Here is a 135,118-nt window from a genome sequence, read left to right as displayed (position 1 = left end):
AAAAAAATCCCCTTAAAGCTAAAATATCATAATTGGATAAGTCTCCAGCCCACTGAGTTAATACCCAGGAGAAGCACCTTTGGCATAAATTACAGCTGTGAGTCTGTTGTAGGCCTGTACCCGACCTCAAAAAATCTTGGTCGACCAAAAGTCATCTGTTCTTTCTACCAATCAATTGGTAGACATTTTTAATTGTGTATTTTTCCATATATAGACAAACCTTATGTGTTTTAATAAAATCAACTATATGCATTGAGCTTGTCTGATGCTTTAAGTTTACAGTTTGATGAAATAAGACAAATGCCTCAAGAGGGCGCCAGATCTAGATAACCAGAAGACAAAAACCTTAACCTGACCCAACTATTTTCCTCCCGCCCCTGCTGGCTTTCGCAGATTCTGGAGAGAGAAGTGGATTGTGCATCTGGACCCATGGTCAATCCGATGTCTGCATTGGCCATTCAGCATTTACGGCGATATGGCCTCAGCAGAAGTCAGGGCATTCATATTTCTTGCAGGGCAGTGCAGAGCTGTTGTCAAGGAAGTGAGTTTGTGTTTATACAGGATGTACCGCCCCCACCTACAGTCAACCAATCATCTTAACGCGGAGCTATAAAGTCATCGAGTCATTGTCATGCTGAAAGGTGAAATCCCATCTCAGTTCCGTCTTTCTTATAGAGGGCAGCAGGTTTTCCTCAAGGACTTTTCTGTACATTGCTCCATACATTTTCCCTTCTATCCTGATAAGTCAATGAGAAAAATCCCCATAATATGATGCTGCCACCAAGCTTCACATTAAGGATGGTGTTCTTTGGGGGTGTGCCATGATGGGTTTGTGCCAAATGTAACACTTTACATTTGGCCGAAAAGTTTAATTTTTGTTTTCGTCAGACCCTAAAACGTTTTGCCACATGGCTACAGTCTCCCAAGTGTTTATTCCCCCATACTTCAAATGGGATTCAAGGTGGGCTTCCTTCTTGCCACCCATACACCCATACATGCCAGATTTGTGGAGATCTTGGGACATACAGGGCATTCGGAAAGTATTCAGACTGCTTGACTTTTTTCATATTTTGATAAGTTACAGCCTTATTCTAAAATGGATTAAATCGTTTTTCCCCCCTCATCAACCTACACACAATAACCCATAATGACAAAGTAAAAACAGGATTTTAGATAAATGTGCACATTTATTAAAAAATATATATTTGTATTTTATTTAACTAGGCAAGTCAGTAAAGAACAAATTCTTATTTACAATGACGGCCTAGGAACAGTTAACTGCCTTGTTTTGGGGCAGAATGACTGATTTTTACCTTGTCAGCTCAGGGATTCAATCTAGAAATCTTTTGGTTACTGGCCCAACACTCTAACCACTAGGCTACCTGTCGTGTTCTTGGGGACCTTCAATGCTGTAGACATTTTTGATACCTTTCCCCAGATCTGTGCCTCAACACAATCCTGTCTCGGAGCTCTACGGACATTTCCTTCAACCTCATGGCTTGATTTTCGCTCTGACATGCACTGTCAACTGTGGGACCACAGGTGTGAGCCTTTCCAAATCATGTCCAATCAATTGAATTTACCACAGGTGGACTCCAATCAATATGTAGAAATATCTCAATGATAATAAATAGAAACAGGATGCACCTGAGCTCAATTCTTGCAAAGGGTCTGAATACGTATGTAAATAAGGTATTTGTTTTTTATCTTTAATACATTTGCTAACATTTCTATAAACCTGTTTCACTTTGTCATTATGGGGTATTGTGAGTAGATTGATGAGGAAAAACATTTATTTAATCCATTTTAGAATAAGGCTGTAACATAACAAAATGTCTAAAAAGTCAAGGGGTTTGAATACTTTCCAAGTGCACTGTAGTTGTCACATGCACACTTTGACCAGTCTTGGCCGTAAAAGCGTTTAGCTCTTTCAAAGTTGCTAATTGACTTTTGGTAGCTGTCTGATCAGTGTCCTACTTGCTTTGTCATCCAGTCTGGCGGGACGGCAGATGGAAAAATACCAAATTGTCAATATTGAGTAAAAGTGAAGATACCTTAATAAAAAATGACAAGTGAAAGTCACCAAGTAAAATTCTACTTGAGTAAAAGTATTTGGTTTTAAGTATACTTCAGTATCAAAAGTAAATAGTTGGTATAATATACTAAAGTATCAAAAGTAAAAAGATTTCAAATGCCCTATATTAAGAAAAGCAGACTGCACCATCTTCTTGTTTTTTAAAATATACAGATAGCCAGGGGCGCACTCCAACACTTACAAATTAAGTATTTGTGTTTAGTGAGTCCGCCAGATCAGAGGCAGTAGGGATGACCAGGGATGTTATTTTTTAATAAGTGCATGAATTGCACCATTTTTAACGAGTACTTTCGGGTGTCAGGGAAAATGTATGGAGTAAAAAGTACATTATTTTCTTTAGGAATGTAGTGAAGTAAAAGTAAAAGTTGTCAAATATAAATAGTAAAGTACAGATACCCCAAATAACGACTTAAGTAGTGCTTTAAAGTATTCTTACTTAAGTACTTTACACCACTGGGGACAGCCTAATCTAAGCAGGGTCTTTGATGCCTTACAACTTCCACTTCTTAATACTCATCTTGACCGTGCTGCAGGGGATATTAAATGCCTTTGAAATATTTTTTTATACCCATCCCTTGATCTGTGCCTTTCCACTACTTTGTCCCAGAGTTATTTTGAAAGCTCCTTCGTGCTCATGGTTGCCTGTTTGCTTTGCAATTCACTATTCAGCAGAGGGAACCTACAGGAACTGCTGAATGTGTCCTGAAATCATGTTAATCACTACAATTTAACACAGATGGAGGCCAATTAACTTGGTGTTTGATTTTGAAGGTGATTGGTTACACCTGAGCTAATTTAGGCTTGATATTACAAGGGGGTGGACACTTGTCCAACCAAGCTATTTCATTTTTTTTATTGATAAAAATAAATCAATAAAAATCCGAATATTTCTTTCACTTGGAAGCTGTGGGTAGGATGTATCGATCAATGGAATAATAAACTATTTCAAGCCATTTTCATTTCAGGCTATAAGGCAACAAAAGTTTACAATTTTGAAAGGAGGTGTAGATTTCCTACACCGTCTCTTTGATTCCTCATGTCTCACCATGTTTTAGGCTTTCCATCTTCCAACTCCTGATATTCCTCATATCAGAGCCTCTGGGGGCTTGGTTGATGCAGGCCCTATGTATGAGAAAGCACTGTCTGAGGAGATGGCCAAACTACAGCGGTTGTATGGTGGCGGTGACCTCACTGACTTCCCCGATTTTCAAGATCCCTGATGAGTCAATTGTGTGTTCATAAGTATCAGTCCTTTGTTTTGTTTAGTAAGATTTGGTTGTAAGTTTAAATTACATTTAAAAAGTCAGGTCAGTCTAGGCACATGTTCTACTATCCTTTGATCCTCTGTGATGCACTTTAGATCCAGAATGTACATATTCATTGAGGAGCATAGATTTCACATTGTACTGTGTCACTTTTTTTCTCTCTTTTCGAAGTTAGATGATTTGTCCTCAAAATTATCTTCACTCTGTCACTCTCTTTTGTCTGTTAAATCTGACCAATAACCATTTTTTATAAATGATATGTTTTAGTATGGGTAGTCTCTTTGTTTATAAAGTAGTCATTGCATCAGAAATATAAAACGCATGATGTCACTTATTAGGGATAACTTTTCAATTCTGAATGTTTTTGTAGTTTGTAGGCCTAGTCCATTACATACCATTTTAAATGTGTATACATTTGATGTAATATAAATAATTTGTCATCATAATTTAAGCATAAGGGGCAGGGTATCGGCCTCCAGGGGCGGGACAAGGCATGTTCAGAATTGCTTCTCCTCCCACATGTTGAATATTAACGAGAGAAAATAGTCTGCGAGCCTATACGTAGTGACGAAACACGAAAACTGCGGGCCCGGATTGCAGCAGCCCCTTGTCACTGTGACGAAGATTGGCACTAAGGTAAGCTGTCACTCAAATTCCTCTTTTTTTTCGTCGCCCATCAATCTAACAATCGACGCTACATGCTCGAATGCAATGGCTCGCAATGGAATGTGCCAATGTGCACTTTGCAGAATGAACAGTGAGCCAAAAGACTGATCACACATGAAGGCAAGCTGTTGTGACGAGAGAAAAAAAGATGTCCGCTTATTTGGAAAAGGCGCATTGGAAAGGGTGAATGAGAAGGCCAGGCGTGTGTTGACTAATCTACAGACGACTGGACATTCGAATGTTATTAGGAGAGATACCTATCGATGACCGCAACGTCGACGGGATGTGTGCTGTTGACAGTGTTTTATTTGTTCAACATTTGAAAGCACCCATATTATATGATACATGTAGCCTGAGCCGCTATACGATATTTAGACAGCGAGGGTAGGATAAATCGGTAATCAAATTGACACGAAATTGTATGCACGTTTGTTTGTTATTAGAAACACATTTGATTTATTCCCTTATTTTTCCACATGAATACGGCTGGCTAAGGAGAGATTAATGGGCCTAGTGTCACAATTTAGGATGATGCTTGGTGAACATTACGAACTGTAGATGCACAACTTCTGCGTTTAATTATTTAATCAAAATATGTGCCCGGAAGTTAGGGCTACTGACTGTACAACATACCTCCCACGCTGCGCCCGCGGGAATTGATAACTGCACTGTCTGCATTCCATTCTGATACACGCATACAGTGACCAAGCATTTTACACACCAAAAAACATGAATCCTCATACCCCAGAATGCAAGGCCCTGTGTTGACATAGTGCCCTGACCCTACGTTCTTCATTGGCTATGTATGTATCATGCAATGGTTATATCTAATCTATGACAACAACAAAAACCTCATCTAAACCCCATGTCTGATGCATGTGTCTCTGTAGGACTGGTAGGCACAGGTGTTGGACTGGAATGCCCGAGTATTGGCATCATTGGCAGCGACCATGATGGAAGCCCATTCGGCATCTCTAGATGAGTACCCGGAGGTGGATGAGGTAAGAGATTGAAGATGAGGAGGAGTGAAGTTTGAACATATGACAAAGTCGGTGGCCATATTCCAGTGAATGAGCTGTGTGATATACAGTTGAAGTCGGAAGTTTACATACACTTTGGTTGGAGTCATTAAAACTCGTTTTTCAACCACTCCACAAATTTCTAACTATAGTTTTGACAAGTCGGTTAGGACATCTACTTTGTGCATGACACTAGTAATTTTTTCAACAATTGTTTACAGACAGATTATTTCACTTATAATTCACTGTATCACAATTCCAGTGGGTCAGAAGTTTACATACACTAAGTTTACTGTGCCTTTAAACAGCTTGGAAAATTCCATACAATGATGTCATGGCATTAGAAGCTTCTGTTAGGTGAATTGACATAATTTGAGTAAATAGGGGGTGCAACTGTGGAAGTATTTCAAGAACTACCTTCAAACTCAGTGCCTCTTTGCTTGACATCATGGGAAAATCAATAGAAATCAGCCAAGACCTCAGAAAAAAAATTGGAGACCTCCACAAGTCTGGTTCATCCTTGGGAGCAATTTCCAAATGCCTGAAGGTACCACGTTCATCTGTACAAACCACAATGCCACGGATGTCTCAAGTTTTGAGGGAGTGTACAATTGGCATGCAGACTACAGGAATGTCCACCAGAGCTGTTGCCAGAGAATTGAAAGTTAATTTCTCTACCATAAGCCGCTTCCAATGTCATTTTGGCAGTACGTCTAACTGGCCTCAAAACCGCAGACCACATGAAACCACGCCAGCCCAGGACCTCCACATCTGGCATATTCACCTGCGGGATCATCTGAGACCAGACAACTGGACAGCTGATGAAAGGAGATGGTCACACCAGATACAGACGGGTTTTCTGATCCACTCCCCTACCTTTTTTTAAAGGTATCTGTGACCAACAGATGCATATCTGTATTCCCAGCCATGTGAAAATCATAGACTAGGGCCTCAGGAATTTATTTCAATTGACTGATTTCCTTATATAAACTGTAACTCAGTGAAATCTTTGAAATTGTTGCATTTTATATTTTTGTTCAGTATAAAATTACTTGATTACATTATTTTGTTACATATGGGTGGTCCTATTAATCAGCCCCATTATCCAGCTGTTGCAAGCACTATGCTCTAACAACTGCGCTACAGAGGACCACTTTAAAAAGCAATGTATGTCAGTGAAAAATGAGTCATAGTTGGAATGAGTCTGACCTGAGGCACTGTAGGAAGGGGTCGGGTTCACTGGAAACCAAATGGAAGAAACTGTTGAAACAGGGAAGGACTAGACTGGATCATGAACAACTTCTAACTGAGTGTAGAAGTTAAGACGGTGTGTTCATCAGGGTTCAATGTGAATGATAAATAGCTAATGCGGTCTCTGTAAGCTGCTGAATTGAGACTGTGTTATGAGTGGAAAGAGACAGACTAGTCTCTTTCTCTCTCCTCTCCCTGGGGCTGGTGTGTGTACTCCTCACCCCACTACCACCCTGAGGGGAGTCATTCACCAACCACTGACCTAACTTTACTGCATTTCACTCTCCTATGCCCTCCCTTCTCCTCCATTCTCCTATTTTCTCTGCATTGTATCCCAATCTTCTTTTTACCGTCTTTGTCTCTTTCCTTGGTAAAGGTCTTGGTGCAGATGCGTGTGGGAGCGGATGTGGAGGGGGATCCAGAGCAGAGTCTGAGCGAGGGGGGAGCAGGCAGCCCCTCTGCCATGCAGCCCCAGACGCCCATGGACACAGACAAGCAGGCCATCTACAGGTAGGCGAGTCATGGTACTCCTCCACTCCGTCCTCCTCATTAGAGCTCTTTCTCTCTGTTCTCCACTTTTTTTCAATCCATTTTCCTTCCCATGTCCTCTTTATGACTGTAAACTTGTGTAGATGTGCGAGCATCGGTGCATGACTGTGTGCTTTCATTAACTGCGCCTACTGTAGCGTTAATCCTTTGCACTGGCCTGTGCATCCTAGGCACCCCCTGTTCCCTCTGCTGGCCCTACTCTTTGAGAAGTGTGAGCAGTCGACTCAGAGCTCGGACTGCGTCAGCTCTGCCAGCTTCAATGTGGACATTGAGAACTTTGTCCGTAGCCAGAAGAAAGAGGGCAAGGGCTTCTTCTGTGACGACCCAGATGTGGACAACCTGGTGAGGAACTCTGCACTACCAGGGTCCTGTTAATTTGGGCATGCAACTGAAAACGTTTGAAAATGTTCTGCAACAAAAAACAAAAATACTTGTTTCTTATTGGATATGTCCAGTTGGTCCTTTCCTATTTTAGTCGGTTTTCTTCCTTTTGGTACCTAATGAACACGACCCAGCTCTTACACGTCATTGTCTGTTTTCGATGTTAAAAGATAATATAACGAAGTTCCACGGCTGTTGTGCCCTTTAACAAACCACTCTTGAATTGCATCTATTAACATCAAGCAATTGAAATATTGTATGTGTGATAGTAAATGTTTTATTTAAAAAAAATATTCTTTATTGAGAAGAACTGAAGAGACATGACTGACCAGCAAACTGATGTTGAATGAACTAATTGGTAATGGTTAAGCTTAACCCTTGGCTAGGGTCAGGGTTAGAGTTATGGGTTGGCAGCATGCCTACTAATGGCCTGCTAATGACCTGACCTTTGACCCCAGATGGTGAAGGCCATCCAGGTGTTGCGCATCCACCTCCTGGAGCTGGAGAAAGTGAGCGACTTGTGTAAGGACTTCTGTAGCCGCTACATCGCCTGCCTGCGCACCAAGATGAACAGTGAGACCCTGCTGAGTGGAGGAGAAACTGACAGCCCCTGTTCCCCTGTCCAGATTCAGGTACTCACACGCAGGTTATACACACGCATTTTCCTTTCATAGATTATTTGTATCTTTCCCAGAGGGAACTTTGGCTATTGAATTGGGATTAAATGATAAGCACATAATAGTACAATTCACACATTATAGGTATAAATTATACAAGATGAACACAAATTAATATGAATGCAGTTAGGCTAATTTTGTGTGTGTTTCACCCCCAGACCTCCAGCCCACTGACAGGAACCCTCAGCCCTCAAGGCATTGTGATGTCAGCCTCGGCCCTGCAGCAGGGCAACGTTACTCTGACAACAGTCAATTCTGCTGGCCAAGTGTTAGCAGGTATGTCTCCGTGGCATACCACCTCTACAGGTACCCTCTCCTCTCCGGCCTTACTGTGTCCTTGTTAAGACAGCTACTAGCAATACTGGGTCATATTAATTATGGCACACCGTATCAAAACATTATTTTCTTAGTTATCAGGTTCAGGTAGTTCCTCCCTGTTTTAGTCCATTTCCTTGAATCTATGAATGTTGCCTCTTTTCAGAGTTAATTTTAAATTTGATTATAACACGGTTCTTCATTTTGTTTATCTGTCGGCTTCAGCCTCGAATTGTGTATAGCTAAGTGACCCTCTCTGTCCATTCATTGCCATTTACCTGTTGTTGTTGTCTTAGCTGTTTACCCGTTGTTGTCTTAGCCCTCGCAATCAACACCTGTGATTGCTTTATGCCTCACTCTAATGTCAATATGCCTTGTATACTGTTGTTTAGGGTAGCTCTCATTTTTTTGTTTTACTGCGGAGCCCCTAGTCCCGCTCTACATACTTCGGTTAGCTCCCTTGCCCCACCCCCCACACATGCGGAGACCGCACCTAGCTAAATTGGTGCTTCCAGAGATGCAGCCTCTGTCATCCTCACTCAATGCCTAGGTTTACCTCCACTGTACTCGCACCCTACCACGCCCTTGTCTGTGCATTATGCCCTGAATCTATCCTACCACGCCCAGAAGTCTGCTCCTTTTACTCTCTGTTCCGAACGCACTAGACGACCAGTTCTTATAGCCTTTAGTCTTACCCTTATCCTACTCCTCCTCTGTTCCTCTGGTGATGTAGAGGTTAACCCAGGCCCTGTGTGTCCCCAAGCACTCTCATTTGTTGACTTCTGTAACTGGAAAAGCCCTGGGTTCATGCATGCTAACATCAGAAGCCTCCTCCCTAAATTTGCTTTATTCACTGCTGTAGCACACTCCGCCAACCCTGGCTTAGGAAGGCCACCAAAAATTCAGAAATGTCCATCCCCAATTACAACATTTTCCATCAAATTAGAACTGCTAAAGGGGGCGGAGTTAGCCTGCAGAGTTCTGTCCTATTATCCAGGTCTATGCCCAAACAATTCGAGCTACTACTTTTAAAAATCCATCTCTCCAGAGATAAGTCTCTCACTGTTGCCGCTTGTTATAGACCCCCCTCAGCTCCCAGCTGTGCCCTGGAAACGATATGTGAATTGAATAACCAAAATTTATCTTCAGAGTTTGTACTGTTAGGTGATCTAAACTGGGATATTCTTAACACCCCGGCCGTCCTACAGACTAAACTAGATGCCCTCAATCTCACACAAATTATCATGGAACCTACCAGGTACAACCCCAAATCTGTAAACATGGGCACCCTCATAGATATCATCCTGACCAACTTTCCCTCTAAATACACCTCTGCTGTTTTCAACCAGGATCTCAGCCATCACTGCCTCATTGCCTGTGTTCATTATGGGTATCACTGTTAAACGCTCCCTAAAACACTTCTGCGAGCAGGCCTTTCTAATCAACCTGGCCCGGGTATCCTGGAATGATATTGACCTAATCCCGTCAGTAGAAGATGCCTGGTTGTTCTTCAAAGGTGCCTTCCTCTCCATCTTAAATTAGCATGCCCCATTCAAAAAAATGTAGAACTAAGAACAGATATAGCCCTTGGTTCACTCCAGACTTGACTGCCCTTGACCAGCACAAAAACATCCTGTGGCGCACTGCACTACCTCGGAATAGTCCCCGCGATATGTAACTTTTCAGGGAAGTCAGGAACCAATATGCACAGTCAGTTAGAAAAGCAAAGTCTAGCTTTTTGAAACAGAAATGTGCATCCTGCAGCACTAACTCCAAAAAGTTTTGGGACACTGTTAAGTCCATTTAGAATAAGAGCACCTCCTCTCAGCTGCCCACTGCACTGGGGTTAGGAAACATTGTCACCACCAATAAATCTACGATAATCGAGAATTTCAATAAGCATTTCTCTACGGCTGGCCTCGCTTTCCCCCTGGCTACCCGAACCCCGGCCAACAGCTCTGCACCCCCTGCAGCTACTGGATCAAGACAGCTGATGTCCTGAAAGAGCTGCAAAATGTGGATCCCTACAAATCAGCTGGGCTAGACAATCTGGAACCTCTCTTTCCAAAATTATCCCCCGAAATTGTTGCAACCCCTATTACTAGCCTGTTCAACCTCTCTTTCATATCGTCTGAGATTTCTAAAGATTGGAAGGCGTCCGCGGTCATCCCCCTCTTCAAAGGGGGAGACACTCTAGACCCAAGCTGTTACAGACCTATATCCATTCTGCCCTGCCAATCTAAAGTCTTCGAAAGCCAATTGAACAAACCGATCATCAACCATCTCTAATCCCACCGTACCTTCTCCACTATGCAATCCGGTTCCCAAGCTGCTCACGGGTGCACCTCAGCCACGCTCAAGGTCCTAAACGATTTCATAACTACCAACGATAAAAAAACAATACTCTGCAGCAGTCTTCATCGACCTGGCCAAGGCATTCGACTCTGTCAATCACCGTATTCTTATCGGCAGACTCAACATCCTTAGGTTTCTCTAATGACTGCATCGCCTGGTTCACTAACTATTTCTCAGATAGTGTTCAGTGTGTCAAATCGGAGGACCTGTTGTCCGGACCTCTGGCAGTCTCTATGGGGGTGCCACAGGGTTCAATTCTCGGGCTGACTCTTTTCTCTGTATAGATCAATGATGTCACTCTTGCTGCGGGTGAATATTTGATCCACTTCTATGCATACGACACCATTCTGTATACATCTGGACCTTCTTTGGACACTGTGTTAACAAACCTCCAAATGTGCTTCAATGCCATACAACACTCCTTCCGTGGCCTCCAACTGCTCTTAAACGCTAATAAAACTTGTGTGCGTTGCCCGCACATGCCCGCCCACCTAGCATCACTACTCTGGACGGTTCTGATTTAGAATACAGTGGGGCAAAATAGTATTTAGTCAGCCACCAATTGTGCAAGTTCTCCCACTTAAAAATATGAGAGAGGCCTGTAATTTTCATCATAGGTCAAATTCAACTATGACAGACAAAATGAGAAAAAACAATCCAGAAAATCACATTGTAGGATTTTTTTTACTGGCTATCCTACCAATTCTTCAGCGATGTCATTTACAAAATAGTCTCCAACACTCTACTCAGCAAATTGGATGCAGTCTATCTGTTTTGTCACGAAAGCCCCATATCCTACCCACCACTGCGACCTGTATGCTCTCATTGGCTGGTCCTTGCTACATATTCGTCGCCAAACCCACTGGCTCCAGGTCATCTATAGGTCTTTGCTAGGTAAAGCTCCGCCCTTATCTCAGCTCACTGGTCAACCATAGCAACACCCACCCGTAGCACACGCTCCAGCAGGTATATTTCACTGGTCATCCCCAAAGCCAACACCTCCTTTGGCCACCTTTCCTTATAGTTCTCTGCGGCCAATGACTGGAACGAATTGCATAAATCACTGAAGTTGGAGACTTATATCTCCCTCACTAACTTCAAGCATCATATGTCACTGCAGCTGTACACCTCATTCCCATATTTGTTTTTTATTTGTTTTTCTGCTCTTTTGCACACCAGTATTTATACTTGCACATCATCATCTGCACATCTATCACTCCAGTGTTAATTACTAAATTGTAATTACTTCGCCACTATGACCTATTTATTGCCTTACCTCATTTGCACACTGTATACAGATTTTATATTGTGTTATTGACTGTACGTTTGTTTATCCCATGTGTAACTGTTGTTTTTGTTTCACTGCTTTGCTTTATCTTGGCCAGGTCGCAGTTGTAAATGAGAACTTGTTCTCAACTGGCCTACATGGTTAAATAAAGGTGAAATAAAAACATTTTAAAAAATTATAGTGAGGTGCTGAGGGTCCTTGGATCAAGGTGTTACCAAAATTGTGTCATAACTTGTTTATTTGTGTGTGTGTTTTGAGCAGGTGGTACAGTGTACCAGCCCATCACAGTAGTCACTCCTCAGGGACAAGTGGTTGGACAAGCTATCTCACCCCAGACAATACGCATCAACAACACACAGGTGAGGAATACGCCACACACACACACAGACAGACGTACGCTCACAGTCACACAAACTACAGGCTGTTCTCTGAATTGACTGTGTGTGTGTACAGCTCCAGTTGCAGCTCAATCAGGACCTGAGCAGTTTCTTCACCCAGGAGGACAGCTCACCCAAGAGCAACAAGAGGGGCGTCCTGCCCAAATCAGCCACCAACATCATGCGCACCTGGCTCTTCCAGCACATAGGGGTGAGTGAAAAACACCTCAAGGTGTAAATTGAACACTAGAATACCTTGCACCTCGTACCAACTGTAGCTCCCTTCAGTAACCACGAGCACAACCGTTCCTTGATTTTAACTGGCGGCTTTATTCTGTTGAACAAACTTCTGTCGCTCTGCGGCGGGCTTATCCATGAACTTCCAGCATTTGTGGAGACTGTGACCTGACTTCTCACAGAAGACACAACTAGTAACAGTATCTTTCTCATCAGAGTTAGTTGCTAATACCCTTGCTCCGGGGTTTTGAATCCTTGGCGTCTTAAGTTTCCCATCTTCACTTGGTTTCAAAGCATGAAGGGATGTTACAGGATTGCAAGCAATCTTGGCTTCTCTCGTGAGAAACTTCACAAACTGACTGAAGCTAGGAAAGATCTCCGTTTCTTCTAAGATGTCTGTGACCTTTCTATTCCATCTTGAAGTTAGCCAATCTGGAAGTTTAGCGAGGATCTTTTGGTTTTCATTACAGTCATTAAGCACCTCCAGGCCCTTATTCTGAGACATAGCAGCTTCACAGCTGCGAAGAAAGTCTACAAGGTCTCTAAGTTCAAGACTGTCCTTGGATCCTATCGTAGGCCATGCATTGAGCTTATCTCTGAAAGACTTGGCGATGAAGAATTTGTTTCCGTACCTTTCTTCAAGAATGGTCCAAGCAGCATGGTAGGCTGATTCTGTTCCTAACATAAAGTAACTTTCGATGGCTTTCTTGGCAGGCCCACCGACATATTTTCTTAAGTAATATATCTTCTCAGTTGTTGGTATGTTCTTCCTGTCTATCAGAGTCTGAAAAGAGACCTTCCAGTCAGAGTACGAGAGAGGCTCTCCATTGAATGTTACTGGTTCTGGTATGGGGAGGCGGCTTTCACTGATTGATTCCACTAGTAACCTGAACATGGTCTTGGTGCCATCTTCTTGCTGTGTGCTTGTCACAACATGTTGTGGTGAGAGACTGTGAAATGAGCCACTTCTGTGCGTGACTTCTTTCACAGATTTGCAGTTAGAGAGTAGTTCTCTCTTCTCGTCCTCTGAGTTTTCATCTTGCTCATACACTTGCATTCGCGCCTTGGCAGCATTTAGTTTCTTGAGCACTTCTAGGCGCTCTAAATCTCTACGCTTGTCTTCTAGTGTCCTTCGTCTGGCAGCATTTTCTACCTCTAACTTGACTCGCAGCCTAGCTTCTTCTAAGCTGCGTTTCACAGCCTCAGCTTCTTGCTCCGCTGTCCTCTTCTTATCTTCATCTTCAAGTCGCTGAAGCTCTTCTAGTTGGCGTTCTTGCTTAACCATTACTTCTAAAGCTGCTTGGTTAGCAGCAACTTCCGCCGCAGCCTCTTGTCTCTTGACAGATGACACGCTTGAGCGTCTGGAGTTGACCTTTGAGTTGCTTTGAGACTGGGAGGAAGCACTTGAGGGCTGATAGTTGAGACTTGACTTATGTGAGAGTTCAGACATGCACAAGGAATTGCTGTCCTTCCAGTGCAACTCTATCTGGTTACTTTGACCTTCTTCCCTGCATTTTAAATGACACCTTACAGTCTTGATAATAGACATTGTAACTGCTTCACAAGTATCAACTCTGCGTCGTATATCGTTGTCGGGAATGTCGATTTGACGCAAATTTACGTAGACAAGGTTTAGCTCTGAGGTATGGCTAATCTTGTTTGAGGTCTTCTAGTAGGTCTTCAGAGCAACAGCCTGTCAGTGACAGTTTTGCTTCCTTTACCAGAGCCTTCCACTTCTCATAGCTGACCCTGAAACGATGTTCGAGCTGTCTCCACCTTTCGTCGCGCAGTTCTCTGCCCTTTTCAGTTAACCTGCGGACCCTCTCACCTTTTCGTGGCTCTTGTTGTGCTATCTCATTAGCAGCCTCTGTATCATCATTCACTGGCCGAAGTGACTCCACACCAGTCTGGGCCTCTTCCTGCTGTTCTGTTTGTTCTGATGAAGGCTCAAAGTTTGCGAGGTGTTGCTGCAGCTGCTCAACTTGACCCACCCCATCTCTATCACCTTTAGTGAAACTACCTCTTTTTGACATTCTAAATCAAGTCAAATCAATTCTAGCTAAGGTTTGGATAAGTGAGTAGGTAATTTATACTCTAATTCACTGTAATTTAAAACTCAGTACGTGGTATAAACATGTATAATGCTTGTAACAAAGGCTTGAACAAACACCTTACCAAACAATTACACTATTAACTTACATGTGAATATATAATTAATAGGTGTATGCTGACCCTTAATGTTTGTGACTATATATATATTTTTAGTAAGTATCAAATAATATTTTTCAGTAATACACATACCAGTGATACATTAAGATAGAAAGAGCAAATGCATAATACCAGAGTATTTATGAAATAGACAACTATCTCCAGTCCTTACGAATTGTAATCTTAAAGTCTCTTATTAGCTGTTCACAAGGCTAGGACCACCTTCAAACACCTTGACTTGTACTTGCGTGTCTGACTTTCCTGTTAGTCTTGACCTTATGTTGCCTCACGATGCTTCCTTATGTGGAGATTTTCTTCTTAGTTTGCAGGTAGGTGCAAAACTCTTATCTGGCAGATGACAGGGTCTACCAGGATTTGGGAATCTTGTAGACGTTTTACAGCTGGATGTGATTCTTCTTTCTCTCTTGCTCGTGAAGAGCATTGAGTTCTCACTGTAGCTCCCTTCAGTAACCACGAGCACAACCGTTCCTTGATTTTAACTGGCGGCTTTATTCTGTAATTTTAGTCAGAATTATCACCTTCCGTGAGAACTATAAAGTAAATGAAAAATACAGTTAAGCACACTCTTACAACCTTATCTTACGAGTGACTTATTAGCTTGGTATAACTCTGAAGTGCTTACATACATAACAGTTTAACCGGCGTTATAACAGGTTCAGATTAACACATGAATAAAGGAACAAATACCTCATTGGCTGCTTATTACAGAAGGGAGGAAATCAAACTTCACACTTATTATTCCTGGCATGAATTCACACTTCATCCTAACATACTCTTCAACGTTTATGAACTACTCCCGATGACATGAAAACTTAGCTAACGCAGCGCAGGATTGCCTTCCCTCCAAAGGTGTGTTGCTACAATAACGATCCCCGTTACAACAGTATTAGCTACGTAGTTCCGCTTGTATTATCATTTCCCCCGCACAGCGGACACATAAACAATTCAAACAAAAGACAACGAGATATCCTGTAAGTCTAACTGTCAGTTACACCAACCATTCCGAAGATTAGAATAACTATAACTAAATGTATTGTAACTCAGAGTAAATCTTCGCTAGGTTTTTCCAAGGGTGTCTGTGCATGCTTGCGTGCATGTGTGTGCACGTGCATGCATTTGAGAGAGAGTGATGGCCCCCGTCACGATGGCTCGTCCCATGATGGCTCGGAGCGGCTGCGTTGACAGAGACTGATGTGTTACGCCCTCATATGACTGGCCCATGGTCGGCTGGCTAAATGCTAATCAGAGGTTAATCAGTGGACCGCTCACAGGCCCACTGGCGGAAGCTAACAAGACTGGTAGCTCACAGAGACCCTTTGTTCCCTGTTTGTGCGTGTGTGGGTGTCAGTGTGTGTTTGTGTGTGCCTGCGCGTGCGCATGTGGGCGTGTGCCTGTGCGGGTGTGTTTGTGCGCGCGTGTAAGAGACTTAACTAACAGCCAGATGTTAGATAATCCTAGCCCTTTGTAGGTTGAAGCGTCTTCACTACAGCTTGTTCCTCTCTGCTTGCTCCTGAGTTGCCAATACTGGCACTCAAGCCTCTGTACATCCTAATGTTGAATCTAAATGCATCCGGGTTTGGGACGAAAGCCCAACCTCCTCATACCTCAGATTTTCTCAGAGGAAAACAGAGGAATTGGGTAAAAAGGTATCCGACTAGTGGCCAGGCTGCTCCGAACTCTAATTCACATAGAAGTGACATTACTTAATCATCATCCTGTGCTGTTCCCATACAAATTGACCTTTAGTCTTACATCATCCATCCACAGTCTTTCCCAGTACCTGCTGGGCTTAATAGGGAGCTAAACACAAACAATAATTTGCTGTAAATGATTGTTTGTATTCTTTACCCTTGTCTCTTTGCATCTCTCTCGCTCTCTCTCTCAGCATCCCTATCCCACAGAGGACGAGAAGAAACAGCTCGCCATACAGACCAACCTGACCCTGCTGCAGGTCAACAACTGGTGAGTCAATCTTTCACACACACACCCTAAACCCAAGTGCAGAATTGTGGCCTTGGATGATTGGCTTAGCCCCTGTTCGTCTCTCCCTCTCCAGGTTCATTAATGCTAGGAGGCGGATCCTCCAGCCCATGATGGACAGCAGTGCGTCGGACACGCCCAAGAGCAGGAAGAGGACTCCCCAGAGCCGGCCCACCCAGCGTTTCTGGCCCATGGCCAACAACATTGCCTCGGCCGGTGTAGGGCAAGAGGTGGCCATGGACGATGATGGTAAATGCCCAGAAAAACAAATATTATGAAAAGTCTGCAAGTCTGATATGCTCCTGTTAAAGTGAGAAATCACAGTAGGAACATGTCAGAGTTGCAATCATGACTTAAAAAAAAAAATCACCAGTCCTTATTACAGGCTGAGGGGAATGTCATGCTGTGGCTTTCACACCTTGATATGACTTGATCTTGTCCTTAACATACCAGCCGTCTCCATTACCACAATAACCCCGGTCAACTCGGCTTGACTATACACTGTCCAATTACGTACTGGTTAGTGGAGGTGGCGGAAGCTTGATCTTTTTCCCCTGTGCCCTCAGTTACCATGGTGACGATGGGCATGAGTGTAGACGAGCTGCAGACGCTGACATCAGACGGTGCAACACTGGCCATGCAGCAGGTGATGATGGGAGGACACAGCGAGGAGGAGGAGGGCGAGAGTGAGGAGGAAGAAGAGGAGGAGGGGGGTGACATGGCCGGATTGGAGTGACATACCACTACAGCGGGATGTGATGTCACACCCTCGTGCATGCCTGTGTTTGACAATATTACTCAACACTCATCAGTGTCCAAGACTATCTACACTAGGCCTTTAAGGTCCTACTAGAAACAGAGAAAAAACTATGCTATTTTTATATGTAAAATGTTTGGAATGAAGGCTGTTTATTTTCATTTAGCTTTTTTGCTTAGTGTTTTTATTTTTAGATGTTTTTTTAAAGAATATTTATGTATGAACATTGAATGTCCAATATGGCTGACCTGCTTTTCAAGGTCTGTTGGATTTCTCTAATAATAAAATGTTCAAGAAGGATATCCCTCATCTTTGTTTTTTTGTTTCCGAGTGTAGACGCGGTATTTCAGGGGAGGATATCGAACCGAGGATGTATTGATAGTTGTGCAAAGATGTCTGAAACAAGAAATTCACACATGCTTATGAATGCAACATCAAAAAGGAATCATTTGAAAAAGCTTTTTCTTAAAAATACATATTTTTATGGTATTTTCCATATTTCTCTGCGAACACATCTGCTATGTAATGACATATCAAAGTACATGTTACGGCTATTCCTTTTGTCTACATGCACCGTTTGTGTGTAGAGATGACATGTCGACATACTAATGAGACCAAGCTTAGGCCAGGATTCAATCTGATCACCCTTTTTGGCTATGCCCCACTTACAGGCGACGTTACCGCGGTCATGGAGATCGCATTCAAAGTTAACACTGCAGATGTCTGCTCAATCGGAAATGACCTTTTAATGTCAACCTTGCGGATCTTCCGCAGTCCGAATTGAATCCTAGCCCTCGTTCATCTCCCCAGTCTTCCATTTGTCGTTCACCATTTCCCTCCATCTTGTTTTTCTGACTTTAAAATAGAGCTTTTGCTCAGCCTCAGATTGTGTCCGTTCACTGTGGTGCAAATAAATAGTGTCTCTGAGTAAAGTACTCTGTCAGCTACTGTATCCTTTGGGTATCAAGGGCTCAGTGCCTCTTCCTTCTGTGGGAAGATATCATAGAATGGGAGTATGTCATTTGGATGTTAAATAGACTAACAGATTTGTATATATCAATCATTCATCGCTGACTAATAAACGAAAAAAGGTTTTCCAGCGATCGATTTCACTGGCTGTCTCAAACTTTAAGACTTCTTCACTCTTAAAGGAACAGTTCATTCTGCAACTGGTGAAAACTCTTAGTAAATCCAGGCCAAAATTAATTTGGATGTCTCAAAAACATCTGACAAATTATGATTTCGGGGTGAACTGTCCATTTAAACCATGCATCTCTCCTTTGCATATCAGCCGTAATACTTTTGCAGTACTGTCTGCCACCAGTAGAGTTCATGAGTGCACCAGTATACAGTATCAACAGTAGAATTCATCTGCTGGTGGATCCAGGTCAGAGCGTGGGGAATGCGAGTGTACATGGCAGACTTGTTCCTCTCAGCACAGCCATAGCCCCAGCTAGTGGCCTCCACTATCCCCCTGGGCGCCAAACACACCAGGATTAGCGGCAGTGCATTTTACTCCACAAACACAAAACACACTGTGCTAACAAACGGTTAAAAGCAGCGGGTGACCGTCCGTCCTAGCGCCTTTCAGAAAATGAACAGAAAATGACAACCGATTTCCTGTTCATTTTCTGACAATTCTACTTGCTGAATCACCACCGTTTCGTGATCGCCAACACACAGTGCCCAACCCCTTCTTTTTACCGTTTGTCTTCACTGTGTGCTTTTTTCTGCACATTGTCCTTTAGACAAATGGTGCATGGAACTCTGAGGACCACTTCTGAAAGATACCTGGCAAGAGTCTTTGCCCCCCTCTAGGTAGCCTGCACTGACCATCCAAGGGGAGATGGCACCCTGGTACACTTGCGGTCCACTGCAGTCCCTGCTGGAGAGCACAGGGACCCGGGCAGAATGCATGGACACACTGGTCTTCCCTGGAAAGACAGACAGACACACACACACACGTGCATGCTTGCGCATCTATTCAGGTGTTGAATTTGACGGCGCCCCACCCAGAGATCCAGCACAACATCCCCTCCTCAAATCTCTCAGCATAGTTCGGCAGGCAGATAGGCTCAACCAGACCTGGAGGAAAAGACTTAGCCAATGAACCTGCTGTGCTCCTTCAGATTTGAGGTGAGCAGTTACTCGAAGGGCTCTGTTCAATACGTATCGCGGAAGTTCAGCACTAAAGTCCAGTTGAAATTTAAAGGTAATATTCCTCCATTGGTGGGGACTGCATTCACGGTAAACCTTGCATACTGTATGCCAGCTCAATCAGAAATTACCTTTGCATTTCTATCGCTCAATCTGTAATGCCTCAGCGATACAGATTGAATATTGAATAAAGCCCTAAATCACTATCAGTCAGTAGGACAGGCAGAATTGGGAAAGTGACATATTTTTGGTTGTTTTGTGTCCTCTGGGGCTTCCATACCGTGCCGGACCTTGATGAAGCGCATGGAAGGGAGGTAGCTGGGTAGGGTGAGCAGGCCCTGGCTCTTTGGGATGGGGGCAGGCGGCTCCTGGGGCGGAGCGGTGGGTACATGGGGGTCCTGGAGGTCCTGAGAGAAGGAGCCGCTGGTCTGGCTGCTGAGGGAGCTGACATTGAAGGTGGTGGGGATCTCCAGGATTGACAGGTCCTCGTTACTCACAGACTCAACCACAATACGGACCGGGTCCGTTCCCTCTGCGCCAGACACCTGTATGGAGTGTGTACGAGAGAGAGACGGAGAGAAATGGGGGGAGGGCGCGTGAGAGAGAAGATGAATGGTGGGAGAGAGAAAAAGGGAAAATGAGAAAGCGATAGAAAGAAAAAGCGATGAGGATGAGTCTTCCTTGTCAGTTGTTCATTCATCTGAACAGCGTTGATGTTGAAACACGCAGACCTCGGGAGGTCAGTCTGGCTACACACCTTACACTCTTCGGCTGATCCATCAGCAGCAGTCTTGTCACTATTAGGCATGGCCATATCTCCTCACCCAGCTAATCATCTTGGCCCCATGGTAGTAAGATGACCACAGTGGAGCGATGGGAGAGTAAGGACTGCACTGACAAACATCGAGGATATAATGCTACTGCCTAGCTGAGTGACTGACCAATTGACTGACCACCACCAATGGAGAACCTGATAGCATAATTTTACAGTAGAGTTTTCAGGGAAGACACTCAGTTCACTATGCTGCTATAGGTGTTGGGGGAATTAGGGAGGGCAGTGGGGGGTCTGGGGTTGTAAGGTGAAAGGTCATAAGCCTGCTTACTGGCTGTTCCATATGATGTGGTCACTCAGGTGTACAGGCTAACAGAGATGGATGTAAGGAGGCCATGCATCTGTGGAATGCTCCCTCATTTGAATTGCACAGTACGTGACTGATCATTGGCGCACACTGTATATGAGGAAGGTTTCTCTAATGTCAACAGTCAAGATCTTTGATGCGTACTTATCGGAGTCTAAGTGTATTACTAAAATAAAATATTATACGCTAGTAATTGTGTAGTGAGCAGAGCCTCTAGTGATCGAACGCCACCAATAGCAGTACTGTGTCACCAAGGAGTGGAGGGACAATGAGATCCATTACATCACAGGTCATTAGCTAGTGAGGTTACTGGAGAACCCTTTAGTGTTTGACCCTTTTTCTCTGCTTCCTGTGTCTTGTTTCCTTGGGTGGTGCTTCGGTGTCTATAAGTGTGCGGGTGTATGGCCATGTGCAGTGGTGATTTTAGCAAATAAATCTTGGTGGGGCAACAAAAAAAACTTGCCAGCAAAGCCACTACACAGCACAACACATTAAACAATAAATTAATTGCACTATAACGGTGACAAACGGTGCCCACAAACTGTTAGGGCCTACATAAAGCAGTCCTAACAGCAGAGCCTTCTTTTCAGCACCATAGACTGAAGCCTTACCACTGCTACACCTAGCTATCAGCGGATCCTTGTCTGGCAGCGAAACAGTTCATTCAGCCTCATTTACTATCTTTAAAAAAAAACATAGCTAATATGGCTGACATGCTTAAACAAATGTGTTTTTACTGACAATTGAGATGTACAAACTATGGCATAAGGGAACGATGAGCAGATAAGAGGCAATCCGTAATTTCGATTAAGATTAAGTCTAGTCAAAATAATTATTTGTTCAGCACTTTTGAATTGTACAGCGACAGAATTCAGAACATGGGCCGTTCTTACAGTATTCTCCCTGTACACCAAGTCAGAACCATAGGATGAATAAAAGGGGGCATTTAAGCAGACAATGAAAGCTCTTACAATATTTGATTATGACATTTCCATAAAACAGGCTATAGGCTACATGTGCACCCCCAAGTCAGAACAGTGGGCTAAGATATGAGGGGGAAAGGGACCAAATTATTAGGGTAAGGCACATGGGCTACTAACAGCTTACTACACAACATACACTTAGTATTACTTTCTTAGCTGCAGTAAGCATACAGTACATTCAGAAAGCATTCAGACCCCTTGACTTTTTCCAAATGTTGTTACATTACAGCCCTATTCTAAAATGGATTTAAATATTCTCATCAATCTACACACAATACCCCATGATGAAAAAGTGAAAACAGGTTTTTAGAAATTTTAGGGAGGTGACCAAGAACCCGATGGTCACTCTGACAGAACTCCAAAGTTCCTCTGTGGAGATGGGAGAACCTTCCAGAAGGACAACAATATCTGCAGCGACTCCCCAGTAAAAGGCACATGACAGCCCACTTGGAGTTTACCAAAAGGCACTTAAAGTACTCTCAGACCATGAGAAACAAAACTCTTTTGGACTGATTGCCAAGCATCACGTCTGGAGGAAACCTGGCACCATCCCCACGGTGAAGCATGGTGCTGGCAGCATCATGCTGTGGGGATATTGTTCAGAGGCAGGTACTGGGAGACTAGTCAGGATCCAGGGAAAGATGAACCATGCAATGTACAGAGAGATCCTTGATGAAAATCTGCTCCAGAGTGCTCAGGACCTCAGACTGGGGTTGAAGGTTCACCTTCCAAGGCTTCGGGACAAGCAGCAGTGGCTTCAGGACAAGTCTCTGAATGTCCTTGAGTGGCACAGCCAGAGCCCGAACTTGAACCCGATCGAACATCTCTGGAGGGACCTGAAAATAGCCGTGCAGCGACGCTCCCCATCCGACCTGACAGAGCTCGAGAGGATCTGCAGAGAAGAATGGGAGAAACTCCCTAAATACAGGTGTACCCAAGAAGACTCAAGGCTGTACTCGATGCCAAAGGTGCTTCAACAAAGTACTGAGTAAAGGGTCTGAATACTTTAAAAACAAAACATTTTACAAGCATTTTAAAAAAAAACTGCTTTTGCTTTGTCATTATGGGGTATTGTGTGTAGATTGAGGTAGGTAAAAAAACAATATAATCCATTTTAGAATAAGGCTGTAATGTAACAAAATGTGGAAAAAGTCAAGGAGTCTCAATACTTTCTGAATGCACTGTATCTCCCTGACATATTACATAATTTATGCAGAAGCATACAATACATTTTTGGACTCACCGTTGTGCTATGCTCACTTGAACAGGAGGGTGGCGCAGCGGTCCTTCTTGTGGGCAAATTTTGTCATCAAACTTTGTCATCTGGCATTCTCTGGATTTATGGTGCTTTCAAGACAACTGTTTCAATCATGACGTCAGTGATCTTCAGGTCGGAGCTCTAGAAAGAGGCCTGAGTTCCCGACTTGGAACTTCGAGTTGGATGACCACTGAAAACGTGGATGACCACTGAAAAGCATGGCCAATGTATTCAACCTTTTCTGGTCCATGGTGTTACAAAATGAATGTTTATCCTTTTTAGCTTGGAAAACAAACCCTTTCAGACAGATGTTTTAAATCCTTAAACCAAGACTTGGACCACATATCCTCTCAAACGAATAGCAGGGGAAGAAAAATAGTGATTGCTTTGCAACGCTTTTGCAGTTAGCCAGATTCCTTCCAAACCACTCAATGTTGAATTTGTGATTTCCACCTTGTTGTGTAATGTTTATGGCCAATGACCACAGATACCTTTTATCTACAGTATAATTTATCTTCATATGACAAGGATTGAGAAGGATTTGCCAGGAGATTGTTTAGCTTGCTAGCTAAGGTGTTGACACGAACAGTCCAATCAAAGCTACGGGATTTGACATCATTTTATCAGTGGCCAGTGACCTTGAGCCTTCTTGGATGGGCACTTCTAATGTAAATCTATGGCAGCACCCAAGGGGGCTTGAGCTTTCTAGCTCTCCCTGTAGATTTTGCCGTACCATAGGGCCCCCATGAGTGACAGAACACTGAGCCAATCACAGCGCAACTAGAGAACCTTACCAACCCCTATGCTCTGTATTATCTGCTGGATACCCCTCTATTTAGTTTTATTTATTTATTTTACCCTTATATTACCCTTTTACCAGGTAAGTTGACTGAGAACACATTCTCATTTACAGCAATGACCTGGAGAATAGTTACAGGGGAGAGGAGGGGGATGAATGAGCCAATTCAGCACAGAAAGCACTGAGCTAGGCTGAAACAACTGCATTTTGGAGCAGCCTTACTCAAGAAAGCAAAAAAGAGACCATGTTTGTATGCAGCTTTATCAACTCAATACATAAAATATATATATTGTTTGCAAACTGATATGTGACACGTTTTAATGCCAAAATAACATGCTCTCTGCTCTTGAATGGCAGGTCGCCACTGGCCATGTGTATGTGAATGGTCTGTCTCTTTCAACAACTCGCCATACACGTGTAGGAATAAGGAGAGGGCATTCATAAATGAGGACAATGATGTAATGGCAATATCTTACCAACAGATGTCAGAACCGTATTCTTTGTTCAACCCTACAGCTAAAGGTTCTCAATGGGCTATATCTAAATGTGTTTTTCCAATGTGATCATTTGAATCCTATCTCCTAGCTTCTTTCTCAACTGTATTGACGGAGAACGTCCATGATCCCTCCTCCAATGGATTTCGAAGAAGGAGACGAGGAGAGAGGCTGCGAGGAATCGAGTAAAGATTAATTGAGAAAGAGACCTGGACGTAGAATCGTCCACATAGCCTGTGACACAGCCAGACTACAGTTCAACTATGGGAACCATGTTCATACAGAGTAACCCAATCGCCCATGAAGACAGCTAACTAAAAGCTAGGAAGCTAAATCAGTGTTGGGTAGCTTGGTAGCTATGATTCAATTTCACAGCTTTGGGTACAGTGATATCACGAAGCCAAAGTTAGGTTCCCCTTTTAATCCCCTCCTCTTCCTCCTCCTCTCAGCTCTCTACTCTCAGTCACGACTGTGCAGATAAAAGACTGTGACTCAGCAGCCCGAACCGAACAGCATGCACAGTCAGAATGAACACCTCAAATAACCACAACCATCCGGCTTAAATGCATCCAATATAATGATGTCTGTTATAATGGTGATTGGTTAGCGTGATATAGTTGGGGTCGCTATGGAGTCCGTTTGGGGGGTGAGTGTGTAGCAGATGGGGATTCGTGACGCTTGCTCCTTAGCCTGAAATGTAAAAGAGGTACGGCTAAGCAAGCAGCGTGACGTCTTCTCACATCTTCTCGCCTTGCCTCCTCAAAACGAATTGGAAAATGTTTCAGAGACCTTGGACCTTGTCCTCCAATATGGTCGAGAAAGTGGCGAGGAGTACGATCCGAGGAATTGCGAGTGACAAATTGAAAAGAACCCTCGTCTTGACTTGGTCAACTTGTTGACCTTCCTCTCTGTAGACTGGGTTAGTGCTCTAAATAATTTGCTGCTCGATATTCCCACGGTTAAAATGGTCAATTATTTCAAGTCTTAATTGAGAATAAATATTTTCTCTCTCTTTAAGTATCAACAGTGTGAAAAGAGTGCATCAGTCGAGTCTGGCTTGGCTTGATTCAGTGGGCTCTATTGCGTGTGTGTATGTATGTATGTATGTATGTATGTATGTATGTATGTATGTATGTATGTATGTATGTATGTATGTATGTATGTATGTATGTATGTATGTATGTATGCACGTATGCATGTATGCATGTATGTATGTATGTATGTATGTATGTATGTATGTATGTATGTATGTATGTATGTATGTATGTGTATTAACTGAAGGCTGCTACAGGTCCCATTATCTCCCAGTGATGGGGTTATACTGTTACCTTCCCAGTCAGTGTCACATCCTCAATATCCTACTGTACATTCATATCCATACATCTTTCATTGAATCCCTCTAGTCCATGTTCACATCATTTTGTATGCGTGACCATTCATTATTCATTAGCACCATTCCCCATCTCCCCTATTATTTCTGATAGAGGATGTTCACAATGTGACAAATATAACCTGGGGTCCAAGCTCTGCAGGCTGCAGTGCAGGGGGTGTCAGGGCCTCTATGATAAACCGACAAGGGACAAGGCCAAGCACACATCATAGAGGACCCCACACACAATCCCAATGTTTTGAGCTGCTGCCCTCCAAGAGGGTCCCACTGTTCTGCAAGAACAGGAAGGAGTCAAGTTTCATTCCATCAGCCATCAGGCTGCTGAACAGTGGGACATAGGATGATGCAGGCCCAATACAAGGTCAGACAGTAAGCCGGTCAGACAGTAAGCCGCAGAGACTTTGAATATGTGAAAATGTAGCCTAAATGTGTGACTTGCTACTAACTTTCCAGTTTTCCGTGCTGCATGTAATATATTGTGTTGCGTGTGTGTATTTGCATGCTGAAGTGACGAAATGCCTTTCCATGTAAATGGCCAATAAAGTATAGATTTGTGTTATACATGATTCTTGGGACGACCCTAGCCCATTGAAGTTGAAATGTACAATGGTTATGGTAAGGGTTAAGGTTAGGGTTAGGTAAGGGTTATGGTTAAGGTTGGGGGTTAAGATTAGGATTAGGGGTTAGGCTAGGGCATAGCTGCGGTAAGTAGTTTGTGGGTGGGCATGCTGCAAAAAAAGAATTGCGTGCTACAGACGTCAGCTAACACAGGACTAGTAAAGGTCCAGTGCACTACTTTTGTGATTTTTTTTTGTCTAAATGTATTTGTATTTGAGTGTTTACCAGCATTTGTAACTTGAGTCTCATAATTATCTGTACAAAACAGTTCATCTGATAATACTTGCTTGATATACATTTTCCAGTTTCTTGAAATACTTTGCAAATGCAACATATTTCTATGTGAAAACTTAAATGGTCTATTCATTCCTTTTACTAAATGCTCTCATCCAGAGGAACTTACAGCAGTTAGTGTATACATTTGATTTCTGTCCCCCCCTTGGGAATTGAACCCACAACCCTAGCATTGTAAGCACCATGCTCTACCAAATGAGCATTATCATCTTATCACATCATCATAAACCACATGATGTCTCAATGTACTCAATTACTGTATTGTGCATCGTTTTTCTTGATGGTGATGGAAAGTCTACAGGTACAAACATAGATGACCAGCCTATGTACAATACAGTAATGTATGGTAAATTAGTACTGCACAAAAAGTGGTTGTTTTCCATGTTATTTGATCAAGAAAAATATTGAATTTGATGTGGGCATGTTTTAGGTCTTTGCACATAACTAACTGTACAGGACCAGTAAAGGACCAGTGCACTACTTTGTCATTTGTTTTAATCAGGTCTGTCATAGATGCTGCAGCACCCCTTCTTCCCGCGGCTATGGTGTAGGGACGTCCCAATGACCCCATATAGCAATGCCCATAACGTGTAACATAATGAAGGACCCCAACCAGATTCCCACACTGCCACTTGTTCCAAAGAAATGTATAATATCCTCGCTCTGCTTGCTCCCATTACAGTCCTTTTAGACAGGGTTCTTTGCTTCTATTAATAATTCTATAGTAACACAATCCCTGGCTCCAAATGTTGGGCTGCACCTACAACATTTGTATGAATTTCATTCGTATTAGCCCCAATGCTTCGTGTGTGCGCACAACACCTGCCCTTGAAATCCACCGATAACATCATAAAGGACTACGGGTGGTAAATCAGACTAATTCCTCTGGTTATTTTTGTTGTTATAGAGACAACACACTTGTTTCTATTTCACAATATTGCTGTCACGTCCGTTTCATCGTTGCGCTTGTGATGTCAGTGGATTTAGGTGCCCGTCACGAATGCCTGAAGAATAATGATGTGTCTCGTCAATGAGCGTTTCTGTGTGGGTTCTATGTCCTTCAGTTTTGTGGCTGGATTCTGATTTTACCCTCACTGAAAACCCCTTGGATTGTGGACTCGGGATCGCTGCTGTACGTGCAGCCCTGAACACAAAACCTGCGTTTGTTTTGCGCGGATTGTGTAGCCTGTTTTATTCTAACTTTATGCACGAAATGGAATGCAGAGTATTGTCAATTCAGAGTCATGTTGTCAGAGGATATGTTGGCAATAAATCGGCATCATTTCCGTTACAGGTAGGAATCTATTATATTCTGATACAATGTTTTGATGAGCTAATGTAACGCAATTGTGCGCGCGTGCAGGTAGCAAAAGGTCACATGGCAAATACCCTTTTGGCGCTCCCAATGGTGATGACAATTCCTGAACACTCCAAATACATAGAGATGATGCTGTATTTTACATGTAATAATCATTAGACATATTGTTATCAGCAGTGATAAATTGCGAGAATATTCATTCCATGATCATGCCTGTCGGATTATGCACAACACTAGTATGGACGTGTGTGACATTCGTGACGGATTTTACTCTTGCAGCAATGCAATCTCGTCAATAGGGTCCGGGTGTCATCCGTTCATCCTCTTCCTCCTCATAATCAATACCATCGTGACATCACCATTTTCTCATCCTCCTCATCACATTAGACACTGCTGTGATTTGGGTACCATGGTGGTCATTATTTCCCTGAACAGCGTTGTTTGTCATCCAAATATATAGGTCCGTCATAGATGATGACCGTAAAGGCGTTTCAATTAGCTGGGAATCCTCAGTTTCTGCTGTCTTCAATTAGCTGGGAATCCGATGTTTCTGCTGTCTTCAATTAGCTGGGAATCCGATGTTTCTGCTATCCTATCAGTCAAGAAAGACAGCAGAGAGGTTCTGCATGAATGACTGACATATTTAGCGTATATTCCTCTGACTGACGTCACTAAAGAGGAGACAGGAGCTTTAAATATAATTATCTTGATTAAACCCTTAGGCCAAAAATTATTCACAAAAATGATTTACCTCCTGTTTCAATTGGTTATATCAAGTGGCGATTTTAGCATGTAAATCTTGGTGGGGCAGACGCATGCGAGCAAAGCCATTACACAACACAATACTAAACAATACATTAATTGTACTATGATGGACTGTTAGGGCCTACAAAAAGCTGTCCCAAGAGCAGAGCTTTCTTTTCAGCACCATGGAGTGAATCATTACCACCGCTACACCTGGCTACATAAGTGAAGCCTTGTCTGGCAGCTTAACAGTTCATTTAGCCTCATTTACTGCCCATAGCTGATATGGCTGACTTGCTTAAACAAATGTGGCTTCTACTGACAATTGAGATGTACAAACTATGGCATAAGGGGACAAAAAGCGGATAAGAGGCAATCCGTAATTTCGATTAAGACATTATTGAGCGAGTCTAGACAGACGTAGTCAATATAATTATTTGTTCAGCACTTTTGAAATGTGCAGCGACAGAATTCAGGACGTGGGCCGTTCTTACAGTATTCTCCCTGTACACCAAGTCAGAACCATAGGATGAATAAAAGGGGGAATATAAGCAGACAATGAAAGTTTATTCAATGATGACATTTCTCTAAAAACAGGCTATAGGCTACATGTGCACCACCAAATCAGAACAGTAGGCTAAGTTATGGGGGGGAAAGGGAACAAATTATTAGGGAGAGGCACATGGGCTACTAACAGTTTACTACACAACATACACTTAGTATTACTTTCTTAGCTACAGTATACATATCTCCCTGGCATATTACATAAGTTATTGAGCAGCATGCAATACATTTTTCGTCTCACCTTTTTGTGCTGTAATCAATTGAAGAGGAAGGTGGCACGGCCATTCTTCTTGTGGGCAAATTTTGTCATCAAACTTTGTGATCAAAGTTTGCCATTCTCTGGATTTATGGTGTTTTCAAGACAACTGGGAAACCAAAAAACAAGGTTGAATCATGACGTCAGTGATCTTCAGGTTGCAGCTCTAGAAAGAGGCCAGAGTTCCCAACTTGGAATTCCCAAGTTGGATGACTCTTCAAAACGTATTTTCCCAGTCGTCTTGAAATCACTGAAGTCTGAGAATTCCCCGTTCCGAGTATCCCGTTGTTTTGAATGTGGCAGAAGTCAGGCTGGATTGACAGCACGGCCAATGTAATAAACCTTTTCTGGCCAATGGTGTTGCATGTGAATGTTTATCCTTTTAAGCTTGAAAAATAGACCCTTAAACCCAGACTTGGACCACATATCCTCTCCACTGAATAGTAGGTTGGTGATTGTTTTGCAACACTTGCAGTTAGCCACTGATTCCTTCCAAACCACTCATTGTTGAATATGCGATTTCCAACTTATTGTATAATGTTTATGTCCAATGGCCGATGAGTTTTATCTATAATTTCTCTTCATAATGACAAGGATTAAAAATAATTTTCCAGTAGATTGTCCACTTGATTCATGATTATGACTGCTTGTCTAGCTTGCTAGCTAAGATTTTGAAAGTATGATGTTGAAATGATCAGTCCTATCAAAGCTACGGTAGATACAGTCAAAGGTTTGGACACACCTACTCATTCAAGGTATTTTGACTATGTTTTACATTGTAGAATAATAGTGAAGACATCAAAACTATGAAATAACACATGGAATCATGTAGCAATTAAACAAGTGTTAAAAACATATATTTTAGATTCTTCAAAGTAACCACCCTTTGTCTTGATGACAGCTTTGCACACTCTTGGCATTCTCTCAACCAGCTTCACTTGAAGTGCTTTTCCAACAGTCTTGAAAGAGTTCCCACATATGCTGAGCACTTGTTGGCTGCTTTTTACACTCTGCGGTCCAACACATCCCAAACCATCTCTATTGGGTTGAGGTCGGGTGATTGTGGTCAGGTCTTCTGATACAGCACTCCATCACTCTCCTTGATCAAATATGCCTTACACAGCTTGGAGGTGTGCTGGGTCATTGTCCTGTTGAAAAACAAATGATATATGGGATGACTTATCGCTGCAGAACGCTGTGGTAGCCATGCTGGTTAAGTGTGCCTTGAATTCTAAATAAATCACTATACAGTGTCACCAGCAAAGCACCCCCACACCATCATACCTCCTCTTCCAATCTTCACAATGGGAACCACACATGCAGAGATAATCATGCGGCTTTATTTACTCTGTGTCTCACAAAGACCAAAAATCTCAAATTTGGACTCATCAGACCAAAGACAGATTTCCACTGGTCTAATGTCCATTGCTCATGTTTCTTGGCCCAAGTAAGTCTCTTCTTATTATTGGTGTCCTTTAGTTGTGGTTTCTTTGCAGCAATTTGATCACGATGGCCTGATTCACGCTTTCTCCTCTAAACAGTTGATGTTGAGATGTGTCTGTTACTTGAACTCTGTGAAGCATTTATTTGGGCTGCAATCTGAGGTGCAGTTACCTCGAATGAACTTATCCTCTGCAGCAGAGTTAACTCTGGGTCTTCCTTTCCTGTTGCGGTTCTCATGAGAGCCAGTTTCATCATAGCTCTTGATGGTTTTTGCGACTGCACTTGAAGAAACCATCAAATTTCTTGAAATGTTCTGGATAGACTGACCTTCATGTCTTAAAGTAATGATGGACTGTTGTTTCTCTTTGCTTATTTGAGCTGTTCTTGCCATAATGGACTTGGTCTTTTACCAAATAGGGCTGTCTTCTGTATACCACCCGTACCTTGTCACAACACAACTGATTTTCTCAAACGCATTTAAGAAGGAAAGAAATTCCACAAATAAACTTTTAGCAAGGCACACCTGTTAATTGAAATGCATTCCAGGTGACGACCTCGTGAAGGTGGTTGTGAGAATTCCAAGAGTGTGCAAAGCTGTCATCAAGGCAAAGGGTTGCTACTTTGAAGAATATCAAATATATTTTGATTTGGTTACTACATGTTTCCATATGTCTTTATTTCATCATTTGGATGTCTTCACTATTATTCTACAATGTATAAAATAGTTTTTTTTAATACTGTAATGAGTAGGTGTGTCCTTTTGACTGGTACTGTATAACGTGATTTAACATAATTTTATCTATGTCCAATGACCTTGAGCCTTGAATGGACACTTCTAATGTAAATCTATGGCAGCACCCAAGGGGCTTGAGTTTTCAAGCTCTCCCCGTAGATTTTGCGGTGACGTTGGGTCCCAATGAGTGACAGAACACTGAGCCAATCGCGGCGCAACTAGAGAACATTACCAACCCCTACGCTCTGTATTTTCCTCTGGCTGCCCCACCAAAAAAAATGGGCTAGCCTGCTCAATACAGTGCAGGAGTCAGTGTAAACATGAGGCTTTCCACCAGTTACATTATGTAATTTTAGTTGAAGACAACTAGGAACCCTATTGTACAGGTAGCTGAAACTGCTAGTCCAAATATAAGTAAAATGGCTGGTCATTTAAAATGTGTAGGGCTGTACTAGCTATATGGACTATTTCCACCATATGATGTGGACTTAGACAAATTAAATGGGCCCCAATAGCCCAGGGGATCCTCACTGTTAGTCACTGACTCAACAGCTGTATAAGTACAATACATTTCAGAATTGCATGCATTAAACACAACGAAAAATGTATTTTTAGTTCTGGAATAATACAAATGTATGGGGGTGGAATTTCCCTTTTGGGGGCTGGTTCAATGGCATTTTTAAATGGACCACCAAATCTCTAAATCTGGCCTTTTGTATAGCCTAGATCAGTAGCGTTCAACTCTTACCCTATGAGCTCCGGAGCCTGCTGGGTTTTTATTCTACCTGATAATTAATTGCACCCACCTGGTGTCGCAGGTCTAAATCAGTCCTTGATTAGAGTGGAACAATAGAAAAAAAGCAGTGGAACTGGCTTCTAGGGCCAGAGTTGAGTTTGAGGGGCCTAAGTAATTAACCTACCCACCAGTGGAGGCTGCTGAGGGGAGGACGGCTCATAATAATGGCTGGAACGGATCAAATGAAATGGCATTTGATACGATTCCACATTGTTCGTCTTCAGCATGATGCTTTGATTAATGCTCTGTCTGTCTCTTCCACAGGTGCTGGGGTTTGAGGTGGATTCAATCAACTCGGTACAATTCTCCAATCATACAGGTATATATAATGTACAGCAGGGTTGGGGTTAATTCTATTTACATTTGAGACAATTCAGGAAATACACTGAAATCTTACCTACCAAGACAATTCCTGTCAGTTATAGTCACAGCTGTGTACATTCCCCCTCAAGCGAACACCAAGACAGCCCTCAAGGAACTTCACTGGACTCTATGTAAACTGGAAACTATGTATCCGGAGGCTGCATTCATTGTAGCTGGGGATTTTAACAAAGCAAATTTGAGAACAAGGCTACCTAAATTCTATCAGCATATTGATTGCACGACACGCAGGACTAATACTCTCGACCACTGCTACTCTAACTTCCGCGATGCATACAAAGCCCTCCCTCCCTTCAGCAAATCCGACCACGACTCCATCTTGCTCGTTCTGTCTTATAGGCGGAAACTCAAACAGGAAGTACCAGTGACGAGAATCATTCAACGCTGGTCTGATCAATCGGAAGCCATACTTCATGATTGTTTTGATCACGCGGACACTACAGCACCAATGTGACCAACTGTACAAGATTGTGTTAGCCGGCTTAGTCTCAGGAAAGGTTACTAATCAACATGCGAGCAAGGTTCTCTGAACCACCCTTGTTACAGGAGCCCCGTTTTGAAGTCAGTCAGTCTCACAGTAATCTCGCTCAGATATCCAGGGATTCTATGAAGACTGTCAGGCTGTGTCCCAAACCATGGACCCCTATTCCCTATATAGTATGCTACTTTTGACCAGGGCTTATAGGGCTCTGATCAAAAGTAGTGCACTATGTAGGGAATAGGGCGTCATTTTGGACATAACCTCCAGGCACCGCCAATCACAGCCCAATCACTTCGCTGCCTGTTCACGCCTCACTGCCGCACGAGTCACCTGCCGGCTGCCCAATGAGCGCATCACATCCACCACAGAGGAAACTCCAGCTCTGTTGTGATGTCAATAGTGACAGCAGAATGCAATGGATGCCACTAGTGCTATTGTGTAACAATTGTGCCAAACGTTTTGTTGTTGTGGATACTGTTATAGCCTAGGATGGGAGGGGGCTGTTTGTCTTCGAGCTGAAGGTGAATGACATGGTAGACACCAGTGTGTTTGTGTGTGCGCACGTCCGTGTGTGTCTGTGAAAGGAACATGTGAATGAGTGCTAATTGAGATCACACCACTGTCAGGCTCCTCTCAGTTTCCGTCTCACTTCATGTATCGCTCCGTCTGGAAAACCACGGATGCCTGCCTCACCCTGATGAGCAGAGGTGTGCAAGAGGGAGAGGAAGTGAGTGATTGTGAGGGAGATTAAAAGGGAGCAGAGGGAAAAGTAAACTGTGTATCTGACGTAGGTTTGGGGAATGACCCTATCTATTGCACCGCGTCAGTCAACATATGAATCAGCCAGCCTCGTGTGCCCGCTGGTGTGTTCTTGCTAAGTGTTCATTCATGGGCAGATGTCCTGGAGAGCACAACCGTGTCAAAGAGCCAACTTGGCTGTGCTGACCTCATCCGCTTGAATGATCCAGGTCGCCCTTGCGAAAGAGGTTTTAACCTCAAAGATCTTTCCTGGTTAAATAACGGTAAACATTTATCGAGAAGGATCTGTACTGTTCAACAAGGGGAGGCACTGTCCTGCTATCGTCACCCCTATTAGAGCTCTCCTCTCTGGGCTTGGGGCCCAAGCTAATCCCTGGCCCCTCAGCCCTCACCATGCTATATGCTAATCCCATAGCCCTCTCTGTCCACTTGTCACACAGCTCCCTGTGTCCTCTCAGCCTCCCTATGCTCCCACAGCTTCTGGGTAATTGGGAAAACGTCCCCCATTTGCTTTGATACAGAGTTCACACCTAACCGACTGCATACAGTCCAACAGTACAAATCAACCGTGTTTAAATCCGCTTTAAGTCCTGAAGTTTACATGATACCTCTGAGTCAGGGGAAGACTTAGACAACCAGGTGATGGGTTTTCCTTACTAATCAGTGACCTTAATTCATCAATCAAGTACAAGAGCAGAGTGAAAACCCGCAGACACTCGGCCCTCCGTGGAATGAGTTTGACACATGCTCTGAGTGATTTAAGCTTAGGTTTGTTATTATGTTCAGGTTTTAAGTTATTTAGAATGCACCAAGTGGGAAAAAATAGTTGGTGCCTCTAGGGCAATTCAAACAGCTAATTAAGAACATTTTTACTGAAGAATGTGTTTGTTTTCTATGATTTAATTCGCTTTTTGTGTATTGGTTTATGTTAATATGTATTGATGTGTATTTGATACAAGGCTCATCTGTAAAAGAGACCTTGGTCTCAGCATGACTCTCTGTCAAAATAAAGATACAAATACATTCAAAAATACAGATTTTTTTGGGACATCATGATGCCCAAAAAGTGCATCATAATTAAAAGACCCCCATACACGTCGCTCATGAATTATCCATCTGTGAATGCCTTAAAATGTGTTGCCACCTAAATCAGACTCATTCCTCTGGTTATTTTTGTTGTTAGCTGCCATTCTTATGTCCCTGCACTGGGTTAATGGAAGCTAGTTTTTGAAAAGACTTGGCTCAGACTTATCCTTCATAAGCAGTTCCGTTTTGGCTAAGGATGAGAGGATGCCACCTCTTTACTACTGCTTAAGGGTGCCCGTTGTTACAGGTTTTTACTGTAGTTTCTTTCGAGACAGGAACATGCTATATCGATTGGATCATTACTGTATCCACTAACTCAGCAGTCTTTTTTTCTCATAAGCACACAATCACACACAGTTCATTGAGTTGCTGTGTGGAACATCACACATCATTTAGATTCTGGAACATCATAGCAATGTAGGCCAAAACCCTGCCCCAGTCACAAGGGTCTCTCTGCTCATCACACATCAAACATTACTGCAATGAGGAGGATCAAGACTTTATTTATGTGAATGACTTAGGCTAGCCACGGCAGTTTTATTTCTGATTGTGTACCAAATGGCACCCTATTTCCTATAGTGGCAAAAGGGCTCTGGTCAAAAGTATTGCACTATATTGGGAATGGGTACCATCTGGGATGTAACATTTTCTTTATTCCCTTGCCCAATAGTATTCCTGCAAGGTTTTAAAGAACAGTGTTTTTAATGTGTGTGTCTGTGTAAGTGTCTCTCTGTGTTAGCTTTAGGGGGGCAAAGAGAAGCAGGGCCTGATGGGTAGATTCAGCTCAAAACGCAGTGGCGGTTATCTTCCCAGTGGGGAAGGATACGCAGTGTCTATCTCTGTCTCTTCTTCACTCTGCACGTGCTGAAGAAAACGTGTGTGTGTGTTTGTGTATGTGTGTGTGTCTTGGATTGTGACGAGCTGAAAATGCTCTTCCCAGCAGCGAGTTATGCAATTGCGACAACAGAAAAGCATGACAAATAGAGCCAGCCATTCCTCTCCTCTCACACACACACACACACACACACACACACACACACACACACACACACACACACACACACACACACACACACACACACACACACACACACACACACACACACACACACACACACACACACACACACACACACACACACACACACACACACACACACACAGACGAGCAGCAGCAACTCTTTATTGCTCTCAGCCCCTCAGGCTTTCTTCTGGCCTGTTACTAGGCAACCAGCACCACACCATGTGATATGCTGGGTGACTCACCTGAAGTGTGACATCACAATTCCTGCGGCACCGTCTCACTGTGGCTGGGAGCTTCTCTAGGCCTCCTCTGTGTAGAAGAAACATCAACTGTAGTTTTCATCATTTAAACCATAGAAATTAATAAAGATACTATTCTCCACACTTTCCCCAAAGTTGCACTGGCTCAATCCCGTCATAGATTGAGAAGCATTGGTGGAGGGAGCTTTCACCATTGTTAAATCCATTACAGGGGAAGTGTTGTCACTCTGTTGTGGAAATTGTCATATTGTCTTCCTGACCCCTCACCTCTAACCCCTGACCTCTGTCCTAGGCTACTCCCACTGGAAAGGCCAGGTGCTGACCGCTGACGAGCTGCACGTCCTCTACGAGGGGATCAAGCTCAACAATGTCCACCACTACGACTATGTTCTCACAGGTGAGACGCACACACAGAAAGAAGTGAAGGCTAGCGGTAGCAGTGCTAGCAGACTGGGGATGGTTGTTAGTTTACATCAAGTATTTATTTATGATTGGTTAGACTGCCTTGTACACGTTCACTGCTAAAAGCGGAATTGCAGTATACAGTCAAAAAAGAAACTAGAAGAAAAAGTAGATAACAGTTAGCTAGCTGAAGAAACATTTTATAGAGAGCAGCTAGCTAAGTCAATAGCTTCAGAGAGTGCCTGCTTCTGGTCAAGGCGTACATTCTCTTCAGACAGATGTTGTTCTCGTCAGTCCTCAGCTCCCCCTGTAGCTTTCCAGGGAGAACACAGGAAGCAGTAGATGGATATGAGCCTCATGAGGTCACCTAGACAGAGATGGTGTCGGCTGCAGGGTTTTACAGAACCTGATGTCAGTCAGGCTGTCAGATGTTCACCCACAGCCACTGTTCTGTGGTAGCCGTCGTGCTCTGCTAGCCCTGGCCCAGAGAGAGAGAGACGGAACAGAAACGCTGGCACTCCCTGATGGATTATGTCTCCTCTCCTATCACCTTGAGAGGGAGAGGAGAAGAGAGAGGGAGAGAGAAAGAGGGAGCAGACAAGCAGAGGAGAGGAGAGAGTGGAGGTCATGGTTTTATTCTTTCCCGAGTCCTTGTGAATCTGTCAAGGTGTGAAACGTAGCTAAACTGGAATGTGTTGGAACAGCTACATTCTAGTTACCAGACTATTGGTTGGTCAGCTCTTTTATTAAGACAGACTGCTAGACATTTGGAAGTAATTGTTACGGACACACTAGAGTAGTTGAGGTGAGCACAGCTAAAAACATAGGCTACGTACTGTATATCACCAACAATTAAAAGGTTCACCTTAAATAGACTTAGGAGTGACCAAGACTATTGGCGTGTGAGACAGACAGCATTTGTCAGTTGAAACTTTGTCTGTAAGAAACATAGCTTACAAATGGGACTTACAGATGTATCTGCGGTCACATACATGGCATAAAGTACACTGCGTATATCATCCAATAAGTGGATAAACTGAATGAGTGTAGTTTGAGTTAGAATCTAGCCGTGCCAATTTGCTCCCTATTCCCAACTCTTCCCGTGGCCCTAAATCTTTGTAATTAACAGATCGGTAAAATGTACGAAATATGGTGGAAGCTCAACTAGTACACTGCTCATGTAGTGCATAGAGATGTGTGAAAGTCACACCTTAGCCTGAAGTGTCCCCACTTGCGCTGCCAAATAGCTAGCGTCAGGAGGGCGGTCACGTATGTTTGCAAGCCAGAGGTCCTGTGTTCGAGCCCTCGGTATGAGCCAAGTTAGGAGGAAGCATTAGTCGCTAAGCAAGCAGTGTGACCTTATTTACACTCATACCTATCCAGACCCTTCAGACTGGCAAAAGTCTAGGGTTAGGGACTAGGAAGGGAATTGGCGTTGAGACAGTTAGCCCCTGTGTGTTTAAATTGGCCATGAGGACATGGGCTTTCCCTCACTGAGAGCCTGGTGGCCGAGCGCAAAAGTGAGGCACCCGCACAAACAAGCCTTACATCAGCATTCCCATTGAATCTTCTCCCTCTCTGTCTTCCTCTCTTCTGGCCCTTATCTCCTACCTACTGTACGTACAGCCAGCACTGCAGCGACAGCAGGTCCTGCTCTCATGCACACAAACACTGCAGAAAAGACTCCACCTGCCTCTATGCAAATGCAATGAAAATCTCAGGCGTGACATGGTCCACGAAGAAGCATTAATTGTGTCCACTCTGAGAAAGCACTGACACACTCACTGTCACTCCATGATCCCTGATCCTCTCATTAGAGCCCTGGGTGAGGGTTTGGTTTTGTCTGCAGTGAACTGTATAAAACTTTATTGAGACATTAAGGAGTTAGTTTTGACCCAGAATCATGTTCTCCCTTCAGGGTACACTCGAGACACTTCCTTTCTGGAGATGGTTGTGGACATCGTACAAGAGCTGAAGAGGGCCAATCCTAAACTTGTGTATGGTGTGTATCCCTCACTGTCACCCCTATGTGTGTGTGTCTTGCACATCTGTTCAAATCAACAGGGTGGGGTTCGACCACTTCTGATCACAAGTTCAAGATGCCTGTATGGGTTATTGTTAGGGCCAAGAGTTTGTCCTGACCACCTGACCAGGGAGAACTGGTCTGGAAAAACTCCTAGCCCTAGCTATTGTATCATCCTCTTCAGGTTGGTGTTGGCAGAAGCATGAGGACACAAACAAAAGAAAAGCCTCACACTCTCATGGCTCCAGAAGCAATACATTTAATAGATTTGACATTTAATTTTTTATTTCACCTTTATTTAACTAGGTAGGCCAGTTGAGAACAAGTTCTCATTTACAACTGCGACCTGGCCAAGATAGAGCAAAGCAGTGCGACAAAAACAACACAGAGATACACATGGGATAAACAAACATTCAGTCAATAACACAATAGAAATATCCATGTACAGTGTGTGCAAATGTAGTAAGATTAGGGAGGTAAAGGCAATAAATAGGCCATAGGAAAAAAATAAAATTTAGCAATTAAACACTGGAGTGATAGATGTACAGAAGATGAATGTGCCAGTAGAGATACTGGGGTGCAAAGGAGCAAAAAAACAAAAACAATATGGGGATGAGGCAGTTGGGTAGGCTATTTACAGATGGGCTATGTACAGGTGCAATGATCGGTAAGCTGCTCTGACAGCTGATGTCAGAGCAGCTGACAGCTGTTATTCGACAGCTAAGCTGCCTTCATCCGGGTTTCAGGGTAATGACAAGCTTGATGTAGAATATAGCTTGCCGTATGCTTCCCAGTTGAAACAGGTCATGCATATATTATGACAACATTTTGTTTGTTTTGGTCTTCAGCGGGTTCTTTTTGGGCTGTTTGTGCACACAACATTTTTCCTGAGGCAAGCCGAAGTTCGGTAGGCGAAGTCTAGCCCCCTTTGTTAGTGATTGGTCAACAGTACTACTCCTAGCAGGAGTGAGAACATGAAGTGTTGTCAGTCTTCAAGTGACGACTAGTTTTCATGCACATTCTTTCACATGAGAAATACTGCACCAAACATCTTAGTCACATGTAAAATTGTGTGATTAAGACTAACCCCTGCAAAAACTGGGGTTAGTAGGTTGAAGTAGGAAGTTTACATACACTTAGGTTGGAGTCATTAAAACTTGTTTTTCATCCACTCCACAAATCTCTTGTTCACAAACTATAGTTTTGGCAAGTCGATTAGGACATCTACTTTATGCATGACACAAGTAATTTTTTCACATTTTTTTACAGACAGATTATTTCACTTATAATTCACTGTATCACAATTCCAGTGGGTCAGAAGTTTACATACACTAAGATGACTGTGGCTTTAAACAGCTTCGAAAATTCCAGAAAATTATGTCATGGCTTTAGAAGCTTCTAATAGGCTAATTGACATCATTTGAGTCAATTGGAGGTGTACCTGTGGATGTATTTCAAGGCCTACCTTCAAACTCAGTACCTCTTTGCTTGACATCATGGGAAAATCAAAAGAAATCAGCCAAGACCTCAGAATAAAATTGTAGGCAAGTCTGGTTCATCCTAGGGAGCAATTTCCAAATGCCTGAATGTACCACGTTTATCTGTACAAACCATAGTAATGCAAATATAAACACCATGGGACCACGCAGCCGTCATAACGCTCAGGAAGGAGACACATTCTGTCTCCTAGAGATGAACGTACTTTGGTGAGAAAAGTCCAAATCAATCTCAGAACAACTGCAAAGGACCTTGTGAAGATGCTGGAGGAAACAGGTACAAAAGTATCTATATCCACAGTCAAATGAGTCCTATATCGACATAACCTGAAAGGCCGCTCAGCAATGAAGAAGCCACTGCTCCAAAACCGCCATAGAAAAGCCAGACTATGGTTTGCAGCTGCACATGGGGACGAAAGATCATACTTTTTTGAGAAATTACCTCTGATCTGATGAAACAAAAATAGAACTGTTTGGCCATATTGACCATCCTTATGTTTGGAGGAAAAAGGGAGATGCTTGCAAGCCGAAGAACACCATCCCAACCGTGAAGCACGGGGGTGGCAGCATCATGTTGTGGGGGTGCTTTGCTGCAGGAGGGACTGGTGCATTTCACAAAATAGATGGCATCATGAGAAGGAAAACGATGTGGAAGTTAAAGCTTGGTCGCAAATGGGTCGTCCCAGCAAAATGGCTTAAGGACAGTAATCCTTAACAAGTCAAGGTATTGGAGTGGCCATCACAAAGCCCTCACCTCAAATCCCATAGAAACTTTGTGGGCAGAACGGAAAAAGCGTGTGCGAGCAAGGAGGCCTACAAACCTGATTCAGTTACACCAGCTCTGTCAGGATGAATGGGCCAAAATTCACCCAACTTATTGTGGGAAGCTTTTGGAAGGCTACCTGAAACATTTGTCCCAAGTTAAACAATTTAAAGGCAATGCTACCAAATACTAATTGATACTAACTGTTGACCCACTGGGAATGTGATGAAAGAAATAAAAGCCAAAATAAATAATTGTCTCTACTATTATTCTGATATTTCACATTCTTAAAATAAAGTGGTGTCCCTAACTGACCTAAGACAGGGAATTTTTACTGGGATTAAATGTCAGGAGTTGTGAAAAACTGAGTTGAAATGTATTTGGTTAAGGTGTATGTAAACTTCCGACTTCAACTGTATTCAGACACTTTACTCAGTACTTTGTTGAAACACCTTTTGCAGCCATTACAGCCTACAGTTTTATTGGGTATGATGCTATAAGCCTGGTACACCTGCATTTAGGGAGTGTCTTCTATTTTTCTCTGCAGATCCTTATGAAGGATCTCTCTGTATTTTGCTCCATTCATCATCTTTCCTTTGATCCTGACTAGTCTCCCAGTCCCTGCCGCTGAAAAACATCCCCACAGCATGATGCTGCCACCACCATGCTTCACCGTAGTGATGGTACCAGGTTTCCTCCAAACGTAAAGCTTGGCATTCAGGCCAAAGAGATTAATATTGGTTTCATCTCATGGTTTGAGAGTCATTTAAGTGCCTTTTGACAAACTCCAAGCAGGCTGTCATGTGCCTTTTACTGAGGAGTGGTTTCCGTCTGGCCACTCTACCAAAAAGGCCTGATTGGTGGAGTGCTGTAGAGATGGTTGTCCTTCTGGAAGTTTCTCCCATCTCCACAGAGGAACCATTGGGTTCTTGGTCACCTACCTGACCAAGGCCCTTCTCCCCCGATTGCTCAGTTTGGCTGGGAGGCCATCTCTATTAAGTCTTCCAAACTTCTTCCATTTAAGAATGATGGAGGCCACTGTGTTCTTGCAGACCTTCAATGCTGCATACATTTTTTGGTACACTTCCCCAGATCTGTGCCTTGACACAATCCTGTCTCAGAGCTCTACGGACAATTCCTTCTACCTCAAGGCTTTGTTTTTTTTCTGCCATACACTGTCAACTGTGGGACCTTATATCGACAGGTGTGTGCCATCCCAAATCATGTCCAATCAATTGAATTTACCACAGGTGAACTCCAATCAGGTTGTAGAAACATCTCAAAGATGAAACAGGATGCACCTGAACTCAATTTCAAGTCTCATAGCAAAGGTGTCTGAATACTTATGTAAATAAGATTTCTTTTAAATATATTTTTCAATAAATTACCAAAGAGAATTGCTTCATCATTATGGGGTATTGTGTGTAGATTGATGAGGAATTTTTTTTATTGAATAAATTTTAGAATAAGTCTATAACGTAACAAAATGTGGAAAAGGGGAAGGGGTCTGAATACTTTCCCGAATGCCCTCTATTTTAGATGAATTCTGCCTATTTTTTAAAATTCTGAACCTAAGTATGCAGACGCCTTAAGCCCTTAATGCATTTAGAAAAAGTGCTGACAGGACCGTTGTATCTGTATCAGCGAGTCCCAAGTAAATAATTGTCAATTAAGCTGCAAACTAAGATTAAAGTTGACATAATTTAATAACGGCCATGCATTTCCATGTAAATTAGCTGAACAACATGTAGGAGCAGGATGAATAAAACTGCTGTAAGCGCATGTTTACAGTCTGTTCTGAGGGCAGTGTCGTATTCATTAGTGTACAACATAGCAAAACATTTTGCAACGGAAAATGAAAACGAGAATTTCTTTGTTCGTGTGGTCCATCCCCATTTCGTCCCGTTCTCTTCTGTGTGGTGTCTAGTGAATACGACCCAGGTGTTTGATGTAATTAGCTAATAATGAACCTAGTCAGAAGATGTCTTGGGTCAGGTTAACTTCGATACAAAAACATCTGTAATGTCTGTGTAAAACTTGAGAGATCTGTGTTAGGGATTGAGTGTGTTCTCGTTTTCCTTTTCAGTGTGTGACCCGGTGCTGGGGGACCATGGCTCCATGGTGAGTACTTTTGTGTTTTTGTGTTACGCTGCCTGTATTTTGTAAGTTTTATTGAACAGAGCAGAAAAGATCATGAAAAGAGAATAGTGGGGAAGAGTTCATTGGAAGAGTTCATCATAGACAGTAGGTCGGATTTGAACCCACACTGACAGTGGTAGGTATGTATCCTACACAATCTAGGCCACCAGAGAGTACTGTGCCTTTAATGAGTGATCAGATGGTACTAGTAAGTGATGTCACTACTCCTGCTCAATCTCATTCAATGGGGCAACGCTGACCTTCAGCTTTACCTGAACCAATGACCGCAGCCACACTGAGACACATAAACGGAAATCTTATATGCACTCATCAGTTGTCTGTTCAAGACAACTCTTTTTGGATGAGCTGCATAGGTCAAAGGACATGTTGAGCATTTTTTGATGGATAATGATCTCCATTGTCCGTTGAAAAACCACTGGCACCCGTACGGGAGTTGTAGCAATGAGACAAGATAGTAGCTACTAAACAATTGGATATCACGAAATTGGGGAGAAAAAGGGGTAAAAATTAAACAACAAAAAAGAAAGAAAAAAGAAAAACCACTGGCAAGTTTTTCAGACACAAAGTCACAATGTGGCCGTGGCCTTAGAGACCCACTTTCACTTTCTGCTGTCCCATGTCCCTTCTCTGTCTGTCTCTTTCTGTCCCTGTCTTCCTCCCTCTATCTGTGTGTGTGTGTGTGTGTGTGTGTGTGTGTGTGTGTGTGTGTGTGTGTGTGTGTGTGTGTGTGTGTGTGTGTGTGTGTGTGTGTGTGTGTGTGTGTGTGTGTGTGTGTGTGTGTGTGTGTGTGTGTGTGTGTGTGTGTGTGTGTGTGTACTAGAGTTTGTATGTGTGTTTGATAGGTAGAGAGAGCACAAGGGCATACATGCATACTGTTTGTTGATGTATATAGTGACATTGAGAAAAATGGTGTGTATACTTGTTTGTTTGGACAAGATGTGCTCATCATTCTGATTGGCTCAATGCATCCATCCTTTCCTTGCTAAGCATCTCAGTAGTCTAAAGTTGCTTCCTTTCCTCGTCCCCTTTCCTTGTCCCCTTTCCTTCGTCTGCTCTGATCTGAGCTAGGCAGCAATTTCAGCTCGGTGTAGATAAATAAAGGCTGATGAGGAGAGGCAGACACTTCAGGTGATTGAGATGCACCCTGTGTGTGTGCTTGCGTGTGTCTGTGTGTGTGTGCGCAAGTGTGTGTACCTGCTCACCGGTACTGATGTGTTTCTTCCTGTCTCCAGTACGTTCCTGAGAACCTGCACCCGGTCTACAAGAACAAGGTAGTGCCAGTGGCCGACATCATCACACCCAATCAGTTTGAAGCAGAGTGAGTAATAGTGAACCTATAAGGCTGCTCATGGTGTGTGTGTGTGTGTGTGTGTGTGTGTGTGTGTGTGTGTGTGTGTGTGTGTGTGTGTGTGTGTGTGTGTGTGTGTGTGTGTGTGTGTGTGTGTGTGTGTGTGTGTGTGTGTGTGTGTGTGTGAGACGGAGCGTTAAAGCACCCCAGGGACTGTGTCGTATCTGTTACTATCAGCATCACGGAGCCTCATCCACATCCTAATCAACTACATTGATGTAATTTTACTCAATATCCCATCAAATGATATACAGATACACTAAAGGCCTATGTATGGTGTGTAGCACGTCAGTAAGGTGGTTGCTACACTGAGTTGATGGTTCTTGATACCCAGTCACTCCTCTCTGTGTTTGTTTGCTTGTTTTTTTGTCTGTATTCTTCCATCATTGTTCCTGTGTTGGTTTGTGTGTGCTGTGTTGGTTTGTGTGTGCTGTGTCGGTTTGTGTGTGCTGTGTCGGTTTGTGTGTGCTGTGTCAGTTTGTGTGTGTCTGCTCCACTGCTTCTACCCTCCCTCCTTTCAACCCTACTTCTGAATCATCTCCTCGCTCGTCACTGCAATCCCAGTTCTAGTGGTGCACAGGGTCCCTCTGGTGGATTCCCATGGAATTACAGATGAATAATAATATACTGTCCCTTGTGTCTGAAGTGTTTCCACAGCCTAATGATAGTCTCAGTCGTTTAACTTGGAGATGATGGCGTAAATGTTGCTCACTGTCTCTCACTATGGCACTAGAACACTATAGAAGAACACTAAACAGACTCTTCCTTAGACTGTTTGTTGGTTGCTGTATACAATGAATGTGGTGTTAGTGTCAAGCAGATGAGGCTGGTGGGGGGAGATATAGGAGGACGGGCTCATTCTAATGACTGGAATGTTATGAATGGAACAGATGTGTTTGTTCCATTTATTCCATTCCAGCCATTACAATGTCCCCGTTCTCCTATAGCTCCCCCCACCAGCCTCCTCTGGTGTCAAGGTTAAATTACCATGGGTGTGTTTGTGTATGTGTGTGTGACCTTATTAATGTGTACATGTTTGTCCTCCAGGCTCCTGACAGGGAAGAACATTAGCACAGAGAAAGATGCAGTGGAGGTGAGTCTTAGATGCCATAGAACATGCAACAAATATATTATGGTGCAAAGTTGTCATCAAGTCATGTCAAACCTTGTACATAATCCATGGGCCATGTTTAAACACCAATAAAATGGATTCTTCCTTCCTGGAGGTATTCACTGATATGTAAGTAAGCAGATGGCATCCACACCATTGTTTTCACCAAGCCTTCCGTGACAGTTGTGATTTCCTCAAGGCAAAAAGAAATGGTGTATTTAAAAAAAATAATGTCTCAAGTTTTGAGGGAGTGTGCAATTAGCATGGTGACTACAGGAATGTTGACCAGAGATGTTGCCAGATATTTGAATGTTCATTTCTCTACCATAAGCCGCCTCCAACGTTGTTTTAGAGAATTTGGCGCATTGTCCAACCGGCCTCACAACCGCAGACCACGCGTAATCACACCAGTCCAGGACCTCCACATCCAGCTTCTTCACCTGCGGGATCGTCTGAGACCAGCCCCCGGGACAGCTGATAAAACTGGGTTTGCACAACCGAAGAGAAACTGTCAGAAACCTTCTCAGGGAAGCTCATCTGTGTGCTCGTCATCCTCACCATGGTGTTGACCTGACGGCGTCGTAACTGACTTCAGTGGGCAAATGCGCACCTACGATAGTCACTGGATAAGAGTGCTTTTCATGGATGAATCCAGGTTTCATCTGTATCGGGCAGATAGCAGAAAGTGTATATGGCGTTGTGTGGGTGAGCAGTTTGCTGATGTCAACATTGTGAACAGAGTGCCCCATGGTGGCGGTGGGGTTATGGTATGGGCAGGCATAAGCTTTGGACAACGAACACAATTGCATTTTATTGATGGTCATTTCAATGCACAGATATAATGTGACGTGCCATTGTCGTGCCGTTCATCTGCCACCATCACCTCATGTTTTATCATGATAATACCCAGCCCCATGTCGCAAGGATCTGTACACAACTCCTGAACATTTCCCAGTTCTTCCATGACCTGCATACTCACCAGACATGTCACCTGTTGAACATGTTTGGGATGATCTGGATCTATGTGTACGACAGCGTGTTCCAATTCCCGCCAATACTGACTGGTTTTCTGATCCATGCCCCTACTTTTTTTTTAAAGGTATCTGTGACCAACAGATGCATATCTGTATTCCCAAGAAGGGTGGAGACGGGGATTGGAGCCCTGTCTCTGCTGGGGAGGCATGAATATGTGCTGGGTGTTACCAGCTCAACCATGGCTCTACACAGAAGGGTGCATTTTTAAAAGTATTTGAATAGGGACGTGGCACCATTAGATGTAGCAGGTAGTTGACCTTTGACCCTTTTCCCCTGGCTGCTGCCTCTTTTCCCAGGTGATGGACCTGCTCCATAAGATGGGTCCTGACACGGTGGTCATCACCAGCTCTGACCTGCCCTCGCGTTTGGGTGACCGCTTCCTTGTGTCCCTGGGCAGCCAGAGGACGTGTAAGTGTGTGTGGTCAAGAGTGGGCAAACTAACAATGACCATTAGTAATTGATGTAACTGTCATGGTTTTATATCCCATCTGTGAATCATTGGTCATTGGTGTAACATTTCCTCTTCTTGCATCTCTAGTGATGCCTGATGGTACCAAGTCCACCCAGAGGGTCCGTATGGAGATCCCCAAGGTGGACGCTGTGTTTGTGGGGACAGGGGACCTGTTTGCTGCGATGCTGCTGGCCTGGACTCACCACTACCCCAACGACCTCAAGGTCTGCAGTGTACACTAAAGCCAGTTATAAAACCTAGAGGACTGATTTGGCACCAAAGACTGAGATGAAGTTGCCCATAGATCATTGGTCACTAACCACTTCTGAGTCAAAATGCAAGTCGAGATCTACTGCTCAGATTTTTTTTTTAAACATGACTTTAAAAAAACTAAAGCCAATGCAACATTAACCAATTAAAATCAGTTCTGTAGCAAAGAGGTTTGTTCAATAGGCTATAGGCCCAATATAGTATCACTGCATATTGGCTACGCTTGAATTGCCCTGCCAAAGTTGTTCTTCTCAGACCATTTTGAAATTGTTTCAAAATGTTTGGTATCAGGTACGAAGGTAAGACCCAAGTGCAGACTGTGTGAAGTAACAGTGTTTAATGTAACGACAGGTCAAGGCAGGCAGGGGTCGATAATCCAGAGTAGGAGCAAAGGTACAGGACGGCAGGGAGGCTCAGGGACGGGCAGATTGATCAGGCGGGCGGTTACAGGGTCAGGACAGACGAGGGTCAAAAACCGGGAAGACAAGAAAAAGAGAGGCTGGGAAAAGACAGGCGCTGACAGGACAAACGCTGGTAAGCTTGACAAAACAAGATGAACTGGCAACAGACAGACAGAAAACACAGGTATAAATACACAGGGGATAATGGTGAAACGGGTGACACCTGGAGGCGGGTGGAGACGATCAACAAGGACAGGTGAAACAGATCAGGGCGTGACAGTTTGGTATATGATCAGACTGGTAATAGATCATTTGGTATATTCCTTGTGAGGCACAGCTGAGTGAGCATAATAATTAGCTTATTTTTTTTTTACTAGACTGATGGCCTGCGTCTGATGATCAATCTGAGGGGAGGGAGCAGCGTTGAGGCTGCCTCTTATCTGACTCACCATCCCTCTCTCTCTCTCTCTCTCCCCCTCAGCTCGGAAAAGGGGACACAGTCTTCCAGCTGATGGCAAAACTTAAGTCGCACTGCATTATTTCTGCCTTATGCACCAATTCATGTTGTTACTCCAATGTTACTCCAGAGAAGTGAAATTATTCTTTGATATTAAAAAAGACACAAGCCACTAATAATAACTATGCAAGCTTATCGAAACAGGGAGAACGCACATTGTATGACTTATAAAACTGTTGAACAAAGTGTTGACAGTGCTGAATAACAACTTAAACAGGAACTTACACATAAAAACATCAGCACTTTGCTGTATTCGTTGACTCTCTCTCTCTAGTCGGGGTTTTAAACGTTTTGAAATCTCACATTACCAACTTTGCTGTGCGTTCGAGGCTTCTTTTTACAGCATATGGTTCAAGGAAACTAGACACTGTGATCTGAGCTATGTGATTGGCTAGCGATAGACCTTTAGGTTCACTTGATCTGCTCTCTGGGCCTGCCGGGTAGGCAGTGTTCTACCTTCAGACACATGAAATCGTTTAAAATGGTAACACTTTGCCTTCCTGGCACTAGGGCTGCTGAATCAAGTGCACCTACCCCAACAGCATGAAACCATTCTTTTTTAAAGAGGAACGCAAGGCTTTATCATTCGTTTTTTTTACAGAAATGTTTTGGTGATTGAGTAGGAATGGCTTGGAGATGGACCAATCGCGATCGACCGGTTGGGGACCACTGCCCTACATGCTGATCTTGAGTCAGTTTTGCATTTCCCCCCACTAATGGTGAAGATTGGGGAAGGGATCTAGGGGAAACTTCACCCCAAAGTGTGATAGTAATGGCCCTCCGTGGCGCTGTCCCTGCTGTCACAGAAGCAATCAATAGAAAAGATTGGAGGTGCACCGTCTAGGTTTTATAGCTAAATCTCACCAATGATACTGTCAGCATCATACTTAGAATAATAGTGATATCAATCAGTCAGCTACGTTACATTTACATTTACATTTAAGTCATTTAGCAGACGCTCTTATCCAGAGCGACTTACAAATTGGTGCATTCACCTTATGACATCCAGTGGAACAGCCACTTTACAATAGTGCATCTAAATATTTTAAGGGGGGTGAGAAGGATTACTTTATCCTATCCTAAGTATTCCTTAAAGAGGTGGGGTTTCAGGTGTCTCCGGAAGGTGGTGATTGACTCCGCTGTCCTGGCGTCGTGAGGGAGTTTGTTCCACCATTGGGGAGCCAGAGCAGCGAACAGTTTTGACTGGGCTGAGCGGGAACTGTACTTCCTCAGTGGTAGGGAGACGAGCAGGCCAGAGGTGGATGAACGCAGTGCCCTTATTTGGGTGTAGGGCCTGATCAGAGCCTGGAGGTACTGAGGTGCCGTTCCCCTCACAGCTCCGTAGGCAAGCACCATGGTCTTGTAGCGGATGCGAGCTTCAACTGGAAGCCAGTGGAGAGAGCGGAGGAGCGGGGTGACGTGAGAGAACTTGGGAAGGTTGAACACTAGACGGGCTGCGGCGTTCTGGATGAGTTGTAGGGGTTTAATGGCACAGGCAGGGAGCCCAGCCAACAGCGAGTTGCAGTAATCCAGACGGGAGATGACAAGTGCCTGGATTAGGACCTGCGCCGCTTCCTGTGTGAGGCAGGGTCGTACTCTGCGGATGTTGTAGAGCATGAACCTACAGGAACGGGCCACCGCCTTGATGTTAGTTGAGAACGACAGGGTGTTGTCCAGGATCACGCCAAGGTTCTTAGCGCTCTGGGAGGAGGACACAATGGAGTTGTCAACCGTGATGGCGAGATCATGGAACGGGCAGTCCTTCCCCGGGAGGAAGAGCAGCTCCGTCTTGCCGAAGTTCAGCTTGAGGTGGTGATCCGTCATCCACACTGATATGTCTGCCAGACATGCAGAGATGCGATTCGCCACCTGGTCATCAGAAGGGGGAAAGGAGAAGATTAATTGTGTGTCGTCTGCATAGCAATGATAGGAGAGACCATGTGAGGTTATGACAGAGCCAAGTGACTTGGTGTATAGCGAGAATAGGAGAGGGCCTAGAACAGAGCCCTGGGGGACACCAGTGGTGAGAGCGCGTGGTGAGGAGACAGATTCTCGCCACGCCACCTGGTAGGAGCGACCTGTCAGGTAGGACGCAATCCAAGCGTGGGCCGCGCCAGAGATGCCCAACTCGGAGAGGGTGGAGAGGAGGATCTGATGGTTCACAGTATCGAAGGCAGCCGATAGGTCTAGAAGGATGAGAGCAGAGGAGAGAGAGTTAGCTTTAGCGGTGCGGAGCGCCTCCGTGATACAGAGAAGAGCAGTCTCAGTTGAATGACTAGTCTTGAAACCTGACTGATTTGGATCAAGAAGGTCATTCTGAGAGAGATAGCGGGAGAGCTGACCAAGGACGGCACGTTCAAGAGTTTTGGAGAGAAAAGAAAGAAGGGATACTGGTCTGTAGTTGTTAACATCGGAGGGATCGAGTGTAGTTTTTTTTAGAAGGGGTGCAACTCTCGCTCTCTTGAAGACGGAAGGGACGTAGCCAGCGGTCAGGGATAAGTTGATGAGCGAGGTGAGGTAAGGGAGAAGGTCTCCGGAAATGGTCTGGAGAAGAGAGGAGGGGATAGGGTCGAGCGGGCAGGTTGTTGGGCGGCCGGCCGTCACAAGACGCGAGATTTCATCTGGAGAGAGAGGGGAGAAAGAGGTCAGAACCAGCAGAGAGGGGAGAAAGAGGTCAGAACCAGCAGTGTCGTTTGACTTAGCAAACGAGGATTGGATGTCGTCGACCTTCTTTTCAAAATGGTTGACGAAGTCATCTGCAGAGAGGGAGGAGGGGGGAGGGGGAGGAGGATTCAGGAGGGAGGAGAAGGTGGCAAAGAGCTTCCTAGGGTTAGAGGCAGATGCTTGGAATTTAGAGTGGTAGAAAGTGGCTTTAGCAGCAGAGACAGAGGAGGAAAATGTAGAGAGGAGGGAGTGAAAGGATGCCAGGTCCGCAGGGAGGCGAGTTTTCCTCCATTTCCGCTCGGCTGCCCGGAGCCCTGTTCTGTGAGCTCGCAATGAGTCGTCAAGCCACGGAGCGGGAGGGGAGGACCGAGCCGGCCTGGAAGATAGGGGACATAGAGAGTCAAAGGATGCAGAAAGGGAGGAGAGGAGCGTTGAGGAGGCAGAATCAGGAGATAGGTTGGAGAAGGTTTGAGCAGAGGGAAGAGATGATAGGATGGAAGAGGAGAGAGTAGCGGGGGAGAGAGAGCGAAGGTTGGGACGGCGCGATACCATCCGAGTAGGGGCAGTGTGGGAAGTGTTGGATGAGAGCGAGAGGGAAAAGGATACAAGGTAGTGGTCGGAGACTTGGAGGGGAGTTGCAATGAGGTTAGTGGAAGAACAGCATCTAGTAAAGATGAGGTCGAGCGTATTGCCTGCCTTGTGAGTAGGGGGGAAGGTGAGAGGGTGAGGTCAAAAGAGGAGAGGAGTGGAAAGAAGGAGGCAGAGAGGAATGAGTCAAAGGTAGACGTGGGGAGGTTAAAGTCGCCCAGAACTGTGAGAGGTGAGCCGTCCTCAGGAAAGGAGCTTATCAATGCATCAAGCTCATTGATGAACTCTCCGAGGGGACCTGGAGGGCGATAAATGATAAGGATGTTAAGCTTGAAAGGGCTGGTAACTGTGACAGCATGAAATTCAAAGGAGGCGATAGACAGATGGGTAAGGGGAGAAAGAGAGAATGACCACTTGGGAGAGATAAGGATCCCGATGCCACCACCCCGCTGACCAGAAGCTCTCGGGGTGTGCGAGAACACGTGGGCGGACGAAGAGAGAGCAGTAGGAGTAGCAGTGTTATCTGTGGTGATCCATGTTTCTGTCAGTGCCAAGAAGTCGAGGGACTGGAGGGAGGCATAGGCTGAGATGAACTCTGCCTTGTTGGCCGCAGATCGGCAGTTCCAGAGGCTACCGGAGACCTGGAACTCCACGTGGGTCGTGCGCGCTGGGACCACCAGATTAGGGTGGCAGCGGCCACGCGGTGTGGAGCGTTTGTATGGTCTGTGCAGAGAGGAGAGAACAGGGATAGACAGACACATAGTTGACAGGCTACAGAAGAGGCTACGCTAATGCAAGGAGATTGGAATGATAAGTGGACTACACGTCTCGAATGTTCAGAAAGTTAAGCTTACGTAGCAAGAATCTTATTGACTAAAATGATTAAAATGATACAGTACTGCTGAAGTAGGCTAGCTGGCAGTGGCTGCGTTGTTGACTTTGTAGGCTAGCTGGCAGTGGCTGCGTTGTTGACACTACACTAATCAAGTCGTTCCGTTGAGTGTAATAGTTTCTACAGTGCTGCTATTCGGGGGCTATTCACCAACGTTCCCACCATTCGAACTTCCCAGAATAATTCTCAAGGTAACTTGATAGTTGTGGTATGCTGGCACTCTTCCCAATGTTTCAAAAGTTGTCTGGACCACTGAAGGGGTGCTCAGTCCTAGGATTTTAAAACTGCAATTGTAAAAGAAGGATCAGGATGGCGGCTTAATTTCCTTTGAAAGTTTCAATATTGCTTTGACAAACAAGTCTCTGTCTTTCTCTCTCTCTGTCTGTTAGACTGCATGTGAGAAGACTTTCTCAGTCATGCATCACGTTATCAAGAGGACCATCTCCTATGCTCACGGTAAGACAAAATCAAGCATCATTTTACTCACTCTAAGAAGTGTTTGTGTGTACATGTGCCCGTGTTTAAGATTCTTGAGCGTTCTTTTGCTCCTTCTGTCTTTTGTTTTTCTCTTTCTCTGGGTGATTCTCTCTCTCCTCTTTTCCCCCCTCCATCTTTCTCTCTCTTTCTCTCTTTCAGAGTTAGCAGGGCCTGGCCGAAAACCCAGCCCACCTCAACTGGAGCTGAGAATGGTTCAGAGCAAAGCGGACATCGAGGACCCCGCCATCGTGATGGAGGCTACTGTCCTAACCCTATAGAGCCCCCACATCCCATCCTCCTCCCCCACCCACCCCTCCACCCGCTCCACAACCGCACAATGTATAGGTGTTGTACATTTTTATCTGTAATGTGACATTGCCTTAGAAATCTCTTACAGAGCACAACATTTCCATATGAGGAGACTTAGCAGGGTATGGATGGACAGACTGGGGGGTGAGCAGAGGAGGGGAAGACGTGAGTGGACTGGGGTGGGGGCTACTGCACCTCGCGCAACTCCCTTTGACAACCTGGTCTCTCTCGGTCTCTCTTCATCTCTCCCACTCCCTCTATGAGCTCGCCTAACCTCTTGGTTTGTCCTGCACACACAGCTTCACAGCCCAGCCCAGGCCTAGACTATTCCAAGGCCAGGCATCACAGGGCTTAGGCCTATTGGAGTTGCAGCACTAGCTAACTACGGTGGCAATGTGGTGGCCCAGTCTAGCTAAGGCCGAGGTTATATCTGGTAGAGGTTGATCGATTATGATTTTTCAATGCCAATACCGATTATTGGAGGACCAAAAAAGCCGATACCGATTAATCGGCCGCTTTTTATATATATATTTGTGATAAGGACAATTACAACAATAATGAATGAACACTTTTATTTTAACCTAATGTAATACATAAATAAAAATCTATTTAGTCTCAAATAAATAATGAAACATGTTCAGTTTGGTTTAAATAACGCAAAAACACAGTGTTAGAGAAGAAAGTAAAAGTGCAATATGTGTCATGTAAAAAAAGCTTACGTTTAAGTTCCTTGCTCAGAACATGAGAACATATGAAAGCTGGTGGTTCCTTTTAACATGAGTCTTCAATATTCTCAGTTAAGAAGTTTTAGGTTGTAGTTGTTATAGGAATTATAGGGCTATTTGTATTTCATATACCTTTGACTATTGGATGTTCTTATAGGCACTATAGTATTGCCAGCCTAATCTCGGGAACTGATAGGCTTGAAGTCATAAACTGCTCTATCAAAAATCATAGACTTAATTATAGTATAATAAACACACAGAAATATGAGCCTTAGGTCATTAATATGGTCAAATCCAGAAACTATCATTTTGAAAACAAAACATTTATTCTTTCAGTGAAATACGGAACCATTCTATATTTTATCGAATGGGTGGGATCCATAAATCTAAATATTGCTGTTACATTGCACAATCTTCAATGCTATGTCATAATTATGTAAAATTCTGGGAAATTAATTACGGTCTTTGTTAGGAAGAAATGGTCTTCACACAGTTTGCAACAAGCCAGGCGGCCCAAACTGCTGCATATACCCTGACTCTGCTTGCACAGAACGCAAGAGAAGTGACCCAATTTCCCTTGTTAATATTGCCTGCTAACATGAATTTCTTTAAACTAAGTACGCAGGTTAAAAAAATATTCTTGTGTATTGATTTTAAGAAAGGCATTGATGTTTATGGTTAGGTACATTGGTGTAAAGCCGGTGCTTTTTTCGCGAATGTGCTTGTTAAATCATCACACGTTTGGAAAAGTAGGCTGTGATTCGATGATAAATTAACAGGCACCGCATTGATTATTTGCAATGCAGGACAAGCTAAACTAGTAATATCATCAACCATGTGTAGTTAACTAGTGATTATGTTAAGATTGATTGTTTTTTTATAAGATAAGTTAAATGCTAGCTAGCAACTTACCTTGGCTCCTTGCTGCACTCGCGTAACAGGTGGTCAGCCTGCCACGAAGTCTCCTCGTGGCGTGCAATGTAATCAGCCATAAACGGTGTCCAAAAATGACGATTACCGATTGTTATGAAAACTGGAAAACGGCCTTAATTAATCGGCCATGCCGATTAATCGGTCGACCTTTAATATCTGGCCTGCAAAAATCAACCAACCAACAATCTGTCAATCAATCAAGCCCTGTGAAATACATGCACAGCTGAGGGCAGAATACTGATCAGGGATAGGATAGAACCTGAGGCACTTATTTCAGTGGAGGAGTGGTGGTTTAGACACGTTTTACCTCATATGTCACAACAGGACAATGGTTTTGGGTATGTTGATTCTTAAATCAATTGTCCATGTTCGGTGCTTAGATCATGATCAGTGTATGATCATTGTAAGCACGTCACTAACTTTGTGGTTGTATGTTTTTGTGTTGATTGTTATTTGTTATTTACAATGTGTGAAATGCTGGAGATCTATCATTTCAACATTTGTTGATATATGATCCTTGTGTGTTCAAATTTCAATGTTATTGGAATTACCATGTGTATGTCTTTTATTTTGGTCTTAATTGGATGTAAGGTCTAGCAAGGATAATCTACACTGTTCGTTTTATACGTGCAAAACATTCATATACTTTTTTGTGTATTTGTATATTTACATATCTTGGGCAGATATAATATTGATATGGTTTCTCTGTCTGTGCCAAACTTGTGAAATCAAATTATGTTAGAGTGCCGAACTGGCTGTTTCCTGATACAGACATGAAATTGCAATAAAGTTAATATGAATCCTGTTATTTAGCCAACTTGCTGTAAGTTTTCTGTCTGCCCCTGCTTTGTAGGGAATTCTCCATATCTTACCCTCTGTTCTGAAAAATTAACAATGTGGAGAAAGCCGATTTGATCTTTCTGGAGATGCTCTGTTACAGGGACTCAAAGTTGAGGAACCAACCATTTCTCATCAGACAGGGGGGGTGTCCGTGTGCAGGACCAATCAGGGGTTAGTTCTGCTCTGACTGACATGTACTTACTCCTCAGCTTTTCATGAAACCAGTGAACTGTTTAATATATGTTCCAACTGTGCGTTACTGTACATTTGTGTGTTTGCGTGTGTGTGTGAGAGTATGTACATGTATGTAAGTGTATATTTCCTGTAATGGGGTTTGGGGGTTTTATGGGAGGGCATGGGGTGGGGTGGGGTGGGGGGAAACTAGTAAAAAAAAAGAAGAGAAGCAATGACTTATCATCCAGAAACTAGCCTTTCCGGTGCTCTCGTAGGAATAGCCCAGCTGCTGACTAAGTCAGTGGTGGTGAGGTTTGTTGGCTGTGCCAGCTTTTGAACCCAAATACTGTATGTGGTCATTGAACTCCAAAACGGAAGCACCTAAAACTGCCATTGAGTGGTCCGAGTGTGTACTTTGAGTAGGAGCTTTGGAGAGTTGGATGGTCGAGGCTGTCTGTGTCTTCTGGCAAGATATATATGTTGGTCTGAAGTGGGTTGCCTTGCAAAAATGGAGTCTGGTCATAACCAAATCTTTAGCTCTCCCAGTATTCTGTGGGAAACTATGGAAACAGTTTGAACATATTGACTGTTGTTGCAGCAATGTTTTAGCACATTCCCTGGGGGAAATGTAGTGGGATAGTTTACAGTGGATTACAAAATATATGTTATTTATACATATATATATATATAGTATATGTATAAATATGTCATGGACAGTGGAATATGTATGTACTGTGGATCATGAATCTGTGCTAAAGATATGGCCAATTTCTGAAACATATTTGTGGGCACTGCCTTGAATCAGATGGGACATTCCGGAATCTCTTCTTCCCTAATATTCAGCCAATAGCACGTGGCTCGATTGCAGTAGTGATGAAAAAAAACAATTAGGTTAAGGATGATTGTTGACATGGTGTGCAACATTTTGTGTCTTAGCTCTTAGAAAAAGTGAGAAAAAATGCCCACCCCTACATGTTTCTTTGTTTGGACCACTGTGTTTGCTGTAGTGTTGACTCTCTCCTAAAATAGTCCCTTGGCAAAGTATCATAACATGTACTCTTGCCATATGTATACAAGAAACAGTAGGCAACACTAGAACATTAACCATGATGTCAGTACAGAAAGGGAGATCTTTGACTAATGCAGCATTCGTAACCAAGTGGGAGGTGGGAATTTACAGGTTGTGAAGTCGTAAATACTAGTTGGTTGCAATTACCTGCTTTGAACTCGTCGAGAAACGCTGATTGACTAATGGCCAACAAACTGCGAAAACCATAAACTAAAAGTACAGCTGTCACACTTGTAAACAAATTAGTATTCAAAAACTATATTAATAGATTTTTTTATAAATAATGTTTGTTGCATTTAACTACCGGAAATGCAGTTTCAAGGTTATGTCCTTAGTAGATGATGTCAGCATGTAGGAGAAAGGGGAGCTCAGGATGGTGAACGAGTTTCCCACAAGTAATTACCAGTTGGAGGCCCGTTCAAGTGGATTTTTCCCAGTTGTAGTGGTAAATTCCCACTTCTCACTTGGTTACGAGCAAAGCATTAAGCGTAACTGAGTGCCCCCTACTACCCCCTGCCTTTGTAACTGTATCTGTCCCTTAGTGGTTTTAACAGTGACCAGTCTATGCTTGGCTCTTCTTTTTGTTCTTATGTTGAAGATTTTCTTTTTACATTTTCTTTTCTCAATGGGCAAACAATGAAATGTATTAACTGTTTGGTAAAGTTTTTAGTGCTTCGTTTTTTGAGCCTGAATATTTTATAACATGTTACAATGAAGATTGTAGTGTACAAATCCACATTTATAATATATAATATGTATGTTATGATGCAATAAAAAATAAAGTAATGATTATATTATATCCACCTGCTTTTTTTCTGTAAGTAAATTAGTATCAACACACTGCCAATGTTAGGCGTGTGTATGGGAGGCGAAGTCAAGTGCAGGAGAGCGGATTATAGTAAACAGGCGCACTTTAATACCGGTCAACAATGACAGCACATAAAACATACTAGTGCCAAAAACACGGTACATAACAAAAGTGCAGCGCCTGACAAATATCCACGTAACAATAAACAATTACACACAAAGACATGGAGGGGAACAGAGGACTAAATACACGCAGTGTGATTATGGAATGAAAACCAGGTGTGTATGAAACAAGACAAAACAAATGGATATATGAGAAATGGAGCGGCGATGGCTAGAAAGCCTGTGACGTTGATCGCCGAAAGCCGCCCGAACAAGGAGAGGAGCCGACTTCGTCGGAAGTCGTGACAGCCAAAGGAAGGGGCCGGTCATGGAAGTCCATAATTGGCTGAAACTGAAAGTACGTAAAAAATGTGGCATATAAAAATGACATTCAAAAATATATATATTTGAAATAGACATGTGTTTGCATTTTGTACATTCAATATCTACCTGCAATGTTGGGTAACTATCTTTCCTGGTAACATATCCCATACGATGCTTGTCATGTACGTAAGTCAATGCATGCCTATCGGGGGACACTTTACTACAAGCAACTAATATGTATATTAGTTTCCTCCAATACAGCAGATAAACAAAGGTTGACAATTTCATTGAATTCATGAACATGACACTGGTAGGGTGCTTGCCGAAAACCGTATTCTGTACATCTGTATGGCATGGTCAATGAATGATCATACTCACATATGCTGTCTACCTATACTCAACTGAACACAGGTATACCAGTTTGCACAGAGTTAGAATACCTAAGAGGATACCTATAGCCAGTGCTTGACTTGGGCTTAAATAGGTGCCGGTACTCATTTTGGGTGCCGGTACTGTTTATATTTATGTGCAGGAGCTCCACAACACTTTTGAGCTAATATTATATAAGAGGAACAGGAGCTCAAGCAGGTGAGCTCCTTAGTTCCGGTGAGGTCCTGCCCATGTCAAGCATTGCTTATACACCTACTTTCTGGAGGGTCATCAATACTCTCTGCCGAAAGCTGCATCCCCTCTCGCTGCATGGGGCTGTCAATTAATGATTATAAATGTTTCATGAGTGTACACCTCAGTTATTATAAGACACAAAACGCATAAACAGCTTGTGGAGAACATTTAAAATCTGAAAGTGTTGCCATGGAAACCCATAAAATGACATAACTCTGTGGTCACCCTTGACTGAACTGGCTAAAAGTATGTATGATCTGAAGGAATTCACACGTTCAAGGTACAGTAGGAATAACCGCTAACATATTCAGGATGAAAAGAGGCACAGAGACATCTACCTGCATTACAATTGGGAGAGAAAGGGTACATAATGAGAATTCTGGCTTGTTTATCAGAGAGGAAGAGGCAGAGCGAGAGTGTTTACTCTGAGAGTGTTTACTCTCTGCCAACGAGGTCGATGAGAGAGTCGCATTTGGTCAACAACAAAAACAATGAATTTGCTACGTGAGGCTTATTTAATCCAATATAATTTGGTAATGGTTAGGTTGTTACGAATACGCTGATATAATTGTATTCGGCAGAAATAAACAACAACGTTATTAGCGAGTTGTGTCTATGGAGTTGTGACCGTTGTGCACACGCGTATCTGGCCTCTCATTGGGTAGAATTGTCCCACCTGATCTCGCCACCTCCCGTATGCCTTCCATCTTTGAGGACATGTATTTCCATTGTTAGATCGGTCACTCGATTATCTTGAAAATATAATAGATAATCTTTATTGTTATGCATTGTATCCAGGGGACAAATGTTGTGGTTGGATAGACAGGAAGTTGCATGTTTCACAGAAGGATGTAGCTAGCTAGAAGTTAGTTAGCTCAAAGATAAACCTTTATGTTGAAAAATAAATACTTCTATGGCTCTGGGGTGCAAAGACACCCATGTTGTTTCAGTGTTGAGTTGAAAACCAACGCGTCGGATCTGTTTGGTAACGTTAATCGTCGTCAGGATCCAGAAATCAGGTAACTTTAGCTAGCTAAAATGCTATCCAAGTTAGCAGGGGTGTAAAATCATCTTTACGTCGATTCTGTTGCAAAACGTTTACTCAGACGGAAAACGTAAACCAGAGTTTCTATTGGACAAATTATGGTAGGTCCCTCCTCGTTTCATTCAGTTTGTTTCCGTTTGGTTGTTAAACGGTAAACGGGTTTCGTAATGAATACACCCCTGGTTAACTAGATAGCTGAAACCACTGCAGTAGCCAGCTAACATGCCACCTAATTTAACATATCACGGCGTAGCAGTCTGGACTCAGACATAATGTATTGGCACAGACTGCCTTCGTGGGTTGGGAGTTGTGACCACAGTATGTGAACTTGACTGGAGCGCAGAACGAGTTTCCCCTAGGCTGGAACTTCGGCCTTCTTCAGTAGCGTTCACTTCATGAGCTCACGCCTCGATCACACTGACAGTGTTTTGCATTTTGGTAGCAGAAGTACATTAATTTCCAATGGAACGCTGCGTTTGCCTTGCAGCATTGCGTTGCGTACATTGGATTTATTGAACATGTGTATCAAACTGTAGACAGTTTGACAGAAATGGTAGTAGAAGCTGAATGTTCTTTTGTTGCACCACATCCAGATGATAGTGCACCACATCCAGATGATAGTGCACCACATCCAGATGATAGTGCACCACATCCAGATGATAGTGCACCACATCCAGATGATAGTGCACCACATCCAGATGATAGTGCACCACATCCAGATGATAGTGCACCACATCCAGATGATAGTGCACCACATCCAGATGATAGTGCACCACATCCAGATGATAGTGCATACCATTTTGCGCAATAACACTGGCGGTGTGCCTGCCCATCATGCATTTGTAGGCTACTTTAAAAAAAAATATATATATATATATATTATTTGTATTTGTTTTTTGTATGATTTTTGTTTTTTTGTATTTTTATTTAATTAAAAAAATGTGTTGGCTACTTGTGTGCTTCTATAGAGTACCACAGCATGAGTCATAATACCCATAAAACCTAGTGGTCAAACAGGAAATGGTTCCAATCATTTTTCCACCATTCATTTTCCACATAAGAGATTTTAGAAACACTTAAAGACTGTTTTGTGTAGGCTTACCTTGGCGTGATGTTTTGCACAAGACAGTTCTCATCTCCTAACCACGCTACTGCCTCCGCTGCATTGTTCTCAACACCAAAATGCTGGTTAACTGTGCTATTATGCACATAACAACATGGTCTAGGAAAAGGCGCCAATTCAATTCATCATTGATGTTTCAGAACCGCGGACAGTGACCGTTATCCAATGCGGGAGAATGTGCATTTGTTATAAAATAATATCATTTTTATTAGTGTTGCACCATTGTTCTTACATAATATAAAATAGCCTAGTGGTTCGTGTTGGGCCGGTAACTGAAAGGTTGCTGGATCAAATCCCCGAGCTGACAAGGTAAAAATCTGTCGTTCTGCCTCTGAGTATAAGGCAGTTAACCCCACTGAAGAGTTAAGAAAATATTTACCAAATAAACAAAAGTAAAAAATAACACAATACAATAACAAGGCTATATATAGGGGGTCCCGATACTGAGTCAATGTGCGGGGGCACAGGTTAGTCAAGGTAATTTGTACATGTAGGTGGTGTAGGTAGTGGTGAAGTGACTATGCATAGATAATAAACACAGAGTAGCAGCAGTGTACAAAACAAATGGAGGGGGGTGGTGTCAATGTAAATAGTCCGGTAGACATTTTATTAATTGTTCAACAGTCTTATGGCTTGTGGGTAGAAGCTGTTAAGGAGCCTTTTGGTCGTAGACTTGGCGCTCTGGTACTGCTTGCCATGTGGTAGCAGAGAAAACAGTCTATGACTTGGTGACTGGAGTCTCTGACAATTTTTGGGTATTTCCTCTGACACCGCCTATTATATAGGTCCTGGATGGCAGGAAGCTTGGCCCCAGTAATGTACTGGGCTGTACACACTACCCTCTGTAGTGCCTTATGATCAGATGCCGAGTAGTTGCCATACCAGGCGGTGATGCAACCGGTCAAGATGCTCTCGATGGTGCAGCTATAGAACTTTTTGAGGATCTGGGGACTCATGCCAAATGTTTTCAGTCTCCTGAGGGGGAAAAGGTGTTACCGTGCCCTCTTCACGACTGTCTTGGTATGTCTGGACCATGATAGTTCGTTGGTGATGTGGACACCAAGGAACTTAAAACTCTCACCCGGCTCCACTACAGCCCCATCGATGTTAATGGGGGCCTAGTGTGTCGCACTCGCAAAAGCTTCACAATTTATTTATTTGTAGGCTATAGCCTTTCAAATAATTGAAATAATAGGCTCAACTCCATTCACATATTATGGTTATGACCAAGTTCGAGTTGACGTTAAAGAGAAACTAGATAGCTAGCAGAGGTTAGCCTAGCTAGCTGTGACTTTCAGTTGAAGCTGTCATTCACATGAAAATTGGACTGTGTTAGCTAACTAACTATTTTGCTAACTAAAGTCAGTTTAAATATGCATGTGGAATTAACCAACAAGTATTTATGTTTATAATACCCTCCCACGTGTGAATGAATTAGACCAGCTAATGTCAGTCAACCACTAGCCCTTGACCATGACTCAGTTCCATTACATTACACATAAGAGTCACATAAGAGTAAATGCATCTTCTGTAGGGGGAGTTTTGTTAAGAGCCTCAAAGCTCAATCTGAACATTAACACGGAGCGCTTGTGTTATGGTTTCGGAAACCATAATGACCTTATCTTTCATTTCAGTGAGAAATCATTTAAAAAAAACAAGGTTAAATTGATACAAACTCTGATCTATTTAGGGCGTAAATCGTTATTTTCTTTTGGCCAGTTGTTTTTAGGTATTGGGACAATCAGCGAAACCGCTTCTGGAACGGTAATGCGAGCTGGTAAAGGCAAGCCTGAAGTGGACCACCAGTTTTGAGTCCAAGATGGGACAGTGGAATGGGGCCTGATCACCTCTGTGAAAGCACTGTCACAAAGTGTTTTAAAACATTTAGGAACGGAAGGTTAAAATGTGCATCTTATCAGTCCAATTCAGGCACTCCCTGTTTCCATCTGTTTTCTTCCATTTGGTGACTAATGAATGCGACCCAGGCCTTTCGTCATGGCTGGACCCATCACAGCAGCTGAACTTCTCCACCCAACCCCCCATACAGATGGATAGAAATGAGAGGTGACTTATCCAGGGTGCTGCTGCAAGAGCACTAATCAGTGCTAATCTGTTCTGGACTAGATTAGAGCTTTGTTAGAGATTAGAGCATCTCTCATTATTCTCTGTGTACAAAGGAGAGGCTCCTTCTGTGTTCTGTCTGTTTTAACACTTTTAAAACAGTGTGTCTTGGTTTTTGTTCTCGTCTCGCGGCGATCTGGTACGAAGCCGTCGCCGACTAGCTCTTTCGTTTCTCACCTGAGTTGCTTTCCTGTTGCGCCGATGGACGCTCCCTCCTCATCCTCCTCTTTTCCTTGGGACTTAGTGTTCATGCTGTCATCATCATAATTTATCTTGTCTCCTATGGGGATTAACATTAGCATGAGTCTCCGGCACCGTGGACACTGACTCCCATTTGTCCTCCTCTTAAAACGCTGTGGAGATTTTTATCTCTTTTTCCTGTGATCCTTTTTTAAAATTTCTCCTGGGGGGGGAAGGTAATCAAGGAGGGGGGCGAAGATGCTGAACCAGGGGGCCGTGATGCTCTTTACAGGGCTCTGTGGGGCACTGGTGGTGCTGGCAATCGCCTACTATACCTACTGGTAAGTCCTGTTGAAGGGAGCAGTCGAGGACCGCGTCAGAACTTTATAAGAACTTTATAGACATGACTGCGTGAGGCTGTGTGCAACCACAAACTATAATCTAAAATCTCTTGAACTACCTGACACTGTTTATTTGGGAGAGTGTAGACTGGGCTTGGTTGGTTGTTGTCTCTGTAGCACTTTAAATTAAGTTGATTTCTTTGGGTTTATCTTGTTATTTGTTCTGGAGTGGCTCGGGTCCTTAGTTTAGCCTGTTTTGGCCTTTGGAAGGCCAATGGAGGCCAGGCTGTTTCTCCCTGTTAATCAGTTTAGCCCTGAGTGGCTATTGCTAATCTCTGCCACGTCCCACGTCCAATCAGGCCTTGTGTGTGTGTACCCTTGCATACTTGGTATTCTGCTAAATGGCTTTAACCTAGTACATAATCAATGGCAATTTACATCCTTTGCATGCCTTGTAGGCAAGGTCAGGGGTTGTAAATCTTTTCTGTTTCAAGACTCACTCAAATGCTTAACAAATATATGGGGACCCCCTACATCAGAAATCACATTTTGAAGTGTTATTTTTATAACTGTCAATGCATACATAAATACTAAATGTGAGATGTTTTAGCCTTACTGCTGTTATTTTAAATTTGTAGTTTTATCTATTGAAAACTAGTTGAGAAACAGTGGACTTCTTAGGAAATGTTTGGGTAAATTATCATCAAATAACACAGACACACCAGTTGGTTTCAAACTAATAGATAAGCAGCCTATACAAGCACCATGCCCATAGAAAGCAAGATATGAGTTGAGAGACATCTGAACATCCCCCAAAAATCTCTAATCTCTAGACTTTAAAAAATAAATTTAAAAAACATATATATTTTTTTACACGTGTTCTATTTCTTCCACTCAATTTCATTCAGTAATTAGAATCGTGTGTGTGGAGGGGAGGAGAAGGCAGGACACAGTCTCCCCCACCACCTTATACCTGGGGGAAAATTATGGCTGAACTTTTTTAACCTCCTTGTGTGTGTGTCTCACACCCGGTTCGTTGGCCCAGTATTGACGGCCAGCCATTCGTCTGAGGGGATCAGGTGATTGCAGACACTCCCCTCCCTCTCCCCCCAAACACACCCACTCCACCAGGCAGCGCTTTGTCAGGCAGGCTAGGGGGAGCGTCTCCCTCCTTCCCACTCCCTCTCTCTTCTTTTGTCTCTCTCCCTTTTTCTTCTGTGTGGCGACAAGTTTCCCACTCTGCTAATGGACGGCCTTGTGAGATGTCATTTGTCTCCTAGGCAAGACTCCAAAATTAACTAATGTTTACTGAGGAGCGCTAGTGTTTCTCGCGCTCTCTTTCCCACTACTTGTAATTCTCACTCTGTTCCTGACTGTGGGCAAAGCTAGGGCTTCACACTTTGACAAAACTACTTGCTCTCTCTTCCAGAACAAGGTTAGTGGTATTTCTGCTCCTTTCCCAGGGGTTATTGGCGTGAATGGGATGTCATTAATGAATATTGACCTCGTTGAGACGATGGAGCCATTTTTTTTATTTTACTAGTAATACTGTGTTAAAACCCAGAATCACCTGTTTGACTGTGAACTGTTGCTCCTACTGTAGAGAGAGAGAGAGAGGCTATACCGGTAGTTTCAGTGGAGATCAACTGCATTTTAAGCATGCATGCTATTATCTGCTTGCAGATGCCAGACACTGTAGCAACTGCTTGTATTATATGTATGTTTGCAGAGTTGACTTTGCCGGCTGCAGCTTTGACGTTTGACTGCCGTGGTTGTTTGGTGAAGGAAGTAGTCCAAGGCATTGCAACCTGATGTCAATGTGGGACAAACCTGAGGTTTGATAGCCTATGCCTGAAGATCAGTATCTGTAGAGAATGTCACCCTTGTTGATGTCTGCTTGATTCTTGAGCTTCGGATAAGGTCGTTTTCTGGTCCTCTTCAGTGCTATCTGCAGGAAACGGCCTTAGTTTAATGGGCCATTTGAAACATGGGTCCTACAGACCTACACCACACCCTGTTATGCCTTGGCTTTATGGCATCCATCACAACTCCTCAGGGCAGTGAAGTTAGAACATAATCTTGAAGTATTAAGAAAGTGTATTGGGAAATCATAGTCAGCCCACAGAAAAATATGCACATGCGTCACTGTGCTTGCTCAACAGTATAGCTTCCTTCCTCACAAGTCCTTACCCACCCTTGATCTCGGATCCTCTGCTTTTCAAACACAAGTGACCTGCACTTAACTACACTGTTGGCTACACTGTTGAAAAGATAGCAGTACGATAGCACAGGTGGAGACGTTTCAAGCCGGGGAATGAGGTTACAAAACCAACTTGTTTACACTTGCACAACTAATTCCACAGTGACCCCAGTCGTTGAGCAGAGTGCAGCTGCAGATCCGGGTCACGGCACCACTACTGTCCTCTTGACCATGTCTTAGCCAACTATAGAAAACCTAGCAGTTCAATAGCTTAAAATGTCTCCACCCACGCTAAGTAGTGAGGTTATGAATCTAACTCCGTTACACACACACAGAGGATGGTGAGTGTTTGTTCAGCGGGACCAAGTTAATGTTCTCTCAGCCCTATGTTCCCTCAGTTCCCACAGCTATATCCTCCCTCAGTTCCTACAGCCCTATGTTCCCTCAGTTCCCACAGCCCTATGTTCCCTCAGTTCCCACAGCCCTATGTTCCCTCAGTTCTCACAGCCCTATGTTCCCTCAGTTCCCACAGCCCTATGTTCCCTCAGTTCCCACAGCCCTATGTTCCCTATGTTCCCTCAGCCCTATGTTCCCACAGCCCTATGTTCCCACATCCCTATGTTCCCTCAGTTCCCACATCCCTATGTTCTCACAGCAATGATGTTCCCTCAGTTCCCACAGCCCTATGTTCCCTCAGTTCCCACAGCCCTATGTTGCCTCAGTTCCCACAGCCCTATGTTCCCTCAGCCCTATGTTCCCACAGCTCTATGTTCCCTCAGTTCCCACATCTCTATGTTCCCTCAGTTCCCACATCCCTATGTTCTCACAGCAATGATGTTCCCTCAGTTCCCTCAGCCCTATGTTCCCACAGCCCTATGTTCCCTCAGTTCCCACATCCCTATGTTCCCTCAGTTACCACATCCCTATGTTCTCACAGCAATGATGTTCCCTCAGTTCCCACATCCCTATGTTCTCACAGCAATGATGTTCCCTCAGTTCCCACAGCCCTTTGTTCCCTCAGCCCCCTGTTCCCTTAGTTCCCACAGCCCTATATGTTCAAATTACTTGAGTAGATGCTGAGATACATACATCTCAGAAAATGCCTTTTGGGCTGCTGGAATATTGACAAAAGGTCAAAGTCATGGTGATTTAAACAATTCAGTAGGTTCCATATATACTCTCACATTTGTGTAGATGCTGAAATACTCAGCATGCTCTACATTTATAACAATAAGCATTGGTGCCAATTTTGATTGAAATTGGTTCAGTTGGTACTGAGGGACCACAGGGCTGGAGGGACCACAGAGTTGGACCCCTGATCAGATGCTTGAGGTCACTCAAGTCCACGCTCTGTGGGTGGGACCTCCTGTGTAGTTGGTACTACAGGCCTGTAGTACACACACACACACACACACACACACACACACACACACACACACACACACACACACACACACACACACACACACACACACACACACACACACACACACACACACACACACACACACACACACACACACACACACACACACAGCCATTGATTTTGCTCTTTGTTTCTAGGATGTGATTTGACAAAAAATAGTGTGACTGACTTAAAGCTAATTCTGGTATTAGGCCACTGTGTAGTTATTAGTTTAGTTATTAGGATGGGTTCAGTATAGCTTTGGAAAGTAGTCTGTTTTATTCTTGAGACTGGACATAGGAATTGGGGCACAGTGGGTGAAATGTCTGTCGTGGATACAGTATTACTAATTCTGTAGTATTACTAATGATATTAACATGTGGGAGGGAGTGGTGCAGGCCTGCTGTTTGAGGGTGTGTGTGGGGTCTAGAGTTAGCAGAGAGGAAATATCAGAATCCCAGAGATGCTGAATGGGGCCATTGTTGCCAATTTAGAGACGTTGTTGCTATATTTAGCAAGTTTTGATACTGCTCCAGAGACTGTTACTGTTAAAAGAGCCTAGCAACAAATGCAGCTACTTATCAGGCTGCCTTGGAGAGTTTTGATAGTTTTCCCATTCAATTCTGGAAGTAAATATCTGCAACAGAGGTCACAGCAAGAGCGCACAAACAGTTAACACTTTGTCAAACTGCTGATGTAAAAAGGGCTATATAAAATATATTTGATTGACAGGCACAGAACGCTACTTTGGGGGTCGCAGCTGTGCTGCAGCAAGGCAAGTTCATGCTGTGACGTTGAGAAAAAGAAGTTGTCAAAACACTGAATTGGGCTAGTTTAGGAGTTGGACACCTGGCGTGGGTGTCCGTGTGTGAAAAAGAGAGTGAGAACGGGAGTGAGTAAGCAAGTTGCTGGCCTTGGTCCAAGGAAGTGAAAGGGCGTGTGTGTGTAGGTAGGCGGACATGTACATGTCAGTGAGAGGGAGGTTATGTGCAACGCCATTTGGATGAAAGGGGGTGTATTTTTGTGGGCAAGCTGTGTTTTTAGCCTGATAGTTTCCTAATTTATATTGGGGAAATATAAATGGAAATGAATCACAGGAACTAACTGGTTGTCTGCTGAACTCCTCAGAATGAACCTGCTCTTTTCTTTTTTTGTCACAGTTCTCTGAATAATTAACTCAGTTGTATGTTGTTTGCAGTTTTTTATTTTCTTGTTGCAAGTTAGATTCTGTTTTGGGAAAGAGTTTGTTCAGATATTCCCCTTTAAACTGGGGTGGCAGGTAGCCTAGTGGTTAGAGCATTGGGCCAGTAACCGAAAGGTTACTGGATCGGATCCCCGAGCTGACAAGTTAATCTGTCATTCTGCCCCTGAACAAGGCAGTTAACCCACTGTTCCCTGGTAGGCCGTCATTGTAAATAAGAATTTGTTCTTAACTGCCTTGACTAGTTAAATAAAAAAACAGATTGTGAATAGTTTGTAATGGGGTTCTTCTCTGTCCCACAGGTCTGTGGTGTTGGCTGACGGGCCGTGCAAACGGGGCTTGTGAAGGGATTCCACCGTGGTAAGTTGCACTGGAATTTCAGAAAATGATCACTCCTCCACTATTAACCCAGCCTCATCGAAGGGTTCAGGAGTTTTCCCTGACCGTGTGACCTGACTAGGAATCCTCGTCATAGCCAATAAGGCTCGGACTTATTCCTGGTCAGATCAGTTAGTCAGCGGAAACTCCTTGCCCTAATCATATTCATAAACCTCCTCTTTTAAAAGGTAGGAAACATTCATTTTTACTCACCCGAAGTAACAACAGTGTCGTCAAATACTTAGTAACGTAGTTACTGTAGTCACGATCAAAGTGTTTAATTTTTTACATGTCTATTAACTTATTTTGGATATCTTAATAACTACCCACAATGCACTATTTCTCAACATTATATGGAGAACCGGTGCTACCTGGTGACATTTTCCACAGAATTAAATGGAAATGCATAGTTTCTTTATGGTGTTCTCCCCCAGGTCGGCCGTAGTGTGTTGGTAGCCCTGCTAGCCCCCAGACAGCCCTGGCCATGGGGCTGATAGCGTACATCAAGAGCCTGTTCATCCTCCAGCTGCTCGTTGGCTTTGTGTTTGTGGTCAGCGGCCTCATCATCAACTTCATCCAGCTCTGCACCTGCGCCCTATGGCCCATCGACAAGCAGCTCTACAGGAAGATCAACACCCGTCTCTCCTACTCCCTCTGGAGCCGTGAGTCACACTCATAGTCTTGAGTCGTGTGTGTCTGGGGGTTGGGGGGGGGGGGGGGGAGTAGGCTCGGCAACGAACAGCACATTCTGGCTGATGTCCCAAAATAAACCAGTCTTAAGTTTCTTCTTAACTGACTTGACTAGTTAAATAAATAAACATGGTTTACTGGTTTTGGTGTTTCCCTCTATCCCTCTAGTTGCTGTGTTGTGTGCATTCCTCTCATGCAGTCTGTGTGGGGTGGCCGGTGAACAATGGCCGCAATGGATTTTGGTCATTATAGTTATTTACCACGTTTTCTGCACTGAACTAGGTTGAATATTTGTCTATTGAAAACTTAGACTCCCCCATAGTCTTCATTTGATGTATTTCGTGCTTGATAGGATTTCTCTCTAGAAAAACGCGCTTTGAGCTCACAAAAAAAACAAAGTGGAATTCGAGTAATTGATCCAACTTCGGTCAGTTTATTGTTTAATAATCAGAGAACCGGAATTGAGACTAGTGTAATGTAGTTCATTGCAACGGTTCGTTGCGACTGGTTACATGCTGACCAGACCACTCCCATTGCGTACAATAGCGTTGCAAAATAAATATCCACGTTATTGTCATTGCACCCACACTGCCCGCGCACATCTGCGTAGCCAGGCGGTAAAATGGAACTTGGTTCTATTTGTGACACTTGATGCGCTGCAAGTCCCACCTCTCCCATCTCCTCATTGGTTTTTAGGAGCATATACCCACGTGGGTGATTGAAAGACGAACTGAGGTTCACAATCCAGTCCAGTTGGTGGTGGTAATGCGCCTTAAAGTTGGTTGCAAACCACCATATAAAGTCAGAAGCTTGAAGGAGGAGAGATTACTAGAAACAAAACTATTTTTACCCTTTTGTCTGTGGATAACCTTGTGCATTTCAGGTAAAATCACAACCCAATGTTTATATCCCAGGACAAATTAGCTAGCTAGCTAAATTACCATAAATGTATGCCTATCGACAAGTCCCAAATTATATTGTTGGTTTTGATATTTCAACCTGCCTTTCCTGATCGCGTCTGGTGTGGGGTGACAAAATTGACACCATTTTGCGACTGGGTGCTTCATTGTGACGGAGTTTACACTGGTTCGTTGTTAACTCTCTGCTGGCCCTCTCTGTCCTGTAGAGCTGGTGATGCTGCTGGAGTGGTGGTCAAGTACAGAATGCACCATATTCACAGACCAGGCCACGGTGGACAAATTTGGCAAGGAGCACGTCATCATCATCCTCAACCACAACTACGAGATCGACTTCCTCTGCGGCTGGACCATGTGTGAACGCTACGGCGTGCTTGGAGTGAGTATGTGTGTGTGTGTGATAGAGGGGGAATGAGTTTAGCTGCCTATATCTACTGTTTATGAAAATATAATGTTGGTAGGTTGGCTGAACAAAGTCGTTTCGTCTTCTCAGGCTTCAAAGGTCTTGGCCAAGTACGAACTGCTGAAGGTGCCTCTGATTGGCTGGACATGGTACTTCCTGGAGATTGTCTTCTGTAAGAGGAAGTGGGAGGAGGACAGAGATACCGTGTTCAAAGGCCTGACCCAGCTGAAGGATTACCCTGAGTTTATGTGGGTGAGTAAGACGACAAACCGAAACACAATGACGTTTGCCCCTCTCCCTTTGACCATCAGCGTGTGTCTGTATGGAGTTGTACCCTGGGGTGTGTTCATTAAGCATCAAACAGATGAAAAATGCACATTTCTGTTTACCGTTGAATAATGTTTTCCACTGAGTGCCCAAATTAACACGCCCCAGATTCGTTGGCGGCTACGTGCACACAATTTAAGCCAGTAATCTGACAAACTCTCATGGGGGAAAATGCAAGGGAAGAGCGGGTTTGAGGGGAGGAATCAAAGAAATACAACTGAGATTCTGTGTGTATGTTGTTTGTGCATGTGTACGTGTTACTGTGGACAGTGTTGCCAGAAATGCGCATCAGGGTGTGTCTGAGGTAGTGCACCTCTGTTAGCGTTCCTACCTTCTGATGTTTCCAGTGGGACACGTAGGGATTACAAGGTCATGAGCTTAGTGTGTTCAGTGTTTACCGCTCCAAAGACATCAACAGGGTCACCTCCAAAGACTGCAACAGTGGTTGTGCGTGTGTGTCGACTTGTCTCTCTCTCTCTTTCTTCAGTTCCTATTGTACTGTGAAGGCACCCGTTTCACACCGAAGAAGCATGAGATCAGTATGGAGGTAGCAGAGAGTAAAGGTCTACCAAAACTCAAATACCATCTACTGCCCAGAACCAAAGGCTTCACCACAACATTGAGCTGTCTGAAAGGCACAGGTGGGACACAAGCATACACAAGCACGTTTACACACACATTTGCTGCATCACACTCATGGTCGCACTCTTTCCTTTCTCAGTATCTGCTGTGTACGACGTGACACTAAATTTCAGAGACAAGAAGGTCCCAACACTGCTGGGAATCGTCAGTGGAAAGAAGTACATGGCAGATATGAATATCACGTAGGTGGCGCCTGTCCCTCTCCCACAGACAAAGGCAGTGCACTGGTCCTTTGACCCGCTGACATACTGTATCACCAGACTTGCTGCCCTTTAGTAGCGTTGTACTGAATTGAGTTCCCCTCCTTCCTGTATAGACGGTACCCAGTGGAGGAAATCCCAGAGGACGAGAAGGAGTGTGCCACCTGGCTTCACAAGCTCTACCAGCGGAAGGTGCCGGAAACTCAGCTTTCCCTCCCATTTCTTTACCCTTTCTAGCCATAAGTCAATGACTCTCTCCACTAATTAAATATTGACAACATTCTCTCTTTCTTCCTTTCTCTTTCTGTAGGATGCACTGCAGGAGCACTACGAGAAGGAGGGCAGTTTCCCCGGTCCCGCTATCAAGCCCCCCCGTCGGCTGTGGACGCTGCTCAACTTCCTCTTCTGGGCCACCCTGCTTCTTACCCCCCTCCTCAACTTCGCCTGTGGGGTGTTTGTCAGCGGCTCTCCCCTCCTTATCGTCGTCTTCTTGATCTTCTGCATTATCGGTGCGGATGCCACCCATTTAGCCTGCTAAGCCTACTGCTTTTTCCAAGTTCTTATGCTGTTAGGACCTGCCTATACTATATAATCTCATTTTGACTCGTTATTGGCTGGTTTCCCGAACACAGAATAAGCCTAGTCCTAGACTAAAAAGCTATTTCAATAGAGATTCTCCATTAAGCATGCATTTTAGTCCAGGACTAGGGCTCTCGAGTGGCGCAGTGGTCAAAGGCACTGCATGCCAGTGCAAGAGGCGCCACTACAGTCCCTGGTTCGAATCCAGGCTGTATAACATCCGGCCGTGATTAGGAGACTCATAGGGCGGCGCACGATTGGCCCGGGTTTGGCCGGGGGAGGCAGTCATTGTAAATAAGAATTTGTTCTTACCTGACTTGCCTAGTTAAATTAAGGTTAAATAAATAAATACATATTAAATTATTCTGCTCTAAAAGTATAGTTTTATAAAGCATTGCTCTATACTACCTTTTTCCACTGGTGGGACTTTTTCAGTTGATGGCACCAGCACAAGATTTGGTCGTACCAATTTTTTCGCAACCGAGCGCCAGTTAATGACTTGACCTGTGGTTTTGCATTCCATACAGAACAAGGCTGATAATGACTAGCCATCTTTTAAATCATGTAAGCGCCCCTGCGGAAATAAAATGAGCATAAAAAAATTCCCCTCAAAGTCTATCTCTCTCCTTAAGATAGTTATGTTGTTTTTGCGTGGGCTGCTCAATCCACCGCATCCTCCGATGTCGGCCTTCTGCATTTGGGGTGGAAGGTGGCAGAACTACAGCTGTGTTTGTCAGACCAGGAGACATCCTGAAAATCAGTCTTCTCACGAAAACTTTTGTAGTGTCGGAACGGTTTGAGGCACAAACTAATATGACCCCTCTATGGAAAGATAACTCTCACAAACACATACAGGATTCCCACAAGCCTCGTCTGAAGGTAGACAGACCGATACGAGTAATAAAAAAAAAATGAATGGGAAAATATATGGAAGTACTTTAGTGCCCAAAAAAGGGGTTAAATACAGGTAAAAATAATTATAATTAGTCTCTTAGATATTGGACAGGCACTTCTAAACATATCTCCTTTTGATGTATTTTTGGACTGTCTGTTGTGCCATGTATGAATATGTTATTCAATATGTTAATAAGGGCTAATAGCAGTAAGACCAAATTAAATTGTTCATCAAAAAACAAGTTTTAAATTATAAATCAAATTGCCAACCCAGCCCTTTGACCTAAGGGGGGTTTTAACTTGACTATCATATTCACATTGATTGTTTGTTGAGGGGAAAAAAATCGATCCTTTGCGCGATCTTTAAAAAGGTGCTATTGTTAACAATTCTGAACAGTGTCACTCTACAGTTGTAGGGCCCTATTAAAATCAGTTTTATCTTTTCGTAAAATCTGTTTTCCAGATTCTATCTTTGCAGTCAACATTTTAATTTGGGAAGTTTTTTTAGGAAATACTTTAGAAATGTTAATTCAAACAGCGCATGATGACTGAAATGTGAGTGTTTTGGTCGCAGTGTTGAGCCCTGTAGTATGTATATGTGATTACCTACTCCTGTATCTGCACTTTGTTCATTTGTATTATACCTCCGTTTTTTTGGTTGTCTTCTTCTTTCTTTCTACTGTTATTGACAAATCTCTCTCTGTCTCCTCTCCACAGCCTCCATAGCAGTGCGCCGCCTGATCAGTGTATCTGAAGTGAACAAAACCGGCTCTACTTACGGCAAAATGGAGGGCAAAAAGGAAAACTAGAACTCTTTATGGCAGTCACATTACGGTCCCTCTACTGTCAACGCTCGGTGTCTGAGCGGTTGTTGCGGTCCCCGCACAGACAGACCCTGTGCAGCCACCCTCTTTCAAAAATAAGTTAAAACTCAGCAGGAGGGTGGGGGGGTATAACTGAATAGACTTTTTAGACGTAAGTTAAAATATTAATTATGATGATTGTGACACAGAACAACATTTTTAATGGAATTGTTGCATTTGACTCCCAGTGAATGCATCCTTTCAGTGAGAGGGGGGTGACAGACAGCAGGACTGAATGGTAAATACCAGAGGGTGTATCTCTCTAGCACCAAACGCTCCCTGCACCCCAGCTCCAGGCCCCCTGTCGGTCTCTTCCGCACAGCTTTGCGGTTCTCCTCAGCCACATGCTCCAGAACTTTCCTGTTTCAGCGGTACCACTTCCTCTAACATGCACCCCACTTCCTGCCACAGCAGCCCACCCTAAAGAAGTGCTCTCCACCTATCAAATATTCACATTTTCTGCTTCAGTATCTCTGACTGGGCCAGCCCAACGTCCCTCTGTAGTTTCAGCAAGGGGCTTTACTGTCTGTAAAATCCAGATTCCCAGCATGCTTTAGCTCCCCACCCTTAGCCCCATGAAGGTTGGGTGTGGAGGTGAATGAATCTGAACACCTCCTGAGCACATCCTGTTATTTGTTTGTCCGTCTCCTCATGAAACTTGTGCTGAATCCTGACACAAATGAGATTGAGCATGCTGCTACTCCTCCCGTCCATCCCAGAAAAGCACAGACGTGATGGCCAACCTCGCACCAATAAAATGCAGTATTTAATGTTAATTTAAAGCCAGGTTTGGACCTGAGTTGATTTCTGAATTGCTTGTAGATCCCATAAATACTTATTGTTATAAACAATAAAACAATTATCATTTGGTTTCCATTGAATATACAAAAGTGATTGAATGATGGGATTACATTTATTTCCCTACCGTACTCTGGAGTGAATTGTTCAGAGGGTTTTGAAGAGCATTTTTTTTGGCAATGGTGGATCAACATCTAACATAAATTAATTGTAAAATAGTTAGGCCTACCACCACACCCCGGTCCCCCGTCTATTCGACCCCATTAGTGTATGCAATATAAAATATGTAACCACAGTTTGAATGCCTTTAGGCCCATCATAAGGTGACACAAAGCTAGTATAGCAGTCGTCCAGTGACCAAGAGCTGAGGACTCGTCTGAGGACAACACCATCACTAACACTGGCTGTCCCTACCATCCAACTCTGCTGCCAGCAGAATAGATTAATGCTTTTACAAAGAGCAGGTGAAGTGCACTTACAGGCCATTTGCAGAGTGGATTTTCCCATATCCATGATTGGATTTTACAGCATTTAAGAAAAATAAGCATAACACTTTGTACATGGCCAGTTATTGTAATTTTAAAATGCTATGCCCCTCCCACCCCCTAAAATGATCCCAATAACATATTATTCAAAAGTAGGCCTACATGGCCCCTATTATCAGACAGGTGTGTTATTTTAGCACTAAGATTGATCACCTACATTGTATAAAACTGATGAAGCATAGTGGCTATATATAGATGGCTAAAGCTTGGGGTTAACCATATGCATTAATACCCCACTGGTCTAATAATTAGATCAGGCTAGATTATATTTTTGCTAGTTAGCCAGGTATGTATTGATGAGCCCAGTATGAGGCAGTTGGACAGTGGAGGAAGGAAAGCTGTTAGCAGCCTACTGATTAATCTGCTATTGCTGCTGCTCCTACTACTGTTTCTGCTACTCCTGCTGTTGCTGTGTGGCTCCTACTGCTGTTGCTGCTGCTCATACTGCTGCTTCTTCTGCTGCTGCTGCTTGGATCAGCAGAGTCAACAGAACCAGCATATCCAAACGATGGAGCTGCTGGTCCATGATCAGCCACAGAAGGCAGGACAGAAGCCCAGGGTGGAGTTGGGCACTGGCTTGGGCAGGGGCATGGGAAGCCACATGGGTACTCTGGGTGGTGGGCAATGGTATTTGCCTCTGGGTCCATTGATCGTGCCAGAGTGGTGGAAAGGGACTGCATCTGTTACATGGATAACCCGGGGACCAGGTAGGATTGGGGCACCAGGTGACAGAGGTTTGGCGCCAGGTAGGACTTGCTAGGCATGGGCACCAGATGGCAGATGGGTTCCATGCTGACGCTGCTTCCGAAGGCTTGTCACCACTTCTTCCAATTCTGACCACCATCTGATTGGCTCAAACTACTTGAGCATGGTGTTAACACTAAAACTGTTGCCTACCTCTAGTTTTCACAGAGGGTAATGTTTGACAAGGGTCTCTAAGTAAATCATATGATTAAAAGGCAAATTAACCACTGGCATGTGTGTTTGTGAATTGTGAGTTTTCTACTGTACAATGAACTCCATTAATATTGCAGGAGGCTATTTCCCTTTCCAACAAATCCTTAGCAGCGCAGGCTTTGTTTTAGAAACGAGAGGGATGCACCTTACACCCATATTAAAAAATATTACAGTTTACTGTAGTATACTTTACAAAACTATACTACACAATAGTATCCCTCGATCGTGTGTAGAACTTACTATAGAATGTTGTAGTATACTGTAGAATACAACAGGAAATACAGTATTACACCCCCCCCCAAAAAACAAGTAAATACTACAGTAATGTCCATAAAAATACCAATAAAAATATGTTATTTTTTAATGCATTATGGTAAGCAAAGTTGATTATTTAATCAAGTCTATGAAGCCAAAGTCATGATAAACCATAGGCTAGATAAATAAAGTTGAAACGTTATTAGAATTTGTGGAATTATTCAGTCAATATTATTTCATAAATACCGGAGCCTGTGAGTTCAAATAGACTTTTATTACGACTTAATAAAAGCGGAGCTGGTTCATGAAAACAACTAACTTTCCAGTCTTGGCACATACTTTTTATAAATTTGTCCTCCTTCACACACAGTAACTCCTCTTAATGACTCATCCCCTCTGGCATTTAGCCACCATTATCTTATCGTCTTTCACTAATTTTAGTTTGGTTTCATATTAGGGCATGGAAACTGTAGAGCCACACCAATAGTTCTAAAATACAGGCTTGTTCTCGACTAAGACAGGTGCATGCATGTAAGGACCATAGCAACAGTCCATAGCACTTTACAAGAAATAACCAGACATGTCATCCTGCTAGCTCCTTGGAAAAGGAACACCCATGTTCTGGAAAAGTTCCAAGGGGTGTAACCATAGCAACAGTATATATTAGGCCATACCACTTGAACAGGTCGTGTCTCAGGTGGCTGAGGCCCTTGATTCATTTTCTTGGCCATCCTGTGACACGGTGCTGTAGATGTCCTTGCCATCTATTTTGTGAAGTGCACCAGTATCTTCTGCAGCAAAGCACCCTCACAACATGATGCTGCCACCTCCATGCTTCATGGTTGGGATGGTGTTCTTTGACTTGCAAGCCTCCCCCTTTATCTTCTAAATATAGCGATGGTCATTATGGCCAAACAGTTCTATTTTTGTTTCATCAGACCAGAGGACATTTCTCAAAAAAGTAGGATCTTTGTCCCCATGTGCAGTTGCAAACCGTAGTCTGGATTTTTTTATGGCGGTTTTGGAGCAGTGGCTTCTTCCTTCCTGAACGGCCTGTCAGGTTATGTCAATATAGGACTCATTTTACTGTGGATATAGATACTTTTGTACCTGTTTCCTCCAGCATCTTGACAAGGTCCTTTGCTGTTGTTCTGTGATTGATTTCCACTTTTTGCACCAAAGTAGGTTCATCTCTAGGAGAGAGAGCGCGTCTCCTACCTGAGCAGTATGATGGCTGCGTGGTCCCATGGTGTTTATACTTGTGTACTGTTGTTTGTACAGATGAACGTGGTACCGTCAGACATTTGGAAATTGCTCCCAAGGATGAACCAGACTTGTGGAGTTCCACATTTTTTTTCTAAGGTCTTGGCTGATTTCTTTTGATGTTTCCATGATGTCAAGCAAAGAGGCACTGAGTTTGAAGGTAGGCCTTGAAATACATCCACAGGTACACCTCCAATTGACTCAAATTATGTCAATTAGCGTATCAGAAGCTTCTAAAGCCATGACATCATTTTCTGGAATTTTCCAAGCTGTTTAAAGCCACAGTCAACTTAGTGTATGCAATGTAAAATTCAGACCCACTGGAATTGTGATACAGTGAATTATAAGTGAAATAATCTGTCTGTAAACAATTTTTGGAAGAATGACTTGTGTCATGCACAAAGTAGATGTCCTAACCGAATTGCCAAAACTATAGTTTGTGAACAACAAATTTGTGGAGTGGTTGAAAAGCGAGTTTTAATGACTACAACTGTATATTTTCTTACAACAGCATTGTTGGTCAATGGCTTGTAAAGTAAGCATTTCTCGGTAAGGTCTACACCTGTTGTATTCGGCGCATGTGACATACAATTTGATTTGATGACTCCCCTACCAAAACCCCACCGCCAACATGGGGCCCTCTGTTCACAATGTAGACATCAGCAAATCACTAGCCTACACAACGCCATACACGCTGTCTGCCATCTGCCCAGGACAGTTGAAACTGGGATTTATTCTTGAGAGCACACTTCTCCAGCGTGCCAGTGGCCATCGAAGGTGGGCATTTTCCCACTGAAGTCAGTTACAACGGCGAACTGCAATCAGGTCAAGACCCTGGTGACGACGACGAGCACGCAGATGAGCATCCCTGAGATGGTTTCTGAAAGTATGTTCAGAAATTCTTTGGTTGTGCAAACCCACAGTTTCATCAGCTGGTTACAGAGGATCCTGCAGGTGAAGAAGCCGGATGTAGAGGTCCTAAGCTGACATTTTTTATTTATTTATTGTGTATTTTTACCCCTTTTTCTCCCCAATTTTGTGATATCCAACTGGTAGTTACAGTCTTGTCCCATCGCTCCAACTCCCCTACAGACTCGGGAGAGGTCAAAGGTCGAGAGCCATGCGTCCTCCAAAACACAACCCTGCCAAGCCGCACTGTTTCTTGACACACTGCTTGCTTAATTCGGAAGCCAGCCGCACCAAGGTGTCGGAGGAAACACCATCCAGCTGGTGACTGAAGTCAGCTTGTAGGCACCGGGCTCACCACAAGGAGTCACTAGAGCACGATGGGACAAGGAAATCCCGGCCGGCCAAACTCTCTCCTAACCTGGACGACGCTGGGCCAATTGTGTGTTGCCTCATGGGTCTGCAGGTCACGGCCGGCTGTGATACAGCCTGGGATCTTAGTGCTTGTGTCTACTTTTGTAGATGTATAATGTATAATTGTCAATACATTACATTAAAAAAACACATGCCAGGCAAGGTTTACACCCAGGTTTACAGAGTTGTACATCTGCAATAGTTGTTCAATTGTAAGAAACACTCCAACAGTATGGGACTTAGCTGTACTTGAAGCAACTCAAAGTGGCAGGAAACCTGTATATACTCAACAGGATTTTGTGCAAAATCTGTTTACCTGTTTACCCATACAGTATCCCAGTGAGACTTCAGTCCTGCACAGTGCTAAGTGTGTGTGTGCGCAAGCGCTTGTTGTAAATGTGTGATGTTTGGCACCTAAGGAAGTTGAGTAGAACTACCACATGATGTGAATTACATTTGAGTTGTTTTTCTTCTCCTTAAAAAGATTTACTTAAATTCAACGAGTTTGCATATGCCCCTTTGGAGGCCGCCGTGTCCACCACATGAATGTTGTTCAAATCAACCATGCTGGCTGCCAGCCTCCCAACTCTCGCGGACAGTTCCCGAGCCTCTCCTAGAAAGAGAAAGACAAACAGAAGAAAAAAAGAGAGACACAGAAAGATATTTTAATAATTTAGTTGGTCTTATTTGGTGATTGAATCTATGATAACAATGTACAGTATGAAATTAAAATAATCATAAATACACTAAACGTTATTCCTTTTTTAGCTGATTCTAATTCCTAAGCCCAGTATTTGTATACAATTGCTGCAGTGAACTGAGATGGTGTAAGCGGAACTGTACTGTACCCGTGATAGGGTGGCACACAATTGGCCCAGCGCCGTGAGGGTTTGGCCGGGGTAGGCCGTCATTGTAAATAACAATTTGTTCTTAACTGACTTGCGAAGCAAAATCAAATAAAAAGGCAGAGATGGATTAAAGTGAGCAAACATTAATCACTTGTACAGGATGTGAAGTGACTGACGTTTTGATGTCAAGCTGTCTTCCTCAGAGTGACCTGATCGTTGCACTTAGATCCTATTTATAGCCTAGTGGCCCATTGAGAGACAACAATGTAAACAAATATAATGATAATATGTTTCAAAGGTAAATGGCAAATTATAGCACAAATAAGCAAGCACCCTATTTAGTCTATCATTAAGCCATTTCAAAATATATATGCAGTATGTGTTATTTGGATGTGAATCAGGAGACACAGAGACCAAAAAAATATATGCAACAACACTATAGAAACGAGGACAGTGAAATATCATTGTTTAGCGTCTTTGGATCCACAGTGTCTAAGCAGTACCGCCAGAATGCCTCTCTTTGTTTTAGTTTAAGTACAATGTGATCGCTTGGTGAAATCTGGATATTTTCTATGGTTACATAGCGCAGGGAGGAAGTTTATGGGGTGTTTTGTCCTGGTTTCTATTAGTACCACAGATCAGGGTGTGACAGTCTGGAGGAAACCTAGCACCACCCCTACGGTGGTGGCAGCATCATGCTGTGGGGATGTTTTTCAGCAGCAGGGACTGGGAGACTAGTCAGGATCGAAGAGGACTGGCCACCCCACATATGCTCTCTCTAATTCTCTCTTTCTTTCTCTCTCTCTCTCGGAAGACCTGAGCCCTAGGACCATGCCCCAGGACTACCTGACATGATGACTCCTTGCTGTCCCCAATCCACCTGACCGTGCTGCTGCTCCAGTTTCAACTGTTCTGCCTTATTATTATACGACCATGCTGGTCATTTATGAACATTTGAACATCTTGGCCATGTTCTGTTATAATCTCCACCCGGCACAGCCAGAAGAGGACTGGCCACCCCACATTGCCTGGTTCCTCTCTAGGTTTCTTCCTAGGTTTTGGCCTTTCTAGGGAGTTTTTCCTAGCCACCGTGCTTCTACACCTGCATTGCTTGCTGTTTGGGGTTTTAGGCTGGGTTTCTGTACAGCACTTTGAGATATCAGCTGATGTACGAAGGGCTATATAAATACATTTGATTTGATCGAGGGAAAGATGAACGGAGCAAAGTACAGAGAGATCCTTGATGAAAACCTGCTCCGGAGCGCTCAGAACCTCAGACCGGGCGAAGGTTCACCTTCCAACAGGACAAAGACCCTAAGCACACAGCCAAGACAATGCAGGAATGGCTTTGTCTCTGAATGTCCTTGAGTGGCCCAGCCAAAGCCCAGACTTGAACCCAATCAAACATCTCTGGAGAGTCCTGAAAATAGCTGTACAGCAACACTCGCCATCCAACCTCGCAAAGCTTAAGAGGATATGCAAAGAAGAATGGGAGAAACTCCCCAAATACAGGTGTGCCAAGCTTGCAGCATCATACCCAAGAAGACTTGAGGCAGTAATCACTGCCAAAGGTGCTTCAACAAAGTACTGAGTAAAAAGTCTGAATACTTATGTAAATGTGATATTTCCGTTATTTATTTTGAATGCATTTGTAAAAAATTCTATAAACCTGTTTTTGCTCTGTCATTACGGGGTATTGTGTGTAGATTGGTGAGGAATCAATTTTAGAATAAGGCTGTGACGTACAGAATGTGGAAGAAGTCAAAGGGTCTATAAACTTTCCGAATGCACTGTAAATGTCAACCGGTGTAATTTGGAAATAGTCTTGCCATTTCAGTGTTTTAGAAGGTTAGCCAGTATAATATGAAAATAGCCTTGCCATTTATTTATTTTTGTGTGTTTTTTGATGCAATGTGCATACCTTTTTGATATGCTAACGTTAGCTAGCTGTGAAGGTCACTACAGTGGAAAATAGTTGTTCTTTCTCAATCGCACGTTTGCTGTTTGAATTTGATTGGCTGATGGGGAAGAATGGGTGGAGTTGCTTAAACATCAGCCTGTGAGGAAGCAGCTCCTCCCAGGCGTCCTAGAAGGCACCTAGGTTACTTGTGCTGGATTGTAGCTCCCCAGCTAGCAATGAGGAATCGGGCCAGAAACGGTCCTCTTCCGGGGGGACCCGAACTGATTGAATCTCCCCAGAATCGTGTGTCAGACTCGGCTCAGAATCAAAATGAATGACTGCCCAGAATCGTCCCAAGTACATCGGGCCATTTCTGTCTATCGGAATTCAGCTGACTTTGCCGTCATCGTACCAGAATCCCCCCAGAAGCGACCCAATGCAAATTTAAATACATTTATACAAAATTACCCGATTTTGTCATTTTAAACATTACTATTAAACAATTTATACATACACATTATACACATCCACAAAAAAAAAAAAACATTTTGTTTTCGGGGGAAACACCATACACCTGGTGACCGTGCATGCGCCTGGCCCGCCACGGGTGTCACTACAGAGCGATGGGAGAATGATATCCCGGCAGGCCAAACCCTCCCCCTAACTCGGACAACGCTGGGGCAATTGTGCGTTGTCTCATGGGTCTCCTGATCGCGATCGGCACGGGTCTCAAACCAGCATCTGTAGCATGCGATGCAGTGTCTTAGACCGCTGCGCCACTCAGGAGGCTCCATCCACAAAGCTTTTAATGCTTATCATTTGCCTTGCACAAAGTATTAAAATCCTAAAATACTACACAGGACACTTAAATAATTAAATTTAATGTTAATTGTATTTTTTGGTCACAGGAACAATGAGAAAATATGTAAAAAAATAAATAATGAGATGTCAATTATATAAAGGAGCCCGTGTATTCATCTGCCAGAGATTAGCCCCAATTGACCCGAGAACTTCACCACCCCTACCACTTCGGATACTTCGCCCTCATTCACTTCCATTTCTCCTCGTCCTCAGCTCATTCTGCTTACACCTTCTACCATTCTTCTTTAACAAACCATTTTCCCACCATTTTTAATCTTCCTCCCTCTCTGTCTTAGACCCCCTCTGCCTCTCCTTTTCCCTCCTCTATATTCCAAGTATACGTATCCTTATGATAATACTGCACTTCTCCTGACATATATCGTGTTCTTGCTTTCTCAAGGGATGCCATTTAAACGGCTGTCACAATCTCCGTACAATCAGCACGAACCCCTCGGGATGTAGCGCTCAACAGTGCATTCAACTTATAATGCAGCTGCCTCGTCTTGATGTTATTCTTTATCAAAAGCTACCGCGACTCTTTTCAATTTCAAACAAGAGCTCTTTCCGCCTTCCTTTTCCGATGTGCTCCTTCAATGTCCCCCCGCCTTCTCTTCTTGCTGGATGTAGCCGACCGTCATTTCTCTCTTGCTTGAAGGCAATTAATTAAAGAGGAATTACACTCAAAATTCTAAATGTAAAAATCTAAATATGGACTCAGAACAATGTTTTGTTGTTTTTCTGTGAATAATTGTAATATTGAGAGTAAAAAATTAAAATAAATCCCATACCCGGAAAAATATATCTGAGAACTGAATTCGGTAAAATACTCAATATTATTTTATGGGGTCTGTCATGATAAATACTGTTTATTAACCATTATTTTACCAGGGATATTGACAGAAAACAAATATCTTGTACCCCAAGGACAGCGGGAAGAGTTACAGGGTAGAGGAGAATGCCTATTTGAAAGCTGTAAACGTAATGAGTAGCTCACGACATGCACAGCGTATATCATCCCGTGGACCTGACGTTGTACGTTTTTAACGTTTTTTTTTTTACCAGCCTTCACATTGTTTCAAACATTACAGCATAATAACTCCAGCTGTCCACAAAGTGTTGATGTTTCTTTGTGTGGAATATTTTTGTCCTCTTTAAATTAGGGCCTTCCCCAACAGGAGAACCAGTGGGAGTATTTATGCTGATGGTGAGACCAATAGTTTTATTGTGTCCTTATTTTGATGTAGCACAATTGTTTAGTATCATATTATTTTTTACAGTACACATTGTACATGGCATGTCAATGGGTGTATTAGAGTCGAAGTCAGGTGCAGGAGAGTAGAGTGATGTAAACAGGCGCACATTTATTTTAGTTCCAAAAACGATAGCACTACATAAATCAAACATGCTCAAAACACTGAACATAACAAAGGTAAAGCGCGTAATAAAACACCACAAATAACATGAAACAATTACACACAAAACATGATGGGAAACAGAGGGTTAAATACAATTAGATTGATTGGGGAAATGAAAACCAGGTGTGTATGGAACAAGACAAGACAAATAAATATATGAAAATGGAGCGGCAATGTCTAGAAAGAAGTCGTGACATGACAATGGGTGTCCAGTTCGACTTCTCCCAGTTGAAATAGCTGAAATAACTATCACCCAGAAATGAAATGTCTTCACATAATAGAGAAAAGTTATTCATTTTTGTCATCTGTCAATGGCAATCCACTTTTTTCACCTCCTTTAAACCGACATGCCAGCATTGAAAAGTGGTGATGTGCCATGTTGCTCGAGAACACCAACCCCAAAGAGTAAGTCTACAAAATATCTGTTTGATGTACAAATTCCCCACAAAATAGTCAACTGTTGTGCTGAAGTAAGCTCTCGGACATCCATTCAATTGTATAATAACTGTGTACAGACATAAGTCTCTAAACTGCTGATGAGTGTCAAAACATTATTTAGGAAAAAGTGACTGGGATATTTAGGACTTCCACTAACTCAGACTTGTCATTGCTTCTTGCTTCAATTATGTTAGGAGGAGGAGGCAACCTTTCTTTTGTCTGAAGCTAACTCCAGCTCACCAGTTGCTTCCCTCTCAACCAAAATACAAATCTAAGGTAATGTCATGCACTAACCTGACACTAGCAATATGTTTTAGATGAAGGGAACCACAGGTTGGGGATATAATTACTGGTTTCATATGGTAGCAATCGCTAACAATGCAGTCAAGGTAGTTTAGAACCACAAAGTGATTGATGATGACAAAGTGGAGGTGATGATGCACTGCTAGATATTGGTTTGGCCCATATGTCACCCTCAGACCTTGTATGAAGTAGAAGTGTATTTTAAACTTCACAGACACTGGTACACAAAATACCAAAAGACAACGCCAAGGTAAGCACATTCATTGGATTTTAGATGGTGAGAGAAAGGGATAAATAACCCTGTATGTCCGAGAGTAATGGCTTGTTTTGAATGTTGTAGATCTGTGTAGTGGAAATGTGTTGGTCTTATCTCACATATGTATAATGGTAGTTTTAGTGGTTGTCAATTTGTGTCTACCAGTGTTGATTTTAGCATGTACATTTGTGGGGCAAACTCAACATTTGTTTTTAGATGCATGCAAGCAGTTGAAGTTGGAAGTTTACATACACTTAGGGTGGAGTCATTGCAACTTTTTCAACCCCTCCACAAATTTCTTGTTAACACACTATAGTTTTGGCAAGTTGGTTAGGACATCTACATTGTGCATGACACAATCTTTCCAACAATTGTTTACAGACAGATTATTTAGCCTAATGCTAATTAATTACTTAAAAATCATACAATGTGATTTTCTGGATTTTTGTTTTAGATTCCGTCTCTCACAGTTGAAGTGTACCTATGATAAGAAATTACAGACCTCTACATGCTTTGTAAGTAGGAAACACTGCCGATTTTGCAGATTATCAAATACTTGTTCTCCCAACTGTACTTAACAGCGTGGAAAATTCCAGAAAATGATGTCATGGTTTTAGAAGCTTCTGATATGCTAATTGACATCATTTGAGTCAATTTAAGGTGTACCTGTGGCTGTATTTCAAGGCCTACCTTTAAACTTTGCTTGACATCATGGGAACATCTAAAGAGATCAGCCAAGAATATGTAGACCTCCACAAGTCTGGTTCATCCTTGGGAGCAATTCAAAACGCCTAAAGGTACCACGTTCATCTGTACAAACAATAGTATGCAAGTAGAAACACCATGGGACCACGCAGCCGCCATACCGCTCAGGAAGGAGACGCGTTCTGTCTCCTGGAGATTAACGTACTATGGTGCAAAAAGTGCAAATCAATCCCAGAACAACAGCAAAGGACCTTGTGAAGATGCTGGAGGAAACCGGTACAAAAGTATCTATATCCACAATAAAATGAGTCCTATATCGACATAACCTGAAAGGCTACTCAGAAAGGAAGAAGCCACTGCTTCAAAACCACCATTTAAAAAGTCAGACTACTGTTTGCAACTGCACATTGGGACAAAGATCATACTTTTTTGAGAAATGTCCTCTGGTCTGATGAAACAAAAATATAACTTTTTGGTCATAATGACCATTGTTGTGTTTGGAGGAAAACGGGGGAGGCTTGCAAGCTGAAGAACACCATCCCAACCATGAAGCACGGGGGTGGCAGCCTCATGTTGTGGGGGTGCTTTGCTGCAGGAGGGTCTGGTGCACTTCACAAAATAGATGGTATCATGAAGTAGGATAATTATGTGGATATATTGAAGCAACATCTCAAGACAACAGTCAGGAAGTTAAAGCTTGGTCGCAAATGGGTTTTCCAAATGGACAATGAAACGCAAGCATACTTCCAACGTTGTGGCAAAATGGCTAAAGGACAACAAAGTCAAGGTATTGGAGTGGCCATCACAAAGCCCTGACCTCAATCCTATAGAAAATTTGTGGGCAGAACTGAAAAAGCGTGTGCGAGCAAGGATGCCTGCAAACCTGACTCAGTTACACCAGCTCTGTCAGGAGGAATGGGACAAAATTCACCCAACTTATTGTGGAAAGCTTGTGGAAGGCTACTCGAAACGTTTGACCCAAGTTCAACAATTTAAAGGCAATGCTACCAAATACTAATTGAGTGTATGTAAACTAACCAACTGGGAATGTGATGAAATAAATAAAACTGAAATAAATCATTTTCCCTTCTATTATTCTGACATTTCACTTTCTTAAAATAAAGTGGTGATCCTAACTGACCTAAGACAGGGAATTTTTATTTACTAGGATTCAATGTCAGGAGTTGTGAAAAACTGAGTTGAAATGTATTTGGTTAAGGTGTATGTAAACTTCCGACTTCAACTGTACATTAATTGCACTATAATGGTGACAGAGTGCCAACAAACTGTTAGGGCCTAAATAAAGCTGTCCCAACAGCAGAGCTTTCTCTTCAACATCATGGAGTGAATCCTTAACACCGCTACATCTGGCTATCAGCAGAGTCTTGTCTGGCAGTGAAACGGGTCATTCAGCCTCATTTACTACTTTTTTTTAAACCATAGCTGATATGGCTGTCTTGCTTAAACAAATGTGGTTACTGACTCCTTGTGGATTTGGGTAAGTCAATAAGAATCGCATTCTCTTTCAATAATAACGAATGCCAAAATGAGTTTTGAGTTTCGAACCATACACAAACATTATTATATTTATGTTCAGTAAATTCTTAATGTTTATATATCATTAACACTTAGCTCTAAGTATAAGCAAGTGCAAGAAAACGAGCTACGACGAGGTAGGCCTATTCGTTCAGCACTTTCAAAATGGATACCGACAGAAATACAGACAGATGATAGTGGGGCAAAAAAGTATTTAGTCAGCCACCAATTGTGCACGTTCTCCCACTTAAAAAGACGAGAGAGGCCTGTAATTTTCATCATAGGTACACTTCAACTATGACAGACAAAATGAGAAAAAAATTCCAGAAAATCACATTTGTAGGATTTATGAATTTATTTGCAAATTATGGTGGAAAATGATGGTGTTCCAACAACAGACAAAGCACACAAAAAAACAGCACATGCGTAGGTATGTGTGAGTGCTGTTTTTTTGTGTGCTTTGTCTCTGTTGTTGTATCTCTTAATATGGGTGAAAATTCTGAAATTCCAATAAAAATACTGTTACAAAAAAAAGCTCTGAGGGCTGTGGGCTTTCTGGAGGCTGGGACAGATGTGTGCAAGAGCTTATGTGGTATGTATGTACACATATATACGCATACATACCACACACACCCATGCATACATCCACCATTTCCCCATCATTGCGTCTCTCAATACACACATTTTAAACAAACTTACAAACTTAATGAGGCCATTTTGGTCTCCTTTCACAATTAGTGGCAGTGAGTCCTCTAATCTTGTGGCTAGAATTTTAGAAATACATTTTCTATCCACATTCAGAAGGGAAATTGGTCTGTACGAGGAACAAGAGTCTGGACATTTTCCCTTTTTGAGAATAAGTGAAATGTTGGCTTCTCTCAATTTATTTTCATATAAATGATTACCATCAGAATCAGTAATGGTAGCAATTGACTGAGTCAGCTCTCTTTTTTGCTAGGTATGCCAAGTACTTTCCTGGCTTATTGCCATGTTCATATTGCTTTTGCCTGACAAATCTAATTTTCTTTTCAGCGTCCTGTGTTAGGAGAGAGTCTAATGACTGATATTTCCTTTAATAGGGCAGGAGGGGGAGTTTTAATGTAGTCCTTCTCTTTAGTTCCTAATTCACCCTCTAACATTTTTTGCTTTTCACGCTTTTTCCGTCTCTTAGTAGCTGTGTATGACATCAGACCCCTGGCATACGCTTTACAGGTCTCCCAAAGGAGCGAGTGGTTATCTGTTGATTTGAGAGTTAATAGAGAAAAATGCTTTAAACTCTGTTATAAAATATGATGTGAATGTATGGTCTTTAAGAATGGTCCCTCAGAGCTTTTAATGTGATGCTTAGCCCTTCAGCTATCTTATACTTGCCAAAGGATGGCATTGTTGGATAAACCCAGAAATTCTAAAGAATAGATCCAAGTTCCCTTGATTGAACCAGTACTTTCTACCATTGATAACATCACATTACTGTTCTTCAGGATTAGTCACCCTGAATCAGTGCAGCCAGAGACTGTACATTTAAAAAAATTCTGGGTGCTAGATGTATTTTTACATTTACATTTAAGTCATTTAGCAGACGCTCTTATCCAGAGCGACTTACAAATTGGTGCATTCACCTTATGACATCCAGTGGAACAGTCACTTTACAATAGTGCATCTAAAACTTAAGGGGGGTGAGAGGGATTACTTATCCTATCCTAGGTATTCCTTAAAGAGGTGGGGTTTCAGGTGTCTCCGGAAGGTGGTGATTGACTCCGCTGTCCTGGCGTCGTGAGGGAGTTTGTTCCACCATTGGGGGCCAGGGCAGCGAACAGTTTTGACTGGGCTGAGCGGGAGCTGTACTTCCTCAGTGGTAGGGAGGCGAGCAGGCCAGAGGTGGATGAACGCAGTGCCCTTGTTTGGGTGTAGGGCCTGATCAGAGCCTGGAGGTACTGAGGTGCCGTTCCCCTCACAGCTCCGTAGGCAAGCACCATGGTCTTGTAGCGGATGCGAGCTTCAACTGGAAGCCAGTGGAGAGAACGGAGGAGCGGGGTGACGTGAGAGAACTTGGGAAGGTTGAACACCAGACGGGCTGCGGCGTTCTGGATGAGTTGAAGGGGTTTAATGGCACAGGCAGGGAGCCCAGCCAACAGCGAGTTGCAGTAATCCAGACGGGAGATGACAAGTGCCTGGATTAGGACCTGCGTCGCTTCCTGTGTGAGGCAGGGTCGTACTCTGCGGATGTTGTAGAGCATGAACCTACAGGAATGGGCCACCGCCTTGATGTTGGTTGAGAACGACAGGGTGTTGTCCAGGATCACGCCAAGGTTCTTGGCGCTCTGGGAGGAGGACACAATGGAGTTGTCAACCGTGATGGCGAGATCATGGAACGGGCAGTCCTTCCCCGGGAGGAAGAGCAGCTCCGTCTTGCCGAGGTTCAGCTTGAGGTGGTGATCCGTCATCCACACTGATATGTCTGCCAGACACGCAGAGATGCGATTCGCCACCTGGTCATCAGAAGGGGGAAAGGAGAAGATTAATTGTGTGTCGTCTGCATAGCAATGATAAGAGAGACCATGTGAGGTTATGACAGAGCCAAGTGACTTGGTGTATAGCGAGAATAGGAGAGGGCCAAGAACAGAGCCCTGGGGGACACCAGTGGTGAGAGCGCGTGGTGAGGAGACAGATTCTCACCACGCCACCTGGTAGGAGTGACCTGTCAGGTAGGACGCAATCCAAGCGTGGGCCGCGCCGGAGATGCCCAACTCGGAGAGGGTGGAGAGGAGGATCTGATGGTTCACAGTATCGAAGGCAGCCGATAGATCTAGAAGGATGAGAGCAGAGGAGAGAGAGTTAGCTTTAGCAGTGCGGAGCGCCTCCGTGATACAGAGGAGAGCAGTCTCAGTTGAATGACTAGTCTTGAAACCTGACTGATTTGGATCAAGAAGGTCATTCAGAGAGAGATAGCGGGAGAGCTGGCCAAGGACGGCACGTTCAAGAGTTTTGGAGAGAAAAGAAAGAAGGGATACTGGTCTGTAATTGTTGACATCGGAGGGATCGAGTGTAGGTTTTTTCAGAAGGGGTGCAACTCTCGCTCTCTTGAAGACGGAAGGGACGTAGCCAGCGGTCAGGGATGAGTTGATGAGCGAGGTGAGGTAAGGGAGAAGGTCTCCGGAAATGGTCTGGAGAAGAGAGGAGGGGATAGGGTCAAGCGGGCAGGTTGTTGGGCGGCCGGCCGTCACAAGACGCGAGATTTCATCTGGAGAGAGAGGGGAGAAAGAGGTCAGAGCACAGGGTAGGGCAGTGTGAGCAGAACCAGCGGTGTCGTTTGACTTAGCAAACGAGGATCGGATGTCGTCGACCTTTTCAAAATGGTTGACGAAGTCATCTGCAGAGTGGGAGGAGGGGGGGAGGGGGAGGAGGATTCAGGAGGGAGGAGAAGGTGGCAAAGAGCTTCCTAGGGTTAGAGGCAGATGCTTGGAATTTAGCGTGGTAGAAAGTGGCTTTAGCAGCAGAGACAGAGGAGGAAAATGTAGAGAGGAGGGAGTGAAAGGATGCCAGGTCCGCAGGGAGGCGAGTTTTCCTCCATTTCCGCTCGGCTGCCCGGAGCCCTGTTCTGTGAGCTCGCAATGAGTCATCGAGCCACGGAGCGGGAGGGGAGGACCGAGCCGGCCTGGAGGATAGGGGACATAGAGAGTCAAGGGATGCAGAGAGGGAGGAGAGGAGGGTTGAGGAGGCAGAATCAGGAGGTAGGTGGGAGAAGTTTTGAGCGGAGGGAAGAGATGATAGGATGGAAGAGGAGAGAGTAGCGGGGGAGAGAGAGCGAAGGTTGGGACGGCGCGATACCATCCGAGTAGGGGCAGTGTGGGAGGTGTTGGATGAGAGCGAGAGGGAAAAGGATACAAGGCAGTGGTCGGAGACTTGGAGGGGAGTTGCAATGAGGTTAGTGGAAGAACAGCATCTAGTAAAGATGAGGTCGAGCGTATTGCCTGCCTTGTGAGTAGGGGGGGAAGGTGAGAGGGTGAGGTCAAAAGAGGAGAGGAGTGGAAAGAAGGAGGCAGAGAGGAAAGAGTCAAAGCCTCTAATGCCTCTAATGCTTAATTAGAGAACAAAATGTGTGATTCTTATCCTTGATAGCGAAGGTCAGAAATCTTTATTAATAATATTTCTCACTTTGAGATGTGAGGGATTAATTAAAATTATAAACTGGGTGGTTCAAGCACTGAATGCTGATTGGCTGACACCGTGGTATATCAGACCGCATACCACTTTGCGTCGTGCCTAAGAACAGCCCTTAACCGTGGTATATTGACCATATACCACACCTCGGGCCTTATTGCTTAAATGAACCATGTCTGCATCCCAAATTAAAGCGCACTACTTTTGACCAGGACCCATAGGGCTCTAGTTAAAAGTAGTGCACTATATATGGAATAGGGTGCCATTTGGGATGGAGTTTGTTTCACTAAATGTCATGTTAACTCAAAGAGTATTAGATCAATGGCCAACAGCACATCTTCTCACAATCTCTGTGTTGCCCACATGCTTGCACAGCACAACACAGGAGTCAAACAACACTCCCACATTTCACAATAAAACACTACAGAGGAAAATTGATAACTACAGATAAGGGGTATATGCTACTGAAGATTATTGCTCATTATTTCTGTGTGTGTGTGTGTGTGTGTGTGTTGTCACTTATCAGAGATGGAGACATTACTGTCTTCAATTGAGTTCAGTTTCCCCAAAATAGTGTTTTCCTCAATGTTCCCTCGATGCGTTACTGCACTATTTGTTCCAACAACAATGCCCCTCAGATGATTGGGATCAGAGTGTATAGATGTTGGGCCACTGTGTGCCCCATCGGTCTCCACCGCTATTATTCACATTCCTGTCATTATATCCCCCCCAAAAAAATGTACAGTCGTCTTTTTACACTCCCTTTGTGTCATTGTTTCACTTTGTATCTGCATTGTTATAAATGGAAAATAATGCCACATATTCCTCTCATTATTGCACACAGTATGATCAGAGAGGTCGCGGTTCCAGGATGATCTTATCATTAAAAAGTCTGGCAGTTTCTTGGGATTCTATGGTTGTGTTCCAAGTTGCACCCTATTCCCTATAGCTTTAGCACATCATAAGAATATTATGTAACATGTATTTTAATACCTGCTGTGTGTGAATGGTCTAATAGACCATGCAGTGCTAGATTGGAACAGCTGAGATCAACACAGGTTATTCCGATATTGTGTGTGTGTGTGGAGTTAACAGAATCACAATTTGTGCTTTGTTGCAAGTAATGTGGCTCGATGAGGACTAAGTATTAGTAAGTGCAGTTACTAATTTGCTACTGAATCCAATGTGCCACAGCACAGGAATTCTGTACTCACCTTTTACTGAACCTAAGGACATTCATCGACACCCCTTCTGTGTGTCTGTCGACGCACATATCAGCCATGTAATTTTCCCCCTTTCATCATATGCCTTTCGTTTTGGACGGACAGAGAAAAGGGATAACCATAACAATTATCTTGATGCAATGTTCAAGTTCATTACAATTTGCCCCATTTTTTTTTTAAATAGCAGATTGTAGCTTCCATCATTGTAATTGTCTGCAGCATTTCCAATCCCTCTTATACAGTGGGGCAAAATAATATTTAGTCAGCCACCAATTGTGCAAGTTCTCACACTTCAACTATGACAGAAAAAATGAGAAAATCCAGAAAATCACATTGTATGATTTTAAGTCATTAATTTGCATTTTATCGCATGACATAAGTAATTGATCACCTACCAACCAGTAAGAATTCCGGCTCTCACAGACATGTTAGTTTTTCTTTAAGAAGTCCCCCTGTTCTCCATTATTACCTGTATTAACTGCACCTGTTTGAACTCGTTACTTGTATAAAAGACACCTGTCCACACACTCAAACAGACTCCAACCTCTCCACAATGGCCAAGACCAGAGAGCTGTGTAAGGACATCAGGGATAAAATTGTAGACCTGCACAAGGCTGGGATGGGCTGCTTGGTGAGAAGGCAACAACTGTTGGCGCAGTTATTAGAAAATGGAAGAAGTTCAAGATGACGGTCAATCACCCTCGGTCTGGGGCTCCATGCAAGATCTCACCTCGTGGGGCATCAATGATCATGAGGAAGGTGAGGGATCAGCCCAGAACTACACGGCAAGACCTGGTCAATGACCTGAAGAGAGCTGGGACCACAGTCTCAAAGAAAACCATTAACACACTACGCCGTCATGGATTAAAATCCTGCAGTGCACGCAAGGTCCCCCTGCTCCAGCCAGCACATGTCCAGGCCCGTCTGAAGTTTGCCAATGACTATCTGGATGATCCAGAGGAGGAATGGGAGAAGGTCATGTGGTCTGATGAGACAAAAATAGAGCTTTTTGGTCTAAACTCCACTCGCCGTGTTTGGAGAAAGAAGGATGAGTACAACCCCAAGAACACCATCCTAACCGTGAAGCATGGAGGTGGAAACATCATTCTTTGGGGATGCTTTTCTGCAAAGGGGACAGGACGACTGCACCGTATTGAGGGGAGGATGGATGGGGCCATGTATCGCGAGATCTTGGCCAACATTTCCTTCCCTCAGTAAGAGCATTGAAGATGGGTTGTGACTGGGTCTTCCAGCATGACAACGACCCGAAACACACAGCCATGGCAACTAAGGAGTGGCTCCGTAAGAAGCATCTCAAGGTCCTGGAGTGGCCTAGCCAGTCTCCAGACCTGAACCCAATAGAAAATCTTTGGAGGGAGCTGAAAGTCCGTATTGCCCAGTGACAGTCCCGAAACCTGAAGGATCTGGAAAAGGTCTGTATGGAGGAGTGGGCCAAAATCCCTGCTGCAGTGTGTGCAAACCTGGTCAAGAACTACAGGAAACGTATGATCTCTGTAATTGCAAACAAAGGTTTCCGTGCCAAATATTTAAGTTCTGCTTTTCTGATGTATCAAATACTTATGTCATGCAGTAAAATCCAAATTAATTACTTAAAAATCATACAATGTGATTTTCTGTTTTATTTGTTTAGATTCCGTCTCTCACATTTGAATTGTACCTATGATAAAAAATTAGACCTCTGTGCTTTGTAAGTAGGAAAACCTGCAAAATCAGCAGCGTATCCAATACTTGTTCTCCCCACTGTGTGTGTGTATGTATACATTTTATTTTTACTATTTTCTACATTGTAGAATAATAGTGAAGACATCAAAACTAAATAACACATGGAATAATGTAGTAACCAAAAAAGTGTTAAACAAATCAAAATATATTTTATATTTGAGATTCTTCAAAGTAGCCACCCATTGCCTTTGACAGCTTTGCACACTCTTAGCATTCTCTCAATCAGCTTCACCTGGAATGATATTCCAACAGTGTTGAAGGAGTTCCCACATATTCTGAGCACTTGTTGGCTGCTTTTCCTCCACTCTGCGGTCCAACTCATCCCCAACCATCTCAATTGGTTTGAGGTTGGGTGATTGTGGGGGTCATCTGATGCAGCACTTCATCACTCTCCTTCTTGTTCAAATAGCCCTTACACAACCTGGAGGTGTGTTGGGTCATTGACTTGTTGAAAAACAAATTATACTCCTAATCGCAAACCAGATGGAATGGCGTATCGCTGCACAATGCTGTGGTAGACATGCTGGTTAAGTGTGCCTTGAATTCTAAACAAATCACTGACAGAGTCACCAGCAGAGCACCATCACACCACCTCCTCCATGCTTCACAGTGGGAACCACACATGCAGGAATCATCCTGCTCTGCGTCTCAGACACGGCGGTTGGAACCAAAAATCTCAAATTTGGACTCATCAGACCAAGGACAGATTTCCACCGGTCTAAAGTCTATTGCTCGTGTTTCTTGGCCCAAGCAAGTCTCTTATTATTGGTGTCCTTAATGGTTTATTCACAGTAATTTGACCATGAAGGCCTTATGCATGCAGTTTCCTCTGAACAGTTGATGTTGAGATGTCTGTTACTTAATTTAGGCTGCAATCTGAGGTGCAGTTAACTAACTTTTCCGGCAGAGGTAACTCTGGGTCTTCCTTTCCTGTTGCGGTTCTCATAAGAGCCAGTTTCATCATAGCTCTTGATGGTTTTTGCGACTGCACTTGAAGAAAGTTCTTAAAATGTTCCAGATTGACTGACCTTCATGTCTTAAAGTAATGATGGACTGTCATTTCTCTTTGCTTATTTGAGCTGTTCTTGCCATAATGGACTTGGTCTTTTACCAAATAGGGCTGTCTTCTGTATACCTGCCCTACCTTGTCACAACACAACCAATTGGCTCAAACTCATTAAGAAGGAAAGAAATTCCACAAACAAACTTTTAGCAAGGCACACTTGTTAATTGAAATGCATTACAGGTGACTACCTCATGAACGTGGTTGAGAATTCCAAGAGTGTGCAAAGCTGTCATCAAGGCAAAGGGTGGCAACATTGAAGAATCTCAAATATAACATATATTAATTAGTTTGATACTACTTTGTTATACATGATTCCATATGTTATTTCATAGTTTTGATGTCTTCTACTATTTTATACATTGTAGAATGATAGTAAAATAAAGAAAAACCCTTGAATGAGTAGGTGTCTGCACTTATGACTGGTACTGTATGTAAATAAGGTATTTCTGTTTTACATTGTATTTAATACATTTTAGAATAAGGCTGTAACGTAACAAAATGTAGAAAGTCAAGAGGTCTGAATACTTTCCGAATGCACTGTATATATGTATATTATTAATATTTAAAATACATTTTTTCTTATATTTTCCTTTATTGTTTTCCCTAACCCTTCCACCCCTCCCCTAATTGGAGTAAACTAATGGACAACAACACTTCTACTACCAGCTTACTATAAATATTTTACGGACACAATATATTTTGTTTGCTTTGAATCCCATCCTTTAGCTACCCTCAACCCCTCCCGTCTATCTTTGAAGACCATCCACCATCCATCTATTTGCCATATATTTTTAACTGTGCTTTTTCACAAGTTCCGAGCCTGTATACATTTGACATTTTATCTTGTTTTTAGTCCCACCCTTCACCTCCACTCAACCCCTCCAATCTATCTTTTAACACTATCCATTTTTTAGTTATATTTGCCATATTTTCCAACTGTACTGTGATGTTTCACAAATGTTCTGAATCTTTCTATTCTCATAGTTTCTACAGATTGTAACATTTGTGCGAAAAGTATTATTATATTATTGATTGACAATGACTTTTAAAATCACAGAGCAGTGCTATTTGCAGAGTTAGCTCAATTTCTTGTTACCATACAGGTACTTCAATGATTTGGTGATTGTGTGGAGTACTATTATCAGGAAGGTATAGGATGAAGAGCCCCGCCCACTGTGCAAACACTCGTTGAATCAACGTTGTTTCCACGCCATTTCAATTAAATAAACGTTGGAATAGTATAGACATTGAACTGATTTCTGTGCCCAGTGGCCTGAGTTTCTCAGTTGTGAGCTAATCATGCAGAGGCACACGCAGTGTAACGACCCCAATAACACTGTGCATATAGTGGAATCATACATTACCCTAATGATGAAATGGAAACAGTTTCTGAAAAATTTGAGACATGCCGACAGATCATTTGTTTGTTCAACATCGTGGGATCTTTTTTTTTGTCTGTAAAATTAATTATGAGAGAACTGGTGGTGGAAAACGCCTTTATGCACAAATATTGATATAAGAACCATCATATCAAAGTTAACTTGGATTCACGCGAGGAAGTGGTGTGTGTGTGGTCCTCCCACTGACTCAAGAAACCATGCAGGTTATTAGGCTAGATGAAATTAATTACAGGGTGCCTGAAGAACTTCACAGGGTGTTGAAAGTGCCCGGTGAACAGGTTGATACTGCTTTCCAATAAATAGAGGTTCTTATTCTGGTACATGATGATCGATGTTTGACTGCCGTTTGACAAATAAAAATATCCTCCCTGTCTCATCCATAATAACATCCTCATGTAGACTAGCCTACACGCACAGTTTACCTGCACTGTATCTGAGAGCTGTTGGCTAAAGTGCACTGTCAACACCAGAGTAGGCACACTTGCTAATAATAACAGTTTTGTGACAACTGACAGTAGAGTTGAAAATGTGATGAAAACACATTGAACTTAAAAGAAGTGAGTTTGGTGGAAACACACCACTGGTGGGAAAATGTGCATATTTTCTTAATGTGGAATTTATAACATTCGCATGGAAATCTGATGGATACCTAGCTACTGGGGTGAAAATGTGGCTGCCATTTTCTTATTCTCTGGCTGCTCATTATCCCAGTGTGAGATAAAGACATACATTTTGCTAATGGTAAACATGAATTTAGCTAATGGCTTTCTTCATTTATTTTGAAAAAGTTAGTCGATTTTCCACAGTAGGCTACAGCCTACTATTCTGCATTGTTCTTAGTCAGTGATTTAATTTCTTAGACATCTTGTCATGCTGTGTGCTACTCGTGTTTAAGGGTAATACTTTGTGAAAGAAGTGAGAGGACGGCTATTATGCTCCTGGGGCAAGTTTAGAATATTTATCAGAATTACTGCGTAGAGTTTCAAGTTAATATACCAATTGCTTTCACAGCCCAAGAGTTCAACTAATAGCAAGGTCACAATGTCCTTGGTAGTAGTAGCCTTTTTTGTCTCCGAGTGTCCGTTTAGAATGGATCCTTCAGACGTACCACAATGGTGATCATAGGGGAATGTTCTTCTTTCGTCTTCAGTCGAGTTTCCTAGACTATTTTACATATACAGCTGCAGACTGTGAATGTCCAGTCTTCACCTTCACTTATCGAGAGTGTGACTGTCTTACCATTTTCTGGTCTCAATGGTTGATTATTCAGGGTACAGCTAGGACCACTTTACACACCGGCAGCAACCCGGCATGTTTTGATAGGCCTATCACGTACATACCCTTAAATCAGTCATCAGCATTCATCCCAGTCATCAGCAACAGAGCATTGGGGTAGGTGCATGTCTGCGCAAATACAATTTATAATTGAATATGGTCAAATGCAAAAATATATTGGTTAGTGCGCACTGCGCCCGGCCCGCCACAGGAGTTGCTGGCGATGAGACAAGGATATCCCTACTGGCTAAACCCTCCCTAACCCGGACGACACTAGGCCAATTGTGCTTCGCCCCACAGACCTCCCGGTCGCGGCCGTCTGCAACAGAGCCTGGGTGTGAACCCAGAGTCTCTGGTGGCACAGCTAGGCTGCAGTGCAGTGCTCTTAGACCACTGCACCACCCGAGAGGCCTAAAAAAACAAACATTACTTTTGAGAATGAATTAAAACAAAGGATTTAAGAAACAGACTTTCAAATGAAAGGAAACTTCTTGGCAGAGAAAAAATGAATGTGGGTTTTGACCAGCCATAAAATAATGCAATATATGTCACAACAGGTGTAAATGTATGGGTTATGACAAGTTATGTCAACTGTTATGAAATATTATGACATGGTTATGACACTGGGTGTCAAGTAAAGTGTTACCGAAAAGTGTGTTCCTGGTATTTGGTTAAAGGGGCAATCTGGTATTCAAACAACAAAGCAGTCACCGCCCACCAGTTTTTTGGTAAGCTGAGGTATGGAACTGGGGAGATGTAACCACTTTCACATTTATAGATGGGGCAATTAATGAATTCTAAAGCTACGAAAACACATGGAAATTTTTATTTTACAGGTAACCTACTTCACTACAGTACTACCACAAACTAGCCAATTGACATGTTCAGATAAAATGTGGCTGAAACCACATGCCATTTGGAGAATAGATTTTTCTGTAGCTCAACTTCTTTGTTGAATACACTCTGTATTCTGATTGAGTCATTAACTATTACTCATACAGGAAACCAAAGCGACCAGAGTGTTATTGGCTGAGCAGTAATGAATGCATTTTCTAGATAAAGGCCATTAATTGGTCCATATAGTATGCATCCAAAATCGCACCCTATTCGCAATATAGTGTACTACGTTTGACCAGAGTTCGATTGGGCCCTGGTCAAAGTAGTGCACTATGAAGGGAATAGGGTGCCATGTGGGTCTCAGATGTAGTGTACTGAAGAAATGACAGGGCACGAGTACAACTAATTGGGTTCTATTAATACAGACATAGAACATGGATATGGTCGGTACTACACACATGGGTTTGAAGTAGGGTCTTTAACCTGGTAAGGGGATAAAAATCTATAATAGCCTAGCTTACATCATAGCCTGGTCTTAGGTTGATCATATGCTATATTATCGCTGAATGTGATTGATTTGGTTGATGTGCATTATGCAATCAAGTGTTTTATTTATTATGTATAATTCATTTTTGGCTCTGCTATCCTGTAAACTGTAACTAGGCCACTCAGGAACATTCAATGTTGTCATGGTAAGTAATTCCAGTGTATATTTGGCCATGCGTTTTTAGGTTATTGTCCTGCTGAAAGGTGGATTGGTCTCCCAGTGTCTGTTGGAAAACAGACTGAGCTTTTTTCCATCTACGTAACATTGCAAAAATCAGAAACTTTCTGTCCAAAAATGATGCAGAAAAATTAATCCATGCTTTTGTCACTTCTAGGTTAGACTACTGCAATGCTCTATTTTCCGGCTACCCGGATAAAGCACTAAATAAACTTCAGTTAGTGCTAAATACGGCTGCTAGAATCCTGACTAGAACCAAAAAATTTGATCATATTACTCCAGTGCTAGCCTCTCTACACTGGCTTCCTGTCAAAGCAAGGGCTGATTTCAAGGTTTTACTGCTAACCTACAAAGCATTACATGGGCTTGCTCCTACCTACCTCTCTGATTTGGTCCTGCCGTACATACCTATACGTACGCTACGGTCACAAGACGCAGGCCTCCTAATTGTCCCTAGAATTTCTAAGCAAACAGCTGGAGGCAGGGCTTTCTCCTATAGAGCTCCATTTTTATGGAACGGTCTGCCTACCCATGTCAGAGACGCAAACTCGGTCTCAACCTTTAAGTCTTTACTGAAGACTCATCTCTTCAGTGGGTCATATGATTGAGTGTAGTCTGGCCCAGGAGTGGGAAGGTGAACGGAAAGGCTCTGGAGCAACGAACCGCCCTTGCTGTCTCTGCCTGGCCGGTTCCCCTTTTTCCACTGGGATTCTCTGCCTCTAACCCTGTTACGGGGGCTGAGTCACTGGCTTGCTGGGGCTCTCTCGTGCCGTCCCTGGGGGGGATGCGTCACCTGGGTGGGTTGATTCACTGTTGTGGTCGGCCTGTCTGGGTTCCCCCCCACCCCTTGGGTTGTACCGTGTCGGAGATCTTTGTGGGCTATACTCGGCCTTGTCTCAGGATGGTAAGTTGGTGGTTGAAGATTTCCCTCTAGTGGTGTGGGGGCTGTGCTTTGGCAAAGTGGGTGGGGTTATATCCTTCCTGTTTGGCCCTGTCCGGGGTGTCCTCGGATGGGGCCACAGTGTCTCCTGACCCCTCCTGTCTCAGCCTCCAGTATTTATGCTGCAGTAGTTTATGTGTCGGGGGCTAGGGTCAGTTTGTTTATCTGGAGTACTTCTCCTGTCCTATTCGGTGTCCTGTGTAAATCTAAGTGTGCGTTCTCTAATTCTCTCCTTCTCTCTTTCTTTCTCTCTCTCGGAGGACCTGAGCCCTAGAACCATGCCCCAGGACTACCTGACATGATGACTCCTTGCTGTCCCCAGTCCACCTGGCCATGCTGCTGCTCCAGTTTCAACTGGCCTGGGCCCTAGGACCATGTCCCAGGACTACCTGACATGAGGACTCCTTGCTGTCCCCAGTCCACCTGGCCATGCTCCTGCTCCAGTTTCAACTGTTCTGCCTTACTATTATTCAACCATGCTGGTCATTTATGAACATTTGAACATCTTGGCCACGTTCTGTTATAATCTCCACCTGGCACAGCCAGAAGAGGACTGGCCACCCCACATATGCTCTCTCTAATTCTCTCTTTCTTTCTCTCTCTCGGAGGACCTGAGCCCTAGGACCGTGCCCCAGGACTACCTGACATGATGGCTCCTTGCTGTCCCCAGTCCATCTGACTGTGCTGCTGCTCCAGTTTCAACTGTTCTGCCTTATTATTATTTGACCATGCTGGTCATTTATGAACATTTGAACATCTTGGTCATGTTCTGTTATAATCTCTACCCGGCACAGCCAGAAGAGGACTGGCCACCCCACATAGCCCGGTTCCTCTCTAGGTTTCTTCCTAGGTTTTGGCCTTTCTAGGGAGTTTTTCCTAGCCACCGTGCTTTTACACCTGCATTGTTTGCTGTTTGGGGTTTTAGGCTGGGTTTCTGTACAGCACTTTGAGATATCAGCTGATGTACGAAGGGCTATATAAATAAATTTGATTTGATTTTGATTTGAACCAGGTTTTCCTCTAGGACTTAGCCTGTGCTTAGATCTATTCCTTTTATTTTTATCCAAGAAAATTCCCTAGCCCTTGCCAATGATAACATGACGTAGCCACCACCATGCTTGAAAATATGGAGTGGTCCCCAGTAATGTATTATGTTGGATTTGTCCCAAGCATAATGCTTTGTGTTCAGTACAAAAAGTTCATTTCTTTGCCAAGTTCTTTGCCGTATTACTTGCCTTATTATAAATATGATGCATGTTTTGGAATATTTGTATTCTGCACAGACTTCCTTCTTTTAACTCATCATTTAGGTTACTATTTTGGAGTAACTACAATGTTGATGATACATCCTCAGTTCTCTTATCACAGCCATTAAACTCTAACTGGTTTTAAAATCACCATTGGCCTCATGGGGAAATGCCGGAGCTGTTTCCATCCTCTCTGTCAACTGAGTTAGGAAGGACGCCTGTATCTTTGTAGTGACTGGGTGTATTGACACACCGTCCAAAGTGTAATTAATAACATCCCCATGCTCAAAGGGATATTCAATGTCTGTTTTTTTTCTTCTACCCATCTACCAATAGGTGCCCTTCTTTGCGAGGCATTGGACAACCTACCTGGTCTTTGTTGTTGAATCTGTGCTTGAAATTCACTACTCAACTGAGGGACCTTACAGATAATTGTATTTGTGGGGTACAGAAATGGGGTAGTCATGCAAATTATTATTTTACTCCTGAAGTTAAGGGGTTGAATACTTATTGACTCAAGAAATTTTAGCTTTATTTTTATTATTTTGTAAAAATGTCTAAACATTCCACTGACATGTAGACATGTACAATGTCACTGTAGATCAGTGACCATCTAAAGTTAATCCATTTTAAATTCAGGTTGTAATACAACAGAATGTGGAAAAAGTCAAGGGGTGTGAATACTTTCTGAAGGAACTGTAATTGTCCTCAGCATTACGAATGACACAAACTAGTCTGTAGCTGCAGCACTTCCAGTCCATATTTAGCCAGAGACCTGTCTGATTGTCTAGCCACCACTCAAAGTGACAAATAACAGCCCATGAAAATAACCAATGATCATATAGAAAAAAACAGCAAATCTTTTTTCTTTATTTTACCCCTTTTTCTCCCCAATTTCATGGTATCCAATTGTTTTAGTAGCTACTATCTTGTCTCATCGCTACAACTCCCGTACGGGCTCGGGAGAGTTGAAAGTCATGCTTCCTCCGATACACAACCCAACCAAGCCGCACTTCTTCTTAACACAGCGCGCAACCAACCCGGAAGCCAGCCGCACCAATGTGTCGGAGGAAACACCGTGCACCTGGCTACCTTGGTTAGCGTGCACTGCGCCCGGCCCGCCACAGGAGGCGCTGGTGCGCGACGAGACAAGGATATCCCTACCGGCCTAACCCGGACGATGCTAGGCCAATTGTGCGTCGCCCGACGGACCTCCCGGTCGCGGCCGGTTACGACAGAGCCTGGGCGCGAACCCAGAGTCTCTGATGGCACAGCTGGCGCTGCAGTACAGCGCCCTTAACCACTGCGCCACCCGGGAGGCAAAAACAGCAAATCTTAAGGGCTATCTGGAGTAAGACAAGGATATGGTGATATATAGTAGCCGCAAAACATCAAAGATATCTGCCGGAGTCGTAAGGCTGCCAAATCTGAACCACATATTGCCATGGCGATGCGGATTCGGGTCTTGAGTTCGGTCTCAGCCACTTTCTGTTTGTGGCCCTCATTCTTGTGTATCTCCTGCTATACCTTCCCGCTGTCCTGTCGTTCAAAAAAAATAAAACACAATTGTTGTCAGCTGTACATTCCCACTTTCCCCCTACTCTCTCTCTCTCTCTCTCTCTACAGTGTCTCCTCCAAGTCCTCTCCTATGCTGGTGTTATTCACCACAGGTAAGGACTCTCGGAGGGAGATGTCGTCCACCTGCTTTGCTCTCTCGTCTGGCTCCTCTGGGATGGATGGGGGCAGGCTATCCACCTCAGAGTTGCTGAACACGTAGCCGGGCAAGGTGGTGTGGGTGCTGACGCTGTGCCTGGCTTGGCTGCTGCGGTACACGTGGCTGGAGAAGAGAGAGGCGGTGCCCGAGATCACGGGCTGACTGGTAGAGGTCTGGTTGAGACCGTACCGGTAGTTGGCACATGCCGCCGGTCCCTTCCCGTCGAACACCAGGTTCCAGCGGGTCCAGGTCTTCTTGATCTCTGCCTGGACCTGAAGAGAACAAGAAGATTGTGTGGGTCAGGTTATAGTATAGTATCGGTCATGGTATTGTGTGGGTCATGGTATTGTGTGGGTCAGGTTATAGTATCGGTCATGGTATTGTGTGTGTCATGGTATCGTGTGGGTCAGGTTATAGTATAGTATCGGTCATGGTATGTATGGTAGCCTATAGTACGGGTCATGGTATGTGGGGTAGCCTACAGTACGGGTCATGGTATGTATGGTAGCCTACAGTACGGGTCATGGTATGTATGGTAGCCTACAGTACGGGTCATGGTATGTATGGTAGCCTACAGTACGGGTCATGGTATGTATGGTAGCCTACAGTACGGGTCATGGTATGTATGGTAGCCTACAGTACGGGTCATGGTATGTATGGTAGCCTATAGTACGGGTCATGGTATGTATGGTAGCCTATAGTACGGGTCATGGTATGTATGGTAGCCTACAGTACGGGTCATGGTATGTATGGTAGCCTATAGTACGGGTCATGGTATGTATGGTAGCCTACAGTACGGGTCATGGTATGTATGGTAGCCTACAGTACGGGTCATGGTATGTATGGTAGCCTACAGTACGGGTCATGGTATGTATGGTAGCCTACAGTACGGGTCATGGTATGTATGGTAGCCTACAGTACGGGTCATGGTATGTATGGTAGCCTACAGTACGGGTCATGGTATGTATGGTAGCCTACAGTACGGGTCATGGTATGTATGGTAGCCTACAGTACGGGTCATGGTATGTATGGTAGCCTACAGTACGGGTCATGGTATGTATGGTAGCCTACAGTACGGGTCATGGTATGTATGGTAGCCTACAGTACGGGTCATGGTATGTATGGTAGCCTACAGTACGGGTCATGGTATGTATGGTAGCCTATAGTACGGGTCATGGTATGTATGGTAGCCTATAGTACGGGTCATGGCATGTATGGTAGCCTACAGTACGGGTCATGGCATGTATGGTAGCCTATAGTACGGGTCATGGTATGTATGGTAGCCTATAGTACGGGTCATGGTATGTATGGTAGCCTATAGTACGGGTCATGGCATGTATGGTAGCCTATAGTACGGGTCATGGCATGTATGGTAGCCTATAGTACGGGTCATGGTATGTATGGTAGCCTATAGTATGGGTCATGGTATGTATGGTAGCCTATAGTATGGGTCATGGTATGTATGGTAGCCTATAGTACGGGTCATGGTATGTATGGTAGCCTATAGTATGGGTCATGGTATGTATGGTAGCCTATAGTATGGGTCATGGTATGTATGGTAGCCTATAGTATGGGTCATGGTATGTATGGTAGCCTATAGTACGGGTCATGGAAGAAACTTAATTGGAGAGTTCGGACAACTTTTAGAAATGCACGCAATGTTAGTGCCTTTATCCTGAAACCTTTATTGATGTAACAATACAAGAACGCCTCCGACCATTCTCAATGAAATTACTTGCTGCAAATAAGAAAATTGAAATGTTGTTTTTACCGACTGGCATTCACAATGAAATTTGTTGACAACACAAAACAATAGACTTGAATACATATTATTGCCAATGCCAAAGTTTCTATTGTTTTGTGGTGCCAACAAATTTTAGATTCGCTTTCACTGGACTTTTTCAGAGGTTTTAAAAGCTATCAGAAATAAAACAGCCCAAACCGATCACTTAGCAACGAACATGGACGAGAGTAGGGGTGCTCTCGGAACATTAAGATCGAAATGAACAAACTCCCTAAATATTGTATATGGCTTCAGAGAGGACTAATAAATGAGTAAATTATAGACCTGGTTGTTCACCAGTTTGGGGGAAAATACTACTTTATTTTACAGTAGCTAGTGTTTTTACAATGGTATTGACCAGCAAGTTAAGAGGTAGTAACCAAGGGTATTTTCTGGTAGCCTATTTTCTTACAGTACTTCAACCCCTAAAAGGTTAGGATCACTGATGGGTGCAATGTGTGCGCACAGCGTGCACTTGTGCAGAGTATGAGTGTTCTAATAAATGACATCACTAAGTTCCATAAGTTCTAATAACATATCTCTCGCTCTCTCATCATGGTCAGTTCCTAGAACTTCCTACTATACTTATAAATGGGCAAGATACTTAGGTTCAATTCGAGAGTCCAGCATGATACATTCTCGAACGTGGAGAAGACCTTTAAAGTGGAGAAGACCATTAACCTGCTGGCCCGGTCTGGTCAATAGTACTCACCTCTGCATTGCAGTAGCAGTAGATAATGGACACAAAGAATCCCTGCGAAAAGGTGAAAGCGAGTTAGGTTAGAGGCATGTGTTGAAAGGTCCAATTCCGTCTGACAGTATAAATGTGACCTTCTCTATGAATGAGGTGTCCATGACCTTTGGAGAATATCGACATGATGCGCTCAGGAAAGAGAGCTCTTAGAGGAAAAACACATATGATAGATGGGGTTTGTTTTTGCTGTATCTACTTTTCATCTTTTTATTATACACAATTCCTTTAAACAAAACATACCATGTTTCCCTGGATCTCTACAAATCAGACCTCAAAAGTAGTGTAATGAACAGATTGACACACATCCTAATTTATTCATAGCTAGATTGTCATGTGGTTTGATCTTGATATTAGACTACATTAGAGATAATTGAAAGTCTAATGTCCCTTTTAGCTATAATGCTTACATTTTCACATTTAAAATCATTTCAATATTGCTTTCTAGTGCTGAGCGATTAACCAAAATGTATGTTATTGAGTTTTTTACACAACTAATTGACCGACATAATTTCAATTATTTGAATTCTATTTTTTCCCCCCGTGAGCTCAATTTGCATTTTCTCACTGTAGTTTCTCGAATAGAGATACATCAAATCAAGCCCATACAGTGTAATGTAGTAGGTACAGTTGAAGTCAGAAGTTTACATACACCTTAGCCAAATACATTTCAACTCAGTTTTTCACAATTCCTGACACTTAATCCAAGTAACAATTCCCTGTTTTAGGTCAGCTAGGATCACCACTTATTTTAAGAATGTCAGAATAATAGTTGAGTGATTAATTTCAGCTTTTATTTATTTCATCACATTCCCAGTGGGTCAGAAGTTTACATACACTCAATTAGTATTTGGTAGCATTGCCTTTAAATGGTTTAACTTGGGTCAAACTTGTCGGGTAGCCTTCCACAAGCTTCCCACAATAAGCTGGGTGAATTTTGTCCCATTCTTCCTGACAGAGCTGGTGTAACTGAGTCAGGTTTGTAGGCCTCCTTGCTCACACACGCTTTTTCAGTTCTGCCCACAAATTTTCTATAGGAATGAGTTCAGGGCTTTGTGATGACCACTCCAATACCTAGACTTTGTTGTCCTTAAGCCATTTTGCCACAACTTTGGATGTATGCTTGGGGTCATTGTCCATTTGGAAGACCCATTTGCGACCAAGCTTTAACTCCCCGACTGATGTCTTTATGTTGCTTCAATGTATCCACATAATTTTCCTACCTCATGATGCCATCTATTTTGTGAAGTGCACCAGTCCCTCCTGCAGCAAAGCACCCCCACAACATGATGCTGCCACCCCGTGCATCACGGTTGGGAAGGTGTTCTACGGCTTGCAAGCCTGCCCCTTTCTCCTCCAAACATAACGATGGTCAATATGGCCAAAGAGTTCTATTTTTGTTTCATCAGACCAGAGGACATTTCTCCAAAAAGTATGATCTTTGTCCCCATGTGCAGTTTCAAACCGTAGTCAGGCTTTTTTTATGGCAGTTTTGGAGCAGTGGCTTCTTCCTTGCTGAGCGCCCTTTCAGGTTGTGTCGATATAGGACTCGTTTTACTGTGGATATAGATCTTTTGTACCCGTTTCCTCCAGCAGCTTCACAAGGTCCTTTGCTGTTCTGGGATTGATTTGCACTTTTTGCACCAAAGTATCTCTAGGAGACAGAGCGCGTTTCCTTACTGAGCGGAATGACTGCTGCGTGGTCCTATGGTGTTTATACTTGTGTACTATTGTTTGTACAGATGAATGTGGTACCTTTCAGGTGTTTCGAATTGCTCCCAAGGATGAACCAGACTTGTGGAGGTCTACAATTTTTTTTCTGAGGTCTTGGCTGATTTCTTTAGATTTTCCCATGATGTCAAGCAAAGAGGCACTGAGTTTGAAGGTAGGTTTTGAAATACATCCACAGGTACACCTCCAATAGTCTAATTGACATGATTTGAGTCAATCAGAAGCTTCTAAAGCCATGACATCATTTTCGGGAATTTTCCAAGCTATTTTAAGGCACAGTCAACTTAGTGTATGTAAACTTCTGACCCACCGGAATTGTAATAGTGAATTATAAGTGAAACAATTGTTGGAAAATAACTTGCGTTATGCACAAAGTAGATGTCCTAACCGACTTGCCAAAACTATAGTTTTGTTAACAAGAAATTTGTGGAGTGGTTGAAAAACAAGTTTTAATGACTCCAACCTAAGTGTTTGTAAACTTCCGACTTCCAACTGTAGTAGTAGTGTACAACAGGCCAATATTCAATATTGTTCGATATTGTTTAGCACAGAAAACGTGCGATTTAAACTATAATTACCATAATCCAAGAACGCATGATCAAGAGGGATGAAGCAGTTGCATCGCGAGGTATCTCTACCTGAAAATACATGATCTAAGTGATTGATAGTTGGTATTCAGCATTCATTAAAGTATGCTGTATTTACTTTGAAGAACTACTAAAATAGAATTTGTCAGACAGCAGCTCTATAGAGATGAGATGATGACTTGGAATGAAACAACAAAGTATTCAAATAAATATACCCAACAACAAATATTTTATTAAAGTAAAGTAATGTGAATAAATGATGGTTAATAAGTGATAAGTAATGGGCAGTCACTACCATTATGGGGCTTTTATTCATATTCTGTGTTAATGCATAGCGCATTTCATGTAAAAAAAATACCTGTAAAAAAAAGAATTGTTGAAAAAACATGATTAAAAAATGAACAGAAAATGAGCCGACCTCAAAAAGCACTAATCGCTCAGCACTATTGCTTTCTACAGTTCAAAAGCTATTCGCAATGTGCAATATGACAGATCAGTTTACATGCAATACAAAACAGGATCCCCAACTGGGGTGAAAGTTAGCACCTGGAAAGAGTTGAAAAAGAGCTCACAGTACATTCGGACCTCCCATCCGATCCCTTTGATCGAGTGTGGCATGCCCACAAACACTATGTAGTGGACCCCGAACACTAGCACCAGCACTAGAGTGGACTTAGCCAGTTTCCTGTGAAAGGGATAGTAGAAAACTGTATAATCCTCTATTGAAGTAATCCTTTGTGCAACATCATACAACAGTCAATGTACATATAACAACCTAACAATCTTAAAAACAGACCTGCAACATGGTTAGAGATTATGGTCATATAATACATTAGGCCAGGGGTGGCTAAATCAATCTCTGGAGGGCAGAGTGTCTGCTGATATTTATTTCCTTTAGATGAGTGTCCAAATAAGACCTATACAACTGGCTGAGGGGAGTTCCTACCACATCAATAACCTTAATTGATCAATCAAGTACAAGGGAGAAGAGAGAACCCGCAGAAACTCTGACCTCCAGGAATTGAGTTTGACACCCCTGCAGTAGGCTATATGAGAGGGCACACTGTCCGTGATATGTGTCTGGAAAAGTGCATGTGATGGAGTTTGAGAGGGACAAGATGGAGAAGACCACATGCAGCTGGGATCGAGCTAAAATAATTGAATTTCTTGGCAGCCATCTTTATCTCACAGTCCCTTGCAGTGCTTGGCTTGGACTGGAATATATGCTGGTACTCATTTTGGGTCCCTGGTACTGTTTAAATTTAGCTACATGTTCCGCAATAAGTTTGAGGTAATATAAGAGGAACAGGAGCTCAAGCAGTAGAACATTTGAGGTGCCGGTACTCCGCTCCGGTGAGCTCCGGCCCATGTCAAGCACGGCTCCCTTGTGCATTTGTGCACTTTCCACTCAACAGATTTGTGATACAAATGTCAATAGCCAAGGATGATTGCACATTACAATCTGCGACGTTAGTATCAATATCGAGCCAACGTTTGCATCAATTGTTTGAAGATGCTCAGTTTTTTAAAAAATGGAATAAATCACAGCTAGAGAAAGAGTTAGAGAGAGCAAAAGGAAAACAAAGTCGGCATCCCAAGTGGCACCATATTCCCTATTTGTACACTACTTTTGCCCAGAGCCTTATCAGTGTTAATCCTATCTTCACCTGCGAGAATGGAGCGGCTCAAGAGACAACATGGAGCGGCTCAAGAGACAACGTGGATCTGAAGTATTGTCTGTTGTTGGGCCTGTTTACTAATGACTGACAGAAGTGTTACCCCCTCAGCCTTGGCACAGAGCTGCCAACCAACACATTACCACAGACATAAGTGGGAATTAAACAAAGACTCAGGCAGCCCTATAGGGATGGCTTCACAGCATGTCAAAATGTGTCTTGCACTTAGATATGAGAAGAGCATGTACAAACACCGCAGCTGGGACAATGAGCTCTCAACCTCTGCAATGAACAGAGTAGTCAGGAAGTCCAGCACCATCATCAAGGACCCACTCACCCCAGCTATGCATGGACTGTTCACTCCAAAAAACGGTTACTGACCCAATGGTCTTAACCGCTAAGATACCTGATGCCCACAACTGGGTTTCATATGCTAAAGATTAGACCAGTGGGGGCTGCTGAGGGGAGGACGGCTCATAATAATGACTGGAATAGATTCAATGGAATGGTATCAAACACTTGGTTCCATGAGGTTGATACCATTCCATTGACTCATTCCAGCCATTACTATGAGCCGTGCTCCCCTCAGCAGCCTCCACTGGTTCAGACTGGTTATTGGCATAAAAAAACGGCTTTTTGCCTGACCGCAATGCATTATGGGAGTCATGTTCAATGAATCTTTTCCAATACACATATTAGAAAATAAAAGATGCATTATCTCATGGCTACGACGAAATACATTTAATAAATAACAACACTTCGAGAGCTACGCTGCCTTCAGAGTTTCAGACACAGATGAACCTGCTCTAAATTCATAACCTGTATCCTAAGCCTGAGTAAATGACGTGAAAGCTTTGCAAACAAACACATGGATCATGAATATAAAGGAAGAATGATTAAACTCATCAAAGGCACATATTTAGAATAAGCTATTTCAATAAAAACGGCTAATTTAATCAAATGCGGTATTTACAGTTTAATGTTTTCCCCCACAAAAATTACATAAATAAGATTGACTGAAGGAACAAGGCACTAAGACACCAACCCTACCTGCATTGCTTCCGAGTGTCATATCTCCCAGCATTCGTCTCTCTGATTTTTGTGGCCAGCACTCGCACAATATTCACAAACAAAATAAAGTTGAGCTGAAAAAAAAAAAGCTTGCATGATTCACTGCTCATTGTACTGGGATTGCCTCATTGTAGTGGACCTACAGTTCTGTAGGTGACATGGTCAGATTGCCTCATTGTAGTGGGCCTACCGTTCTGTAGGTGACATGGTCAGATTGCCTCATTGTAGTGGGCCTACCGTTCTGTAGGTGACATGGTCAGATTGCCTCATTGTAGTGGGCCTACCGTTCTGTAGGTGACATGGTCAGATTGCCTCATTGTAGTGGGCCTACCGTTCTGTAGGTGACATGGTCAGATTGCCTCATTGTAGTGGGCCTACCGTTCTGTAGGTGACATGGTCAGATTGCCTCATTGTAGTGGGCCTACCGCTCTGTAGGTGACATGGTCAGATTGCCTCATTGTAGTGGGCCTACCGCTCTGTAGGTGACATTGTCTGACTGTCTGGATCTGCACTAGGGCCCTGAGGAGTAGATGTCAGCCGGGTCAGTCAGTCCTCTGAAACTCCTCCTACTGAACTAAACCCACTAATAATACTAGAAGGAGAGGCTCTATCAGCACATCATTTCAAAGGTCTAACCCACTGCTTTGGCATTCTCACTCAGGAGTCTGGATAGAAAAACAAATTGTGCAGTGCCTGTGGCCTAGCTCCCGGCTTAGACACATTCCTCTCCCCACCGGATACCGGGTTTCAATCCCCACTCCAACCCATTAATCTGTTAATCCCACTTGACTGTCTCCCGCTCTGTTATGTTGGTCTCAATAAAGAAAAAAAAAACAAGATTCTGGGCATCAATACTCCCTCACAGTTATCTCTCATCATGACATTTCTACCATGATACCATTGAACTTGTACCATCAAAGGTTTGGATGAGATTACATTTTAAATCGAAAGAAGAGACTGTAGCCTGTAGTCTACTTTGATTTCATTAGGAGAACCTAAGTCCCTGGTCCACCTCATGTGGCAGGATAAGAGCAATAGTATTGAAAGAGATGCAAATGTATGTATCTCTGCTGAGACTGAGTCAGTGGTGTCAATTTGAGAGTGTTGTTGGCTGACTAAGCGCAGAGAGGGGAAAGTATACACTAGGCTTAGGTACTCAGGTAGGGGACAGGTATACTGTACACTAGGGAGTCACTAGGCCACTAGGGAGCTGGGACAGGTATACACCAGGGAGCAAGGTGTCACTCCACTTTTCCAAGGGGCAGAGAGAAAGCTTCTGGCCCAGAGAAAAGCAGATGAAATCCTCTCTTTGGATTTGAGTTCTTCAAGAGTATTATACACAACAAGAGTTACAGTTAGTAAATAGATTTTACATGACAAAAAGCCACCAGGACCACCATTTCTTTTTTGTAGGTCAGCAGTTTTTGGTATCAGGTTTCAACTTCTCTTATTTGTCTTGATTTAATTTCTTTACTTTGTCTCCCGAAATAAGGACTTTGCCCAGAGACTCCAGGTGTGAAGCTGTGCAGAGCAAACTAAGCTATAAGCTTGACCAAAGTTGCTAAAACTTGAACATGAATCCAGCTATATAGAGAACAAAACACTTTTTAAAAATTCAAGATAAGTCAGCAATGTAACCTTCTAGTAATGGATGCAAACTACAGGATTCTCGCCTCAATGGCTATGATTGATGAATTGGGGAGAGGCATTATGTTGTTTTTTTACTGCAATTGAAGTCACTTACACCAATGGCTGTAAGGATGGGAACTTGATAGATCCATTTAATGTTACCCGCACTTAACTCCCAGCATCTGTTAAGAGAGAGAGAAAGAGAGAGAGCGAGAGAGAGAGCGAGAATAAGAGAGAAAGAGTACATTTGTACTGCAGGAGTTCCTTACTGCTCTCAAAACAGCATGTCGTTGTGCAACAAAAGTGTAGTCTCTCTTGCCAGTCTCAGGGCGCTCTGCACACACAATGGCTGTGAGAAGAGGCTAATAAAAGTGTAATGGTGTCATGTCAAAGGTGTGCAACTGCAACATTAAGGCAAGTAGGCCGCTGACTGTGAATGAGAACAAGAGTACTGAGGTGGCAAGTAGCCTGGTGGCTAGAGCGTTGGGCCAGTAACCGAAAGGTTGCTGGATCGAATCCCTGAGCTGAAGGTAAATGAGGTAAAAATCTGTTGTTCTGCCCCTGAACAAAAACATCCTGGAAGATGCTATTTCCAAACCAGATGATTGTGGGGAGCCTAGACAGGTGATGCACAAAGTTCCTCAACAGGAACTCATGCTAGGCTGGGCTCCTCCACTTAAATTGTGTTGCTGGAGGTGTCTGTGGAATATGGTAGGTGAAGGAGGAAGTTGAGCGTCACTCTCACCCACCGTGCGTCTGCCAGCGTTGCCCGGACAACAGCCCAGGCGGCGACGAAGAGAGCAGGGACACCTGAAATTAGAGAGGACAATGATTGCTTACTGCCATCTCAAGATCTTACAAGATTCAGTACACTGATGAAATTCAATTGATACTGGCAAGAGCAGTGGGATTATTTTTCTTCTTTTAAGATACAAAACTATTCCCACGCACCTGCAACAAGCAAACTCATATGTCTGAGTGCATTTCCTATTGTGAATAACAGCTGTAGTAACATGTGGCCGTCAACAACATGAGCGCTGTTGTGATTTGGTGACCGCATGCGCTTCTAAGACGGCAGAGCAGCTCACCCCATCCAATCAGGGTAAAGCACCACAGGTATTTGGTGTCCGAGTAGAAGGCCATGAAAATGAGGCTGTGGAGGTACAGCCCTTCTACTAGGATCCAGTAGTAATTGGTTGCCAGGAAGTAAATGAAGAGCAACACAGTGATCTTGCATCCAACCTGGTAAAAACAACAGCTTGTTAAAAACATCCTGTAGTGCAGAGCCGTGTTCCAGTGGTAACACTTTCAGGTCCATACACATAACCAGGGTTCAATCCCTGCATGCTCCCTTCTCACTATGTCTCCTCCTCGTCACTTATCTCCCACTCTAATCTATCTATCAATAAAGCACAAATGAAAGGATGTGATTGTTAGCCTAGCCCCACAGAATGCTTTGTGACCGCGAAACATATTGATTTAATTATTAGTCGTAGCATGGATATCAAGATGTGTTGGTGCCTACATTTTTAGCTGCAAACAGATGTTTTTTCATCTATGCACAAAAAGCCACATCTGTATTTTTGTCATGATTTACCTGCTGAGTGAATAATATTTTTCTAGTAATACAAACTAAATACTTAACTAAATTCTATGTTCTTCTAGTAATAAAAATTAAGTTCTGGGAAAAGAAAAACCATTGAATGCAATTCTCTTTCTGTCGTGATGGAGATATTTGTATAGAGGAAATTGCCGCCTGCCTGGGGATATCCTGACATACAGGAAAAGGGCAACCGAGGTCTTCACGTACATGACATTCTCAACCGTTGATCCTCTTTTCACAGTCATTTCCCACTGCGGCTAAGCTTAGACTCACAGTATGAGAAACAGTACGAAGAGATGTTGATAAAGTTCAGTTCAAGCTGAGGATTATGGGGACGGCACAGAAAATGACTGATGCAGTGTTGTTTTCCATTGAAGTCATATGACGTTGCCACCGCAAGGTCATCCACATTATCAAAGACGTTGTTAGGTGTAGCAGTGTGGCACAGCGGTAGTGCTGCAATCGACCATGCACGCATAGGAGTGACGTGTTTGAATCCCCGCCCTAGTCACTTTCTCCCCTCCAAACTATACATCCACAGTATATCTACATTCTGAACTGTCTAAATAAAAAATAAAAAAATCTGTCTGAATACCCCTACCTGCATTATAAATAGTACTCTGATGTAAAAACAGAAAGATTTATAGCATGTGACATTTCTAAAATGTATGCTGTAAAAGCCAGGATTTCATATATCTAGTATACATTCCCTAGGATGAAGTCACTGCACACTGAAGAGAATTGTCTTTCCAGACTCACGTGTTTGACTACAGCTAATCATCAAAGTACCAAAATGAACGAATGGCGGGAAACAACCCAATTGACTATCGCCTTGTAGCAGTCACTTCTGCCATTATGAAGTGCAGTCTAGTGAAGGAACACATATCACCTCCACATTACCCGACACCCTAGACCCACTGCAATTTGCATACTGCCCAATAGATCCACGGATGACGCAATCACCTGCACGCTGCCCTATCCCAGCTGGACAAGAGGAATACCTACGTAAGAATGCTGTTCATTGACTACAGCTCAGCCTTCAACACCATAGTACTCTCTAAGCTCATCATTAAGATTGGGGCCCTGGGTCTGGGTCCTGGACTTCCTAACGGTAGGCAAAAATACCTCCACTACGCTGATCATCATCACAGGGGCTCCACGAGGGTGCTTGCTCAGACCCCTCCTGTACTCCCTGTTCACCCATGACTGCGTGGCTGTGCACATCTCCAACTTAATCATCACGTTTGCTTACGACACAACAGTGGTAGGCCTGATTACCAACAACGACGAGACAGTCTACAGGGAGGAGGTGAAGGCCCTGGCGGAGTGGTGCTTAGAAAATAACCTCTCCATCAACATCAACAAAACGAAGGAGCTGATCGTGGACTTCAGGAGACAGAGGGAGCCCGCCCCAATCCACATTGACAGTGCCGCAGTGGAGAAGGTGAAAAGCTTCAAGTTCCTCGCTGTACACATCACGGACAATTTTAAATGGTCCACCCACAGAGACAGACAGTTCTTCAGGAGGCTGGAGAAATTTGGCTTGGCCCCTAAGACCCTCACAAACTTTTACAGATGCACCACTGAGAGCATCCAGTTGGGCTGTATCACCGCCTGGTACGGCAACTGCACCGTCCACAACTGCAGGGCTTTCCGGAAGGGTGCTACAGTCTGCCCAGCGCATCACCGGGAGCACACTGCCTGCCCTCCAAGACATCTACAGCACCTGGTGTCACAGGAAGGCCAAGAGCCACAGCCTGTTCACCCTGCTTACCATCCAGAAGGTGAGGTCAGTACAGGTGCATCCAAGCTGGGACCGAGAGACTGAAAAACAGCTTCTATCTCAAGGCTATAGGACTGTTAAATAGTCACCACTAGCCGGCCTCCGCCCAGTAAACTTCCCTGAACTTTAGTCACTGTCACCAGTACTGTCACCAACCGGCTACCACCGGTTACTCAACCCTGCACCTAGGAGGCTGATGCCCTATGTACAGTACATAGAAATTGAACACTGGTCACTTGAATAATGTTGACATACTGTTTTACCCACTTCATATGTATATACTGTATTCTAGTCAAGGCCTATCCTACTTAACTATTGCTATACAAATACTATTCTATCTATATACTTTCCATAATGTCTATACATGTCATCATATACACACACTGAACAAAAATATAAATGCAACATGCAATAATGTTACTGAGTTACAGTTCATATAAGGAAATCAGTCAACTGAAATAACTTCCTTAGGCTCTAATCTATGGATTTCACATGACTGGTGAATCAGATATGCATCTATTGGTCACAGATACCGAAAAAAAAAAAGTTGGGGCGTGGATCTGAAATTAATCAGTATCTGGAGTGACCACCATTTGCTTCATGCAGTGCGACACATCTCCTTCGCATAGTTGATCAAGCTGTTGATTGTGGCCTGTGGAATGTTCTCCCACTCCTCTTCAATGGCTGTGCGAAGGAGAACTAAAAGACGCTGTCGTACACATCGATCCTGAGCATCCCAAACATGCTCAATGGGTGACATGTCTGGTGAGTATGCAGGCCATGGAAGAACTGGGTCATTTTCAGCTTTCAGGAATGATGTACAGATCCTTGCGACATGGAGGTGTGCATTACCATGCTAAAACATGAGGTAATACCGGCGGATGAATGGCACGACAATGGGCCTCAGTATCTTGTCACTATATCTTTGCACATTAATTGCCATCGATAAAATGCAATTGTGTTCATTATCTGTAGCTTATGCTTGCCCATACCATAACCCCACCACTACCATGGAGAACTCTGTTCACAACGTTGACATTAGCAAACCGCTCACCCACCCAAAGCAATACACGCTGTCTGCCATCTGTCCGGTACAGTTAAAACAGGGATTCATCCGTGAAGAGCACACTTCTCCAGCGTGCCAGTGTCCATCGAAGGTGAGCATTTACCCACTGAAGTTGATTACGACGCCAAACTGCAGTAAGGTCAAGACCTTTGTGAGGATGACGAGCACGCAGATGAGTTTCCCTGAGATGGTTTCTGACAGTTTGTGTAGAAATTCTTCAGTTGTGCAAACCCACAGTTTCATCAGGTGTCTGGTCTCAGACTATCCCACAGGTAAAGAAACTGATGGAGAGGTCCTGGGCTGGCGTGGTTACACGTGGTCTGCGGTTGTTAGGCTGGTTGGACATACTGCCAAAATCTCTAAAACGACGTTGGAGGTGGCATATGGTAGAGAAAATAACATTGAATTATTTGGCAACAGCTCTGGTGGACACTCCTGCAGTCAGCAGGAGTGTCACACAACACAACACAATGCCACATCTGTGTGACAAAACTGCACATTCTAGAGTGGCCTTTTATTGTCCCCAGCACAAAGTGCCCCTGTGTAATGATCATGCTATTTAATCAGCTTCTTGATATGCCACAGGTGGATGGATTATCTTGGCAAAGGAGAAATGCTCACTAACAGAGATGTAAACAAATTTGTGCACAACATTTGAGAGGAATAAGCTTTTTGTGCGTATGGAAAACTTCTGAGATCTTTTATTCAGCTCATGAAACATGGGACCACCAACACTTTACATGTTGCGTTTATATTTATGTTCAGTATACATCGTGAGACACAGAAAACATGAAGATGCTCGAGGGGTGCTTGACGCCATCTGTCAAGCATGGTGAAGGCAATGTGATGGTCTGGGGGTGCTTTGGTGGTGGTGAAGTGGGAGATTTGTACAGGGTAAAAGGGATCTGTATTCAGACCCTTTACTCAGTACTTTGTTGAAGCAATTACAGCCTGGAGTCACACCTGTATTTGGAGAGTTTCTCCCATTCTTTTCTGCAGATCCTCTCAAGCTTTGTCAGGTTGGATGGGGAGAATTGCTGCACAGTTATTTTCAGGTCTGTCCAGAGGTGTTCGATCGGGTTCAAGTCCCGGCTCTGGCTGGACCACTCAAGGACATTCAGAGACTTGTCCCGAAACAACTATTGCGTTGTCTTGGCTGTGTGCTTAGTGTCGTTGACCTGTTGGAAGGTGAACCTTCTGAAGGTGAACCTGGAGCAGGTTTTCATCAAGAATTTGTCTGTACTTTGCTCCGTTCATCTTTGCCTCGATGCTGACTACTCTCCCTGTCCCTGCTGCTGAAAAACTCCTCCACAGCATGATGCTGCCACCACCATGCTTCACCATAGGAATGGTGCCAGGTTTCCTCCAGACTTTGATGCATGGCATTCAGGCCAAAGAGTTCAATCTTGGTTTTGTCAGACCAGAGAACCTTGTTTCTCATGGTTTAAGAGTCTTTAGGTGCCATTTGGCAAACTCCAAGCGGGCTGTCATGTGCATTTTACTCAGGAGTGGCTTCCATCTGACCACTCTACAATAAAGGCTTGATTGGTGGAGTGCTGCAGAGATGGTTGTCCTTCTGGAAGGTTCTCCCATCTCCACAGAGGAACTCTAGAGCACTGTCAGAGTAACCATCGGGTTCTTGGTCACCTCCCTGACTGAGGCCCTTCTCCCTTGATTGCTAAGTTTGGCCAGGCGGCCTGCTCTAGGAAGAGTCTTGGTGGTTCCAAACTTCTTCCATTTAAGAATGATGGAGGCCACTGTGATCTTGTGGTCCTTCAACGCTGCAGACTTTTTTTGGTACCCTTCCCCAGATCTGTACCTTGACACGATCCTGTCTTGGAGTTCTACGGACAATTCCTTGGTTTCTTGCTCTGACATGCACTGTCAACTGTGGGACCTTATATAGACAGGCCTTTCCAAATCATGTCCAGTCATTTGAATCTACCACAGGGGGACTCCAATCAAGTTGTAGAAACATCTTAAGGATGATCAATGGATGCACCTGAGCTCGATTTCAAGTCTCATATCAAAGGGTCTGAATACTTATGTAAATGTCATATTTCAGTTTTTATTTTGTATAAAAATGTGCAAAAATGTATATTGTGTGCAAATTGCTGATGCATTTAAAAATATATATATTTTAGAATAAGGCTGTAACGTAACCAAATGTGGAAATGGTCAAGGTGTATACCTGCCAAAGGCACTGTATATTTATACTCTGGACTCATTGATCACCCTAATATTTCTATATTTCTTAATTCCGTTCTTTTACTTTTAAATGTGTGTGTATTGTTAGATATTACTACACTATGAGAGCTAGGAACACAAGCATTTCGCTACACCCACAATAACATCTGGCTAAATATGTGTATGCGATCAATAACATTTTGTGATTTAGATTTTCGATGTCTTGTATTCGATGTGTATTTATCAACCCCCCCCCCCCCATGTTGTGCTGCTGACACTTGAGAGCAAGCTTTTAAGTGCATTTCATACAACAAACTGACCTTGCAGTTGAAGGGAAGAACATTACTGTACTCACAAACTGGGATTTGTCAAGAGGCTTAGCAGAGATGGTCTTGTAGTTGTCCATGAGCGCTGTGTCAAATTCCTGCAGACCTCCGTTGGTGTGGACCACCTTGTCTTTGACAAAGATGCTGACGGCACGCAGCATGAAGGACACAAACATGTGCATGTGGATGTAGTTCCTAGTGCAGTGGAGGCGTCTGCATGGCAGGCAGACAGAGGTAAAACACTCAAGGCTCAACAATCAATATATTCAATCAATGAAATACATTTTATAAAACCCTTTTACATCAGTAGTTGTCACAAAGTGCTTTACCCAGCCTAAACCCCAAAGAGCAAGCAAAGCAGTAGCAAAAGGACAGTGGCTAAGAAAAACTACCTCGAAGGAAGAAACCTAGGGAGAAACTGAGAAATTCTAGGCATCTACATTTTTGGCATTTAAACCTAGTTTATTGTGTTGAGAGGAATTTGGAAATGTACTTTTAATGCATATACATTATAAAGCCAAACTGCATTGAGTAATCTGAATTGAACAAAATAACCGGAATTGAGTAAAATACACTAAATTCCACGGTTTTTAAAATCAAAATGGTTCCCCACAATCAGTTTCCTCAGACCATTTGAGTTAGGTTTACAGTGTACTGTGTTTTTTAATTTAAACTTTATTTAACTAGTTAAGAACAAATTCTTATTTACAATGATGGCCTACACTGGCCAAACCCGGACAACGCTGGGCCAATTGTGCACTGCCCTATGGGACTCCCAACACAGCCGGTTGTAATACAGCCTAGATTCAAACCAGGGTGTCTGTAGTGATGCCTCTAGCACTGAAATGCAGTGCCTTAGACCGCTGAGCCACTCGGGAAATACTGAGAGAAGATGCTTGAGAGTAATACTTCCTTTTCTAATTGCATTCATGATATCTGCCAGGTTGAAATTGTAAATGAGAACTTGTTCTCAACTTACCTACCTGGTTAAATAAAGGTGAAATAAAATAAATTGACAACTCATAATGAAAAGCACTGATATGTTGGATTCACATCTCCAACAAATCAATATTTAATATGTAGACAAACTGGAATTAAGGCCAGACTAAGTCAGTGGCACAAAAGATACATCGCATTAAATGTTGATACAGTGGGGCAAAAATGTATTTAGTTAGCCACCAATTGTGCAAGTTCTCCCACTTAAAAAGAAGAGGCCTGTAATTTTCATCATAGGTACACTTCAACTATGACAGACAAAATTAGAAAAGAAAATCCAGAAAATCACATTGTAGGATTTTTAATGAATTTATTTGCAAATTATGGTGGAAAATAAGTATTTGGTCACCTACAAACAAGCAAGATTTCAGGCTCACACAGACCTGTAACTTCTTATTTAAGAGGCTCCTCTGTCCTCCACTCGTTACCTGTGTTAATGGCACCTGTTTGAACTTATCAGTATAAAAGACACCTGTCCACAACCTCAAACAGTCGCACTCCAAACTCCACTATGGCCAAGACCAAAGAGCTGTCAAAGGACACCATTGACCTACACCAGGCTGGGAAGACTGAATCTGCAATAAGCAGTAAGCAGCTTGGTTTGAAGAAATCAACTGTGGGAGCAATTATTAGGAAATGGAAGACATACAAGACCACTGATAATCTCCCTCCATTTGGGGCTCCACGCAAGATCTCACCCCGTGGGGTCAAAATGATCACAAGAATGGTGAGCAAAAATCCCAGAACCACATGGGGAGGGGGGGGTGAATGACCTGCAGAGAGCTGGGACCAAAGTAACAAAGCCTACCATCAGTAACACACTATGCCGCCAGGGACCCAAATCCTGCAGTGCCAGACGTGTCCCCCTGCTTAAGCCAGTACATGTCCAGGCCCGTCTGAAGTTTGCTAGAGAACATTGGGAGATGAAACCAAAACATGAGTTTTTGGTAAAAACTCAACTCGCCGTGTTTGGAGGACAAAGAATGCGGAGTTGCATCCAAAGAACACCATACCTACTGTGAAGCGTGGGGGTGGAAACATCATGCTTTGGGGCTGTTTTTCTGCAAATGGACCAGGACGACTGTTCCGTGTAAAGGAAAGAATGAATGGGGCCCTGTATCGTGAGATTTTGAGTGAAAACCTCCTTCCATCAGCAAGGGCATTGAAGATGAAACGTGGCTGTGTCTTTCAGCATGACAAACACACCGCCCGGGCAACGAAGGAATGGCTTCGTAAGAAGCATTTCAAGGTCCTGGAGTGGCCTAGCCAGTCTCCAGATCTCAACCCCATAGAAAATCTTTGGAGGGAGTTGAAAGTCCATGTTGCCCAGCAACAGCCCCAAAACATCACTGCTCTAGAGGAGATCTGCATGGAGGAATGGGCCAAAATACCAGCAACAGTGTGTGAAAACCATGTGAAGACTTACAGAAAATGTTGACCTCTGTCATTGCCAACTTAGGGTATATATCAAAGTATTGAGAAACCTTTTATTGACCAAATACTTATTTTCCACCATAATTTGCAAATAAATTCATTAAAAATCCTACAATGTGATTGTCTGGTTTTTTTTTCTCATTTTCTCTGTCATACTTGAAGTGTACCTATGATGAGAATTTGCACAATTGGTGGCTGACTAAATACTTTTTTGCCCCACTGTACGTGGTTGTGTTGACAACCAAACACAATTCAATAATCATTTTGTAATACAGCAAACAGCCTAAAGTTAAGGCTCTTACAAACTAATGTAACAGTGTTAATTCAACCTTAAAATGAGTCACACATCCATGACCAAATGTTGAGGTTAGCCTACTGTAACTATAAATGTCTTCTTATGTAATCAGCCTACTGTAACTATAAATGTATTCTTATGTAATCAGCCTAATGTAACTATAAATGTATTCTTATGTAATCAGCCTACTGTAACTATAAATGTATTCTTATGTAATCAGCCTACTGTAACTATAAATGTATTCTTATGTAATCAAAGAAAGTGTGCATGCAAAGGTCGCAGGTCTGTGCAGATCTTTACAATTTCTATAATAACCTGTGGAGAATCTTGAACAGCATTGATCACTTGCACTATGTACTTTTAATGTAATCCAGGTCATTTGGTTGTGCTATTTGATACATTTTATTTTGTTTATTTTTATTATTTCACCAGGTAGGCCAGTTGAGAACAAGTTCTCATTTACAACTGCGACCTGGCCAAGATAAAGCAAAGCAGTGCAACAAAAACAACAACAGAGTTACACATAAACAAACGTAAAGTCAATAACACAATAGAAAAATATATGTACAGTGTGTGCAAATGTAGAAGATTAGGGAGGTAAGGCAATAAATAGGCCAAAGAGGTGAAATAATTACAATTTAGCATTAACACTGGAGTGAGAGATGTGCAGATGATGATGTGCAAGTAGAGATACTGGGGTGCAAAAGAGCAAGAAGATAAATAACAATGTGGGGATGAGGTAGTTGGGTGTGCTATTTACAGATTGGCTGTGTGCAGGTACAGTAAGCTGCTCTGACAGCTGATGCTTAAAGTTAGAGAGGGAGACATGTTTCCAGCTTCAGTGATTTTTGCAATTTGTTCCATGAAGCACAGTAATAACACATTAAGTTGTCGTATAAATATAAAATATGACATTGTATTCCCAATTCAATTTTGTTGTGCTTTTAAATGGTTGAAAGTTGCCAAATATCCACATTGAAATGGCATGCTGTACCCAGTTGGTCTTCAGGTAATGCATTTATTTTCATCGTTGAGATGGCATTTCCCAGAGAATTTGGAGACGAGTCAAGATGATTGGGCAGGATATTTATCTTTACTTGTTTGCTGTTTTTGGAAAATGGTGATGAACAGATGAGGCCTACTGCTTTATGACCTCAGTGGCATTTACACAGGTGGATAGAGCACCAAAAACGTGTCATTGAAGAGAACACTGATACTAGGGAACACGTCTGTTCTGCAATGGTCTATGGCTGAAACTAAATGGACTGGTATAAGAATAAAAAATAAAAACAATTTGTAAACTTCTGGAGAAAGGACCAATTGTTGGAACACAAGGCAGTCTTACCTGAAGTAGCCTATGATGACAATGGCCCCTAGAAGAGAGATGAAGGACAGTGCATATCCAATGGTGTACATGACGTACAGCCGGTCAAAGAAGTCCTGCTAGAGACAAATTGATATCTTACAGGCCTGCTCAAAACAAAAACAAAAGCAAATCCAATTTTATTTTTCACATACACATGGTTAGCAGATGTTAATGCGAGTGTAGCGAAATGCTTGTGCTTCTAGTTCCGACCATGCAGTGTATCTGACAAGCTACACTGTTTACACCGGCAAAAAGTTAGGCGTCTAGCATAGAAGCTTAAAACCTACCGCTTTCCCAACGCCCCAGTGTAGCTACGCTGTTAGCACGAGTCAGAGCAACTCAAGTATTGGCATCTGTCAAGTCTGCAACCACAACAATGTTAATTGGCATTTTTGGCGTGACTGAAGTGGCGATTGGGATTACCTTTTCCTCCTCTTGACCAGGTAAAAGGAATCTCAAGCAGTCTGAATAATTGGACCACGTTCGGTTCAACCCCTCCACAGAAACCCAGGAACCGTTGATGTCACACTTCCTGTATGCATGACCTGGACACACACGGTCTGGTCATTTACATTGCAACATACAGGTAACCGCCAAAAACAAAGGAAACAGTAACTTAAAGCGTCTTAATAGGGCGTTGGGCCACCACGAGCCAGAACAGCTTCCAAGCAAACTTGGAATGGATTCTACAAGTGCCTGGAACTCTATTGGAGGGGCGCGACACCATTCTTCAAAAATAAATGATATAATTTGGTGTTTTGTTTGTGGTTGAGTGGTGGACTATTTTTGACACACACGGGAAACTGTTGAGCGTAAATAACCTAGCAGCGTTGCAGTTCTTGACACAAACCGGTGCGCCTGGCACCTACTACCATACCCCGTTCAAAGGCACTTACAATTTTTGGCTTGCCCGTTCACCCTCTGAATGGCACACATACACAATCCAGGTCTCAATTGTCTCAAGGCTTTAAAATCCTTCTTTAACTGGTCTCCTGCCCTTCATCTACACTGACTGAAGTGGATTTAACAAGTTACATCAATAAGGGATCATAGCCTTCCCCTGGATTCACCTGATCATGGAAAGAGCAGGTGTTCCTAATGCTTTGTATACTCAGTGTATATTCTTCAAGAATCAATGGGTGTCTACCATTAATGTCCAAAAATTGATATAGCAACTAAATATTCTAGCTTTAAGGTATAGTGTAAACAAAAACTTCTTTCAACCACAAAAAAGGCAAACTTTTGCACCTAGCGCAAACGCTTAGTAAATCTGTCTCCATGAGTATAGCAAGTGTGTTGCCTATCTATACCCCAATACCTTGATGGTTGAAGTCGTAGATGTAGCTGGGGCAGGGGACCTTGGTTAACGCTCCGGTGGATCCCTGGGGCCAACAGATAAGACCATCCCAGCCAGGGGGACAAAGATCATCTGGACACGTAGTGGGAAAAGGGAGTACGGTAATGTTAGTGGTGGGCATCAATACTGATCATTTTATATGATATTGGTTTATTTGCATTTGATATCAATATATGGACGGCATATTACGACATTGGATTAACCTTCCTGTTAACTTGCACTATTATGTAAAAACCCATACTGTACATGCCTGTTCCTGCATGAACAAACCCCTCTCATAGACCTTCTCACAGGCTCTCAACTTAGTGACTTAATTGCCTGCTTATGGGCTAATTCGTGGTGAATGGACTTATTTAAACTGTAGTTTTAACTTTCACATATGGTCCAATGAGCAATCAGAAAGCACTTGTAAGGACTTCACAGAGCCGTGGAGGTGAAAAGAAAAGTAAAAACGATGTTTTTATAAAGCCAATATATACAGTGGGGAGAACAAGTATTTGATAACCTGCAAAATCGGCAGTGTTTCCTACTTACAAAGCATGTAGAGGTCTAATTTTTATCATAGCTACACTTCAACTGTGAGAGACGGAATCTAAAACAAAAATCCTGAAAATCACATTGTATGACTTTTAAGTAATTAATTGGCATTTTATTGCATGACATAAGTATTTGATCACCTACCAACCAGTAAGATATCCAGGCTCTTAAAGACCTGCTAGTTTTTCTTTAAGAAGCCCTCCTGTTCTCCACTCATTACCTGTATTACCTGCACCTGTTTGAACTCGTTACCTGTATAAAAGACACCTGTCCACACACTCAATCAAACAGACTCCAACCTCTCCACAATGGCCAAGACCAGAGAGCTGTGTAAGGACATCAGGGGTAAATTGTAGACCTGCACAAGGCTGGGATGGGCTACAGGACAATAGGCAAGCAGCTTGGTGAGAAGGCAACAACTGTTGGCGCAATTATTAGAAAATGGAAGAAGTTCAAGATGACAGTCAATTAATATATATATTTTTTAACCTTCATTTAACTAGGCAAGTCAGTTAAGAACAAATTCTTATTTTCAATGACTGCCTAGGAACAGTGGGTTAACTGCCTGTTCAAGGGCAGAACGACAGATTTGTACCTTGTCAGCTCTGGGGTTTGAACTTGCCACCTTCCGGTTACCATTAGGCTACCCTGCTGCCCCAATCACCCTCGGTCTGGGGCTCCATGCAAGATCTCACCTCCTGGGGCATCAATGATCATGAGGGAGGTGAGGGATCAGCCCAGAACTACATGGCAGGACCTGGTCAATGACCTGAAGAGAGCTGGGACCACAATCTCAAAGAAAACCATTAGTAACACACTACGCCGTCATGGATTAAAATCCTGCAGCGTACGCAAGGTCACCCTGCTCAAGCCAGCGCATGTCCAGGCCCATCTGAAGTTTGCCAATGACCATCTCGATGATCCAGAGGAGGAATGGGAGAAGGTCATGTGGTCTGATGAGACAAAAATAGTGCTTTTTGGTCTACACTCCACTCGCCGTGTTTGGAGGAAGAAGGATGAGTACAGCCCCAAGAACACCATCCCATCCGTGAATCATGGAGGTGGAAACATCATTCTTTGAGGATGCTTTTCTGCAAAGGGGACAGGACGACTGCACCGTATTGAGGGGAGGATGGATGGGGCCATGTATCGCGAGATCTTGGCCAACAACCTCCTTCCCTCAGTAAGAGCATTGAAGATGTGTCGTGGCTGGGTCTTCCAGCATAACAAGGACCCGAAACACACAGCCATGGCAACTAAGGAGTGGCTCCGTAAGAAGCATCTCAAGGTCCTGGAGTGGCCTAGCCAGTCTCCAGACCTGAACCCAATAGAAAATCTTTGGAGGGAGCTGAAAGTCTGTATTTTCCAGCGACAGCCACGAAACCTGAAGGATCTCGAGAAGATCTGTATGGAGGAGTGGGCCAAAATCCCTGCTGCAGTGTGTGCAAACCTGGTCAAGAACTACAAGAAACGTATGATCTCTGTAATTGCAAACAAAGGTTTCTGTACCAAATATCAAATACTTATGTAATTCAATAAAATGCAAACTAATTACTTTAAAAATCATACAATGTGATTTTCTGGATTTTTGTTTTAGATTCCATCTCTCACAGTTGAAGTGTACCTATGATAAAAATTACAGACCTCTACATGCTTTGTAAGTAGAAAAACCTGCAAAATCGGCAGTGTATCAAATACTTGTTCTCCCCACTGTATATATCATATCAAAAAAATTCAAGTGATATATTAGTATGGATTTTCCATATTAGTGCCATCACTAGATAATATACTATGGTAATATGCCAAATAATGTAACATTTACTGACATATTGCCATTATACGTCAAATCTTCACAATCACAAACGTCAATATGTGTGATGTATATATTTGACGCTTTTACGTTCATAAGTGACATTATTTGGACCATGTGTTGGAGGGTATCGTCATCAAGGGAACGGAGGCTCCCAGGCCAAATCCCATGGACACTCCTTCAGATAAATCTGAATTTAAAAGAAATCACTGGAACTCGAGGCATTATCATTGAAAGGTTTCATTGACTTGTCGCTTTTGTGCCTGTCCATGGTATGTGCTGGTGATCCTGTGGACACTGGATATTGATCTACTCAATTTAAGAAAGGGCAAATATCCAGCAGCGTGCACTCAGTCCACATCAATGTCATCAATGAAACAAGTTCAAGAAGGATCAACATACTAAAACTTGGCTCCAAGGAGAAAAAATATTTCTTCCACTATGTCTATTTAAACCTCCTTGATTAAACATTTCTAATATGAATCTATATTCTACGATGAGAGGGTGAGATGGGAAGACAAAGCTTATGAGTCACTCATTAGCGACAAGTGCAAGAACATTGCTCATAGTCATTACAGCTATATATACTATCTGTCCACCAGATGAGTAGGCTAGTGGGAGAGCACTATGAGTAATAGGTTGTCGTCTTTTGTCAGCTAGCCCTCCCGATGGTTCAGTGAAACAAGTGACTAGGTTGGGTGTGCGTCCCAAATGGCACCCTGTTCCCTTTATAGTGCACTACCTTTAGTGCCATTTGGGACGTGCCCTGAGACTGAGTAATAAAGACCTAAGTGGGAGAGAAAATAAGAAGCAAAAAGATTAAAATAAATCCATATATTTTATGATTGCAATCCAGGTCTAAAGAGAAGTGGATATTTGTATGCTTCAGTGTCTCAGCTGCAGTAGCCTTCCTATGCGTATATTGTCATACTTCATTATCTCAGAGCCAAATTGGATCTGATTATAGCTGGCTTGAGTCACATTATCATGAGACATCAACGCATGTTGTATTGATTTAAACTGACAGACAGGAAATGTGCCATATTGGGGTTTGGGACCCACTTGCCAGGTCAACACATGTGCAGACACCTTAAAGTGGAACTGACAGTGTTTTAACTACTTTGAAGATGTGAAACAGACAATCATAATATCAGTCAACAATATAAAATTCCCAGTTTATGGTTCAAAGCCAACTTGATGAGGTTTTACAAATAGGTTCTATTTTACTCAAAATTCCATGATGTAAAGTAAGGCATTGTTGGAAGAATAAATGGATGTGGTTCAATGCATGATTAATATCCTTTACCAATACATTTCTTGGTGGTCCAAAATATATTGCTATCAGGTCCTTCTGTAGCTCAGTTGGTAGAGCATGGCGCTTGTAACGCCAGGGTAGTGGGTTTGATTCCCGGGACCACCCATACGTAGAATGTATGCACACATGACTGTAAGTCAAAGCGTCTGCTAAATGGCATATTATTATATTAGGTTGTAAATCACAGATGGCCTGGTACATTTGCTGCCTCCACCGATTTGGGTTTCAGTGACCCAATATTTTGACAAAAACGGACAACTGTAAGGCTGGGAATGTCAAATACAATCAAACTAACAAGGACAATGATCACAAGTTAGTCATAATGTGGCTAATAGGCTAGCGCATGTGTCAAGCAAGGCCCACAGCCCAAATAGGACACACAAGCGAGTATAAATGAGTTGAGACATCGACTTTATGAAATTATTGCCTGATGTGCCCTGAATCTGTGAATTCAACTTCAATTGTGCTGCTTTCATGTGTCCCGTTTACAACGTACAGCAGAGAGAAAGTGTAGGACTCACGCACCAGTCCTAGCTAGGCTACTAAAATGTTGCAGCCTGGCTTCGGTTTTTAAAGCTTGACAATGAATAACCAAAAAATAAAACCTGCAACAAAACACCGTGCAAAGGAGAAACATGTTGGCCAGTTACAGAAACATTTGAGCAGTAGCCTAGGCTGGACCATTTCGTAATATTTTTTTCTAAGAGTGTACACTAAATCAAGCACAACTCGAACATTGTCATGCATATACTTGACCAGGGTCTGGATACAACACCTCATACAACAAAGATTATGTATACATAATCCCATGACATTAAGTGAACATGTTTGGCCAATTGTAAAGAAGAAGCTGAGCTCCACACACTACAGCATATTAGCACTGGTTTTCTTAAAACAATACGGGAGATTACATAAACCTGCGTGTTAAAATATTCAGGATTCAAACAAAAAACCCACAAGATTTACGTGTAGATTAGTTGATGTCTCGTTGTTACCGTGTTTGACAGCTGCTTCTGGTTCTCTATTCCCACCACAATTAAATAATGACCTATAAGAGCATTGACAATCATAAGGCTTGTAGCCTAATGAATGTAAAATACTTATTGTAATAATGAAGTCTATATCATACAACTGTTTCATGTCAACATACTAATAATTATAATATAATGTGCAATTAACTAATTTGTGCAATTAATTACAACGCCTTTTGATTAAAATAAATATAAACATAATCTTGATAGGCTTGATTTAAATTAAAATTTTAAACATGGACAATGTTCAGAAATATTGTACTTCTCTTAAAATGTCCATAACCCTACTGTATTAAACAGTTCAAATTAACGGATTACATAAATTAGAAACAAATATTTTTTTTATACTCATGTACACCAACATGAGTTTTCAATACATACAATGTATATGGAAAAATGCCACTGTAGATTTGTCGTGGTAAATGAGAAAATACTTTATTCAAGATGTATAGAATGATTCTCAAATACTGTACATACAGCCATCCTTAGGCTGCTCAATTACCATCTTTGAAGTTAACAGCGACCTTGTTAACACCGCGGGAGTGGTAATATGATGGCTAATAATGGTTGCAACTGAGATCAGGTGTGTGGGTGATCTTAGCTCGTATTGATGGTTTAACGAGAGAACACCTGGCAGTAATACGGTGGCCAATAATGGTTAGAATTGGACCATTGCCTTTAAAGGGACAATCTCAGAATAAAACAGAGCTATCTAATTGCTATATATCATCAATTTAAAGGCCCAAATGGGTGAACCAATCACAGAATGCCCCATCATTTAAAATTTAAAAGAGAACGCAATCTAATAGGGGACCGCAAGATCATTTAGATCTGGATTAAGTCATCTGGAAAAACCAAATACAATAGACAAATACACCACTGATTGAGGGGAAGTGGTGTTATACAATTTTGTAAATGTTTATTTATTTTACTCTAATGAAAGGCAGCATATGCGAAAGTATTCGGCCCCCTTGAACTTTGCGACCTTTTGCCACATTTCAGGCTTCAAACATAAAGATATAAAACTGTATTTTTTGTGAAGAATCAACAACAAGTGGGACACAATCATGAAGTGGAACGACATTTATTGGATGTTTCAAACTTTTTTAACAAATCAAAAACTGAAAAATTGGGCGTGCAAAATTATTCAGCCCCCTTAAGTTAATACTTTAGCGCCACACTCTAATTAGCCATTATGCTCCAATATCTGTTTTATGTTCTGATATTTCTATTCTCCCACCTGGTTTTAATGACTGGTAGATTCTGGATCAAACACACAAAGCGGTTTGTTTTTATCCAGCTCTCACACTGCTACAGAATGTGGGCGGACAATAATATGGAGAGCAGCAGCCAGAAAGAGAAACAACTGCGGGGTTGGGACTGGTAAATTGGCAGATTCAAATGAATGGAATAAATCCACATTTCAGCACTCACAGATTCTGTGGCTAGGGAGAAACACGGCATAATATCTGTGATCTTAAGTCATCTTTGTCTAATCAAATTGCAGTGGTATTCCAAGTAAATAAAGGCTTTTCAAGAAGTTCCTCCCTCCGTTTGTCAAGAGTGCCTATATGGGAAAACTAAGATGAATTTTTAGAAATGTTTTTGTTTACTAAGTGGTGGCCATCATCCCAGTTCTTTTCCCCCTCCCTAAGACCACTTCTGTAGTTGTAGTTTTCATCCATGCTGTATCAAAAGTTGTCTCAAGAGCCCCCAATTAAACATTTGGGGGTGGATAATAAATAATTTGGATAAATATCAGAACACAATTTTTTTGCTGAAAGCATTACTCAATTCAGTAAATCTCATGTTGAACATTGACTGACAATGTGAGAAATGCAAGGAGTTCAGTGTGTCAAAGTGTACATGCAGCAGCACCATATCCAGTCTCTTTTACCAACTCCAATCTCTGACTGAGTGAAGCCTGGGAGAATGTGGGCAGACGTGGAGCAGGCTAGAGTCTCAAATACAACCCCTTTTCCAATACGCAGGAGGCAATAACAGGTAAAGTTATGGGATTTGGTCTCTCGAGAAAGGATGAAGTATGGTGGGTGGCTCTGCCATAAAGATCTGTCTGGATCCACCTGGAAACACGCTGGCCAATGGGGCTCTGGTAAAGCTAGGTAGACCAATCATCTGCTTAGTGGGTATCAATTACATAAACACATACAAAAAAGTTGGTACATTTCCTATGCTGCCCAAAGAGTAAAATTATGTACGTAAGTCAGTGTTTGCCCACCTGCAGGGTTGTGTGTAGAGATGTTCTGATGACACTCAACTTTGACATCATACAGTAGGTACATCTGCTCCAGTGCTGTGATGCCGACCTCTGGATGAACCTACAGAGTAGATTGCAGCATTGATTCAAAAAGTTGCCCCTTAGATGATGATAATTTCCCCCACTAATGGTTAGTATTGGAGAGGGGAAGCTGATCCTAGATATGTACCTAGGGGAATCTTCACCCCAGATATCATTTGGATCTTATAGATGACAAGAGCAGAAATGGTAAAGTGGCTTTGATATTAAAAACTTTGATAAAAATCTAATGTCATAATTACAGTGACATACATACTTCATAAATTAAAAACAAGTCACATACATCACAGTGAGCAATCGCCACATACACACATGCTGATGAACTGTGCTCATACTTCTGCCTCATGCATTCAAGGAGACAGTGGATGTTGAGTACCAGTCAACAATGTATATGCAAACACTGACTGATGAGTATGGAAGCAGGCATGGCTGAATAACAATACATAACCGATAACATTTCCATATGAAATGGCACCAAAGGAAGAAACATAATGTGGGGAAAAGGAATTGGATGATGACCACCACTTTGTAAATGAAAATATTTAGAAAAATCCATCTTAGTGTTCCCATTATTTACAGAATAGATATTTTAAAAAGATAGACAGAGGAAATGGTAAAGGAGTAGAGGAATAGGGAATTGTGGATGCAAGAAAAAAAGCAACCAAATTCATTATGCCAAGAACTTTGTCAACTAGACATAGGTTAACACTGTTCTGTCAAAAGCGCTCCACAGGGATGCATCCCACAGTTGTGTCAAGTTGGCTGGATGTCCTTTTGGTGTTGGACCATTTTTGATACACAGGGGAAACTGTTGAGCGTTAAAAAAAATCAACAGCGTTGCAGTTCTTGAAACACTCAAACGGGCACATACTACCATACCCAGTTGAAAGGCACTTCAATATTTTGTCTTGCCCATTCACCTTCTGAATGGCACACATACACAATCCATGTCTGACTTGTTTCATGACTTTAAAAAAATCCTTCATTAACCTGTCTCCTCCCCTTCATCTATACTGATTGACATCAATAAGGGATCATAGCTTTCACCTTGATTCACCTGGTCAGTCTGTCGTGGAGAAGGTGTTCCTAATGTTTTGTGCACTCAGTGTATATCATCTAGCATCATATTGCTGGTAGCCTATGTAAAATGGTCATGCAAATTCCGTATGTGTATGGTTTATTATATGAACAGTGTAGGCTCCTGTAACAAAACAGGGGTAAACCCTATGGATTAATTCCTCTACAAAAAATACATAAACAATAGCACTCGATTGGCTAGCCTACTTACCTGTGCGTAAACGTGTAGGTAAACTGCATTCCAGCATAAAATAAACTTCGCAAAGTTCATTTTGAAGATAATTGGTGGACAACGTTGCATACAAAGGTTTCGATAAACTCAAAAATCAGCTGTGTTTTTGAAGCACGCAGTAGTTCAGGTGTTGTGTCAAACTCGTGCTAGTCCGACTGTAGGTAGCCTATCCCACTCTTGTGTATTTCCATCCAACGCTCTTGGAAATCTGTTGAAAGAGGATTTCAGGGGAAAGGGCGCAGAAATAGCGTAGCATTGGTCATAGTTTTTATGTCTTCCGTCTGAAATAAGGATGTACCACAAACTTGTTCAAAAAGTTTACTGATCACTTGTGTACCTTAAAATATATCGGCTATATGACTGGCCATTCAGGCTACTTGTGTCCTGTTGTAGTTATCTGAAACACCATTTTAGTAGGCTAAGTTTGCTTTACAGAGACAATTTGGGCATGTTGTCTCGTCTAGGGGCCACGAACATTAACTGCCATTAAAAATTGTAAATATATTTGTTAAACACGAATGAATATTCATTACGGTCAAAAAGTCGCAAGAAAATTACAACTATAATTATCCATAGGCTAGACGGGTAAAATCGAGTTTGCTGCTGACACCTGACAACCCAAATAACTATTAATCTCTACTGTAGCCTAGCCAACCTACCTATAACTGCATTTCTCGGCTGAGCGTGAGTAGTGGTGCTATCTATCTGTGGTGCTGGTATTTTGCGATGTGGGAAGAGATGTCGGCAGCGGTCTGCACGATTCAGTGTGTGTGTGTGTTCGGTCATGAGTGTCTTAAAAACGAATTTACATAAAACTTAAATAAATGCATTTTGGGAAAGTCATGAGTGTCCTAAAAACTAAATGACACAAATTAAAAATTAATGTTTTTTTGAGAACAAATTGTTTGCAAACAATAATGTCCATGTAGAATCTTGGTAAGACTCAGAGTTTGTCAGATTTTGTCAAATTTTCTGTGTGAACAGGTTACAGCGTTC

At 43.0% G+C, this 135,118-nt stretch overlaps 5 protein-coding genes and 1 long non-coding RNA gene across 14 annotated transcripts; 4 read left to right on the top strand and 2 right to left on the bottom strand.

Annotated features, from left to right (window-relative positions):
- The first annotated feature begins 1,676 nt into the window (after nucleotides 1–1,676).
- On the top strand, nucleotides 1,677–17,741 carry LOC124011013 (homeobox protein PKNOX1-like). 6 transcript variants are annotated; one of them, XM_046323921.1, is made up of 13 exons: nucleotides 1,677–1,692; nucleotides 3,151–3,325; nucleotides 3,900–3,996; nucleotides 4,917–5,027; nucleotides 6,673–6,806; nucleotides 7,016–7,187; nucleotides 7,685–7,858; nucleotides 8,062–8,209; nucleotides 12,123–12,220; nucleotides 12,315–12,449; nucleotides 16,590–16,666; nucleotides 16,761–16,933; nucleotides 17,251–17,741. In XM_046323921.1, the coding sequence occupies exons 4-13, from the start codon at nucleotides 4,977–4,979 to the stop codon at nucleotides 17,418–17,420; spliced, it is 1,332 nt and encodes a 443-aa protein (XP_046179877.1). In that variant the 5' UTR covers nucleotides 1,677–1,692; nucleotides 3,151–3,325; nucleotides 3,900–3,996; nucleotides 4,917–4,976; the 3' UTR covers nucleotides 17,421–17,741. The 6 variants fall into 6 exon arrangements, with proteins under 6 accessions (XP_046179877.1, XP_046179881.1, XP_046179875.1 ...); XM_046323925.1 differs by lacking the exons at nucleotides 1,677–1,692; nucleotides 3,151–3,325 and having other exon boundaries at nucleotides 3,837–3,996; nucleotides 8,062–8,179; XM_046323919.1 differs by lacking the exons at nucleotides 1,677–1,692; nucleotides 3,151–3,325 and having other exon boundaries at nucleotides 3,841–3,996.
- On the bottom strand, nucleotides 12,540–15,423 carry LOC124011012. Its single transcript, XM_046323918.1, has 2 exons — nucleotides 15,392–15,423; nucleotides 12,540–15,234 (listed from the first exon to the last, which is right to left on the bottom strand). The coding sequence occupies exon 2, from the start codon at nucleotides 14,022–14,024 to the stop codon at nucleotides 12,555–12,557; it is 1,470 nt and encodes a 489-aa protein (XP_046179874.1). The 5' UTR covers nucleotides 14,025–15,234; nucleotides 15,392–15,423; the 3' UTR covers nucleotides 12,540–12,554.
- A 9,852-nt stretch (nucleotides 17,742–27,593) lies between the features above and the next one.
- Nucleotides 27,594–53,893, top strand: LOC124011395 (pyridoxal kinase-like). The gene is made up of 11 exons (XM_046324721.1): nucleotides 27,594–27,867; nucleotides 32,692–32,746; nucleotides 36,711–36,815; nucleotides 38,739–38,822; nucleotides 43,189–43,223; nucleotides 44,495–44,580; nucleotides 45,658–45,703; nucleotides 47,053–47,164; nucleotides 47,295–47,431; nucleotides 52,929–52,995; nucleotides 53,176–53,893. Exons 1-11 carry the CDS (start codon nucleotides 27,604–27,606, stop codon nucleotides 53,292–53,294), a joined length of 1,110 nt encoding a protein of 369 aa, XP_046180677.1. The 5' UTR covers nucleotides 27,594–27,603; the 3' UTR covers nucleotides 53,295–53,893.
- A 5,833-nt stretch (nucleotides 53,894–59,726) lies between these two features.
- LOC124010965 (1-acyl-sn-glycerol-3-phosphate acyltransferase gamma-like) lies at nucleotides 59,727–75,308 on the top strand. 3 transcript variants are annotated; one of them, XM_046323811.1, is made up of 10 exons: nucleotides 59,727–59,942; nucleotides 68,842–68,899; nucleotides 69,352–69,579; nucleotides 70,734–70,903; nucleotides 71,018–71,179; nucleotides 71,742–71,895; nucleotides 71,976–72,078; nucleotides 72,213–72,288; nucleotides 72,407–72,605; nucleotides 74,287–75,308. In XM_046323811.1, the coding sequence occupies exons 3-10, from the start codon at nucleotides 69,402–69,404 to the stop codon at nucleotides 74,376–74,378; spliced, it is 1,134 nt and encodes a 377-aa protein (XP_046179767.1). In that variant the 5' UTR covers nucleotides 59,727–59,942; nucleotides 68,842–68,899; nucleotides 69,352–69,401; the 3' UTR covers nucleotides 74,379–75,308. The 3 variants fall into 3 exon arrangements, with proteins under 3 accessions (XP_046179767.1, XP_046179765.1, XP_046179766.1); XM_046323809.1 differs by lacking the exon at nucleotides 59,727–59,942 and adding an exon at nucleotides 63,255–63,733; XM_046323810.1 differs by lacking the exon at nucleotides 59,727–59,942 and adding an exon at nucleotides 64,904–65,168.
- Nucleotides 75,309–84,790: 9,482 nt separating this feature from the next.
- On the top strand, nucleotides 84,791–105,883 carry LOC124010417. The gene is made up of 3 exons (XR_006834431.1): nucleotides 84,791–84,999; nucleotides 85,227–85,308; nucleotides 104,075–105,883. It is a non-coding gene; the product is annotated as an uncharacterized LOC124010417 (long non-coding RNA).
- LOC124010416 (parathyroid hormone 2 receptor-like) lies at nucleotides 103,661–134,848 on the bottom strand. Of its 2 annotated transcripts, none has more exons than XM_046322824.1 (14): nucleotides 134,782–134,848; nucleotides 134,102–134,330; nucleotides 132,736–132,835; nucleotides 125,765–125,875; nucleotides 124,870–124,991; nucleotides 124,426–124,523; nucleotides 120,385–120,568; nucleotides 114,479–114,632; nucleotides 114,140–114,200; nucleotides 113,506–113,572; nucleotides 111,741–111,835; nucleotides 109,561–109,699; nucleotides 106,658–106,699; nucleotides 103,661–104,434 (listed from the first exon to the last, which is right to left on the bottom strand). In XM_046322824.1, the coding sequence occupies exons 2-14, from the start codon at nucleotides 134,189–134,191 to the stop codon at nucleotides 104,069–104,071; spliced, it is 1,629 nt and encodes a 542-aa protein (XP_046178780.1). In that variant the 5' UTR covers nucleotides 134,192–134,330; nucleotides 134,782–134,848; the 3' UTR covers nucleotides 103,661–104,068. The 2 variants fall into 2 exon arrangements, with proteins under 2 accessions (XP_046178780.1, XP_046178782.1); XM_046322826.1 differs by having other exon boundaries at nucleotides 124,426–124,520.
- Nucleotides 134,849–135,118: the final 270 nt, after the last annotated feature.

This window comes from Oncorhynchus gorbuscha, linkage group LG23, assembly GCF_021184085.1.
Source record: "Oncorhynchus gorbuscha isolate QuinsamMale2020 ecotype Even-year linkage group LG23, OgorEven_v1.0, whole genome shotgun sequence".
Classification (NCBI taxonomy): Eukaryota; Metazoa; Chordata; class Actinopteri; order Salmoniformes; family Salmonidae; genus Oncorhynchus; species Oncorhynchus gorbuscha.
The sequence above is the reverse complement of the archived record's forward strand: the minus strand, read 5'-3'. Positions and strand labels throughout refer to the sequence as shown.

Bases quoted from the DNA above. Each gene is read 5' to 3' on its own strand.
- LOC124011395 (XM_046324721.1), top strand. From the start codon at position 27,604: ATGAGCGTTTCTGTGTGGGTTCTATGTCCTTCAGTTTTGTGGCTGGAT. The intron at 38,823-43,188 runs GTGTGTATCCCT...TTTCCTTTTCAG, and splicing joins CAATCCTAAACTTGTGTATG to TGTGTGACCCGGTGCTGGGG. The intron at 45,704-47,052 runs GTGAGTCTTAGA...CTCTTTTCCCAG, and splicing joins CAGAGAAAGATGCAGTGGAG to GTGATGGACCTGCTCCATAA.
- LOC124011012 (XM_046323918.1), bottom strand. From the start codon at position 14,024: ATGTCTATTATCAAGACTGTAAGGTGTCATTTAAAATGCAGGGAAGAA.
- LOC124011013 (XM_046323921.1), top strand. From the start codon at position 4,977: ATGATGGAAGCCCATTCGGCATCTCTAGATGAGTACCCGGAGGTGGAT. The intron at 6,807-7,015 runs GTAGGCGAGTCA...TGTGCATCCTAG, and splicing joins GACAAGCAGGCCATCTACAG to GCACCCCCTGTTCCCTCTGC. The intron at 16,667-16,760 runs GTGAGTCAATCT...CTCCCTCTCCAG, and splicing joins CTGCTGCAGGTCAACAACTG to GTTCATTAATGCTAGGAGGC.
- LOC124010416 (XM_046322824.1), bottom strand. From the start codon at position 134,191: ATGCAACGTTGTCCACCAATTATCTTCAAAATGAACTTTGCGAAGTTT. The intron at 114,201-114,478 runs GTGAGCTGCTCT...CTCTAATTTCAG, and splicing joins CTTTACCCTGATTGGATGGG to GTGTCCCTGCTCTCTTCGTC. The intron at 106,700-109,560 runs GTGCTAACTTTC...ACCTTTTCGCAG, and splicing joins TCTTTTTCAACTCTTTCCAG to GGATTCTTTGTGTCCATTAT.
- LOC124010965 (XM_046323811.1), top strand. From the start codon at position 69,402: ATGGGGCTGATAGCGTACATCAAGAGCCTGTTCATCCTCCAGCTGCTC. The intron at 70,904-71,017 runs GTGAGTATGTGT...TCGTCTTCTCAG, and splicing joins AACGCTACGGCGTGCTTGGA to GCTTCAAAGGTCTTGGCCAA. The intron at 71,180-71,741 runs GTGAGTAAGACG...CTCTTTCTTCAG, and splicing joins ATTACCCTGAGTTTATGTGG to TTCCTATTGTACTGTGAAGG.